This window comes from Pelodiscus sinensis, chromosome 24, assembly GCF_052426305.1.
Source record: "Pelodiscus sinensis isolate ZL-2025 chromosome 24, ASM5242630v1, whole genome shotgun sequence".
In the NCBI taxonomy this organism is placed as follows: domain Eukaryota; kingdom Metazoa; phylum Chordata; order Testudines; family Trionychidae; genus Pelodiscus; species Pelodiscus sinensis.
In genome coordinates this window covers 22350082-22456939 of record NC_143075.1, presented here as the reverse complement: position 1 = coordinate 22456939, position 106858 = coordinate 22350082, and the positions used below count along the sequence as shown (strand labels likewise).

Here is a 106858-nt window from a genome sequence, read left to right as displayed (position 1 = left end):
GTTGTTAAAGCTGCACGTGGCTTTTCCATGAATGTGCATCAGCTTTGAAGCATAAAACTCCGACCCATGGCGTAAGTTGGGTGCAGAACACCGTGGGTGCAGGGCCTTGCAGTGTGGGTGCCTGGGGGTCGGCTGTGGGGGCAGGGCCTTGCGGCTGCCATGGGATAAGCTCTGGGGGCGGGGCCTTGTGGTGTGTTGTGGGTTAAGTTCTTTGGAGCCTGGAGGGCGGGGAAAAGACCTGATTGGCTAGCTGGTTCAGCCCTTAGTCACCCAATAGTAGCATCCTGCAGCCCTCAGGGAGCACAGTGTGTGTGCCCCCAACAATGGACTCAGGGCTGCTGTGTGAGATGCGTCTGGGGTCCGCCCGTTCCCTTTGACCTGCCGATTCCCCCCTTGCCAGCACCCGGCCTGGCATCGGCCCGACCCCGTGCTGCCCTGGAACATGCTCGCATGTCTTGCGCCTCGTGCTCTGGGGCGTGTGTGTTCCTGCAATGCCAGCCTGGTTCTGAGAGCAGGGCCTGGCTCTGGCCCACAGCCGGACTTTGCTTTGTATTGACCAGGCCCTCTGACCTCAGGCCCAATTCTTACTGCAGCCTCTTCCGCCAGGATTCCTGCTTGGAGTTTGATTTTGTTTTTAGGGCTGTTGAAATCCAGTCGGGGCTTTATTCTTTATCCTTGTCCTGCCCATCTGCGGGGCTGGGATTTGAGGCATGCAAACTTCGGCTGCCGTAGTTAAAGGAGGCTTTTTGCCCATCATCACTGATGGGTTTTCAGGGAGATGGGCCCTTGAAAACGGGATGTGCCTGGAATGGGGCTGTTTCCCATCCCATGGGAAGGCAGGGAGCTGTTTGAGGGAGGTTATACTGCAGAGCGATCACTAGGGGGTAGCTGCACCACCAAGAGAGTGACCAGCTGTGGCTGGGGCCTGCCATTTTGCTGGCCACCAGACGGGTAAGTGACCCCATTGTCCCAAACCCCTTGCCCACAGCGGGGAGGGGGAGAGAAGAGCCCCGCCTAGATCGGGGGGAGAGAAAGGCCCCACCCCCCAGAAGAGCCACACATCCTCAGCCTGCCAATCCCCCTTTCTCCTCTCCTGGGCCTGACTTGGGGAGCGCCACTGGATTCCGCTTATGCTGCCCTCCTCCCCGGCTCTGCTCCCCAGACTGGGACCAGCGAGCACTGGCAGGGCGACCTATGTGCCCCCCTACTCCAGGCTTCCCCTACCCTGGGGACAAGCCAGCAGGCAGGGTACCTGCCCCACTTCCACGCCAGGAACCAGCCAGTAGGTGGGGTGCTGACAGCCACCCCCATCCCCTGCCCTGAGCCCCATCAGCCCCCTGCCCCGAAGGACCCAAGCAAGGCCGGGTAAGTCTTGTAGTGCAGTGTAATGCGTTTGCGGGGTTGCCAGAGGCAGGCTGGGCGAGGGACTGTCTTTTACTGGACCAACGTGTTGGTGAGAGACGCGAGCAGGGCACTTTGCCTTTCCCGGCCGTGGAGAAGGCCTGGGAGTAGCTCCAAAGCTGGTCGCTTACCGCCCATCCCAGAGACGCGACTGTCTCACGCCCCTTGGCCAAGGCCTTTCTCTTGGTTGCCAATGTCAAGTGTTAAACGGGTTTATTCTAATAAAAGCACCCTGGGCTCTAATGTACATGTTGAATTTTTAAAATAACTCCCTTTCCTGCCCGCTGGCTGGCCCGCCGCCGGGCGCTCCCCCTCCGAGGCCCTGGAGCCGTTGGCTTCGGGATCCGGCAAACGCACAAGCCTGGGTGAAGAACTCGGGGGCTCCTTGACTTTCAGGCCATCACTCGTGGGCAGGGCTAGAAGGGTCAAGGGGCCCTCCTGCAACAGAGCCAGCGCTTCTCCAGGGGGGGAGCAGAGCCGGAAGGAAAGGGGCATGCTCAGAGTCGACTCCGGTCCCCAGAAGTCAAGCCTGGGTAGGAAGCAGGCTGCTCCTGCCCCTCCCTGGCCAGCTGCTGTTGCACACAGAGAGCATGCGGGGTGGCGGGGGGGGGGGGGGCGCTACGACTCAGACAGCCCCAGTCCCAGCCCCAGAAGCCAAGTGCAGCGGGAGGCAGCCCATTCCCACTGCCGCCAGGGACGATCCCAGGTAGCTGCTGTGCTGCACCAGGCACAGCCAGGTGTGGCTTCAGGGCCGAACATCCTGGGGGAAGCCAGTAGCAGGAGGCCTGGTTCCCCCCAGGTAAGCAAGGGTGGGCAGGGAACAGGGAGAGCGTGGGGACTGTGGGCTGGGGGGAGTCATGTGGGGAGGGGACATGTCTCCCCTTTAGCACTTGTCATTCCCCATAACATCTGGCTGAAGCCCTCAAATCTGATTAAAGATTTCAAGTTACACTGGGGGCCCTGGGCATAGAACACCCACCCACCCACCCACTCAACAATTAAAAATACAGTCGCTTCCCCAGGGAGATTGCAGCCATGGCATCCAAAGGTTACACAGCACCGGTGGGCCGGCTTCAGCAAAACCAACAAGGAGTCTGGTGGCACCTTAAAGACTCGCAATTTCATTAGGGGGAAAAGCTTTCCAGAGCTGCCGCTCACTTCCTCAGATGCATGAAGCGCAAGAGACAGGAAACGGACGGGGGTACAGAGAGGGGAGTGTCGCAACCTGAGTTTGAGGGTTTTTTGCTTGAGGTGAACCGAGCCCCTGCTGCTTTCGCTGATGTGGTTAGGCCCTGCAATGGTGTCACTAGAGGACGGAAGGGAGGTTCCAAAGAGGATGGAGAGAGGCTGTTCTCAGTGGTGGCAGAACAAGGAGCAATGGTCTCACATTACAGTGGGGTGGTCTAGGTTGGATACTAGGAAAAATTCCTTCCCTAGGCGGGTGGTGAAGCACTGGGATGGGTTCCCAAGGGAGGGAGTGGAATCTCCATCCCTAGAGGTGTTTAAGTCCCAGCTGGACCAAGCCCTGGCTGGGTTGACTTAGTTGGGCTGGTCCTGCCTTGGGCAGGGGGCTGGACTTGATGCCTCCTGAGGTCTCTGCCCGCCCTGGGGCTCTGTGGTTCTGTGCAATCTAGGTTTGCACCTGTGTGGTTCTCAAGGGGCTGACTCTGGACTCGTGACTCAGTTATTTGTACCTCTGCATTGAGAACTCAAGGGCTGAGTCCCAGCTGGCCTCCGTGTATGACACCAGGCGCTGAATCAGCAACGACAGAGAAACATGGAGCCAGGAACGGACCAAGCTGCCGTCATTTCCATGGCTGTCTGACCCTTGCACTCCCTCCTGCCAGGAGCACTTTGAAAACGAACCGCCACCCGCTGAAGAATGGCCCGTGAGCGCTGCCTCTCTGAGTGAAATTGACAGGTGCGTCAGGGTCGAGTCCACCAGCCGGTGCTTGCAGAAGAGTTATTGTGCCGGCAGGCCAGTCTGGTGTCCTGAAGGCCTCCTGCTCCGAGAGCCCTTTGGGAGGTTTCCAATCGCGAAATGCTGTGCAAGCATGAGATTCCCATGGGGAAAGGTCACATGACAAGCAGGAAACCTTGCCCGGCGAGGGAGAGTAAATAAACCGATTTCGTGCAACAACTTGGCAGTCGTGCCCATGAAGTAAAAAAGGCTCTTCAGAAAACATTTGTCTTGGCTCTGCAGCCGCCCCGGCAGAATCCAGGAAGCGCCCTAGAGCCACATTTCGACACCCAGCCAAACCGACAGCTACCAACTGACTGCCCCTTTCATCACACCTTCTCCACAGAAACCTCTGTGGATGTGCTCGACGGAGGCTTCTTCCTTATCTTGAGCTTTCTTCTTCTTGCCCAGCGCGGGGCGTGGTCACACGCTGCTCTGTTTGATAACCTTTCCTCCAGCCCAAGGGCTGCGTTGTGCCCTGTCACTTCCCCAAATACTTCAGGATTCACTTGGCGGGGGCATCTCTGGGCTTGAAACAAAGACTCGCCTCTGGACTTAATTAACGCCCCCAGCAGGTGGCAGTGCGTCTGTCTACACTGGCGCTTAGGCAGCTCCACCCCGAGTGCCATGCGCCCCCCCCCCCCCGATCCAAGAGGCAGCGCACCCAGACCCTAAAGGCCTGAAAGCTTTTCCCACCTTTGAGCCGTGCAAATGGCTCCGTGCAAAGCTGGGTCCTGCTCTGTCAAAGGCAGCAACTCACTTGGCCAAAAAGTGCCATCTAGCCAGGTCACTTTGCCAGCTAAGCCTGCGGACCTGCCAGCACGCCACTCTCCTGCGAGCGAGCGGCAAAAAGAAGGGGAAAGTTTTCTGCCTTGGCTCATTCTGGGCCCGTGGCCAAAAAGGTCACAAAAAGCTGGTTTGTTTTCAAACATCGTACAAATGCATAACATCAGCCATGGGGATTTGGTGCAACTATCAAATGACTCCACTGTAATACCCTTAGTTCACTGTAATTTGTGCCATAATATGGAATTGTCAGACTTGTAAACGCCAGGTCTGGGAAAAGGCACCAGAAGACCTTAAATTCTAACCAAGTGCTTCCCTTCTCCCTCTTTTTGTTTGTAATTGTGATTGGTATGAACCACCGGCTGGTCCGACGGGACGTGAGCCATAAACAAAGGTTATGTTGTGGTAACGTGGTCTGCGCAATGTGGGTACCTTGGAGTTCAATGATACAAAGTGATTGATTGAAAGTGAACAAAATGTCACAGCGACCTCCTGGGAACAGGCGCGGAAAGGAGACCGTGGATGAGCTTAGCCTGACCAGAAGGCCAAAAATCAGGGGGAGCAGAGTAAGTGTAGAATTGGAAATTGAGTGAATCAAAATTGGGGCCTAAGTGAGGGACAAGTTAGTAAGAGGGCGTCCTGTTCTGCCCACCCCTCCCTTCCGAGGGTTTTCAGAAGGAACAGGCTTTTGGAGAAAAAGCAGCAGCCGCCTGACTCCCACCCCTGCTGGGAGATGGAGACAGACCTCCTCCCTAGCAAAGACCCTGGCTGGACCAGGCTGGAGAGAGGGACCCAGGTGCCTTAGCCAGAGAAGATGGAGGCAGCAGACTCCCAGCCAGCATGACGGGAGACTGTCTCGCACCAGCACCTTGTACGTCCTTCCACACCTGATTTCTCTGTCCAATCGCTCTCCTTCGTTCCTCTGTCTCCTACCAGTCTGGCTTGCTTAGGGCTCGGCTCCACGTCCCAGGATATCGAGGCCCAGCTCGGTCTCCCAGGGTTTGATTTAGCGGGTCTAGTAAGGACTCGCTAAATGGACTGCTGATCGCAGCCTGTCGACTCCAGTGCTCCACTGGGCCACGAGGAGTAAGGGGGCTTGGGGGAAGCCTTTCGGTGCTTTGCAGTGGGGATGTCACGGTAAGTCTTGCTAAGGGGCGTTGACCGCGCGTGGCTGGAGTTGGGTATCCTAGCGTAGGCCTGGCCTTAGCCAGCCCCGGCGGCAGAGTTTGCAAGGGGGCTGCAAGCCTGTTCCCGCAAGGGCAGTGCCCTGGCCAGCCCGATGCTGGTGCAAGTTTGCCAGGTCTCAGCGTGCTGGGCCTCAGTTCCTCCTGCCGGGAGCTGGCACGTGAAAGTCAACGTGAGCCCCAAGCGGCCGTTTTCTCTGTGCCGTCCCTTCTCTCCCCTCGCGTCCTGGAGCAGCGGGAAATGGGACTGGCCGGGAACAAGAGCAAAGACCCCCCCGGTCCTGCGAGGCTGGGCCCGGCCCACCCAGGCTGTAGCGTGTCTGCAGCAACGGGCTGCCTGCTGTCTGCCCTGGGCTAGCACCAGAGAGGAGGGATGGAGGGGGGGAGGGCTCTTCCAGGAGCACAGATGCCACCCCCCACCCAGCCTGCGAGTCGGCCCCGTGCCAGGCCCGCTGTCCCAGAGCCTGGCTGCGCTGTCTGGCCCAGGATGCCTGGTGGGTCTAGGAGCGGCTCCCACAAGCACAGGCTGGGAAGTATGAACCAGCTTCCTGTCTCCCCACAGGGAGCCCGGCTGGCGTAGACTGAGGCCAAACAGGGAAGCCGCCAAGGGCTTGCTCAGCCGGGGAACGCCAGGGCCCCCTGCCAGCATGAGGGTTCAGCGGCTTTATTTGCAGATCAGATTCAAATGCCCTGGAGCCTGCAGATGCAGAAATGGCCTGGCTGGAGAATGCCCCTCTGGCAGGCAGCCAGGCCGCGTTCCCAGCATGGATCCGGGCGGTTCCCTCGTGCATGGGGCAAGCCAGGTCAGCGCCTGTGGGCACCAGGCAGGAGGGGTGACTCCAGGTGCCAGCTGCTCTCCACGGCAGCGGGGGGAAGGGAGAGATGCTGCTGCAGCATCCCCAGAAGTCGCTGCACTGCAGTGACCCCGGCTAACTGCACAAAGACAAACCCAGAGAGGCTCCGACAGGCCTGGCAGCCCCGGCCCCTCCGGCCTGCACGTCCACAAGCCCGGGGCTGGGGGAGGACAACAGGGACGTGACTAAGAACATCAGAGCGGCCAGCCGGGGTCAGAGCAAAGGCCTGTCCAGCCCCGTGCCCTGTCGGCCGCCAGCAGCCAGTGCCAGGCGCTCCAGAGGGAGTGAACAGACCAGGGAACCGGCATGTGGTCCTGCCCCTGTCAGCCATGCTCAGCCCCGACAGGGTAGGGACGCCATTCCTACCCAGCCTGGCTAATAGCCACTGAGGGGCCCAACCCGCATGACTTGATCTGGTGGCTCCAATCATGTGGACACGCTACCTTGACACAGGGCCCCAGGGAGCACTGGGACCCGCTGGGGGCTCTTGTACATTTCACAGCTGGCACCCGCGGGGAGCCCGGGGTCCGCTGGAGTCCTCAGCTGGTCCTGGGCTCCATGCGGCGCTGCCAGTTTGAAATGCCTGATGCCGGTCTCCATGCGGCACTGTCACGTTGAAGTACCCTCCTCTTCTCCCCTCTCCTTCCTGCCTCTATCTGATAGAGACGGGGGGGGAGGGGGAGACGCAACTAGACAGCTATCTTGTCAGTGATCCAATAAGCAGGGCTCAACAAATAATGCAACCTACTAGCCTGTGGTGAGTAGATTGCAACCCGGAAGAGCTGGGTTCGGGCGATTTGCGTATGCGCCGAACGATCTGCGTATGAGCAGATCACCGGCCAACGCGGCTGGCGAGTGGAGCTCAACGTGGTTCAGTGAGCCTTGCCAATAAGCATTTGCTAGTCGTTAGTCCTTAACGTTCCTGGTCCACGCTCCCGCTATTTCCAAATAACTATTTTGAAATAACCGTTATTCCCCGTGGAAAGCTGGAGTGCAGATTTCAAAGCTGCGGGTTTGGTAATGCGGACGCTTTGCTGGACGTAAGGGGGGTTATTTCGAAATAACTCCCTAGTGTAGACTGTCATGTTACCAGAGTTTAAGGGAAGCAGCCAGGTCACTGCTGCGCCCATGGGGGAGTGTTTGCCTCAAAAGTTGGTAGGAAAGGGGCCATGTGAGGTGTCAAACAAAAGCTTACCTTCCACTGATTCTGTAGATGCTCTTCATATACCTGTATAATGTCTGTGTTTGGAGTTATGACTCTGTACTCTGTATGGAGACTGGGAGTTTCTCTTTATGTGGTTGAGCAATGGGCTCAGCCTATGGGCATGCTAATTAGCAAGGCTCCAGGGAAAATAGGTCTCGTAAGTACCAGAGACCCACCTATGAAGGAATCTAGGTGTCAGGTCAGCGATCATGTGACTCTCTCCAGCTTGGAAGAAGCCAGGAGGAGGGATAAATAGGCCGTGTGGCTTATTCCATCTTGGTCTCCAGATCTGCTCCTGACCCCGATGCAGCCTCGCAGGGAATCACGAGCCAGGAAGAACTGTGGACCCATCCTGATCCTAGGATGTGCACCAAGGACTTTGAAGCCAGCAGTTATAGCATCTCTGCTGCGAGCCTGTATCGAGAACTGGGAGATTCGATGCATATAATGTATGATACTTTAACAACCTCGCTCTCATGCTTTTCTTTCTTGTAGCAATAAACCTTTAGATGTTAGATGCTAAAGGATTGGCTCAGCGTGATTTGTGGGTAAGATCCAGAGTGTAAATTGACCAGGGATCTATGGCTGGTTTCTTGGAACCGGACAGAACTTGTTCGGGGTAGGTGGGATTGGGTTCTAAGACCCCCCACCGGTGTATGAGGCCCAGGGCCATCTGGGGCACAGATATTGCTGGGGTGTCGGAGGGGTTTTGCTTGTGAGGCTTCAGGCAGGCAGCTGACACGCTCTGTGGGACTGGTTTGTGGCCTGTTTGGGAAGGTCTCCAGTCTTGGGGGCTAGAGAGAGCCCCGAATGCATCAAATTTCCCAGTTCTCGGTGCAGGCTCTAGCAGAGATGTTACAGCTGCTGGCTTAAGAGTCCTTGTTGCGCATCCTAGGATCAGGATGGGTCCACAGTTCTTTCCGGCTCTTCCATCCCTGCACTGCTGCCTCTGGGATGAAATGCTGAGCTGAAGACCAAGATGGAGTCCACCACATGGCCTATTTATCCCTCCTTCCTGGTCTCTTCTTGGCTACAGCAGGTCACCTGGCCCACGGCCTATTCCTGTGTTGCCTGCTGGTAGCCCTTAGGTATGAGTCACCCTCATTCTTTAGGTGTGTCCTTGGCCCATTGAGTGCCATTGTCCCACAGGGCCTCGTTAATTAGCATGTCCATAGGCCGGGCCCTGCCCAATGCTCAACCACATGCAGGGAAATATTCAGTATCCACTCAGATTACAGGGAAATATTCAGTATCCACACAGATTACAGATTCCTACCTCCACACACAGACATTATACAGTCACATGACCAGCGTACCTAGGATTAGCAGACAGGGAGCTTCTATTCAACACCCCACATGGCCCCTTTTATACCATTTTTGGGGCCAACACCCCCGCCCATGGGTGCAGCAGTGATCTGGCTGCTCCCCTCAAAATCCAGTAACGACAGGCGGCTCGCCTACATTTCAAAGCGAAAGCTCCTTATCGACGAATCGAATAGTCGATGGACATTCCATCACGTATCGGATTAGCTGATGAATCTAATTTGAACATCCCTAGTCGCAGGGTGACTCAAAGACATTTCGAAGACCCTGGCTGGAAAATGGACTTTCGCCCCACGACTTAATGATTGACAGAACGGTTGCCCTCTGCTCAGAGCCGTCATGCCTGGGCCGCACGCTGCAGTAGGCACGTTCCTATTGCCCCTCTCTACACTCACCAAGAGCCGTCACCCCCAAGTGACCCCTTGCAGGGCTGTTCACAACTTCAGTCCCTCAGTGGCTCAAACCCTACTGGGACCAAAGGGCCCCTGCCTCTGCTCCGCCATTGGAGCCCACTCCCCCAGCCTCTGAATGAGAGTAACCCCAGGTGTGCGCCTCAGTTTCCCTGGACGCTGCACCAATAGCTAGATGGGGGGATGGGAATTTCGGGTGAGACTTCCCCTGAGGGCGGCTGCCCCAACCACCAGCATGTACCGAATGACTGATGCCCTTTGAAACCTGAGCCGGGTGGGGGATGCGGCCAGGTGACACCCTCTGCAGGGAAGCAGGACAGGGCAGGACAAAGGCTGGTGGGGGGGCCTGTCTGGGGGCTGGGCCGGGGCTGCTGAGAGCGGCTCAGGCTGGCCTGGCCAGGCCCTCGTTTTGGGCCCTGCTCCCAAAGACCAGTGAGACGGATGTTCCTGACTGCCCCGGCTTCTGTGCCAGGCCGTGTCCCTGTCTCCCCACAATGCTCCTGTTCTCCCTGCGGCTGAGAGCCCCAGGGCCTCCCCCGCCCCCGTGTGACACCTGCATCACAGCAGCCTGGCTGGGGCAGACCAACGGCCCATCCAGCCCAGTGTCCTGTCTGCCCACAGCGGCCCACGCCAGCTGCCCTAGAGGGAGAGCTAGGCCCTGCTTCTGGCAGTTGGAGGCTTAGGGGCACCCAGAGCATGGGGCTGTGCAGGGAAACTGAGGCAGGCGTAGGCTGAAAGTGCTTGACAGTCTGGGTGGTGCTGGGGAGGCAGGCAGGGCGGGGGAAGCTGGTGCTAGTGCAGAGCTGTGGGCTGCACCAGGGCAAGGGGGGCTGCAAAGGACCTTGGCCCTTGGGCAGGAGCCAGACTCGCAGCCCAACCTCCTAAGGCAGCCAGCCAGGGGCCCCGGCAGGGGCTGTCCCCCTCCCTGCTCCAGAGCCCGGCGGGATCCCCATGCCATGCCCTTCCCCGCCTGGGCTGTGCCCGCTCCCCCAGCTACTGTCCATGGGCTGCCAGAGGGACAGCCGGGCTGCCCAATGGCAGGTCAGCAGTGACCAGACGAAATAGCAAAGCTCCCCCCCCCGGCGGCCACATGCCCACGCGGGTTCCGCCGCCGAGAGTCGAGAGCTGCAAGGGGGAGGGGCCTGTGGGAGCAGCACGCCCCTTGCCGTGGGCCCGGCGTGTAGAGAGCTCGTTCCAGGCTGGCGGCGGTGATCGTACCGTGCTGGCGCCAAGGGCTCCGCGACCCATTGTGTTGCACACGCACAGAACAAAGCGGCCGTCCCTGCCCTGGAGAGCTTGTACAGCAAGCGGCCAGAGGCACACGAGGGAACGGGGAAATGGTCCGGACACTTGGCAGGCAGCTCCCTGTGGAGCTGTAATAGGCTTTGTTTGCAGAGCAGGTGCGGCTGGGTTAGGCCCAGGGTCCAGGGCGGACGAGGCAGGGCCCGAAAGCTTGTCCCGTCTGTCAACAGCGCAAGCTCAGCCCTCTCCCTGGAGTCTCTCATTGGCAGGCTGTGCAGAAGTCGGGTTGGTCAGATTCCTGATGTTCACTCTTAAGCATTTGTGTCTATTTGTCTTGCGGTGAGTGTTCCCAGGTGGGAGAAATGGGGAGGGCGGCAGGGCGGAGATGGGTGTCGGCGCTGACGTCCCAAGGCTAATGGACCACAACTATGAAAACACCCATTTTCAAAACATACCCAGAAAATCTCCTTCAGTGAACCCCCAGCCCGTGTTCCAGCAGCCCTCGTCTCCCCTCGCCTGCCTGTGCCTTGCCCTGCTCACCAATGGAAATACGCCTGTGGCTTTCCACGGTGAAATCAATGGCTTCCGACATTTGCCCATGAAATCGAATCCGTCCACCTCAGTGATTTTAATCAGTCATTGTACTCCGGCACGCGGCGCCATAAACGCCTGAAACTCAGCGTGTGACTCTTCTGCAGCAGGGCTGGAATTGGTACGCCGGTGCGCAGGGTGGGAAGGAGACGGGCCAAGAGTGGGGGGGCGCGGTGGACAAGCAGCCGAACGAACTAGGGATGTTAAATAGCGGTTAGCGGAATAGTCCATTCACCTCGTGAATTCTCATTGGTTGCTCGACTAGTCTATAGACCTCGGAGGTGGGGCCAGCAGCCAGCGTGCTCCAGCCTCACTCCCAGGGAGCTGCCTGCCACTCCACGCTGCTACCTCTGTTTAAAAACTGGCTCCCCTCGCGGACCGGCTGCCTGCCACCTGCTGATACAGAGGCAGCAGCATGAGATGGCATCAGCCCCTGTCTCGTGGGGGGCTCTGAGCTCCCAGACCCTGCACAAGCCAGAGATGAGCCAGGCTGCCCTTTACATTCAGAGCCACAGCAGGGGTAGGTCCCGGACCCAGACCGAGCTGGGCTGCTGGCCAGCCTGCTAAACATTTACTGGCGGGGGCGGGGAGAAATGCGCGAAATCTACAGCATTAACCTCTGAGCTTTTGGCTAGTGGTTAATCGGTTAATCGACTCCACTGTTCCATCCCTAGAACAAACGCTCCCAACGGGGCTCTGGGCCCAACGAGCTCCAGTGAAGCTGGGATGCACGGCAAGGAGACGCTTAGGTATGAGCGAAGAGCGGGGCCGTCGTCATAGTGTTCCCAGGATACTGGGCACACAAGGAGGGCGAGGTGCTTGTAGGGCTAGCCCACCGCTCTGGGATAACATAAGAACATAAGAACGGCCGTACTGGGTCAGACCAAAGGTCCTTCTAGCCTAGTATCCTGTCTGCCGACAGTGGCCAGCACCAGGGGCCCCAGAGAGGGTGGACCGAAGACAATGATCAAGCGATTTGTCTCCTGCCATCCCTCTCCAGCCTCTGACAAACAGAGGCCAAGGACACCATTTCTATCCCCTGGCTAATAGCCTTTTATGGACCCAACCTCCATGAATTTATCCAGCTTCTCTTTAAACTCTGTTATAGTCCCAGCCTTCACAGCCTCCTCTGGCGAGGAGTTCCACAGGTTGACTACACGCTGTGTGAAGAAGAACTTTCTTGTATTAGTTTTAAACCTTTAATCGTTCTTGTGGCTCTTCTCTGAGTCACTAGTGTGACCAGGGTCCGGGTCTGGGGGCCATATGTCCAGAAGAGCCACAAGAATGATTAAAGTAATAGACTCAAGCATCAGTCTCAGGGTGACTTGGCTACAGTCTGTACCTACATAGGAAACAAATATTTACCTCTTGGCTCTTTGGTCTGAAGAGCCGAGAAAGCTCCAGCATGTCCCACTGGCTGAAAGCTGAAACCGGACCAATCTGGACTGGCCATAAGCTGGACGTGTTTCACAGATGAATAGTTTGCCAAGGGCCGAGGCGGATTCCCCACTGCTGAGCGTTTTGTGACTCCGGACTAGACATGTCTCTAGAAGCTCGGCTCTGGGGCTGTTTGGGGGCAAGTCTCTGGCAGGGGGTCAGCCTACATGATCACAAAGGTTCCTTCTGGCCTTGGAAGCTGCCTCCTGCTTCCCTTTGCTCCCGGTGCAGCGCGAAGTGGCCCCAGTTGCTGCCGTGAATGTGGAGCGAGCGACATAGGTGTGAATTTAGAGCGAGGGTTGGCGCCTACTGAACAACCGTTGTCCTCCAGGGGAGCTTCGTGACCGCGTCATGGTTCTGAACGGAAACGCAACTTTGTTATTGGCAACGGGTTTTAGCACAAAGCAATAACAGCGTGGAACGCACGTCTTGCTGAATGAACGTTACAACGGCTGCTGACCGAAGCGCTGACCAGTGCGATGTGCAGATCAGCTGACAACTGGCTTTGAGTGACTCAAGAATTCAGTAAGTTGGCAACATTGTGGCATAAAATCCAGCACTGACCAGCTCAGTGGACCAGCACAATCAAGACTTAGATCAGGACGTTTCTACAGCCTGCGATCTGCACATCCTGTCCCCAGCCAGAACCGAGGAGGCGGGTCTTCCCCTCAGCCCTCGCGGCTGCACTTTGATGTCTACAATCGACTCCTTTCCCAGCTAATGTAGCTCGACTTGGATAGAACTGATTAAGCCACCCTTTCCTTGTGGGGGCAGAGTAGGCACTGAGCGCTCAGGGCAATGCCAAGTGATTTAGGAGCCGAGTTACACACCATGCTATTGAGAGCCCAGGGCAATTCCAAGTGATTTAGGAGCCGAGTTACACACCATGCTATTGAGCGCCCAGGACAGTGCCAAGTGATTTAGGAGCTGATTTGCACACCATGCTATTGAGAGCCCAGGACAGTGCCAAGTGATTTAGGAGCTGATTTGCACACCATGCTATTGAGAGCCCAGGACAGTGCCAAGTGATTTAGGAGCCGATTTGCACACCATGCTATGTCTTTGGAAAAGATGCCCACCTGCGTGCGCACACGTGTGAAGATACAATTGGTGTGCACACAGTTTCTCAGACAGTCTCAGCCACCTCTTACAAGGGCTGGCGGACGGACTTCTGCCTGCAGCTGAGGGTGTTGCTGCCAAAGCACATGGCACCTGAACGAACAGACGGGACCGCCTCAGCGGCAGGCCTGGCATCCAGGGACTTGGCTAATGGCGTCTCTGGGTCTGGCCTTACACTGGCAGGGTTCCCTGGCTGTGGCCACTCAGGCAGGTGCAGCCGATAGGACTGGGCGGCTCAGGCCTTCTGCCTCTTGCACCCTTGCAATTCCCACTGCTGCCCCTCGGAGCCATTCCCCGCAACAGGGCGCTCCTGGGCTGAGTGTCTGTAAAGCCCCGTCTCCCCGGCCGCTCTGGAGCAGCACATAGCACCACCCGTGCTGCTCCTGCAGTACAAGCACCGCGGGCTCAGAGAGGCTTAACCGATCGCGAGTCGGCTCCGGTCTCACCAGGCCCTTACTAACAGGCTGCGCTTTACTTCACTAGTAGTTTGGATGTGTCCACAACTCCAGATCCGTGGCCGCAAGCGACCGAAGAGGAGGCAGTGCCCAGCGCACCCTTGACAGCAGCATTTCTGTTACAAACATCGCCCTGGAAAACGAGAAACCAATGGAAGTTCGCCTGCACTTCAAATGCAGGATTATTAATTGTTCCTGAACAGCCCTCAGAAATAAAACTGCAGCGCCTACAGGTACACTCAGCCCGGCTTCGTGTGCAGCCAATTGCTCAGGCTAGGTCTACACTACACTGCGCAAAAACTCGCAGCGCGTCCACACCTCAAGCGCGTTTTTGTGCAAGTAAAACGAAAGACCAGAGGGGATTTTGCAGTGTAGGAATTCCTCCTCCTACGAGGAATAACTCCTTTTGGCGCAAGTGGACGGGCAACAGGAGGGTTTTGTGCAAAAACAGGAAAGAGGAAAAAGCACAGGTGCCCTGGTGGCTATTCTGTGGATAGCTATCAGGGCTTTCTTTCGAGACATCGTCCATGCAGTGTGGATGCTCGTGTGCAAAAGTGCATCACTTTTTTGATGTGCTTCTGCAGTGTGGACGCACTCTTGTGCAAGAAGTTTTTGTGGCAGAGAGATCTGCAAAAAGCTTCTTGCGCAAGAAGCCGGCAGTGTAGACGTAGCCTCAGCGATCTAAGTTTGCTCCCATTTGGGGGCGAGACCGCTGACTCTTCCGGGTTACAATGTCATCTGGACACGAGAGCAGGCGTTTGCGTGACACTGTCGTAGCCGTGTGTTGCAAGGTATTTATGTGCCAGATGCACAAAATACCCGCATGCCCCTCTGTGCTGTGACCTCCAGTCCAGAGGACGTGCCTCCATGCTGAGGATGGAGTCTGCTCGCTAACCGTGCAAAGCAGAACCATGCTCATTTTCATCCTTGGAGCCCGATGCCACCAGCAGGTTGATTTTCTTGGCTTGGGTTCAGTAATATGAGGCTTCTGAAGGCACCGTCCACGCCTCGTTGCTCGCAGATGCTGGCCGGCACCTTAGATGCTCACCCCGTGGGCCGTGTCCTGGGGCTAGTTAGAAATCTCACATTGGTACCTGCTTTGTGTTCTGTCAACTCTGCAGGGAACGTGCCCGTCAAATGACCCCCATGTGCAGGGCCGTCTGCGGGGGCTGCAAGCACACGAGCTACCTGGCGGCATGCACAGTTCTCCCCCCGGGCGCTCAGTCAGAAATGCAATTGACACATTACTTGGAACAAGTGTCTCCCGCCTGGGAGGCTGCCCTCTGGACTGGTGGCTGGCCGGGAGGCTGTCCTCTGGACCGGTGGCTGGCCAGGAGGCTGTCCTCTGGACTGGTGGCTGGCTGGGAGGCTGTCCTCTAGACCGGTGGCTGGCCGGGAGGCTGTCCTCTGGACCGGTGGCTGGCCGGGAGGCTGTCCTCTGGACCGGTGGCTGGCCGGGAGGCTGTCCTCTGGACTGGTGGCTGGCTGGGAGGCTGTCCTCTAGACCGGTGGCTGGCCGGGAGGCTGTCCTCTGGACCGGTGGCTGGCCGGGAGGCTGTCCTCTAGACCGGTGCCTGGCCGGGAGGCTGTCCTCTGGACCGGTGACTGGCCGGGAGGCTGTCCTCTAGACCGGTGCCTGGCCGGGAGGCTGTCCTCTAGACCGGTGGCTGGCCGGGAGGCTGTCCTCTGGACCGGTGGCTGGCCGGGAGGCTGTCCTTTGCATTGGTGGCTGGCTGGGAGGCTGTCCTCTGGACCGGTGGCTGGAGCACAATGGGCTCCAAACTTTTAGGGCTTGGTCCAAGAGCTCCCTGCAACCCAGCAGGGGCATGCAGGACTGGCAGGGACCTTTCTCCCAGTCGGGCACCACCTGAGCCCGGAACCCACCATTTCCCGCCAAGTCTGGGCTTATCAGGTGGAATCCTTTCCCCAGGGAAGGCCCCGTCCAGCCTCTGTGCCACGCCCCAGGGGGGCTGGTCTCTGACCGCGGCCCTCGCAGTGGGGCAGGGGACTTGTCTCACTGAGCGGGTGCAGGGGAAGGGGCGTGACACTGGGGTGTGGGACAAAGCCCTTTCCAAGCTGACGTCACACAGGCCTGAGCAATGGAAGCCCCTCCCGGCTGCAGGGCGCCCAGGTAGAACCAGCTCCTGGTGCGCATTGCTAGGAAGGGCAGCGCAGAGTAATGGGGCCAGGAGAGAGGGGGCCGCTCCAGGTGCCCTGGTGGATTGGCTCCCTCGGAGTGATGGGAGAGTGGCCAGTGCAGAGGGAGGATGCAGGACCCGGGCAGATGCATCCCACCGCGGGACACATCCCAGGCCCTGCATGTCAGGAGGGCAGGTGCTTTGCCAATGAGTGCAGGGGGGCTCTGTGCTCAAACTGCTCTTCCTCCTGCACCTCTACCAGGCACCTTGTCTGGTCTGTTTGCTCCCCCATGAGCCTCCATGGCTCGTCCCGGGTGTTACGCTCCCAAGCTCTGCATGCTCTCCTGTCCTGTGCAGCGCCGATGCCTCCAGCCCCATGTGCCTCCAGGCACTGAGCTGGGCCCTAGCAGTGCAGGCGCAGCACATGAGCTCGTTAAACATGGCGTTATATGCACAATGTTTTGAATATGAATATGTATAACTTGAATATGTTTCATGGAAAATAGGGCAAGTAGCCTCTCACTGAAGAGCTTGTAATCCCCTGGATGTGTCTATTCTATGTGCGTGCATGTACCTTTCTTGTATGTGAAATTAGAAATATCAAGTGTAAACCTAATTAAGCTAGGTTTTCTAGTGAAAGCCATTAGTGGTACTTAAGGAACTTAATGGCCCAGGGCTCAAGGCAATGATCTGAGAAGGCTTTTGGTTAGCCTGTGAGCCCAAACGATGGTTGGCCCTACAAGGATGTGTGGCCATGCCACCTGGTGCTGGAAGCCATCTTGAATTTGGCATTTTTCCACTGGGGTGGGGAGACGAGACCAAAGACGTCCTGCCCTAGGGAAACTCCACTGAAGGGATGGGTAGTAAACAATGAGGGTTTTTCAGCTGACTTCAAAGACTGCTCCGACCACAAGAGAACACCTGCAGAGACCTGGCCACAAAGAACTTGAACAAGGGGGTGGGAAGCAGCTGGGGCCAGGTCTGGAGAAGATCAGCTTTGGCCAGAAGGGCTGTACCTGGAATAAGGGTGAGAATGATGAGTTGTAACGATGTCTCTCAGTGCATGGGGCTTAGCTGGAGCATTTTGTTTATTTTAGTTTAGTAACTTGCTTTGTTCTGTCTGTTTTCACTTGCGGTCACTTCAATCCGACTTTTCCTACGCACTAAAAACACTTTCATTTATTGTCAAGCCCAGTATTAATAATTGTTCCGGGGGGGAGGGGGCAGCTGTGCATCTCTCGCTGCATTGATAAAGGGGGCAAACATCTTTATGAGCTTTCTCTGTGTAAACTTTTCTATGGAGTTGGGTGGCGTTAGTTGGGGTTCTGGTCCCTTTCAAGGGCTGTGCTGGCTGCTGGCGGGTCCCTGTAGCTGAGCCCTTCCAGAGCTGAGCTGGTCCTGGCTTGCGGGGAGAAGAGCTCCTCCACTTGCTGGGCAATCTCCGACTCTTGCTCTCATGCTCCTCGCTAGTCCCCACCGCTGCCTGAAGCGTCACTTGGGAGGAATCTGTGGGCAGTTTGGGGACAATGGTCGGGTCCCCCTAGAACCCCAGGCAGCTGCTCTTGGAAGCGGCATGTTTGTGGCACTGATCTGGCCGGTCCATTTGCCTCCCCCCTCTTTCAGCCTGCGTGCCCGAGCGCCTCTATTGCCAGGTAGCACTTCTGGGCGCCCCAGTGCACCTTCTTCCCACCATGCCCTGTGCGATTTCAGCATAGAGCTCAGGGCTTGCTCTGCTGCCTCGCGGCTCTGTCTGAACTGGCCCCTCTCCCCACCCAGCAATGAGGTCCAGGACTTCCTGCACGCCCCATGCTGGAGCCCGTCTGACCCTGGGCGTTCTCAGTCCAGCGTGCTGCTGGGCTCACCATGCTGGCCAAACAGGAAATTAAATTCAGATTTTTCCCAGGGCTTTTCCTGTGCACCTGGGAGAACATCAGCGTTGAAAGCACAAGTTGTTTTATTATTTGCAATATTCAGTCGGCTCTTTGCCCTAGTCAGCGAAGAAAACTGACAAAGGAAACGTTTGTACAAAATTCTCTTTGTGCTGTTGTTGATGTGTGGTTCGCACAGGTGAAAGGGCCCAGCTGACAGCTCTGGAAACTTACGAACCTTTTCTACACTAGCAGATAACTCCCTGCCACTTCCTGCTTCAGTCCAGCCCTGGGAGCAAGGAAATAAATCACCCTGCTCTGGACTGGGGATTTGCCCTGGTTGAGGAAGTCAGAGCGAACAAAGAATACGGGGGAGATGGTAGTCACAGTTCACTGCTCCGGACATTCTGTGCCAAACAATTACAAATTCTGCGCACAACATTTAAAAACGCTGCAAGTTTTTTTTGTCAATAAATAAATGCCGAGGCTTCAGCATGGCACGAAGATCCCCCTGCAGCACCCTGCCCCTCGAGGACATGGACTCAGTGGGGCTGCACCCAACCTGACAGCACAAGGCCTGAGCCTACCCCAGAAGCACCCTAGGGCCATGCCCCTCTGTGTGGGGCAGGTAGGCTCAACCAGGCATGTCCAGGTGTGGACGGGCTCAGTGCTGGGGGGACACTCAGGTGTGCAAGGGCAGTATTCTGGGGGGGGGGGGCTAGCAGAGGCGGGATTTGGATGCATAGAGGCTCACTGCATGGTTCCAGGTACGGGGTTGTAATGACACTCAGCAGGGACTTCCCGCTGAAGGTTGTTGATGCTCAGCAGAGGTGTTGGGGGGTCATCACTGGGGGTTCTGGGAGCCAGGGGAGAGGGGCTTGGTGGGGAGAGGGTCTGGATGCAGCCAGTTGGTGCTCAGTGGCATGGGAGGCTAGATGTGGGGACTCAGGGTAGTGTAGGGGGTTAGTGCGGGGAGCTCAGTGGGGGGTGGGGTCTGGGTCCCACAACAGGGGGGTCTGGGTGAAGTGGGGCTCCCGATGAAGTGCCTGAGGTTTGGTGGGATGGAGTTTGGATATGGCAGGCTGGGGGGCGGGGGTGCTGGATGTATCCGGTGAGACTTGGCAAGGGAGTCTGGCTATGGGCGGTCTGGGTGCACAGGGAGGTAGCTGCACTGCTAGGGAGTCGTGCATGACTTCTCTTGCAGCGTCCCTTTGATTGCCTGTCAAAAAGTCATTTTTTTTGCAGAGAGGCAAAAAAATCTGCAGGAGCCATGAACCCTGCACATGCACAGTGGCGCAGAATTCCATCCAGTGTAACGGCTCAATGCATTATGAAGGATGCTCAGATCCTGGGGTGATGGCCATGTAGCATACAATACAATGGAATAGTGACCGGTCAGGTGTGCAGCTGCTTAAGAGCAAACGTCTAGGCCTTGTTTTTCTTAGGCAACAAGGTATTGTTTCACCACGTTCTAGCACATGCTAACGAGCGCGTTAGTGTGGACAAAGCAGCCGTAGTTTTAAAATGTGCTTGCGGGTTGGGTGAACACTGGGGTGGGGACAGGAGTGGGAGAGGATAAAAAAAGACAAAGACCTGGGTGGTAAAACTGGAGAAGTCTCCAAGCTTGTGATTTCGGGGGAACAGGAGAAACTGGCGACAAGAGCAGGAGGTGGGTGGGCCTGGGAAGGGGCTGGGATTTTTAAGAAGCCTACATGCAAATCAATAATTGGTTCCTCCGTGCCCCACTGACAGAAGGAGTGGGCCTGGGGGGGCCATAGAGGACCAGAACAGCTGAATGAAATGACTTGGTTGTGGCCAGAACACCAGTGAGCAGTTACCAGCAAACGGGAGCAGCCCAGAGGGGGAGCCTGCTGTTAGACAGGCTGAATGAACGGCCTTGGGGAAAATCGCAGCCGACTGATCCTCTGCCCACTGCTTGACCCGGCCAGAAGTCCGGAGCGTTGTGACTGCCTTCCCCTGCCATCTTCATTGCTGAGTTTTGCTGCTGCCTTTGCCTTCTCGGCTCTGGGAGCGGGGCTGACGTGCTGCAGAAGCCCCAGGAATGACCAGGATCTGCCCCAGAAGCTCCATCATCCCAGTTTGGCTCCGACTGGAACCGGGAGCCCCTTTGCCAGATGGGCGCTGCGCGGAGCAGTGAGTCGTGCTTCAGTGCAAGGATTTACCGAGGCTGCCGCTCCAGACTCTGCTGATCCGTCGCCCTGCTGCCGTGTTTCCTGCTGGCAGCAGTTTGGGGCCAGCTGCTACAGCCAGGGTGGGACGGGCCTGGCTTTTCCGAGGACCATGCAGAACCTTGTTGCACCCACTGCTGTGTGTTGGCCCCACGTGCGGCGTCTTAGGCGCCGCTGGGGCTGGTCACCTGCTGGTGGGATTTGCACACGAGGGGATGCGCCGTGGCTCTGGGTCCATGTCTACCTGCCCGTTTCTGTGGGGGAAAATACGGTCACGAGGGACTCATTAGCATGAGTCGTGACATCATTAGCATATTTTCTGCTGGTGCTTTTTGCGCAAGGGGTTTTGGCGCCAAAAGAAGCTGTGTAGCCGCTTCCGTGTTACACACACACAAAAAAACCTTTTTGCACAAGATCCTTATACCTCCCGCAAAAAGAATCGGCAGAAAATATGCTAATGATGTCAGAACTCATGCTAATGAGTGCCTCATTAGCATATTCGCAGTATAGACAAGGCCTGGGCTGGTCTTTCATGGGTTTGCTCCGGCCAGAGCTCAGCAGGCCTCCCCCCTTGTGTGGCAGGGCAGCTGCTCCGTGCCCAGCACCATTGACTGGCCACGGGCGTCAGGCGCTGCCAAGCCCTAGCTGAGGAATTTCTCTGCGACCCTGCACCACTGGGCCGCTAAGGGTGTGCTGAGACCGCATCCCTCCGGCGGCAGAGGGCTGCAGCTTAGGCAAGTCGGCATTGCAAATGAGGCAGGGATTCAACTATCCTGTGCCTAATTTGCATAAAAATGGCCGCCGCATTTTGCCGACTCAGCACTTTGTTGGCAAAAAGCGGCAGTCTGAAGGGGGATCTGTCGAGAAAGAAAGCCTTTTTCGACAGATCCTGTATGCCTCCTGCAAGGAGATTTAAGGCTCTGTCGAAAAAGGCTTACTTTCTCCACAGATCTCCCTGCCACTTTTTGCCGACAAAGTGCTGAGTGGGCAAAACGTGGCGGCCATTTTTATGCAAATTAGGCATGGGATATTTAAATCCCTGCCTCATTTGCAATGCCGACCTGCCTAAGCTGCAGCCCTCTGCCGCCGGAGGGATGTGGTCTAGGCACACCCTAAGGACGCTCTCATCCGGGCAGGGGACTGGCTGATGGGACAAGCTCCATTTTGGGCAGTGCCTTTTCCCAGCGAGACACTGGGACTCCCTCACAGGGGCTAAAGAGGGCCCTGGCGGTGCCTCCGTCTGGACTTTGCTCAAGCTCAGCTAGGGACAGAGGCCGGCGGATTGGCGGCCCCATCTCAACACAGGACGTGCTCCAGACACTGCTAAGCTGGCAGCCTGGTCCATCTCCGCTACGCGCCTGCAGCAGGACTGATGCGTGTCCTGGGCTGGCTCGACAACCCTCCGCTCAGCCCTGCCTGCCCGTTTATTGCTAGCCCTTTGGATTTCAGGTGCTAAAAGATGGGAGCGTTTGGGGGAGATCTGAGGTAGACACGGGCCAAGAGAACCTGTTGGGAGGAGGGGGGGATGGGCTATAACCTCTCCCCTGCGTGAAGAAGGCCTGGGGGGGCACAGGGAGCACTGGGGTGTCTGAGGGGAGGAGGGGGATGGGCTATAACCTCTCCCCTGTGTGAGGGGCGCTGGGGGGGCACAGGGAGCACTGGGGTGTCTGAGGGGAGGTGGGGGATGGGTTATAACCTCTCCCCTGTGTGAGGGGGGCTGGGGGGGTACAGGGAGCACTGGGGTGTCCGAGGGGAGGTGGGGGATGGGCTATAACCTCTCCCCTGTGTGAGGGGGGCTGGGGAGGGCACAGGGAGCACTGGGGTGTCCGAGGGGAGGTGGGGGATGGGCTATAACCTCTCCCCTGTGTGAGGGGGGCTGGGGGGGCACAGGGAGCACTGGGGTGTCTGAGGGGAGGGGGGGGATGGGCTATAACCTCTCCCCTGTGTGAGGGGGGCTGGGGGGGCACAGGGAGCACTGGGGTGTCTGAGGGGAGGTGGGGGATGGGTTATAACCTCTCCCCTGTGTGAGGGGGGCTGGGGGGGTACAGGGAGCACTGGGGTGTCCGAGGGGAGGTGGGGGATGGGCTATAACCTCTCCCCTGTGTGAGGGGGGCTGGGGAGGGCACAGGGAGCACTGGGGTGTCTGAGGGGAGGGGGGGGATGGGCTATAACCTCTCCCCTGTGTGAGGGGGGCTGGGGGGGCACAGGGAGCACTGGGGTGTCTAAGGGGAGGTGGGGGATGGATTATAACCTCTCCCCTGTGTGAGGGGGGCTGGGGGGCACAGGGAGCACTGGGGTGTCTGAGGGGAGGTGGGGGATGGGCTATAACCTCTCCCCTGTGTGAGGAGGGGGCTGGGGGGGTACAGGGAGCACTGAGGTGTCTGAGGGGAGGTGGGGGATGGGTTATAACCTCTCCCCTGTGTGAGGGGGTGTTGGTGGGGGCACAGGGAGCACTGGGGTGTCTGAGGGGAGGTGGGGGATGGGTTATAACCTCTCCCCTGTGTGAGGGGGTGTTGGTGGGGGCACAGGGAGCACTGGGGTGTCTGAGGGGAGGTGGGGGATGGGTTATAACCTCTCCCCTGTGTGAGGGGGGCTGGGGGGCACAGGGAGCACTGGGGTGTCTGAGGGGAGGTGGGGGATGGGTTATAACCCCTCCCCTGTGTAAGGGGGGACTGGGGAGCACGGGGGGGCTGGGGTGTCTGAGGGGAAGAGGGGCGATGGGTTATAATCTCTCCCCTGTGTGAGGAGGGGGCTGGGTGGGGCACAGGGAGCGCTGGGGTGTCTGTGGGGAGATGGGTTTTAACGGCTCCCCTGAGTAAGGTGGGGCTGGGTGGGGCACAGAAGCTGGGGTGTCTGAGGGGATTGGTCGTGTGACTTCTCGTTAGCCAGTGGTAAGCAGAAGTGCTCGGTGAGCCAGGTTTGGTGCCTTACAGAGGAGGACCCAGTTGTGGGCTGGAAGTAGACCCATAGACTCATAGGGTCTGTCTACACTACCACCCTAGTTCGAACAAGGGTGGTTAATGTAGGCAACCGGAGTTGCAAATGAAGGCTGGGATTTGAATTTCCCGGGCTTCATTTGCATCTTGCCGGGCGCCGCCATTTTTAAATGTCCGCTAGTGCGAACTCTGTGCCCGCGGCTACACGCAGCACGGACTAGGTAGTTCAGACTAGGCTTCCTAGTCCAAACTACCATTACTCCGTTTCACGAGGAGTAACGGTAGTTCGGAATCGGAATAGGAATAGGAATAGGAAGCCTAGTCCGAACTACCTAGTCCCTGCTGCGTGTAGCCGCGCGGCACAGAGTCCGCACTAGCGGACATTTAAAAATGGCGGCGCCTGGCAAGATGCAAATGAAGCCCGGGAAATTCAAATCCCGGGCTTCATTTGCAACTCCGGTTGCCTACATTAACCACCCTAGTTCGAAGTAGGGTGGTAGTGTAGACATACCCATAGACTTTAAGGTCAGAAGGGACCATTATGATCATCTAGTCCGACCCCCCCTGCACAGTGCAGGCCAAAGAATCTCACCCACCCCTCCTAGAATAATCCTCTCACCTATATCTCAGATAGTGAAGCCTTCAAATAGTTTGAAGACCCCAAGATGCAGAGAATCCTCCAGCTGTGATCTGTGCCCAATGCTACAGAGGAAGGTGAAAAGCCTCCAGGGCCTCTGCCAATCTACCCTGGAGGAAAATTCCTTCCCGACCCCAAATATGGCGATCAGCTAAACCCTGAGCATGTGGGCAAGACTCACCAGCCAGACACCCAGAAAGTTCTCTATAGTAATTCCTATCATCCCTCCAGTGACATATTTCCCACTGATAATGAATGGACAATTACTTACCAAGATCATATTATCTCATCAAACCATCCCCTTCATAAACCCATCTAGTTTAACCTTGAAACCAGATAGATCTTTTGCCCCCACTACTTCCCTTGGAAGGCCGTTCCAGAACCTCACTCCTCTAATGGTTAGAAACCCTCGGTCTGAGCAATTCACCCTGATTTGACCTCTCAGTGGTGCCCCAGAACCTGTTATATGCCCCTGGGTCATTCTGGAACCGGAGGCAGATACGCCGTAGTCAGGGGCATCGATAGCCTCTGCAGGAACCCTGAGCAAGGTGTCGGGGGCAGCTCCATGCTCCCACAGGAGTGGGGCTGAGGATGGAAGGGAGGGCGCAAGGTTGGAAGGGGTGGGGCCGAGAGCACACAGCCCTGAGCACCCCCCGGGCCTGGCACTGCTGCACTTACAGGGCCTGCAGGATGCTCAGGACGGGGAAGTGAGGAGAGTGCCAAGAACCCGCTGGCTTGGGCTGGGCTGGGCGCTGGCACGTCAGCAATGTTGGCAGGGCCTGCGGTGTCCCTGCTGTGCTGAGTGTGCTGGCAGCGCCCAGCCCGAAGGCACAAAGCCAGCGCCAAGCTGAACGGGCCAGGCCTGCCCACAGCTCCTCCCTGCCGGGCTGGGGGGGCCCTGCGAAGACCCCAGCAATGACCCCTTCAGAGCGGGGTGCTTGACCAGTCCCTGGGCCTGGGGAGGGGATGCCCCACGGCCAGAGGGGCTGGAGCGCTGGGTGTGGGGGTGGGGTGTCGAGGGCCATTGGGCCGAAGCGCAACCCCTGGAAATCACCTTGAGCCGGCGAAGCAGCAGCCCCCGAGTTCCGGCGCCGCTGCCGACGAGTCCTGCCCCACCCAGCCAGGGCCCTGCCGAGCCGCGGGCCAGGCGCTGGACGTCGGTTTCAGTATTGCCGGGAGTGAGGCCTCCGGCAGCTGCTCCTGGCCCAGGGCAGGCGTGGAACAGAACTAGCCGCCCCGCAGCCACAGCCTCTGGACTGGGCTCTGAGCACCAGCCGGGAAAGGTGCCAGGGGAGACCCCGGGGCCGTGGGGTGGGCGTGGGCGAGCACTTGCGGGGGGCGGAGTGGCTGCCCTCTTGAACGGTGGGGCTGCGGGCGAGCCCAGAGGGCCAGACCAGAGTGGGCCCCCACGGCTGAGCAGCGGGTGCATGTCGGGGTGCAGCGAGAGGCGTGCAGGCCATGCTGCACTGGGGGGGCAGGGAAGCCGGCAGGCGGGGGCACTCGGCTGCAGCTGCTCCCAGCTGGCCAGGCTCCTGCTGAAAGGGGCAGGCTGGGGGTTGCCCCCCCCCCCCGGGCCTCATGCAGCTGCAGCTCAGGGAATGAGGGGAAAGTGCAGCGCGAGCCTCCCTCTCGCTCCTGGCTGCCCGGGGAGGGGAGAGGAGACGGCACCGAGCCCGGGGAAGAGCAGCGACCTGGTGTGCGCAGCTGCAGCCCCCCCTCCCAAATGGAGCCCCTCCCACTCAACCTCAGCCCCCCCCAGGCTCCTATCCTTATTCCTGCACCCCCACACCCTCTGCCTGTACCCCCTGCCCTGATTCCTGAGCCCCCCACATCCTCCCTGCCTTGAGCCCCCCCACGTGTACCCACCCTCCACATTCCCCTGCCCTGATTCCTGAGCCCCCCACATCCTCCCTGCCTTGAGCCCCCCCACGTGTACCCACCCTCCACATTCCCCTGCCCTGATTCCTGAGCCCCCCACATCCTCCCTGCCTTGAGCCCCCCCACGTGTACCCACCCTCCACATTCCCCTGCCCTGATTCCTGAACCCCCACATCCCCTTGCCCTGCGCCCCCATCCCCCTGCTCTTATTCCTGAGCCCCCCACATCCTCCCTGCCTTGAGCCCCCCACCCTGACCCACCCCCCACATCCTCCTGCCCTGCACCCTTCCTCCTCGGCCTCCATTCCTGAACCCTACCCCACCCCTCACACACTGGCCCCCCTTGGCCATAAGATCACGGCGCCATCTAGTGGCTCTTGGGGACATGGCAGCAGTGTCACCCTGAGCCCAAGGACGTGGCCCCAAAGCTGAGCAGCCAGCCAAGGCCGGGGCTGGGGGGCCCGATCCTGACCCTTAGCTGACACAGGCTGGGGGCAGGGCAGGGGAACACAGCAAGCTCCGACCGGGCAGGCGGGGGTGCTGCTGGGCTCGGCCTGGCTTCGGCGCCCTGGGGCCCCAGGCGGGTGTGGCGGGAGCTGGCACCCCCTTCCCTTGCTGTGACTGCCTCGCTGTGGGGCAGTCCCCGGGGGAGGGGAAACAGGCTCAGCCCCACTGGCTTGAGGCGCCTTGCGATCCCTGGGGCCTGCTGGGCGAGGTGCTGAACCCTGGCTCAGCGGGGCCACTGGCCTGTTTGGAAACAAGACGCACGGGCCCGGAGCTCAAACCTCCTCGCCCTCCAGACTGCCTGATTTCAACGGAATTCAGGGCCTGCGGCCTCCTGGAGCTGGCACCAAAATCAGGGGCACGTAAAGGACCGGCCTTAATCTGGGACACGGGGCCCGTGGCCCGACTGTGCTTGGCGCTGGATTGACCCTGGCCTGCCCAGCCCGAATGCCACGCAAAGCACCGCCCCTGGCTGGCTGGGCCCGACGCTGCCCAAACCCAGCCTGGCGCCGCACGGGGGCGCGGCGCTTTCCCGCCGGTGCGTCCGAGCAGTCACTTCCGCAAAGAGCGCCGCTGGCAATAGCCATAAATAGAACTTTATTCCATACTCATGACACCGCAGCACAGACACAACCGCGCAGGGTAAAAAAACGACTTTCGGACCATGAAGTTAGACGCGGCTCCAGGATGGTTTCTGTGGCTTTGAAAAATGAACACAGCACACACAGAAAGCAGCGGGGTGTTCACAGCATCGTCCTGTCACGCGGCCCGCCGGCCGCTCATGCCGATAGAGATCGCGGGGAGTCGCCCCATGGTGCCCACGGAGGGAGCCGTCGGTTTAACTATGTGCAGGCCCCTGGCTACACACCTAGGCCTTCCTGCTCAGGAGCTAAGGGCCCCAGTGCCCCCGAGGAGGCCAGGGAGCTGCCCGGGGAGCAGTGCGGAGCCGCGGTTTGCAGTGTGCTTTGGGGTCGCAGCTCGGCCTGCGCCAGGCAGTGGCGCATAAGCGGTTAATCCCACAGCTGGCGACTCCCCCCTCCCCCGTTCTTTTGCCAACAAAAAGGGGCATTTTAGCAAAACGATGTGTGGGTGGAAAATGGTTATTTGCTCAGACTTCCCCCGGCCCAGGCGTCTGGCTGGCTGGGGGGACCCCTGGCAGCCCCGCGTCTCTTTGGGGTGAAACGCTCTGACGCCAGAAATGTTCCGTTGCTGGTTTTTCAGTGGCAGGAGGGCCCCTTGGCCAGAGTGGGCCCTGACCGGGGTGTCTGTGAACCGCCGGCGGGGCGAGCGGACTCTCGGCTTCAGCAAAAGCAAACACAAACAATGTTTTGGGGGAAAAACTTAACCCCCCCTGCAAACGAAACTGGCATCTCCTGCCCAGCCTGGCGCTGCTCCTGTGCCTGGCACGGCCCTGGCTCCCGGAGCAGGGGCAGCCTCTGCGGGGACCAGCAGGGCGCAGGAGCCAGGAGGAGCCGGGGGGCTGCAGGGGGTGCTAGTGATTGTCAAGGTGCCATGGCTCTTTGGGATAAAACACCTCTCAGGCTGCCAGGCACCAGCCCGGGCCGGGGTCCTGCACTGCTTTACCACAGCCAAGCTGCGTGCCCAGAGCTGGCGGGCGGGAGGCCAGCAGGGCCTGGGAGCCCAGTGGCTGCCTTGCTCCCCAGCCGTTCGCCTCCCCCCCCCCCGGCCCCACACGCCCATTTGCTCCTGCCGGACCCCACTGCCAGAGCGGAGCTGGGGCGCCCTCTGCTGGCTGCAGGGCAGAGCTACAGTGCTCTCTGTAGAGCCTATGGGCGTCACTAAAGGCGGGGGGCAGTGTGGGGAGCGGCTGGGGGGGGCTGTGTGTAAAAAGAGCCCTCAGGCTGGGGCCCAGGTAGGGTCCCCACCCCCTGCTGCCAGGCTCAGAGAGTAGCTAGGACATAGGGCTAGATGCAGCAGAGGCAGGGCCGGGTGGTGGGCAGTGCACAGAGGGAGGCGTGGGCAGAGGCCGGGCAGAGGCCGGGCGGGCGGGCAGTGCACAGAGGGAGGCATGGGCAGAGGCCGGGTGGGCGGGCAGTGCTCGGAGGGAGGCATGGGCAGAGGCCGGGCGGGCGGGCAGTGCTTGGAGGGAGGCATGGGCAGAGGCCGGGCGGGCGGGCAGTGCTCGGAGGGAGGCGTGGGCAGAGGCTGGGCGGGCGGGCAGTGCTCGGAGGGAGGCATGGGCAGAGGCCGGGCGGGCGGGCAGTGCACAGAGGGAGGCATGGGCAGAGGCCGGGTGGGCGGGCAGTGCTCGGAGGGAGGCATGGGCAGAGGCCGGGCGGGCGGGCAGTGCCCAGAGGGAGGCATGGGCAGAGGCCGGGCGGGCGGGCAGTGCACAGAGGGAGGCATGGGCAGAGGCCGGGCGGGCGGGCAGTGCTCGGAGGGAGGCGTGGGCAGAGGCCGGGCGGGCGGGCAGTGCCCAGAGGGAGGCGTGGGCAGAGGCCGGGCGGGCGGGCAGTGCCCAGAGGGAGGCATGGGCAGAGGCCGGGCGGGCGGGCAGTGCACAGAGGGAGGCATGGGCAGAGGCCGGGCGGGCGGGCAGTGCTCGGAGGGAGGCGTGGGCAGAGGCCGGGCGGGCGGGCAGTGCCCAGAGGGAGGCATGGGCAGAGGCTGGGTGGGCGGGCAGTGCTCGGAGGGAGGCATGGGCAGAGGCTGGGTGGGTGGGCAGTGCTCGGAGGGAGGCGTGGGCAGAGGCCGGGCGGGCGGGCAGTGCCCAGAGGGAGGCATGGGCAGAGGCTGGGTGGGCGGGCAGTGCTCGGAGGGAGGCATGGGCAGAGGCCGGGCGGGCGGGCGGGCGGGCAGTGCACAGAGGGAGGCGTGGGCAGAGGCCGGGCGGGCGGGCAGTGCCCAGAGGGAGGCGTGGGCAGAGGCTGGGTGGGCGGGCAGTGCCCAGAGGGAGGCATGGGCAGAGGCCGGGCGGGCGGGCAGTGCCCAGAGGGAGGCGTGGGCAGAGGCCGGGCGGGCGGGCAGTGCCCAGAGGGAGGCGTGGGCAGAGGCTGGGTGGGCGGGCAGTGCCCAGAGGGAGGCATGGGCAGAGGCTGGGTGGGCGGGCAGTGCACAGAGGGAGGCATGGGCAGAGGCTGGGCGGGCGGGCAGTGCTCGGAGGGAGGCATGGGCAGAGGCCGGGCGGGCGGGCAGTGCCCAGAGGGAGGCATGGGCAGAGGCTGGGCGGGCGGGCAGTGCCCAGAGGGAGGCGTGGGCAGAGGCCGGGCGGGCGGGCAGTGCCCAGAGGGAGGCGTGGGCAGAGGCTGGGCGGGCGGGCAGTGCACAGAGGGAGGCATGGGCAGAGGCTGGGCGGGCGGGCAGTGCCCAGAGGGAGGCATGGGCAGAGGCTGGGCGGGCGGGCAGTGCACAGAGGGAGGCATGGGCAGAGGCCGGGCGGGCGGGCAGTGCCCAGAGGGAGGCGTGGGCAGAGGCCGGGCGGGCAGGCACTGCTCGGAGGGAGGCGTGGGCAGAGGCTGGGCGGGCGGGCAGTGCACAGAGGGAGGCATGGGCAGAGGCCGGGCGGGCGGGCAGTGCCCAGAGGGAGGCATGGGCAGAGGCTGGGTGGGCGGGCAGTGCACAGAGGGAGGCATGGGCAGAGGCCGGGCGGGCGGGCAGTGCACAGAGGGAGGCATGGGCAGAGGCCGGGCGGGCGGGCAGTGCACAGAGGGAGGCATGGGCAGAGGCCGGGCGGGCGGGCAGTGCCCAGAGGGAGGCATGGGCAGAGGCCGGGCGGGCAGTGCACAGAGGGAGGCATGGGCAGAGGCCGGGTGGGCGGGCAGTGCCCAGAGGGAGGCATGGGCAGAGGCTGGGTGGGCGGGCAGTGCACAGAGGGAGGCGTGGGCAGAGGCTGGGCGGGCGGGCAGTGCACAGAGGGAGGCATGGGCAGAGGCCGGGCGGGCGCGCAGTGCTCGGAGGGAGGCATGGGCAGAGGCCGGGCGGGCGGGCAGTGCACAGAGGGAGGCATGGGCAGAGGCCGGGCGGGCGGGCAGTGCACAGAGGGAGGCATGGGCAGAGGCCGGGCGGGCGGGCAGTGCACAGAGGGAGGCATGGGCAGAGGCCGGGCGGGCGGGCAGTGCACAGAGGGAGGCATGGGCAGAGGCTGGGCGGGCGGGCAGTGCACAGAGGGAGGCATGGGCAGAGGCCGGGCGGGCGGGCAGTGCACAGAGGGAGGCGTGGGCAGAGGCTGGGCGGGCGGGCAGTGCTCGGAGGGAGGCATGGGCAGAGGCCGGGCGGGCGGGCAGTGCACAGAGGGAGGCATGGGCAGAGGCCGGGCGGGCGGGCAGTGCACAGAGGGAGGCATGGGCAGAGGCTGGGCGGGCGGGCAGTGCACAGAGGGAGGCGTGGGCAGAGGCTGGGCGGGCGGGCAGTGCTCGGAGGGAGGCGTGGGCAGAGGCCGGGTGGGCGGGCAGTGCTCGGAGGGAGGCGTGGGCAGAGGCCGGGCGGGCGGGCAGTGCTCGGAGGGAGGCGTGGGCAGAGGCTGGGCGGGCGGGCAGTGCCCAGAGGGAGGCGTGGGCAGAGGCCGGGCGGGCGGGCAGTGCTCGGAGGGAGGCGTGGGCAGAGGCTGGGCGGGCGGGCAGTGCCCAGAGGGAGGCGTGGGCAGAGGCCGGGCGGGCGGGCAGTGCTCGGAGGGAGGCGTGGGCAGAGGCTGGGCGGGCGGGCAGTGCACAGAGGGAGGCATGGGCAGAGGCCGGGCGGGCGGGCAGTGCACAGAGGGAGGCATGGGCAGAGGCTGGGCGGGCGGGCAGTGCACAGAGGGAGGCGTGGGCAGAGGCCGGGCGGGCGGGCAGTGCACAGAGGGAGGCATGGGCAGAGGCTGGGCGGGCGGGCAGTGCTCGGAGGGAGGCATGGGCAGAGGCTGGGCGGGCGGGCAGTGCACAGAGGGAGGCGTGGGCAGAGGCTGGGCGGGCGGGCAGTGCCCAGAGGGAGGCGTGGGCAGAGGCTGGGCGGGCGGGCAGTGCACAGAGGGAGGCGTGGGCAGAGGCTGGGCGGGCGGGCAGTGCTCGGAGGGAGGCGTGGGCAGAGGCTGGGCGGGCGGGCAGTGCTCGGAGGGAGGCGTGGGCAGAGGCTGGGCGGGCGGGCAGTGCACAGAGGGAGGCGTGGGCAGAGGCTGGGCGGGCGGGCAGTGCTCGGAGGGAGGCGTGGGCAGAGGCTGGGCGGGCGGGCAGTGCACAGAGGGAGGCGTGGGCAGAGGCTGGGCGGGCGGGCAGTGCACAGAGGGAGGCGTGGGCAGAGGCTGGGCGGGCGGGCAGTGCACAGAGGGAGGCATGGGCAGAGGCCGGGTGGGCGGGCAGTGCACAGAGGGAGGCATGGGCAGAGGCTGGGCGGGCGGGCAGTGCTCGGAGGGAGGCGTGGGCAGAGGCCGGGTGGGCGGGCAGTGCACAGAGGGAGGCATGGGCAGAGGCTGGGCGGGCGGGCAGTGCTCGGAGGGAGGCGTGGGCAGAGGCTGGGCGGGCGGGCAGTGCTCGGAGGGAGGCGGGACCTTCCCAGCAAGGGTCCCACTTCCGGTTTGCCAAGGCCCCCAGAGCTGCCTTCCCCCAGGAATCCTCTCTGGGCTGGGCTCTGTCTGCGGCGCTAAGCCAGGTCCCGGGCACGTGTCACCCTTGGGCGCCAGCTCGTGCCACCTTCCTGGGCTGGAGCTGGTCAGACCCGGGGGGGCCGGAGGGAGCTCTCAGCCACAGGTGGGGAGCAGGGCCCCAGTTGCTCCGGGGGAAGGTGGGCGTGGGGGGCGTGGCAGCGTAGGGTGATTGCGTCGTTCTGCCGCTGGGTGTCTGGCTACGTGGCCTCTCGGGCGAGGTTCCTTGCGGGCTGGCAGTGCCCGGGCACGTCCCATGGGGTCGAGCTGGGTGGGGGTTGGAGTCACGAGGAGCAGGGCCACTGGGAGCCCCTGTGGGCCGGGCTGTGGGTGCGGGCGCGTGGCCCTGCGGTGTGGCCTTCCCAGCGCGCCAGCTCCGCTCGCAGGCAGCCAGCGCCTGGCAGTGTGCGGGAAGGGGAGGCGGGAGCTGGCCCGGCGACGGGCAGTCGTCTTCCACCCTGACGGCGCATGGGGCCCCCGCAAGCCGTCACCGTGTGCTTCTCGCGTGGGGCTGCGGGCGAGGGGCAGGGCGGGGAGCCGGGCACGGGCCGGGAGCGCCCCGTCTCCGCCAGGCTGGGGAAGAACAGAGAAGGGGTAACCATGGCGCAGGGTGGGGGGCCGGCGGGTGGGACATGGGGAGCCAGGCCGTGCCCCACAGGCTGGGGAGACCACAGCACGGCAGGAGCAGGGACCCACAATGGCCCAGCTGCCCCGGGTCGCCCAGAGCCCGGCCCACCCCGAGAGCTCAGGGCCACGTGCCAGCCGGGCAGGGAGGGCCCAGGGCCTGAGGATACGCACCCGGGGACTGAGCGACCCCGCAGGGAGCCCGGGCCCAGGAGCCGGAGGGAGCGAAGTGGCCGCGCGGGACCCGGCAGCCCAGGAGCAATGACCCCCCGCCCCCGAGGGGTGAGAGCCGGCTGCCGACCCGCCACAAGGCGCGGCTCAAAGGCTCAAAGCCCTGCCCAGCCCCCCAACCATCCCGCCCCATCCCCCGCCAAGCCCTGCCCAGCCCCCCAACCATCCCGCCCCATCCCCCGCCAAGCCCTGCCCACCCCCCCAACCATCCCGCCCCAGCCCCGCCAAGCCCTTCCCACCCCCCCAACCATCCCGCCCCATCCCCCGCCAAGCCCTTCCCACCCCCCCAACCATCCCGCCCCATCCCCCGCCAAGCCCTTCCCACCCCCCCAACCATCCCGCCCCAGCCCCGCCAAACCCTGCCCAGCCCCCCAACCATCCCGCCCCATCCCCCGCCAAGCCCTGCCCAGCCCCCCAACCATCCCGCCCCATCCCCCGCCAAGCCCTGCCCAGCCCCCCAACCATCCCGCCCCATCCCCCGCCAAGCCCTTCCCACCCCCCCAACCATCCCGCCCCATCCCCCGCCAAGCCCTGCCCACCCTCCCAACCATCCCGCCCCAGCCCCGCCAAGCCCTGCCCACCCCCCCAACCATCCCGCCCCAGCCCCGCCAAGCCCTGCCCACCCCCCCAACCATCCTGCCCCATCCCCCGCCAAGCCCTGCCCACCCCCCCAACCATCCCGCCCCATCCCCCGCCAAGCCCTGCCCACCCCCCCAACCATCCCGCCCCAGCCCCCGCCAAGCCCTGCCCACCCCCCCAACCATCCCGCCCCATCCCCCGCCAAGCCCTGCCCACCTCCCCCACAACTAGCCAGCCCCAGCAAAGCAGCAGAACTGACCTGGAGAGACACGTTCATGGAAGCCGGTGGGGCTAGCAGCTCTGCGGGACAGACACACGGACAGGGACATTAGCCCCAGCACTGGGAGGACAGATGGAAACCCGAGAGCGCGGCTTTGGCATCCATGGCCCGGAGGGCAGCTACTTGGGCGTCCCGTGGGCTGGCTCGGGATCTCCGGTGCCCGGCGGGACGGCAGAGTGCCCAGAGCGGGGCCTGGGGGGGCAGCTGAGTGCTTTGGAGACCCCCACTTCTGGCCCCTGCCCCAGGCATCCCCTCCAGCAGCTGCTGGCCAGTGCCAGAATCGGGGGCCACAGGGGCACGGCGCCTCGTTCAGGGCAGCCGGCGTGTCCCTCCACCCCCGGCTCGCGGGCAGGGCCCAGCCTGGCCTCTGGCGCAGGGGGGAGGACGTGTGGCATGTGACGCAGCCCCTCCGGATCGGGGCAGGGAAGGCAGGTCGGTCGGCGGGGGCGGGGGTGGGGTGAGGGCTCCGCTGCGGGCGCAGCCTCCAGGGTGGCACCAGGATGAGGCTTTGGGGTGCAGGCTGCCTGGGACTCTGGCAGAGGTAGGATGCCCCGCGCTCTCTCCCCGACGCAGCCCCGGCTGGGGCCATGGCCGGCCTGTGGGGGGCTGGGTGGGGTCAGGGGAGGGCGTCTCTCCCTGCTGCACCCTGAGCGCCCCCGCGGCCGCGCAGCCACTCACCAGGTGGGGCGTGTGCCGCTCAGACCTCTCCAGCTGGATTTTGATCTCCGGACAGGCAGGGTCTCCGGGGCTCCTGGGGTCGGGCTGGGGAGAGCAGGAGGGGCCTGGAAGGCAGCGTCAGGCAGGGCTGGGAGACGCCGCGCGGCCGGACTCCGGGCACACGGGCAAGGGGGCCGCGTTTGTAACGGCGATTCCCATTCGCCCCAGGCCAGAGCTTGGGCGGGGGGGGGGGGGGGTCTCTGAGCGCCCCCTGCCCAATGGGGCCGCACACAGGCCTGCTGGGATCCGGGGGGCTGCTCTGACGTGTGCCCTGCTGCTCCGAGCCCTCTGGGGAGCAGAGACTGGCTGCAAGGCAGGGCCCCTTGTCCGCTGTCTGCTCCACAGCCACAGACCTCCTGCCCTGCCCCACCCCGCCCCGCTAGCCCAGCCCAGCCTGCACCGCCCCACCCACCCACCCCACCCCGCCCCACCAGCCCAGCCTGCACTGCTCTGCCCAGCCCCACCAGCCCAGACCAGTCTGCACCGCCCTGCCCCGCCCCACCAGCCCAGCCTGCCCTGCCCTGCCCCACCCGCCCCACCCCGCCCCACCAGCCCAGCCTGCACTGCTCTGCCCTGCCCCACCAGCCCAGACCAGCCTGCACCGCTCTGCCCTGCCCCACCAGCCCAGACCAGCCTGCACCGCTCTGCCCAGCCCTGCCCCGCTTGCCCTGCCCGGCCCAGCCCTGCCCTGTTTTGCTCCACCCTGCCCAGCCCTGATTTGCCCCACCTCCCCCGCCCAGACCTGCCCCCCCTGCCCAGCCCAGCCCAGGAGCAGGGAGGCTGCCGAGGCCTCGTGCCAGCGGTTCCCATTCGCTGGGCACCGTTTCTGCCCCCTAAGGCCCAGAGGGCCTTGGTGCTGCCGTCCAGCCCCGCCCTGCTCCCAGCCGCTCTCCAGCCCCACTGCGCAGCGTGAGCAGAGCCCGTCCCCGCTGCCATGGCCGGAGCTCAGGGCTCTGCCTCTCCCCTGAGCGGGCAGCCCGGGGCCTGGCCGCCTCCCTGCTGGGGCATCTCTAGCGCCCGCCTGGCCAGGCTGCCCTGCTGGGGGCAGGGCGATTTCCTCTTCGCCCGTTGCTGGGCCCCTGAGGCTCCACACCCCAAACAGTTGTGCCCCCATCTCTGCACCCGGCATGCGAGCAGTGCGGCCTAGTGGCCAGCGCCCTACACTGAGATTCAAGACACCCGGGCTCTACTCCCAGCTCTGCCTGGGCCTTGTGGTGCGAGCCTGGGGAAGGCCGCTGCCTCAGTTTCCCCAGCTATACAATGGAGGCTTAGAGCCCCCTGCCCATGAGCTTTGGCCTAGTGATGGGAGCTAGTGCAGCCAGGCTGTGGCGGGCGGCGTCGGGGCAGCCCCAGAGCTGGGGTCCGGAGCAGCTCCCCCCGGTGCAGTGATGGGAGCCGGCTCCGGCGCAGCAGAGGGTCTCAGGCGGTGCCGGGGAGCGCGCGGAGGAAGGGGGAAGGGCTGGGGGCCGTGGCGGGTACCTGGAGAGCTCCCCCCGCTGGCAGTGCTGGCGCTGTCCTCCAGCCAGGTGCTGTAGAGGAAGGAGTCCCGCTTGTGGGGCGTCCCCGCGGGCCGGCTCTCCTGCGCACACAACACAGAGCGGGGGGGTGAGGAGGGCGCTTCCCGCTCGGCCTGGGCTCGGACCCCTCCCCGCCCCGAGGGAGCAGGGTCCCCAGCCAGGGGACAGGCCAGGATCCCCTCAGCGTCGAGCCCCCCCACTTACCGCGTCGTTCTCCTCCACCGCGCTGCCGAAGCTGCTGGCGCTGGACGAGGAGCGGGAGAAATCCTGCAGGGCCTCGGGCCTCTGCGCCGCCGGCTCCCCCCTGCGGAGACACGGCAGTGAGACCCCCCCGGACACGGCAGTGAGACCCCCCTGGACACGGCAGTGAGACCCCCCTCCCCCGGGAAAAGGCAGTGAGACCCCCCCGGACACGGAAGTGAGACCCCACCGGGACACGGCAGTGAGACCCCCCTCCCCTGGGACAAGGCAGTGAGACCCCCCCGGACACGGAAGTGAGACCCCACCGGGACACGGCAGTGAGACCCCCCTCCCCCGGGACAAGGCAGTGAGACCCCCCCGGACACGGCAGTGAGACCCCCCTGGACACGGCAGTGAGACCCCCCTCCCCCGGGAAAAGGCAGTGAGACCCCCCCGGACACGGAAGTGAGACCCCCCTGGGACACGGCAGTGAGACCCCCCGGACATGGAAGTGAGACCCCCCGGGAAAAGGCAGTGAGACCCCCCCTCCCCCGGGACACGGCAGTGAGACCCCCCTCCCCCGGGACACGGCAGTGAGACCCCCCGGACATGGAAGTGAGACCCCCCGGACATGGAAGTGAGACCCCCGGGACATGGCGGTGAGACCCCCCTCCCCCAGCAGTGAGACCTATCCCGTGCCCCAGAGACACAGGGCAGTGAGACCCGGTGCTCCCCCACCCCCTGAACCCCAGCCCAGGAAACAGGGCAGCCAGACCTGGCGCCTCCACGCCCCCCTGCACCCCCAGGACACACGGCAGCAAGACCTGGTGCCCCGACGTGCCCCTTCCCTCTCCCCCCCGTTGGAGAGGCAGGGCATCGGCCCCACACTGGATGCCTTTGGGAGGCTGCCATGGCCTGTCCCGCAGCAGGGCTGGGTGTGGACTCGGGACGTTAACCAGCGGGGAACTGCCTCGTCCCTCCCCCGACACGTCCCGGAGTCCCCCTGCGCCCCGCCTGGCCCCTTGTGCATTTCAGAGGATGGATGCGGAACAGCCCAGGCTGGCGGGACGTCCCCGGACTCCGGGCTGCACAGGGGTGTCAGCTTTAAGCGCCCTCCTGGGGGCTCCAGCTGATAGAGGCAGCGGGGGCGGGGAAATCAACTAGTGGACTCGTCCGTAACATCCCTCCGGACGGGCTTTGGCAGGGCAGAGCAAGTCGGTGCCGATCGACTGGAAGGGACGTCCTGCCAGTGCTGCCAGCCGGGCACGTGTGCGGCCGCTCGGGGCGATTCTAGCGCCCTCAGCTGGGTTTGTGTTTCTCCTTGTGGTGCACGTTCCCACACACCTTGGTGCCCGTCACACAATTTATTCCGCACGTGGATGGAAAAGCTTGGCGGGAACATTGCTCCCTGCCCTGCCCCCTTGAGGAATGCCCAGGAAGCTTCAACCCATGTGTATTTCACTCTCAGCCCAGCGGGTTGGGGGGCCCCTAGCACCCCCAGGGCCAGAGGCCCCAGTGTCCCCAGGAAGGTCCCTGGCATCCCCCTCCAGGCCCAGGGGAACTGACCTGTTCTTTGTGGTGGGCATCTCCGGAGAGCTCTGGTTGGACGAGTCCCCTGACTTGGGCTCCTGGGACACGTGGCTGCTGTCCGGCGTCTTCTGGGGGCCTGCTGGGCCGTCCCTGTGGGAGGCACCAGGGACACGCTGGGGTCAGGGCAGTTGAGCCATGGCCACTGCCGGGCAGCTCCCCCTCCCAAGCACATCACTGCAGCATAAGAACACCAGAGCAGCCAGACGGGCTCAGCCCAGGTCCTGCCTGCCCACAGCAGCCAGTGCCAGGTGCCCCAGAGGAGCGAACAGAACAGGCAATCCTTACGTGACCCTCCTGTCACCCATTTCCAGACACACAGAGGCTGGGGACACCCTCCCTACCCATCCTGGCTAGTAGCCATTGATCGACCATGAATCTATCTAGCTCTTTTTTGAACCCCGTTAAAGTCCTGGTCTTCACCACATCCCCCAGCAAGGAGTTCCACAGGTTAATCGTATGCCTCATGAAGAAAAACTTCCTTTTGTTTGTTTTAAACCTGTTGCCTCTTAATTTCATTTGGTGACCCCTCGTTCTTGTGTTATAGGAACAACTAAATAACTTTTCCTTACTCACTTTTTCTGCACCGCTCATGATTTTATAGACCTTGGTCATATCCCCCCTTAGTCTCCTCTTTTCCAAGCTGGCAAGCCTGGTAACATGGGGGGCAAAGCCCCAGGCCCAGCAGAGCGGGAGCTACCGCAGCCTGGCCGCGGCCCCAACCCCAGGCAGGCATCAGGGCAAAGTGCAGGAATCTGCCCCCACGGGGACAGTGCATGCCCAGCCCGACCTCTGTGCTCTCCCAGGTCCAGGCGTATCTGCAGAGGCAGGGACACGGGGCGAGGTGCTGGGGCGGCTCCGTGCCCATCACCACTTGGGGCTCTGCTCCCCTGGCCCCGGCCCCCCTCCCAGCTCTCTCTTCCTGGGGGCGGGGCGAATGGAGCGGGTGCCCCTCACTCACCTTTTCTCCTGCACCTCCTGGATGTTCTCAATGCCGATGGCGCTGCTCCGCCGGGGGCTGAAGGGACCCGACTTCTTCCGCGTCGGGCTCTTGCCAGGAACAATCAGCGACTGGGAAAGGTTGGGTCCATCAGCCAGAGAGTGGGGCAGCCCAGGCCCCCCACGGGGCACTGCCCCCCCAGGGGCCCACGCTGGGGGTGGAACTGGAGCCACGGGCAGCCCCCCCCAGTCCACGGGCTGCGCCCCCTTCCGCGCTCATCCCGCGCCCCCAGGCTCCCAACGCTGGCCAAGGGACTCGGCGCCACCGATGGCCCCGCAGCTGCCGCCCCGGCGGACTCTGCCCATCGCGTGGGGCTGGTGCAGGGCGAGCGGGGTCCCTGATGCCACGGGGCAGGGAGCGTCCGTCCAAGGGCAGATGCCCGGCACCTGAGGGGCAGTGCGGGGAGCAGGGGTGCGAGGGGCAGCGCAGGGAGAGGTGACCCGTGCCTGGCTGAGGCTCCCTGGGCCTGGCACCTGTCCCTGAGCATCGCCACGCAGTGCCCAGCTTGGAGCCACGCACTATCACCCTCTTGTCACAGGTGGGGAAACTGAGGCCCAGTCAGTGGACAAGACAGACAGCAGAGGAACGCTGGCGTCTGCACTCCCATCCCCCCTTCCTCTAGCCACTGGCCTGCACTGCCAACCAGCTCAGCAGGGCCATGCCCAGCGGCGGTGCCCATCTGAAGGGTCTATCCTGGGAGCCAGTGGCACTGGCTGGGGGCGGGGGTGGGAGCGGGGGCAGGCTGGACTGACCCCAGTTGTGCCGCTCAGAGTGCAGCAAGCACAGAGGCTGGGTGGCCGGGCTGCGGGCACAGGGGGAGCCTTCCCAGCACAGCCGGGCAGCTCTCAGCCGGGCACCAGCCTGCCGCAGGGGAGGGGCGGTTAACGCTGTGACCAGCCCATGCGATCGACGCCCGGAGCCTGCGGGCCCGGCCCAGCTCCGAGCTGCTCTGCCAGGGTGTCTCGGCCCAGGGCAGCACGGCCCAGAGGGTAGCAGGAGGCTGCGGGGCAGACTGGCACTGCTGGCGCCTCGCTGCACCCTCCCTGCGGAGCGGCCGCGTGGCGGCTCTAGTCGGTCCGCCTGGCCTGGCCAGTGTGGAGGACGCGGCGTGAGCGGTGCCGTTGGGGCACGGAGTTCGCTGGCGAGGAACGGCTCCGCCCGGGGCCGCCGAGAGATGGACACCGCGAGGGGCAGACGGCAGCGGGCAGTGCCCAGGCGGGCGCGAAGGCGGCAGCGCCAGGGGGGCTGACCCGCCTCTCCCGACCTGAGCCCCCAAACCGCTGCAGAGAAGGGAGGCTCCCGGCCCCACCCCAGCGCCCTGCGGGCTCCAATGGCGCCAGGCCCAGCCAGGCGGTGCCCCCCAGCCCCCGCCCCCGCATGCACAGCGAGGGGTGCGGAGGGGGGAGAGAGAGAGACGTCAACCTCTTCTATGGTTCCTATGCCGATGGCGCTGCCTCGGCGTCCGCACCTACTGGACGCTTTTCCGGGGACAAGCAGGGACTGGCAAGCGGGCGGAGAAGCAGAGCGAGGGGGGGGGAGAGGGAAGAGAAAGAGAAGAGAGTCATGGCTTGAGCGTCGCCCAGGGGCCTGGTGGCAGCACCCCGGTGCCAGGGGGCTCTGCCTGGGGCCCCCGCTGAGCGGCGGCTGGGGCTGGCTGGGTGCTTGGGGTGGGCAGGTCTCATGGGGAGGCGCCGGGCTGCTGCCGGGCTCGGGGGGGCGGGGAGCAGGGCCGGCACAGAAGGGGCTCGCTCAGGGCAGGCTGTCTCAGGCAGGCCAGTCGCTCCCTATTGGAGAAACTGAGGCTGCCCCACGGGTGAGTGTCTGAGCCAGGGCGAGACTCCTGGCACCTGCCCTCCCCGGAGGCCCAGCCACGCTGCCCGGCTCTCGCCCACGCTGGCAGGCTGGGGCTCCCGGCGCACCAGGGCAGCAACGCCAGCAGGCAAATCACCGCGGCCTCGAGCCTCCTTCCGCCCCAGGCCCAGAGCCCGGCACACGCCAGGCGTCCCTCGGGCCTTGCCTGGCTCCGCGCTCCTCGCGCAGGCCCAGGGGCTGGGCACGGGGCAGGGAGCTGGGTACCGAGCGGCGGTGCCAGCGCCTTGGGGCGCCAGGAGAACTCACCCACCTTCGCACGCTGCAGCTTGCTCCTCCCACTCGGGACAGGGGCCCAACGGGGCAGCTCCAGCTGTGGGGCCAGCCCTGCTCCCCGCAACGCCAGGGCAGAGCCATGGGACACGCATGGGTCCAGCCCTCCACTGGAGAGGCTGCTGCAGAGAGCAAGGTGCCCCTGGGCTGCTCCTGGGCCCCAGGCTGGAGTGGAAGGAGCCAGGGTGACACCAAGACACCCCACCCCCCCAGCCTGCCCCTTTCAGTTACAGGCCAGGCACCTCCCTGTGCCAGCAAGTGGAGCCCTTGGGCTCATGCGTGGCCGGAACACGCACCTATCGGAAGAGCTGAGGGCTGCCCCTCCCGGCCAGAACCTGCCCTAACGCAGCCACCAGCCCCGCAGTAGCGCAATGGCCAGAGATTCTCTTGGCACAGCCCTGGGAATGCTGTGAGGCAGGATCCCACCGCACCCACCAGCTCTGCCTGGGAACCATCGCCCAGTGCCCCTCCCGGAGGTGAGGGGCTAGACTAGGTCCCTCTGTGGGGCTGGAGCTCTGGCTGCATTGAAGGGAATGGGGGAGGGACAGGTGAGCCATGGGGGCTCAGAAGGGAGCAGGGGGACATAGAGGGGACAGGATGGGGATTGGGGCTTTCACATGTGCCCCAGGAAGGAACCCAGACCCACATATTTTCCCCATCCTCAGTAAGTCTGGGCCTGATGCTGCCCTGCAAGAGGCTGGGGGCCTGGCTCTGAATCAGGAGGGGGTGGGGTGGGAGGAGAATTCGAGCCAGGCACAGGGAGAGGAGGGGGAGGGAGATGCAGGGAGCAGCAATGGGGGAGTCTGGGTGGGGCTGGGCTATTGCTCAGAGCTGGGAGTCTGGTCAGGTTGTGGGCAGGGCTCAGAGCAGGGGGTCAGACAGAGCTTGGAGCAGGGGGTGGGGCTCAGAGCAGGGCAGGACCTAGGGCAGGGGGGCAAGATGGGCGGGGCTCAAAGCAGGGAACAAGGTCAAAGCAGAGCGGGGTCAGACAGGCAAAGCTCTGGGCAGAGGGCAGGGCAGGGGGTGGGGTCAGACAGGCAGGGCTATGGGTGGGGGGTGGGGCTCTGGACAGGGGGCGGGGTCAGACAGGCAGGCCTATGGGTGGGAGGTGGGGCTCTGGACAGAGGGTGGGGTCAGACAGGCAGGGCTCTGGGCAGGGGGCAGGGCTCTGGACAGGGGTGGGGTCAGACAGGTGGGGCTCTGAGCAGAGGGCAGGGCTCTGGGCAGGGGGGTGGGGTCAGACAAGCGGGGCAAGGGGCGGGGTCAGACAGGTGAGGCTTTGAGCAGAGGACAGGACTGTGGGCAGGGGGTAAGGTTGGACAGGCTGAGCTCTGGACAAGTGGGCGGGGTCAGACAGGAAGGGGCGGGGCTCCGGGCAGGGCAGACAGGAGGGGCGTGGAAGGGGCGTGGCTCTGGGAAGGGGGCGGGGCAGGTGGGCGGGGCTCCGGGCAGGGGGCGGGGCTGAGAGCGGAAGCAGCCGGCCGGGGCGCGGGGGCACACTCACCAGGCCGGCGCTCTTGGCCATGTCCGGGTTGTTGGGGCCGAAGCTGCCGCTGTGGCTGGTGGACACCGAGCTCTGCTTCTTGGTGCTGAGGCCCATGGCGTCCATGGACTGGCTGCGGCTGCGGATCACGCGCTGGAAGGGAATCCAGGCGCTCAGGCAGCCGGCCCCAGCTGCTGGGTCCCCCCCCTGGACCCGGAGCGGCTGGAGGGGGGAGACACCAGGCCGTGCTCTGGGGCAGAGGGGGGAGATCCCAGCCCCACCCGGGGCCCCTGCATTGCCCCCCAGCTGGGCCGGGGCTTCTGGCTCCTGGCTGGGAGTGCAACTGGCAGAAAGGACCCTGCCCGGGGGGCTCTGGACCAGCAGAGACGGGGACGTTTCACTCACCTGCCCCACAAAGGACCCAGGCGCCTGGCGCTGAGAGCAGGGGGTGGCCCCAGGACCCCGGCCCAGGCCCCACGCCGCTCTGGAAGGCAGCAGGGCCTAGTGCAGCCAGGACGCCTGGGTCCCAACCCCCCCCCCCCACGCCCCATGTCAGCCTGAACAGTCGCCTGGGCCGGAGTTCTAGGGGTGGGGGGATCCCCTGGGCAATCGGCTCCTGCAGCCACCGCCTCCCTGTGCCCATCCCGTGGGGGCATCAGCCTCCCTGGGCCCATCCCGCGGGGGCATCAGCCTCCCTGTGCCCATCCCCCGGGGGCATCAGCCTCCCTGTGCCCACCCCCGGGGGCAGCGACCCCACCACACAGCCGCTGCCATCCTGCCGGGCCAGCCCGCTCAGCGCCAGCTGGGGCAGGGCCAGGCCGTGGCCCCGTGGAGGGGCTCAGCGCAGCGGGCGAGACGGTGGCAGCGTGGGGCACTCAGCAGCCCAGCGGGGCAGCCCGGGGGGTGAGCTGGGCCACTGCCCGACTCCTCCAGCCGCCAGGCTGTTGCAGAAGGGCCTGCGCCGGGCTGCGGACGTGCCCCAGGGTCGGGGGAAGGCCCCGTGTCCCTGGACCGTGGGTGCCCCTCGGAGCCGGCCGGGGAGCCCCCGACTGAGCCGGCAGCTCCGCCAGAGACCCCCCAGAACCGCAATCCAGGCCCTGCCCCAGCCCCTGCCCTGCCGGCGCCCCCCGGCCGGCGCCAGGACTCCCAACCACGGGGCTGGCCCCTGGGGGGCTGGAGGAACGTTTGGGGAGGGGCTGTGGGGCTGGGGCAGGGTGGGAGCCCCGACTCCCAGCCCCTGTGCTGCCCTCAGCCCCAAACCCCAGCCTGGCTCCAGCTCCTGGGGGCCTGGGGCTTGAAGAGGGAAGGGGGGTGGGGGGCGCTGCTGGGAGTGGGGTCCCCCCGGCACAGCCTGGCTCTCCGGCCCCGCCCGCCGCCCGCTCACCTTGAAGGACTCGAAGAAGCCGCCGCTGCCGCCGTTCTCCAGCCGGTCCTCGTCCCCGGCCACGCCCAGCATGGCCTGGCTGTGCAGGTGCAGCTCCTCGTGCAGCGTCTCCAGCAGGGCCGCCCGCGTGCGCTCCTGGGGGGCGGCGGTAAGGGCGGTGGGAGGATGGGGGGGGGGGGTTGGGATACTGCCCGGCGCCTGGCCAGCATGCAGCGTGGTCCGGCCCTGCCCAGAGCCCCACGGTGGGCACGGCAGCCCCTCGGCATGGGGAAGGGGGGCAGGGCAGGTGCTGGGCATTGCTGGGGCGATGCTGAGGGGATGGGGAAATGCTGGGGGTGCAGTGGGGCTGGGGCGATGCGGGGGGATATGGGGCATTGTGGGGCTGGGGCGATGGGGGGGTACGGGGCATTGTGGGGCTGGGGCGATGCGGGGGGGTTCGGGGCATTGTGGGGCTGGGGCGATGCGCGGGGGTTCGGGGCATTGTGGGGCTGGGGCGATGCGGGGGAATACGGGGCATTGTGGGGGTGGGGCGATGCGGGGGGATACGGGGCATTGTGGGGCTGGGGCGATGGGGGGGGTTCGGGGCATTGTGGGGCTGGGGCGATGCGGGGGGATACGGGGCATTGTGGGGGTGGGGCGATGCGGGGGGTTCGGGGCATTGTGGGGCTGGGGCGATGCGGGGGGATACGGGGCATTGTGGGGCTGGGGCGATGCGAGGGGATACGGGGCATTGTGGGGCTGGGGCGATGGGGGGGTTCGGGGCATTGTGGGGCTGGGGCGATGGGGGGGTTCGGGGCATTGTGGGGCTGGGGCGATGCGGGGGGGTTCGGGGCATTGTGGGGGTGGGGAGATGCTGGTGGTGGGGCTAGTGCAGCCGCTGCAGGGGATGCAGGGGACCAAGGCGTATTGCAGGGGTGGGGTGATGCGGGGGGTTGGGGCGATGCAGGGGCATGGGGCATTGCGGGGGTGGGGCGATGCAGGGGCATGGGGCATTGCGGGGTGGGGCGATGCAGGGGCGGGGCGACGGGGGGGCATGGGGCATTGTGGGGTGGGGCGATGCAGGGGCGGGGCGACGGGGGGGCATGGGGCATTGCGGGGGTGGGGCGATGCAGGGGCATGGGGCATTGCAGGAGTGGGGCGATGCAGGGGCGGGGCGACGGGGGGGCATGGGGCATTGCGGGGTGGGGCGATGCTGGGGGTATGGGGCATTGCGGGGTGGGGCGATGCTGGGGGTATGGGGCATTGCGGGGGTGGGGCGATGCTGGGGCGGGGCGACGGGGGGGCATGGGGCATTGCAGGAGTGGGGCGATGCAGGGGCGGGGCGACGGGGGGGCATGGGACATTGCGGGGGTGGGGCGATGCAGGGGCGGGGCGACGCGGGGGCAGGGCGATTCCCACTCCCGTGCAGCGCCTGGCACGTGGTTCCCGACTCACCTCCAGCTTGGCAAACTTCTCGGCTTTGTAGCAGGCGAACTCGGCGTTGATGAGCTTGGTGAGCAGGAACTCCTGGAACTCCGGGCCCTGCGGCCAAGCCCCCACGTCAGCCTCGGCCGGCGCCCCCCGGGGGGGCATGGCGGGGTGCCCAGGGCGGGCGCTTGACTTGCTGGCCTGGCCTTGGAGCCTCCTGGCCTGGGGCCTAAGCCTGGGGCTGGGCTCAAGTCACGGCCCCCTGGGGCTCAGCCCTTGGGCCTTGGCTCTGCCCCCACAGGCAGCAGCTCCGGCAGGCTCATGCTCTGGCCCCCCGCTGGGGTCACTTGTCTTGTCTGGGATCCGGGAGGCTCCACCCTAGGGAACGAGCCTGGCAGGAGCCAACATCAGCCCCGGGGAGTGAGCAGCGGCTGAGCGCCCCCTGGTGGTGGGGCTAGTGCAGCCGAGCGCCCCCTGGTGGTGGGGCTAGTGCAGCCGAGCGCCCCCTGGTGGTGGGACTAGTGCAGCCGAGCGCCCCCTGGTGGTGGGACTAGTGCAGCCGAGCACTCCCTGGTGGTGGGGCTAGTGCAGCCGAGCGCCCCCTGGTGGTGGGACTAGTGCAGCCGAGCGCCCCCTGGTGGTGGGGCTAGTGCAGCCGAGCGCCCCCTGGTGGTGGGGCTAGTGCAGCCGAGCGCCCCCTGGTGATGGGACTAGTGCAGCCGAGCGCTCCCTGGTGGTGGGGCTAGTGCAGCCGAGCGCCCCCTGGTGGTGGGGCTAGTGCAGCCGAGCGCCCCCTGGTGGTGGGACTAGTGCAGCCGAGCGCCCCCTGGTGGTGGGACTAGTGCAGCCGAGCGCCCCCTGGTGGTGGGACTAGTGCAGCCGCGCACCCTGGTGGTGGGACTAGTGCAGCCAAGCGCCCCCTGGTGGTGGGACTAGTGCAGACGAGCACCCCCTGGTGGTGGGACTAGTGCAGCCGAGCGCCCCCTGGTGGTGGGACTAGTGCAGCCGAGCGCCCCCTGGTGGTGGGGCTAGTGCAGCCGAGCGCCCCCTGGTGGTGGGGCTAGTGCAGCCGAGCGCCCCCTGGTGGTGGGGCTAGTGCAGCCGAGCGCTCCCTGGTGGTGGGACTAGTGCAGCCGCGCACCCTGGTGGTGGGACTAGTGCAGCCGAGCGCCCCCTGGTGGTGGGGCTAGTGCAGCCGAGCGCCCCCTGGTGGTGGGGCTAGTGCAGCCGAGCGCTCCCTGGTGGTGGGACTAGTGCAGCCGCGCACCCTGGTGGTGGGACTAGTGCAGCCGAGCGCCCCCTGGTGGTGGGGCTAGTGCAGCCGAGCGCCCCCTGGTGGTGGGGCTAGTGCAGCCGAGCGCCCCCTGGTGGTGGGACTAGTGCAGCCGAGCGCCCCCTGGTGGTGGGGCTAGTGCAGCCGAGCGCCCCCTGGTGGTGGGGCTAGTGCAGCCGTGCACCCTGGTGGTGGGGCTAGTGCAGCCAAGCGCCCCCTGGTGGTGGGGCTAGTGCAGCCAAGCGCCCCCTGGTGGTGCAGCTCATGCACTGCAGCAGGCTCTCAGAGCCGCCTGCATTCCCAACTGGACAGGGCAGTGACCAGCTGGCCCTAGGGCTGTCCCAGTTCCAGGGCTGTGGCCCCGGACTCCCCGTCCAGTGACCATGATGTTCCCAGCAGACGGCCCCAGCAAGCCTGGGCAGGGAGAGCAGACAGACCAGCTGTCCCTGGCAGCTCCCCGGGTTCCACACACCCCCTCGGGCTGCAGCAAGGGCCAGCCAGGGCCGGTCAGTGCATGCCTGGAGGCCTCGGCCCTCTCTCCTCTCACCTTTCGGAAGATGGCCGGGTCAGGCAGCGGGGGGCCAAAGAAAGGCACGTCGTCCCGGGCTGTGACAGAGACCTGCAAGACATGGCGCCATCAGCCAGGCCTCTGCCACGCACGGCAGCCAGCAGGCACTTCTGGACGAGATAGCCCGGCCTCGCCACTGCGGGGCCCTGATCCACCCACTGCGGGGCCCTGATCCACCCACTGCGGGGCCCGGCCTCACCACTGCGGGGCCCTGATCCACCCACTGCGGGGCCCAGCCTCACCACTGCAGGGCCCTGATCCACCCCACTGCGGGGCCCTGATCCACCCACTGCAGGGCCCTGATCCACCCACTGCGGGGCCCGGCCTCACCACTGCAGGGCCCTGATCCACCCCACTGTGGGGCCCAGCCTCACCACTGCAGGGCCCTGATCCACCCCACTGCGGGGCCCAGCCTCACCACTGCAGGGCCCTGATCCACCCCACTGCGGGGCCATGATCCACCCACTGCAGGGCCCTGATCCACCCCACTGCGGGGCCATGATCCACCCACTGCAGGGCCCTGATCCACCCCACTGCGGGGCCCAGCCTCACCACTGCAGGGCCCTGATCCACTCCACTGCAGGGCCCTGATCCACCCCACTGCGGGGCGCCTCACCACTTACCAGACGCTGGGTGCCTTCCTGGCCCAGGGGAATCACCCACCCGACAGACCTGCCCAGGAGCTCCATGACCTACGGGCCCCCCACGTCCCGCCGGGCTTTGCTGAGCAGTGTCCCCCAGGCCCTGCCAAAGGGCCCAGTCTCTGGCTAGGACTCTCCAGCAGCATGTGGTGACAGCAGGAGCTGCCATCTGCCCCTCACTGGGGCCAGGGAGCACCCTTGGGGCAGCCTGGGCCCGGCTGTGGGGACAAGAGCCTCATGTCCATGCCATGCCCTCTGGACAGGGCCCCATCCCCTCCAGTGCCCATGCCAGGGGAGCAGCGAGAACGCCCATGCTCACATGATCTCGAGCCCCAAGGGGAAACCAAGGCACGGAGCGACAAGGGACTGGCTCCCAGAGAGTCCATGGCAGAGCCCAGGAGTCCTGATTCCCTAAAGCCTTGCCCCTCCCAGCTGGGAGCAGCAGCCCGCAGTGAATGCTGACTGGTCCCCTGTGGCCACCCTATGGGGACGCTCTCCTGGCCCCTCAGCCCCGCGGGCCCCACCTTGTAGAGCGTGTGCTCGGAGCAGGGGCGCTCGGCCTGCACCACCACGTAAGCGTGCAGGAAGTTGGAGGCGATCATGTCCGGCACGAAGGGCGTGTTCTCGTCCTGGAAGACGATGGCCACGATGTCGTTCCCAATGTGCCGCTTCCTCTGCAACTGAGCGCAGGGGCATCACTGTGCAGCCCTGCCCCGGCCGGGGCACCACGGGGGCAGAGAATCCCCTGGCTGCCCCCTGTCGATACCTCTTCCCTCCTGTGGGGCGAGGAGGTGGCCAGAGAGGGAGCAGTCCAGGGGCTGCCTGTGGGGAGCTGGTTTGGGTACAGGGAGGTGCCCCAGGAATCCATGGGAGCAGGGTGAGGGGCCCCCTAGACCTGATGAGGGAGCAATGGAAGGGGAAGGCGAGTCAGCGGTAGAGGACGTCCTGACCTCCCGGGAAAGACTCGCTGAGCTCATGGGCCTGGCCAGGGAGAAGCCAGCCCAGGCTCCGGGGAGGCAGACAGCCTGGTACGACTGCTCTGCACGGGCCCGCTCCTCCGCCCCGTGAGGGAGAACAAGCTGCAGGGGGCCTGGGACGGTCCCTTCAAGGTCGTCAGACAGGTCGATGAGGTCAGGCACGCAGCGGAGCTGTCCAGCCGGGCGCGCCGCCAGCGGGCGCACCATGCCAGCGTGGGACAAGGAGGAGCGGTGCTGGCCGTGGGTGGGCAGTGGGAGGAGAAGGGGGAGGATCCCCTGGGGCGCCTCCTCCCAGAAGCAGAGGCTGGTGCCTCGCTGGAGTCAAGTCCCCTCAGGCCAGCAGGCAGAGCTCAGAGGTGCTGCGTTCCTACCAGCAGCTGTTCTTCCAGCCTGGGGCCTGGAGAGGGAGGCTGGGGACATGCTGGCTCTTGGGGTGATCCAGACTTCTCCAGCCCTGGGCTTTCCCACTAGTGCTGGTCCCCAAAAAGGATGGAACAATCCGGTTCTGCGTGGCCTATCGCAAACTCAACACCAGCACCGTGCCCGAGGCCGACCCCACGCCCAGGACTGATGAGATCCTAGGCAAGTTTGGGGGCAGGGGCCCGGTTCTTCATTACTATGGACCTGACCAAAGGGTGCCCTTGGACCCGGAGGCCTGGGTGAAGTCCCTTCAGCACCCCAATAGGGCTCTTTGAGTTCCTGGGCCTGCCTTTTGGCCTCAAGGGGGCCTGGCCACCTCCCACGCCTGGTGGATCAGTGGCTGAGGCAGATGGAGGACTTTGCTTTGGCCGATATTGACGATATCTGTGTCTGTAGCCAGACCTGGGAGGATCCCGTGGGCCAAGTGAAGGAGGGGCTGGGCCGTCTCCAGGAGGCTGGGCTGACCGGGAAGTGCAGGGCGGGGATGGCGGAGGTGACGTGTCTGGGCCACCAGGTGGGAGCGGCCGGCTGAAGCCAGACCCGGCCGAGGTGGAAGCCACCCGGGACTGGCCCATCCCCAGACGAAGAAGCAGGCCCAGGCTTTCACTGGGAAGGCCGGGCAGTACCCATTTTAGCGCCCGGCCACTCCCTGACAGAGCCCGGCGAGGGGGTCTGGAGCGAGGGCTCTCGGGGCACTGAAAGAAGCCCTCAGCCGGGGCCTGCTGCTGGTCCCGTGTCACAGGGCTGGGCACGGGGCTGATGCAAACTGACCCCATCGTGCACCTGAGCCAAGAGCTGCTGCCCGGGAGCAGCACGACAGGGCCAGAAGGACGCCTGGCCCTGGGGTGGGCCCTTGAAAAGCTGCCGCCCTGTCTGTTTGGGCGGCATTTCCCAGTGTCACTGCCCCCCCCGGCCTGGCTGCACCAGAGGAAGGGACCAAGGCCAAGCTGCTGAGACGGAGCCTGCTCCTGCAGGACTGCGCCCCGGAAAGGGCAACGCCAACGTCACAGCTGGTGCTCTGTCCCGGAGCGGGGCCGAACTGCCCCGGGTCACTGGCGGAGGGACCCTGCTCAGGGCGGTCTCCAAGGGGCGCTGTGAGGAAGCGGGGAGCTCTGGGGTCAAAGGGGGGGGGTTGCACACTGGGGCTCAGGGCCCGGAAGTTCCTGGCTAAACGTGACAATGGTGGGGAGCTGCTTGCTCCAGAGACCAGCCCGGAGCTGGCGCCGCGGCGTCTGGTGCCCTGGTGCCCCCGGCCCTGCTCAGAGGCCGCGGCCGGTTCCGGCCAGACGCCAGCCAAAGGGCTGCAGAGGGGACCCCATCGACCGGCCCCGCTGACCCCAGCGAGGGGAGAACGCTGGAGGGGAGGGAGGCGGAGAAGAGGGGCCCAGGCGACCCTCTTACCTGGGGAGAGACACTGGTCGGGGGAGGGGCTGTTGCTGGGGGTATTGGAGGCTCTGCTGGGAGACTGGGGCTGTTTTTGGGGGACTGAGAGCAGAGCCGCAGGACTCACCTGGCTGCAGGGGAGACTGACGCGGGCTGAGGGCCCAGGCCTGAGGGTCCTTTGCTGGGTTCAAAGCTCCATAGACCCTCCTGTTGGGTGCTGGCTGAGTCGCTCTGGTCTGGAGAACAGGGGGCGCTAGTCCCTCTGGGAGGGGAGGCCCCAGGGGTCCAGAGGGAGGGGACCCCCCAAAGGGGCTCTCGGTGGAGGCAGGCGGCTGGAGGCCCTGAGAGGCGCCATCCCGGAGGCAGAGGGGGCGGACCCCCAGGTGACAGGGGCCCCCCAAGAGAGGGTCACTGCACTGGAGGGGGCTCCCTGAGAATGGGCTGCCTCACTGGGGGGGGTCCTGTCTGGGGACGGACAGGCCGAGCGTGGGCACAGCCTGAGCGCCGTGACGTGTACACACGTGCGTGAGCCCGTACACGTATGCACACGCGTGCAAGGGAAAGGGGCCGCGTCTCTCTCCTACCTGCTGGGCGTCGCCCTCGGTGTAGGGCAGCTTCGTGGACACGTGGAACATGATCTCCTTGCTGCGGAAGGCGCAGTAGACGGATTCTGTTCCAGTCTGGCCATGGGTCACGTCCAGCCCCCCACGGAACCTGCCACCGGAGAGACACGGGCCTCAGGGAGCTGCCCGCCCCGTTCCCCAGGGCGGGGTGCCGGCCAGGCTGAGCCGTTCGCAGATCCCGGGCCGGCCGGGACAAGCGGTGCCCCGAGCGCCCACCTCACTCACCCCTTGAAATCCTGCAGCTGCACTTTCTGGCCCAGGAAGTCGAGGAACTCCACGAAGGCCGGGCTCTCCTCGGTGGTGCTGAACAGCTCCTCCTCGGAGGTCTGCAAGAGCCAGCGAGGCCGGGCGTCAGACAGGCCGGGCCCTGCCCCACTTGGCAGGAGCCGGGGCTGGGCCTGGCCAGACAGCCTGGTGGGAGGGAAGCCGGGTCTTTGAGTGGGGGCAAAGGCAGAGCTCCGGCCCGCCCCGCCCCCGCAGCACCGAGAGCGCGGCCCAGCTCCTGGGGGAGCCAGCACAAGCCTTCCCCCACCAGCCTGTCTGTGCCCCCCGCTTCAGCAGCTCTGAACCTGACTGCTGGGGAAACTGAGGCACGGGGCCATGACTTGCAAAGGGGTGCCAGAGAAGCAGCAAACAGCTCTCCAGACTCACAGGGCCTGGCCTTAGCCATTAGGCAGCACTGCCCTCTCCTCTCCCACGCTAAGTAAACCAGTGTAAATGCTGGTGTAGACGGGTGGTTCAGGAGACCCGGCAGCTCTGGCCGCGCCGGCTCACCAACTGCCGTGCTGAGCTGGCGCGGGCGCCGAGGGCTGGAGGCTCCTGCCGCTTGTCAGAGGGGAACGCTGGGCCAGGGCGGGGGGCGGCAGGCTGGGGGAGCCCGGCCCCTGGCCCACCCCCACCCCCACCCCACAGGAACTCACCCACCTGGCCCGCCTTCTGGTAGATGACGCCGAACTTGAAGTGGTTGCTGAGGACGTGCTCGTCGAAGGTGACGATGAGGCGGGAGGCCTGGGGAGACGAGGGGCTGGTCACGCCCCTGCCCGGCTGCCAGGCTCCCGCCCGCTGGGACGGGGACCCGGCCGGGGGCTCACGTCCCCTCAGGCCAGGGTGCTGCCTGGGCGCTGGGCGGGGGCAGGGGTGGCTCACAGCGCTGTGTAGCCCCCCGCCCCCAAGCAGGCCCAGGAGGCTGGGGGACCCGTCCCTCATATGCTGAGGGGTCTACGTGGAAGGAGGGGTCTGGGAGCCCCCCAGGGATGCTGAGGGGGGAACAGCTGGCATGGCCCCCAGTGGACTCCAGGTGTGGGCTGTGGGAGGGGTGGACTCTGACCCCCAGGCTGTGGAGCTGTGTCCCGGAGCACCCTGAGGCCAGGCTCTGCCCAAGGCGGCTCCCAGCAGGCTCTGGTCCAGCATTCACCGGACATTCACTGCGGGTGCCAACCCCACCCAGCGGGTCCGGGCACTGGGCAGGAGCAAAAGGAGCCCCCCGCTCCACTATAAACCCAGCCTGGGCCGGGGGTGCCTCTCGGGGGGCTCTGTGCTGGGCCGGGAGCACCCTGGAAAGGCTCCGGGGGGGGGGGCAGGCAATGCTGCTTCTGCCCGGGGCAATCCTGGCAAAGGAGCTGCCTCTGCGCTGTGCCGGCCTGCCCCTCTGGCCTGGCGCCTGCCCAGCACTGGAGGCCCCTCCCCCTCCCACGCCCCGTGGGAGCCCCAGTGGGGAGGGAGGCTGGTGCATGCGCTCGTAGCCGGGGGAGGGGGCGCAGTCTGGCACGTGGCCCCCCCAGCCCAGCCTACCTTTGGGTACAGCACCGGATAGAACCGATCCACGTTCACGTCCTCGCACACCAGCTGCAGCAGAGAGGAGTGAAAACGTGCAAGGCGTGTGCATGCGGGGGGGGGGGTACTCTCCCCTGCTGGACCGGAGCCCCCCCCTTCCCAGGCCAGCATCCCCAGAGAGCCCAGGGGCCAGCCGGCCACAGCCGCCGGGCAGGCTGCGGGTACAAGCCAGGAACGGCCCGGCCAAGGGCTGGCACTCAGGCAAAGGGCGAGGGAGGTCAGGGCCCCGGTACCTTGGCCATCTGGACGACGTTGGGGAACTCGGTCAGGCAGGAGATGGGGATGACGTCGTGGTAGGTGCGGCACTTGGTCCTGCAAGAAGAGGCGAGGGTGTTGCAGGGCCTGGCCCCTCGGCGGGGGAGGCAGGCCCAGGCCCCGGGCCCAGAGGGCCCCGCGCTCACCTGAGCAGCAGCCGCAGGTGCTCCTGGGCCCCGATAACGTCGTACTTGAGGGAGAAGACGAGGTGGCCCAGCGCCGCGTCCAGGGAGTAGTAGTTAAAGTGCTCCTGGGGGGACAGGTGAGCTGGCGACAGGCCAGAGCGCAGCCCCTCTGCTCCCCGACCCGTGGGCCCTGCGCCGCCCTGGCAGGTGAGGGCCGGCTGGCGGGCAAGGAGCCGGGCCGGGGCCAGCGAACGGCGGAGGGGTCCCTGTAAGAGGCGCGGCCCCTCCCCCGGGATGCTGAGTGCTGCCCCACAGGCTGCAGAGCCCCTCCCCCGGTCCCAGACCCCATGACCTGGAGATGCCCCACATGGTCTGTCCACCCCACATGCCCCTCCATGGTGCTGCAGGCTCAGGGTTAGCCCGGCCAGGACCCCAGAGGACAGCATGGGGGGTGGGGGTCTCCCAGGGAGCTGCTCCCCTCCCCCACAAGCTGCCAGAGAGTCGCTCCCAGTTGTCCGTGGGGCGCTGGCTGGGTGAGCCGGGGCAGCCGGGACCTGGTGGTGCCCTCCAGGGGTCAGACCCAGACGCCTTCCCAAGGGCCCCGGGGCACAAACCGCCCCCTCCGCGACCCAGCACAATGGGCCGGCCTGGCCCGGGGGAGCAAACCCCCAAGTGGGGACCCCACCCCAAAGGCGCTGTGACGGCGCGTTGGGGGTCCCCCGTCTCCTGCACCCCGAAATGGCACAGACAGACTGCACCAGACGGTGGAATAGAGGAAGTTTATTGCCTCTCCAGGATACAGCACAGCACAGATGGAATCTGGTCACAGAGCTGGGCTAGGATGCCTCAGGCCCCCTTGAGATGGGGGAGACTGGGCCCCTAAACTCCAGCCCCTTTCCCTAGGCTCTCCTCCATGCTCCCAGCCAGCAACTAACTCACCCTCTTCCAGCCCTGCCCCCCAGCCAGGGCAGCATCCACCTTCCTTTGTTCCTCTCCATGGGGGGTGTCTGGTTCAACAAGTTTGGCATCACCTTTGCATAGTGAGGTTTTCCCTGCTGGGTCTTGCTCCAGACAGCAGGGGTCACCACAGCCCAGCAAGTACCCCCACTACGTCACAGGTGCCACCCTGGGCTGCCCATGCCAGCCGTTGGATTGGAGCGCCAGCCCTGGGCACGTTACGGGGGAGCCATGAGCAGCGCCAAGCGACTGGGGACGGGCAGTAAAGGTCCCTTCCCTGCATGTGCGCCGGGGCACGGCCATTCCCAGAGGCCTCGGGGGCAGGAGGGCACCGTGCAGACAGGCGGCCCAGCGGAGGGCCCAGGCGGCGGCGGGGGGCGGCCCAGCGGAGGGCCCAGGCGGCAGCGGGGGACGGCCCAGCGGAGGGCCCAGGCGGCGGCGGGGGACGGCCCAGTGGAGGGCCCAGGCGGCGGCGGGGGGCAGCCCAGCGGAGGGCCCAGGCGGCGGCGGGGGACGGCCCAGGTGGCGGGGGGCAGACACAGCCGGTGAGCCCGGCACGCCGCGCTGCTCTCTGACCGGCAGCCGAAGGGCGCAGCCGTGCCGGCAGTGGCGGGGACGAGCTGTCCTGGCGGAGGCAGGTGCCGGGTGACTCATGCCTGCGTGGCTCAGGGCCAGGGCTCACGCGCCAGACAGCTGTGCCGGGCCCCCGGAAATGAGTCGCCGGGGGGGGGGGGAGCCTTGGGCAAACAGCGCCGGGCTGCAGCCGAGTCAGGCACCCTCCGGCCGGCTCTTGGGTTTTCCCACACCCAGGCCAGCTGACCCGGGATAATGGGGGCGGGGGGCTGTTCCACCCACCCAGCTTCTCAGCCCTCACCACCCCAGGCCAGGCCTGCGGGGCCACCCTAGTGCCATGTGGGGAGGCTGGGGGGGGCTGAAGCCAGCTGTGAACGTCCCTGCGAGCGACCAGCCCAGCCCAGCCCAGCCCGCAGCCTCAGGGGGCCCTGGCTTGTGCTCCTATGCCGGGGCAGGGGGCAGGGCTGGCACAGAGCCCTGATATCAGCCCCACACTGCTGAGTGATGCCCCTGCCTAGGGCGGCTTCTCTATCCCTTATAGGCCCCACTGCCCCCCCAGAGCATCGCAAAGGGGCCTCACCCCACGGCACCAGCCCCCTACGCCAGCAGCATCCGCCCCCGAGCTCCAGGAACCCACCTAGCCCCTGGCTGCACATCGCCTGGGAGCTGGTGGACTGCCCGCCCGCAGGGGCCACGGCTCGGGGGGCTGAAATCAGCCTGCGGTTGGGAGCCGTGGAGCCGGCCAGCAGTGCCCCACATGGGGTGAGGCAAAGGCCTGGCTTTCCCTTGCACACTACCCCCCCATCTTGCTCCCACAGGAACCCTCCCCCCAGCTGTGCAGGGACAGGGACACGGGGCTTCGCCCCCCCCCCCCCCGCCTGCAAACGGAGCCCATCCCCGTGAGGAGCCTGCTCCCAGGGGCCCGGAGACCAGGGCAGCCCCGATCCCCCGGGAGGCCGGGCTGGGCAGGACTCAGCCGGAAGGGACGCAGAGCAGGCCGGCTGCAGGGAAGGCAGGGCCCGGACCCGGGCGCTTACCTTGCCCAGAAAGTGCTTCCGGTAGATCCTGGCCGTGTGGTTACACTCCAGCTTGGCCGCGGCGCCTGGGGACGGGAGCGGCTCCGTCTCGGGGACGCGGGTCAGGTCGTGGTTGGTGCCTTCGATCCAGTAGCCCCCAAACTGGGGCAGCAGGATGAGGGGGAAGGGCCCCTCGCGCCCCAGCACCTGGAGGGAGAGGAAAGACCAGGGAGGGCGCACGGTGGGACGCCGGGGGAACTGAGGGGCTCTCGGACAAGCACCCTCTGTCCCCGGGCCAGCTCCTGCCCCCCGAGGGCTCTCGAGCACCCCGGGACCAACCCGCCACACTCGCCCTGCAGGCGTGGGACCCGGGTTCACCATCCAGTGCTGCTGCCAGGGAGAAGAGCGCCCCCTGCTGGCTGGTCAGCACCTCCCAGCTTAGCTAGGGCCCCCGCCCAGCCCCCCTCCACAGGAGCTGGCTAGCGGGGACAGTGCTCAGCACGCCAGCCGGGTCTATTCCCCGCTCTACCCCCCTGGGGTGACCTTGGCAAGTCCCTGCCCCTCTCTGTGCCTCAGTTTCCCCCCTGCCAAGGGTGGTAAAGTGCCCGACCGGCTGTAGGGGACATGCAGGCAGCGAGCGTGGGCACTGGCCAGCCTGCTGGGGTGTCTGCGCACGGCTCGGCGTGTCCCTCGTGCCACATGCAGCTGAGGGATGGCAGCTGGGCCAGGCAGGAAATGGTCCCAGCCACCCCCCACCATGCTCTGTCACACACCTCGTTAGACCAGACGCTCCTGGGGCAGAGTCCAGGCCAAGAGGTGTGCGCAGCACCCATGCAATGGGGCCCTTGCCCAGGCCTGGCGTAACCACCACCAGGTGGATTTGAACCTGGGACCTCAGCATAGGCGCCTCTGCAGCCTGAGCTCTAAGGCCAGCTCCTCCAGGGTGCTCCAGAGGTCCCAGGTTCAAATCCGCCCAGTGGCAGTTACACTGGTGCAAGCAGAGCGCGGGCTCCTCCGTTACCTCGTGGACGCTGGGATACGGGATATAATCCTCTTCGGTCTGCAACACAAACACACCAGAGTGTCGTTGGCCCTGAGAGAGAGCCAGGCCTGCTACTGCCCCCCGCCCCTGCCAGGCCTGCTACTGCCCCCTGCTACTGCCCCCCGCCCCTGCCAGGCCTGCTACTGCCCCCCGCCCCCGCCAGGCCTGCTACTGCCCCCTGCTACTGCCCCCCGCCAGGCCTGCTACTGCCCCCCGCCAGGCCTGCTACTGCCCCCCGCCCCCACCAGGCCTGCTACTACCCCCCACCAGTCCTGCTCATCCCTCCAATTCCAGCACCCGCATCCCCCCAGGGCAGAGGGTGTCAGGTGCACGCAGGGAGTGGAAGCTGTAGAGCAGCGGCACTGGGCCCTGTGTTTCCAGAGCAGGCTGAGGCACTGGAGGCAGAGCAGACACCCCTGGGGCGGTGGCCAAGGCCCGGAGCTAGTCGTGCACCCCCCCCCCCCCCCCCCCCCAGACATCTCACGGGCAGAGGCGCTCCCTCAGAGTGGCAGGGGAACAGGCCAATGAGCTGCACTGGCCCGTTCTTGTCCCTGTCAATGGCTGACGCCGGGCAGGGCCATAGAACCCGACCAGGGGCGCACTCAGCCAGGCCCAGGAGCAGCGCTCCGGGCACCCCCAGCAGGTGCTGCTCTGTGCCAGCTGCAGGCCCGGGCTGCTCCGCTCAGCTCTGGAGACCCTGGTTCAATCCTGCCAGAGGCGACCAGGCTGAGTCGGCTGGTCTCTTGCTTCTCCCCACGGGGGCCCAGCAGAACCTGGCTGAGGGAGAAGGAGCCGAGGCCCAGCCCAGTGCAGCCCCTCCAGCCCGCCTACCTTGAGAGGGGGTGGGAAGGAGCATCGCTGTTCATCCATTCTGCTGCCCTGCGCGAGAGGCAGGAAGAGGGAGTCAGTGGGTGGCACTGAGCAAGGCCTGGCACCGGCCTGTTTGCTCTGCAGGCAGCCAGGCCCCCGCTGCTCCCAGTGGGGCTAGGGGGGGCGCGTTCTCCCTCGCCCGCGTCTCTGCAGCGCCTGGCCGGGCTGTGCCCACCGGGCAGAGCCTCCTAGGGCCTGGCCCCGTCCCCCAGGCCTCTGTCTGGTGGGAGCCGCGGCCGGCAGCCTTCTCCCAAAGCCGACCCCATGGGGGGGGACAGGTCTGCCTCCCGCTCAGCCCCAAGCCCACAGAGCCCCCGCCCTGGGCCATGGGCCTTTCTAGTGCCCCCTGGGGCTTGCAGGGCCCCCACGCGCCCAGCGCTGCTCCGCCTGCAGCACCGCGGAGACCTTGCCCTGCTGAGCCGGCTGCGCCCAGACCCTGGCAGGCCCAGTGCAAAGCCCGGGCAGCTCTGGCCACCGCACCAGCCTGGCCCAGGGGAACCGATTCGCCAGCCTGGCTGCTCTGCGCCGACCCCGCAGTCCCAGGCCCACGCCCGCCCGGGGCCCTCCAGGGGACGCAGGGCCTGGCCCGTGGGCCTGGCGGAGCTGGGAGGGAGCCCCCAGGCCTCCTAGCGCACGGCCCCCACTCCCCGGGCCCCTCACCTGCATCTTCTCGATCATTTCAAACAGCTCAGAGGCCTGCGGGACAGAAGGGAGGCAGCGTCAGCCCCAAGGGCCAGGGCCCCGCAGTGCCAGGGGCAAGTCGGCCTGAATTCCAGCCAGCTCCCGGCCCCCAGCCTGGCCCTCGCTGCCTGCCCCACAGCCACGGGACACCCTGCCCAGCCGGCTGAGCCGACGCTGGCCCTGTGATCCCGGGGAGCGCCCCTCTCAAGCCAGTCAGCCTGTGTCCCCTGCGGGAGGGGCTGGGGCTGGCCTGTCCCAGGTGGGACTCGTCTGCCCATCGAGGGCCTCGGGTGCCCCGGGCTGGGCTCACCTCACAGGAGAGCCCCCGGTGCCCGGCTCGGTGGGCACCAGGCCGGGGTGGGAGCTGCCAGACGGGCAAAGCCCCCAACACAGACCGGGATTCCGTGCGCAGCCCCCCCGGCACTGAGCTACAAACACGCACGCTTGTGTGAGACCCAGCCGTGTGCACAGGCCCGTGGCCAAACACACACACGTGCACCACACACGCAATCCCTTCTCCCCCCCACATCCTTGTGTACCCAGACACACCTGCCACCATGCATGTGCAGACACCCTCCCCACACCCCCATCCCCTCGTGTGTCCCCACGCACGGCTCAACACCCCCCCCCCCGACGTGCACACACACTGGCTGGGCCCCTCGCGCCCCACGCAGGGTTAACTCCTTCCCTTCTGCCCAGCCCAGCGGCTCCGTAGCCGAGCTGGGACAGAGCCCTGAAGCCGTCTGGAAAGGCGCCCTCGCTGGCTCGGGGCCTCCTCCCACCCAGCTGCCCCGGGCCCGCACCACCGGCTGTCTGGGCCCGAGCCTAGGGATCGGGGGGGCAGCCAGGACAGAGGCAGCTGGCAGGGGCCAGTGCGTGCCCGCACTGCTGCCCCGACTCACGTTCCAGCGCCACTCAGCCGAGTTGCTCCGACGCAGCCCCGGGGCGCTGGAGGGGAAGGGCGGCGGCTGAGCCATCCTGATGGGCCGGGGCTCTGCCGGGGCGCTAGGAACCCGGGCACGACCCCCACGCGCCCTGGCTGCTCGGCCAGACGCTGCCCCTCAGCCTGGGATCCCAGGAGCCGTGGCTCGGGCAGCTCGCCTGGCTGGGACTCGCTGGCACTCGGCTCCGTGTGTACTTTGGGGGCGTGGAGCCAGGTGCAGGAGGAGCGGTGCCAAAGGGCAGGTCTGGCTGTTCCTGCCTGCCCCGGGCTGCGCACAGGAGCCGCCAGGACGGCCACTGGGCTCCACCGGGCCAAGCTCCCAGCTGCTCCCGGGCCTGCTCTGCAACAGACGGCAGCTCAGCCCGGCCCAGCCCACGCCAGGCTCTCGGCTGGGCCCGGCCCTGCAGCCCCAAACCCGCCCGTTACCAGGCTCGGGGAGAGCTGCTCTGGGGGCACGGCAAGCCAAGGCTGCTTTGCGCACAGCCCACTAGGCAAGCCAGCCCCTAGCGCTCCTCCCCCCCGTCCAGCCCCACTGACCCAGCACCATCCCCCCGAAGAGCTAGGATGGTCCAGTGCCCTGGGCTAGGCCCCAGGATTAGCCTCTTAGCTCTCTGCTGACATGGGCAATACACAGCCTTCTGTGCCTCAGTTTCCCTTCCAGGACAAAGGGACCTTTGCAAACTGCTCGGGTCCCGGAGAACCGGAGGCACCTCGCAGCCTCTCCCGCGCTGGAGCCCCATGCAGCGGGTTATGCGCTTGCCCCGGGCACGGCGAGGCAGGGCAGCTGTGAGCCCGGACGGGCGTGGCAGGCACCAGCCAGGACGGGGGAGAGGCCTGGGCTCAGCAGAGCTGCTCCATGGCTGGCGCTGGGAGAGCCGCACCGGCAGTGCCCTCTGGTGCCCGCGCCAGCTGCCCCGCACTGCGCCTTAGCTCGGGTCCAGCTGCATTCACTGTGCCGGGGGCTCCGCTCCTGCGCCTCTGGCACCTGCCCCAGACTCGACCCAGCCTGGGGGCCCCGAGAGCAGGCAGCCGTCCCCGGGCGGGCACGGAGCCCAGACAGGCCTGGCGGCGCCAAAGGTTCGTCTGCACCGAGCGGCTCCAGTCTGTGCCAACCCCCCGGATCCGTCAGACGCCGGACGTGAGGGCCAGAGCCGGGGGCAGGGCCCGATCCTGCTGCAGCCTGGCTCCGAGCCCCGGCGTGGCCCCGTGCACTCCCAGACCAAGCGGCTGGGGGTCGGGGTCTGCGGGGCTGGCTCCCTTCCGGCCAGGGGCAGGGCCCTGGGGGGGCTCTGGAAATGCAGCCCCTGCCTGGCTTGGGGGAGGGGGGCATGGCACGCAGCAGACCAGTGCTTTGCTCGTGGCCATCAGCTGCCCCCGTGCCCCACCCAACCCGGGCTGTAGGAGCAGCAGGGGCAGTGGCACATGGTGACCCAGGCTGGCTGGGCAGGGGCTGGGGGGGGGGGGATTTTAGTCAGGAGGCTGCTGCTGCCTGGACTGGTTGGGCCTGTTCCTGCCCTGCCCCCAGAGATCCCAGCTCAACAGACCCTCCTGTCCCATGTCAGTGGGGCTGGGGCTGGATTTCTCCTCCCCCGCTTGCTAAGAGTGAAATCACTTCAGATGGATGGGCAGGACCCACAGCCAAGGCGGGGGCAGAGGGATGCAAGGAGAGGCCAGCGGGAGTGGGGGGGGGGGGGGGGGAGATGCAAGGAGAGGCCAGCAGGGGGTGAGTGTGTAGCGATGCAAGGCAAGGAGAGGTTAGCGGGTGTATGAGAGAGAGAGAGAGAGAGAGAGAGAGAGAGAGTGTGTGTGTGTGTGTGTGTGTGTGGCGATGCAAGGAGAGGCCAGCAAGGGGGAGTAGAGTGATGCAAGGAGAGGCCAGTGGGGGAGAGCGTGTGTGTGTGTGTGTGTGTGTGTGTTTAGCGAGGCAAGGAGAGGCCAGCGGGGGTTGGGGTGGGGGGAGGTGGAGCCATGCAAGCAGAGGCCAGCGGGGGTGTGTGTGTGTGTGTGTGTGGAGCGATGCAAGGAGAGGACAGAAGGAAGGGGGGGGGGTAGAGCGATGCAAGGAGAGCCCAGTGGAGGGGGGGGTGTAGCTATGCAAGCAGAGGCCAGCGGGGGTGTGTGTGTGTGTGGAGCGATGCAAGGAGAGGACAGCAGGAGGGGGGGGGTAGAGCGATGCAAGGAGAGGCCAGTGGAGGGGGGGTGGAGCGATGCAAGGAGAGGCCATGGGGGGGGGGGTGGAGCGATGCAAGGAGAAGCCAGTGGGGTGGCAGCAGTGAGCCAGTGGCTGGTGAGTGGCCAGCAGGGTCAGATGCCTCTTTGCCTCCCCCCACTCAGGTGAACTCTGGGCCACCCTCAGCCAGGGCAGCGGCTGCCACCGGGGGGACAGGGAGGGGCTGGGCACGGGGAGGACACTTGCCCTGATGGACGTAAGAGCCTGAGGGGGACGGGCACTGCCCAGCCTGCGAGCTGTGTCTACACTGGGCGGGTTTGGTGACCAAAGTGCTGGCCTTGTGCCAAAGTCGCCAAAAGCGAAAAACCGTCAAACTGGTTTTTCCAGCTCCCATTGTCGACATTTCCTGGCCATATGGCTGGCAGCCTGTTGACAGACAGAGCAAAGCATTGTGGGTAAGCATCTCTGCCCTTGGGATTCCCTGGGAGCTGTGAGAGCGCTGCGTGCTGAGGAATGTCCAAGCAGCACGGCAGCGTCCCCAGCCCTCCCCCTGCAGCCGCCATCTGCCTGCCGCTGGGTTCATCATGCACAGAGAGCAGGAGGAGTCCAAAATTTGCTTTTTCTTTGTTCCCTAAAGGGAGCAGCGCACTCAGTGTCAGACCCTCCCTGGAACTCTGATGTGGGAGGGGCGCAGGTCCGCAGGGCAGCAGAGATCACCAAACACTGAGCACAGCCAGCAGCACAGGCCTGGTGAGATACCGGCGGGAGCCAGTTCTCTGGACAAACCGAACAGCGGAGTCCCCACTGGCTCTTTGGCGACAACAAAAGGAGGGGAAAAGACAAAAGTCTCTTGCAGGCTGGAAGTGTTTTGTCACTAAACGTGGGTGTTTTTCCCCACAAAAGTTGCACAGCAGCGTGAACGCTCTCCCTGTTTGCCGCCGCAAGGCAGGTTTGGCCACAAAACATGCCCGTGTAGACAAGGCCTTATTCGTGGTTCTGTTCAGGAGCCCTGTGTGCGGAGGTTTCCCAAATTACTGCCACCTCGGTTCCCTCCCTTTCAAAGTCTCTTCCACACGCGAGCCAGAGGAGCCCTATTCTTGGCGGGAGGGGCTGTTCCTGCCCAGCTGGGCGAGAGGGACTGCCCTGGCTGCCCCCCCTTAATTGGCTGGGAGTTGGTAGCCCAGCGTGGGCTGGACCCAGCTCCGCCGGCCCCGGTTGATGGGTTAGCCGGTTACCAGGGCGCTGGGCTCTAGCATCCCTAGAGCCCGGTGGGAGCCGGACGCTGGTCGATCTGCCCTTGTCTCCGGCGCCAGCGGCAGACGTGACCCCGGACTGCGACTGGCCCTGCCAGCCATGCAGCAAGCACAGGGGGGCGGGCGCCGGGGCTCAGGTCCTGGAGTGACCCTCAGTCCGGAGGCGAGCGCCGCTGCCGCTTTCCCCACAGGGTGGGGGGGCTGAGCCTGGCATGAGGAGGGAGGTAGAGGCCTGCGGAGAAGGAGCAGGAGCAGGAGCAGGAGCAGGGAGCTTTCGGCCCTGCTGGCTGCACGGACAGCTCAGGAACCTGGACACAAGCCCAAACGGAGCCCTGCGGGGGGGGGGTGTGGGAGCGTGTGTGTGTGAGCGTGTAAGAGTGTGTGTGCAAGGGTGAGTGTGAGTGTGCATGTGCACCTGTGTGCGTGTGTGCGTGCATGTGAGTGCGTGCTAGTGTGAGTGCACATTTCAGTGCGTGTGAGTGCACATATGTGCATGTGAGTGAAAGTGTGTCAGAGTGTGTGCGTGTGAGTGCGTGCGTGTGTGTGAGTGGGTGTGAGTGACGTGTGTGTGAGCGTGTGTGCGAGTGCATGTGCGAGTGCACGTGTGGGAGTGCGTGCGAGCGTGCGTGTGCATGTCAGGCGCACGAGTCGGGTTCCCGCCCCTGCAGGAATCGGCGTCTCTCCCGGGAGCACTGGGAGCCACGCTGGGAATGGCCGCAGGCTGGTCAGAAAATGACCTTACTTCACAGCGGAACAAGAATCCCCTGGAACGGCTTCCGTCCGCACTGGCTCCTGGCGGGGGGGCTGGATTCGGGAGTGTGACGGCGCGTTGGGGGTTCCCCGTCTCCTGCACCCCGAAATGGCACAAACAGACTGCACCAGCCAGTGGAATTGAGGGTGGTTTATTGCTCCTCCAGCACAGCGCAGCACAGATGTAATCTGGTTACAGGAACTGGGGCTAAGAGGCCTCAGTGCCCCCCCTTGAGATAGGGGAGTCCCAGCCCCCTCCCCAGCTCCTTATACCCTGCCTTCCAGACAGGAACTAACTAACCCTCTTCCAGCCCTGCCCCCCAGCCAGGGCAGCATCCACCTTCCTTTGTTCCTCTCCATGGGGGGTGTCTGGCCACTGGTTCAACAAGTTTGGCCTTACCTCTGCCTAGTGAGGCTTTCCCTGCTGGGTCTTGCTCCAGACAGCAGGGGTCACCACATCCCAGCAAGTACCCCCACTACGTCACAGGGAGCGCCCCCAGGAAACCGCCTGCTCCTGGCTCGGTCTGGCGCTCGGCCCCAAAGCCACCCCGGGGCCCGGAGCAGCAGCCTGCACAGTCACACACGAGCGTGCGCAGCCCCAGGGCTGTTGCTAGGGAAGGGGGGACAACCCCCCCGCTTCACCCCAACCCGCCCCTTCCCCAAAGCCCTGCCCCTCCTCTCCTGAGCGACACCGGGGCCTCCCTGACCCACAGGGTCCCCCAGAGCACGGCCCCGGGACAAGCACCCCAAGCCAGCCGGCGCCGGCAATAGCAAGCGGGAATGCAAAGCCCAGGAGTCACAAGAGACCCTACAATAACAAGGCAGGAGGCGTCGTGCGCCACTAGGCAATGACAACCCACAGGCCGAGCTCGGATGCTCCCCAGTGACCGACGAAGAGGCAGGTCCGGGAGCAACCCGACTGTAGCGAAGCTGCAAGCTGGACTCCAACGCCCGTCCCGCCCCCGGCCGTGCCGCCCTTGCTCCCCAGACGGCAGACGCTGCCCCCACCGGGCTCTGCTGACTCGGGCAGGGAGAGCCCAGGCCTGGATCTCTGCTCCCTGGCCCCGGGGAAGTGTCCCGGGACAAAAGCCGTGCAGGGCACTAGACGCTGAGCCTGCCAACACCACCCACCACCCAGGCAGCGTGGGCACAACCCTGGCGCAGAACCCCCGGCTGGGGCTTGGCTCTGCTGTGCCAGTGCGGGGGGCTGGCAGCGACCCCCCTCAGCCGGTGCAGCGGCAGCGTGTCGGGGTGAGCGTCCCACAGGGGCCGTGGGCCCCACGTGCCAGCAGTCCCTGTTTGGGGGCTGTGCCCCCTGCCTCCGTGTGTAGAGCCAGCAGCTGGGGTCCCTGCCCAAGGCCACTCGGTCACTGCGGAGGGCCTGGCCCGGCTGCCCTGGGGGAGGGGAAGGCACCACGAAGGCTCACCTTGGGCTGGGGGGGAGCAAAGCCCACCCAGGGCGGCTCTACGGCGAGGGAGACATGCTGGCTCGGCCCGTCCTTCTTCCTGCAAGAGAAGAAACCACCTGTTACCGCCTGGCCCCGAGCCGCCCCCTCGCAGGCCGCAGGGCAGGGCCACGGAGCTGGGAGGAGAGAGCCCAGCAGTGGGTCCCAGAGGAGCTAGGGCGGCGTGGGGAACCTCAGGCCCCCGGCTTGCCTGGATCTGGCTCCCGAAGCTCAGGGCTTCCCCCCACAGCATTAGGGGGCCTGTGCTGGTGCTGCAGACCCCTCCCCCCCACCGCTGCCACCAATGGCGCTGGAGCACACACAATCTACTAGGCTGGGCCCCCCAGGCTCCGGTGTGCGAGAGGAAGGGGGAGCATCGGTCACGGCGTGTCAGGGGGTCCCCAACCAGCCAGCAGTACGGTGACCATACGTCCCGTTTTTTCCCGGGACAGTCCCGGATTTAAGGCTTCTGTCCCGGTGTCCTGATAAAGGCGGCAAATGTCCTGGAAAACCCATTGGGATCGAGCTACAAGCGGCACCGCCCTCGCTGGGACACCCGGAGCTAGCGCGGCGCAGCAGCAACGCCCCGCCTCCACCCAGCACGTGCGCGGCTCCCTTGGCGCTTTGCGCAGGCACCCAGGGCCGCGGCCGGTGGCGCAGTGTCCAGAGCGCCAAGCGCCCCTGTAGCACGCGCCGCTGTCCGGCATGCCCCCTCCCTCCCATGGCCCTTCCCTCCCGCCGCGGGACTGCCAGCCTGGCCACGCCGCCTCCTCCATCCACAGGCGGCTGCTGCTGCCGCCGGAGGGAGAGGGGGATAAACCCGGCAAGCCGCTGAGACGTAGTGGGGGTACCTGGCTGGTTTCTATGCTGCTGGCTCTGGGGTAACCCCCACTGGCTGCCGTGGGTACCACGACCCAGCAAAACAGGATGAGTCACTATGCAAACCAGTGGCCAGACACCCCCCATGGAGAGGAACAAAGGAAGGTGGATGCTGCCCTGGCTGGGGGGCAGGGCTGGAAGAGGGTTAGTGGGTTGTTGGCTGGAAGCATGGAGGAGACAGCCTAGGGGAAGGGGCTGGAGTTTAGGGGCCCAGTCTCCCCCATCTCAAGGGGGCCTGAGGCATCCTAGCCCAGCTCTGTGACCAGATTCCATCTGTGCTGTGCTGTATCCTGGAGAGGCAATAAACTTCCTCTATTCCACCGGCTGGTGCAGTCTGTTTGTGCCATTTCGGGGTGCAGGAGACGGGGGACCCCCATCGCGCCGTCACAGCCGCTCCCTGGAGCTGCTGCCAGAGTCCGGCAGAGACCACGCGGAGCCCGGCTGGCATGCTGCAGAGCCGGGCATGTTTGGGCTCTGCCCGTGGGCTCTGTGCACGGCCCTTTCTCCGCTGCATGGACCCGCTCGCTTTGCCACGCTCCGCAAGCCGGATCTGGGGGGTGGGGGCTTCCCCCCCATGCTCCTGCTAATGGGAGCCAAAGCCGGTGCGGGGACTGCAGTAAAATTAGCGGGGCAGGCGGCCCAGCTCCAGGCCCGGCTAGCAGTCCTGCCCCGGTGGGGCCACACACTCCAGCCCCGCAAACTGGAAGGCAGAAGGTGGGGGAGGGGCAGGGGGAGAACTAGGGGGAAGGGCCTTGTGCTGAGGGGAGGGGAGGGGGGCAGGGCAGGAGAAGAAAGGGGAAGGCCGGGGGCCAAGTGGAGACAATGAGGAAAGGGACAGGAGGAGGGAGGGGAGGTGTCGGTGGAGGGGACAGGGTGATGTGAGGAGAGGGGAGGGGCATGGGGGCAAGAGGGAGGAGGAGGAGGTGCTGGGAGAAGGGTTGAAAGGAGGGGTGGGCATAAGAAAGGAGCAAGATGGAGCAAGTCCTGTGTGAGGGCACAGAGGGGCATGAGGGGAACTGGGGCAGAGAGTGCTGAGGGGATGGGCATCCGGGAAAAAGAGGGCAAAGGGGAGCAGGGGCAGTGAGGGAAGGGGGAGGCACCAGGAGGGTGCAGGGCTAAGGGAAGGTGCAGGTGCCAGGGGATTCTGGGGGTGAAGCAGAAGGGCAGACACCTGCAGGGGAGGGACCAGAGGAGAGGGGATGAGGAGGGGATGGTCAGAGTGGGGCTACTGGAGGAGTGGGCACAGGGAGGGGAGAAGGGCTGGCGGAGGGGGGCAGGTCCCAGGAGGGCTGAGGGCAGTGAGAAGGGCAGGGGTCAGGACAGCAGAGGAGAGTGAGGGGTTGGGGGGCAGCAGGCACCAGGGGAGCTGATAGAGCAGGGGGAGACAGGGCAGCGGAGGGGAAAGGTCGAGGTTTATAGGGGTATGTCTACACTACCCCGCTAGTTCGAACTAGCGGGGTAATGTATGCATACCGCACTTGCTAATGAAGCCCGGGATTTGAATTTCCCGGGCTTCATTAGCATAAGCGGGGAGCCGCCATTTTTAAATCCCCGCTGCTTCGAACCCCGTGCAGCGCGGCTACACGGGGCTCGAACTAGGTAGTTCGGACTAGGGTCCTATTCCGAACTACCGGTACTCCTCGTGAAACGAGGTGTACCGGTAGTTCGGAATAGGCACCCTAGTCCGAACTACCTAGTTCGAGCCCCGTGTAGCCGCGCTACACGGGGTTCGAAGCAGCGGGGATTTAAAAATGGCGGCTCCCCGCTTATGCTAATGAAGCCCGGGAAATTCAAATCCCGGGCTTCATTAGCAAGTGCGGTATGCATACATTACCCTCCTAGTTCGAACTAGGAGGGTAGTGTAGACATAACCTAGGATATTTATTAATAACTTGGGTGCCACAGTGGCACATCCAAACAAGCCACGTGAACTCAGTGCTGGTGCACAACACAAAATTCATTCCGCTCATGGGAGGAAACTCTTAGCGGGGACACTTCCCCCAGCCTTGCCCCCCCCGAGTTAATGTCACACACGTTGGGTTAATGCAATTGCAGGATAGTTGCATGAGGGGGGTTCAGTGGGGGTCAAACTGATCCCTATTGGTAGGAGGATGGCGGGAAAAGTTCTTAGAGGGGGTCACATGACACCTTTTACTTCTGGTCATGTGTCCATCTTGACCCCAAGAGTGTTACCTCCAGAAGCATGGCTCATGGGGGTCAGGGGCGTGGCTAGTGGGGTCAGGGGCGTGGCTAACAGGGGTCAGGGGGTGTGGCTAATGTGTCCCTAATTTTGGTTCAGAAAATATGGTCACCAGAGCCAGCAGGTAGAACAGAAGGTTTCCTGGTGCTCAGGGATCCATGTTCGCGCAGGGAGAAGAGCAGGCAGCCCCATTCATCTAGGGGAGAAGGGGTCCTGGCCCTTCCCCCCCCTTTACCTGCTCTAACGCCTTCTCTCCTCCTAGCCCAGACGAGACAACTCTTCCCACAGGCCCCGCCCCCCGCCTGGGGCAGCCCCGCCTGCCCTTTTTCGCCAGGAGTTATCATCACCTGTGTCTGGCCCTCTGGGCCCAATACACATCTGCCATGAGTCAGGCCCAGCCTCTCCCGCCTCATGCAGAGTGCTGCAGTGGCCAGGGGAAACTGAGGCACACGCACACACAGCCCAATACAGCAAAGCGTGAATGTAACGACACCCCCCCACGCCACAGCGCCCTTCTCCTCACAAGTGGGTCGTGCCCACGAACGCTCGTGCCTCAGCCACGTTTCGTTCGGCTCCGAGGTGCTGCGGGACCAGCCGTTGTTTTTAGGTTTTTTTCTCCTCAGTCGGGGGCCACGTCGCTGAGGGGTTTGGGTTGGTTTCTTGTGAGCCGCCCCCGACTGATTTGTCTGTGGGCCAGCGGCCCTGACCCAGGAAAGGCTCCCAGCCCTGAGCTAGGAGATGTCGGCCATGGGAGCAGCAGCCTCAGAGGGCAGACCCAGCCTGGCGAGGCATCCAGGAGACACCCGGCCCAGCAGGACACGAGGGCCCCCAGGAAAGAGCAGCAGCCTGGACCGGATGTTGCTCCAGTTCTGAGCACGCTGCCCAAGCAAGCCAGGGCCACCCAGCTTCCCCAGGGACAGAGACGGATGCCCCAGCGTCAGTGGGGCGGAGCAGGGGGTCACCCTCTGGGATCCAGCCCCGACTGGCCTGACCCTCAGCTCAGTCAGCTTCTCCAGCCTGGCCCTGGCGGGTCTCACACCTGCAAGGCACCAGCCCTGCTGCAGAGCCCTTTGGAAACCCCCGCCAGCTTCGTAGAACGCTCTCCCAGGCTGCAGGTGGGGAAACTGAGGCACTGATGCGGCCACAGGGGGAGTCCCAAGACTAGAACGCAGCTATTCTGAGCCCACAGAGCCGAGCCCCGCGCAGAGCCTGGAAGGTCCCAGAGCTGCAGCGGGGGCTGGTTTGTGTCCCTCGTCCCCACGACAATGCCACGGCTACCCGGTGTCCCTTCAGAGACTTGCCACAAGGGGTCAGAATGCGTTCGTATTAGGGATGTTAAAAAGCAGGTCATTGGGTAACCGCTGGACATCCCAGGAGCGGGGCTGGAGCCTGTGTGTAACCGGGAATGGCAGTAAGCCCAGGCTGAGCAGTTAATTGCTCACGTGGTTAGACGGTTCCATCCCCGGGTAATGTTAGTGCAGATTGGGCCCAATACGCATTTCACCTTCTTGCCTTTATATAGGAATTAGATCCAGGGCTCCTGACAGCTAATTGCTGAGTTATCTGCCCAAAACCAAGTTTCCGGTGCCTTAGCCCAAGAAAGAGCTATTGTGGGGGGAAGGGGCAGAATGGGTCGGTCCCCCCAGCTTCTGATCTGCTGCTTGGCTTGCACTGAGCATGCTCTGTAACACTGCTGAAGCCGCTGCCCTCAGTCTGGCCCCCATCGCAGCATGACCCCCCACGCCCCAAAGTCTGAAATGGCACCCGACAGGCCAACTTCCCACACACTCACCTCAGCCCCCCAAACAGCAACCCAGCAGGCACAGCCCCTAGCCCTTCCCCTCTCACCCAGCCTGGCACACAGATATTTTGGCCTTGGAAAGGGTTCAGAAAAGAGCAACTAAAATGATGAGGGGTTTGGAACAGGTCCCATATGAAGAGAGGCTAAAGCGACTGGGACTTCTCAGTTTAGAAAAGAGGAGACTGAGGGGGGATAGGATAGAGGTCTATAAAATCATGAGTGGTGTGGAGAGGGCGAATAAAGAAAAGTTATTTCTTAGTTCCCATAACAGAAGAACTAGAGGACACCAAATGAAGTTAATGGGTAGCAGGTTTGAAACTAAGAAAAGAAATGTGATTTGTCCTTTTCATATGTGTTCATTTTTTAAAATTGTATCCTTTGGTATATATGGTTGTGACTATTTTCTTCCACTATTTGATCTGAGGAAGTGGGTCTGGCCCACGAAAGCTCATCATCTAATAAACCATCTTGTTAGTCTTTAAAGTGCTACATAGTCCTGTGTTTTTGTTTTAATAAAAGAAAGTTCTTCTTCACACAGCGCGTAGTCAACCTGTGGAACTCCTTGCCAGAGGAGGCTGTGCAGGCTAGGACTATAACAGAGTTTAAAGAGAAGCTGGATAAATTCATGGAGGTTAGGTCCATAAAAGGCGATTAGCCAGGGGATAAAATGGTGTCCTTGGCCTCTGTTTGTCAGAGGCTGGAGAAGGATGGCAGGAGACAAATTGCTTGATCATTGTCTTCGGTCCACCCTCTCTGGGGCCACCGCTCAAGCCGTTCGGGGCAGGCGCTGGCACCAGCCTGAGACTCAGGACAGCCAGGCTCTGCCCCTAGGCTGCGGCCCCTGGGCTGCCCAGCCCGTGTCACGGAGCCGTCGGGGCCCATCTCCCCTGGCCGCAGGGCCCGGCATGTGGGGCGCTGGCTGCTGCCGGTAACGAAGCTGAGTAACTTGCCATTCCAGGCCAAGGGATTCTGGCCCTCACCTGTCACACTGTTGTTTGGCACTGAGAAGGGGACCAACGCGCAGGGGGACGCCCTGGGCCTGAGCACAGCCCGGCTCTGAGCCACGGGAGTGAGGCTCGGGGCATGAACCACAGAAACGAGCTGGGCCCTGCCCGGATTTCCAGCGTGGCCAGGTCATGACGGCTGGAAACGCTCCTCACCAGCGAGCGCCAGCAGCCTGCCTGTGCTGCTCTCCCGGGCTGGGGAGAGGAAGGTGCAGGACGCCCGGGCTCTGTACCTTGACCATGTGAAAGTCGCCAAGCACCGGAAAAGTCAGGCCAGGCTTCTCGTGCACCGCACAATGGCATCTACCACACGCTCCAGCTCCTGCCAGGCTTCTCATGTGCCCACGATGGCATCTACCACACGCTCCAGCTCCTGCCAGGCTTCTCGTACGTCGCACGATGGCACACAGATGCATCTACCACACGCTCCAGCTCCCGCCAGGCTTCTCGTGTGCCCACGATGGCATCTACCACACGCTCCAGCTCCCGCCAGGCTTCTCGTGTGCCCACGATGGCATCTACCACAGGCTCCAGCTCCCGCCAGGCTTCTCGTGTGCCCACGATGGCATCTACCACACGCTCCAGCTCCCGCCAGGCTTCTCGTGTGCCCACGATGGCATCTACCACAGGCTCCGGCTTCCGCCAGGCTTCTCATGCGCCGCACGATGGCATCTACCACAGGCTCCAGCTCCCGCCAGGCTTCTCGTGCGCCGCACGATGGCATCTACCACAGGCTCCAGCTCCCGCCAGGCTTCTCGTGTGCCCACGATGGCATCTACCACAGGCTCCAGCTCCCGCCAGGCTTCTCGTGCGCCGCACGATGGCATCTACCACAGGCTCCGGCTTCCGCCAGGCTTCTCATGCGCCGCACGATGGCATCTACCACAGGCTCCAGCTCCCGCCAGGCTTCTCGTGCGCCGCACGATGGCATCTACCACAGGCTCCAGCTCCCGCCAGGCTTCTCGTGCACCGCATGATGGCATCTACCACACACTCCGGCTCCCGCCAGGCTTCTCATGCGCTGCACGATGGCATCTACCACACGCTCCGGCTCCCGCCAGGCTTCTCGTGCGCCGCATGATGGCATCTACCACACACTCCAGCTCCCGCCAGGCTTCTCGTGCGCTGCACGATGGCATCTACCACACGCTCCGGCTCCCGCCAGGCTTCTCGTGTGCCGCACGATGGCATCTACCACACGCTCCAGCTCCCGCCAGGCTTCTCGTGCGCTGCACGATGGCATCTACCACACGCTCCGGCTCCCGCCAGGCTTCTCGTGCGCCGCACGATAGCATCTACTACAGGCTCCGGCTTCCGCCAGGCTTCTCATGCGCCGCACGATAGCATCTACTACAGGCTCCGGCTTCCGCCAGGCTTCTCATGCGCCGCACGATAGCATCTACTACAGGCTCCGGCTATGGTCAGGCTTCTTGTGCGCCGCACGATAGCATCTACCACAGGCTCCGGCTACGGCCAGGCTTCCCCAAGGACTTACGCTCTGCCAGCCTGAGGGAGCTGCTCTCTCTCCCTCCAGCCCGCCCCCTCCCCTCCCTTATGCAGCTTCCCCAGCAAAAGGGGTCACCTGCTGTGACGTAGTGGGGGTACCTGGCTGGTTTCTATGCTGCTGGCTCTGGGGTAACCCCCACTGGCTGCCGTGGGTACCACGACCCAGCACAACAGGATGAGTCACTATGCAAACCAGTGGCCAGACACCCCCCATGGAGAGGAACAAAGGAAGGTGGAATGCTGCCTTGGCTGGGGGGCAGGGCTGGAAGAGAGTTGGTTAGTTCCTGGCTGGAAAGCAGGGGAGAAGGAACTGGGGAGGGGGCTGGGACTCCCCCATCTCAAGGGGAGCACTGAGGCCTCTTAGCCCCAGTTCCTGTAACCAGATTACATCTGTGCTGTGCTGTATCCTGGAGGAGCAATAAACTCCCTCTATTCTACTGGCTGGTGGAGTCTGTTTGTGCCATTTCGGGGTGCAGGAGACGGGGGACCCCCAACGCGCCATCACACCTGCCCCCCCCGGCTCAGGGTACAGTGAGCCTGCTGTGGCAGTGCGTCGGGGACCCCCCTGATCCTGCACCCCTGTAGCAGCCAGAACAGACTCCGCTGGCCAGTAGAATTTGGAGGGTTTATTGCTTCTCTGGGATACCGCCCAGCACAGACGTGATGTGGTTACCGGAGTCAGGGCCAGGATGCCTCAGCCCCCTTGGGTTAGGGGTCCATGGCCCCCCCTAGACCCTGAGCACCCAGCTTAGTCTGTTCCCTTCATGTTTCCCAGCTAGAAATTGCCCAGCTCCCAGGCCCTGCCCTCAGCCAGGTGCCGTCTCTGCCTCCCCCCCTTTGTCTGTGCCCGGGGAAGAGCCTTGTTCTCTGCTCAGGCTGGGACTCGGTGTCTGGGCCAATCCACACGCGGGTGAGTCAGTAGGAATCTCACCTCACAGTGCAGGGGAACCCCGGGGTACGGAGCAGACAGCCCCCCACTACGTCACACCTGGGCCATTGTGAACGTGGTGGGCTGGGCAGCGAGGCACCCCTGGAATTCCCATCCCCATCTAGAGAGCAGTGCATTGTCCAGGGAAACTGAGGCACACACATGGGGTTACCACAGGACAACAGGAGTCATGTGCAAGAGAACACATGAACTGAGTGACCACGATCCCCACGCTGTCTCACCGACCCTCGGTTGGGGCGCTCTCCTCTACCCGCCCCAGCTGGCCCAGACCTGGCGCAGTAGCCAGCCGAGGCCTCACTGGGGGACAAGGCCCTTGACGAGCCTGCGCGGATTCTCGGCCCTTCCCAGCCGTAGCTCGCTGCTGGGTCGTGTGCAGTGCGAGCGCCACTGGCCCAGCGCCGTGCAGCGGTGCCCCTGCCTCGCCCCCGGCGGGCGCTGGCCCGGGCCTCGCACTAGGCTGCACTGAGCTCCCCCTTCCCGACGGCAGACAACTTGCCACTTTGTCTCGCAGTCTAGCCCTGGGCTCCAGAGGGTTCTGCTGTCTTTGTACAGCCCCTGGCGCATGGAGCCCGGCTCCTGACTGGGCGGCCGGGTGTCACCACAAGCCTAACAAATCGTGCTAGCCGCCCCCCCCCCCGGCACCTCCACCTCCTCCAGGTCACCGTCTGGGGGCCATATTCGGAGGGGGCTCTGCAAGCAATGAAATACGGCCTGGGAGAGCCCAGGCCAGGCCAGCCCCCCGGCTGAGGGCAGGGAAGGACACAGCGAGGGATTCTACCTGCCACGTGTCTTCCTCTTCCTGGCCTGGGACAGCCGGCCACGGAGCACAGCCGGCCACGGAGCACAGCCGGCCACGGAGCACAGCCGGCCACGGAGCACAGCCGGCCACGCAGCACAGCCGGCCACGCAGCACAGCCGGCCACGCAGCACAGCCGGCCACGCAGCACAGCCGGCCACGCAGCACAGCCGGCCACGCAGCACAGCCGGCCACGGAGCACAGCCGGCCACGGAGCACAGCCGGCCACGCAGCACAGCCGGCCACGGAGCACAGCCGGCCACGCAGCACAGCCGGCCACGGAGCACAGCCGGCCACGGAGCACAGCCGGCCACGGAGCACAGCCGGCCACGGAGCACAGCCGGCCACGGAGCACAGCCGGCCACGCAGCACAGCCGGCCACGCAGCACAGCCGGCCACGGAGCACAGCCAGCCACGGAGCACAGCCGGCCACGGAGCACAGCCGGCCACGGAGCACAGCCAGCCACGGAGCACAGCCGGCCACGGAGCACAGCCGGCCACGGAGCACAGCCGGCCACGGAGCACAGCCAGCCACGCAGCACAGCCGGCCACGGAGCACAGCCAGCCACGCAGCTTCCCCGGGGGGGACACCGGCCTCTCGCCTCCGGCTCCCAGCGTGGGGCTAGTCACGCCTGCAGGCCAGGTGTGGGACCAGGCTCAGCCCCTCCCTCCCCGGCGAGACTGCCCCGGGCCGGAGCCGGCAGTGACCCAGCGACTGGCTCGTTACTTCCACGGCCGGGTCTGAAACTGGCAAATTTCCTGTCAGTGCAGACTCGGGCCCCACCCTGGGCCGGCCCCGCCCCGCCCGCTGCAGGGCCCAGGGGCCGCACAGACTCGGGCCCTGCCGGGGCTGAGCAGGTGGCTGCTGCGCTGAGATCGGGGCTCGGCCGGAGGCTGCTCCAGGGGCTGGAGCCTGGCAGGGCGTGGGCAGCCATGCCCGTGCGACGGGGCTGGCAGGGGGTCACTGGCGCAAGGGGCAGGAAGACAGAGCGGGGGGCCAGCGTGGGCAGGGGCTGAGAGGGAGGCTAGCAAGGAGCCTTCCGCCGCCAGGCAGCCTGCCCCGCCGCCACCCCCGCCACCCCCCAGCCAACGCTTAGAAAGTTTGTTCACAGCCCGAGCCCCGTGAACCCGCCATCAGGGCATGGGACCAGGCAGCCCGCACCCGGCCCCCTCCCACACACAGCACCTGAGTCCCAGCTGGCACTGGCACATCAGCGCTCCCGCTCCCACCCCCAGGAAGGGAGGGTCACTTGTTTTACTGCCGGGATACACAGAGGGAAACTGAGGCACCAAGTGCCATAAAGCAGATCAGCCGCTGAGCGGGAACAGGCCTCTGGGCTCCTAGCTCCCTCCCTACGTGTTCTTGGGCAATCTCGGGGGCAACCCAGGACTCTACTGAGTCGGGGAAGGCAGCGCGGTCTACTGGCTAGCAGAGATGACCTCTGGTGGACTCCTATGTCCTCTCCAGCTGAACGACTGGGTAGGTGCATGCACACACCATGCATGCGCACAGACATGCATGCACACACAGACACGCAGACACACACGTGCGTGCACAGACACAGACACACACGCACACGCAGACACGCTCTCCATCTCCATTGCGGTCTTCTTCGGGGTCTCCGAGTCTGTTCGGTGCTTAGCACAGCAGAGCTCCCCCCTTGTGCCCAGGGCTCAGATGAGCTCACAGTTCGGCCCAGCGCAGAGGGGGAGCTGAGCGGGGCACAGGGGGAGCAGAGGCAGAGGCAGGCCGAGGGGGGGGCAGAGGGAGCTGAGCGGGGCACAGGGGGAGCAGAGGCAGAGGGAGGCTGAGTGGGGGGATAGCGGGAGCTGAGCGGGGCACAGGGGGAGCAGAGGCAGAGGGAGGCTGAGTGGGGGAATAGGGGGAGCTGAGCGGGGCACAGGGGGAGCAGAGGCAGGCCGAGGGGGGGGCAGAGGGAGCTGAGCGGGGCACAGGGGGAGCAGAGGCAGAGGGAGGCTGAGTGGGGGAATAGGGGGAGCTGAGTGGGGCACAGGGGGAGCAGAGGCAGAGGGAGGCCGAGCGGGGGCAGGGGGAGCTGAGCGGGGCACAGGGGGAGCATAGGGAGAGGGAGGCCGAGTGGGGGGGGAGCAGCGTGAGGGGGCCAGGGACAGAGGGGACTGTGCTGACAGCCATACCCGCTGCCTCCTCCCCACACGAGGGGCGCTGCGTGAGCACGAGGCGGGGCGGGCATGGCGGGGCCTTGGCGCTCGCTGCAGCCCGGTTTCCTGGAGCGACCGTTGCCCTGCGGCTCCCAGAACCAGGGGGACGCGGGCCCCAAGCCGCGGTGTCTGCAGGCTCTTGCTGCGTGAGCCCCCCGGGGAGCTGGGGCTGCGCGGCCACGGGAGCAGCTGGCGAGGGAGCCCGAGGCGAGGAGCCGGCCTGCCGATGCCCCGGGGAGCAGCGAGCGCCACAGGCCACAGCCCTCAGGGGCCTTCCCCCGGGGGTTCAGCTCCCGGCCCCCCCAGCTTGGGTCTGCACCTGCGGCTCCTCCAGGGAGCACCCGAGCAGCGGCTGGCAAAGCTCGGTCCTAGCAGGGCCTGGAGTGTCGGGGAAGGGCAGATCCAGGGACCGTCACATCCCACACCAGGGCGTGTGGGCACCTCACAGCTCAGGGCAGCAAGAACACGGCCCCTGGCACGGCTCTGCCCGCCCTGCCCTTGCCCCTGCCCCCGCCCCCCGCCCCCTGCCCTCGCCCTGGCCCCAGCTCTGCCTGCCTGGCCCCAGGCTCTGCCCACCGCATGTGGCCAGAAGGGCCAGCGGGGTTCTCTAGTCTGGCCTCATGCCCCTTGCAGGGCACAGAGCCGCCACCCCCCTCCCCTTGAGGCCTCAAGCTGCAGAGACTCAGCCGTTGATTTGAGCTGAAAGCTGCAGGTGCCCCCCGGCCCGTGCGCAGAGGCAAAGGAACCCGCCCAGGGTCTGCCAGTCTGACCCGGGGGATTAGCAGATCCCCCTGGGTGGGGCTGGGAAGGAGCATGGGGCAGGCCCCACACCCGGCCGCCTGGGAGAGAATTCACTGCAGTCCCCTGGGGCCCGTCTGCACCTGCTGGGATATTTGCTGCCAGCAGCACAGAGCGGCCACGTGCCCTCGCAGGCAGGCTCAGCAGCCCATCGCCCCTCCCCCCAAGTGCCGGCCTGGCCCCCACTGCTCCCCGATCCTTAGCTCCACCCAGGCCTGGCTGCCCTGCAGACCAGCGCCAGCCACGGTGCCGTAAGCCAGTAACGGGGCAGCCCCCTTCCACCCGCCGGGCCCACAGCCCCAGGGGAACAGCTGGAAGGCCCCGCCCCCCTAGGCCAGGGGGTCACTTGGAACCCAGATTCCCACAGCGTGAAGAGACTCCAGCCCCGCTCTGCCTCTGGCCCGCCCGCCCGCCCAGCCGGCTCAGCTCCCGCCCGCTCAACACGGCCGCTCTCCCCGGATACGGCGCTGGCCGGGGCCAGGAGCCAAGGGACGGCTCCCCCGTGGCCGGAAGATGATTGGAGCCCTGCAAATCCACAGGGCCCGCTCTGCAGCCACGGGGGCCCGCTCTACGGTCGGGTTTGTGGGTCTCCGTGGCTCATGCAGAGTCAGCTCCAACGTGCTGTATCCACACGGGGGCTCTGGAAGAGCCTTCCCCAGCGCCAGGCCCTCGGGGGCCTTAGGCCCATTGTCGGGGATGGCTGCGGGAGATCTCTGGGCCTGTGTCCACTGATACTGGGCTTCCTGCCCCAGCCTTCCCGGACACTCCCCGCCGGGCAATCGGGCGAATGCACCGGGGAGGATTATCCAATCAGAGCCCACAGACAGGCCCACGGGGTGGCCCAGCATCGCAGGGCACAGCTCACCTCCTGGCCCCATTCACCGGAACCGGGTCAGAATCCGAGACAGGCAGCTCCTCCCCCCTGCCACCACGTAGCGGGTGACTACCTGTCCTATCGCATTCCATGCCATGCCCCCTCATTAAGTGTCCTGCTTGGCTCCTCATTAAGAGGAGGAACGTGCGCAGCATTCCAGGAGCCCAGCGAAGGGGGAGCGGACTTGTCCATGAACCCCCCCTCCCTGCAGGGACTCGCTGGGGAGCCGAGTCGAATTTCATCAAGGTGAGTGCCCAGGAGAAATACCCGGGGCGTGCGCCCTAGTTCTGCACGAGGAGGCCGGGGACGTTCCCCCAGCGTGTCTATAAGCATCGAACTAGCAAGACTAGCCCATCCCGTCTCCCGTAGTGTGGCTGGAGAGCTCCTTGGAGGACTAGCGCCAGTATGTGCCCGCAGTTGTGTGTGTCGATTCTTCCACCTGGAGAGTTTTTCTCCCAAGAGTGTGTTGTGTATTGGACTCAGATGGGTGTTGAAAAACAACAAGCAAATAAGATTAATAATGAGCCTGATGAAAAATCCCTTCCCCAGTCAGCCCGCCTGGCCCGCTCTGTTCCCTGGTCACCTCCTGGCCCCATTCGCCAGTACTCAGCAGGGCCGGAATTGGGTGAGAATCTGAGACAGGCAGGTCCTCCAGGGAATTTCCAGCGTACAAACTAGCCCTAAACACTGAAAAGCCTGATCTACGAGCCTATGAACTGGCTGCTGGTTTCACCTCACTGCAGGACTATCTCTGGAATCTAAAGAGTGACGTTGGGAGGAAAACTTCCAGAACATGAAGCAAGTGCAATGGACACAGCGTGTCTGCCTGAGCTCGCAGGCAGCCTGACACCACTCGGCTACAACTGTCCCATTCATCTTAAATCTGTGTTGACTCTGAAACCTAAGGACCACGCCCCCAAAATCAAGATCGTTAACGAGCCCAGCGCTGCACGCCTTAGGAGAAACATTCACGTGGCATTATTGTCTCCTGATCCAAACCACCTTCCCCACCCTCCCTGGTGCCACAAACCCCAAACACCGGCTTCCTCCCCACATCTCAAGCCGCTTGGGGGACAGTTACGCATTAGCAGGCCAAGCTGGCGGCCAACCAAAGGGAACCCTTGGGGCAGAACTGGAATAAGCCACATTGACTATGAAGGCAGCGAACTCAGGGAACAATGTACTAACTATTCCCATTCCACGGCTCCCGTTCAAGTGAGTAGCACACCCCTTTTCAATTTCACTGACAAGTCCCAACTCCGCAGTCCTGTGCTTGGCACAAGCTGCTCCCCCACTGTCCTAACGGCTAAGAACCAGCCATTCCCCACAGGCCCTGGAGCTGCACGTTGCAAAGGCAATGCCCGGACAACGGGCGCCAGGGAACATCACCCACGGTGCCCGGGGAATGCCCACACATTCCCCACGCGCGCCGGTCACCGGACTCTGCAAGCGGCCTCTTTGCCCTCGCCAGCCTGGCTCGGAGACAGTGAAACTGACCCCACCCAGCCCCCCCAGTGCCAAGGGGCACGTGCGCCGCGGCTGTGCGTGCAGCTCTGCGGGGAGCTCCCGCACGGCCAGCCCAGGGCGCGCACGAGCAGCAAACTGCGACAGTGAGGCGTGAAACTGCCAGGAAATTAGCGCTCGCTGTGGATAATTAAGGGGAGGTGGCAGGTCTCACCCCCGGCTGCATCTTCTCCAGGAGCGGCAAAGGCACCGCAGAACGCTGGCCATGTCGCTGCAAACACCCCAGGCCCCGGCGCCACCCTGGCCAGGCCTGTGGACCCCTGGCAGGGGCCTGGCACCCGGGGCATTGCACAGGGCACAGGGGGAGCCAGCAGCAACGGGGCCCAGCACGAGCGGGAAGCCAGGCTGGACTGGCGAGAGGAGAACTGTGCTCCTGGCAGCGGCTGGGCAAGAGCCAGGCCTGGGCCCTGCCCCGCAGCTCCACAAACACCGGAGCCAGAGGAGAGCTCCCTGGGGAGACCACCCAGGGGCACGGGCGGGGAGTGGAGGGGCTAGCCCCACAGCCCTGCTCCAGCACGAGACCCCACCCTGTGGCTGACACCCCAAGCCAGCCCCTGAAGCCCAGGCTGGCCCCTGCCATGGTGTCTGGCCAGGCTTGGACTAGCCGGTCCGAGTATCCCCAGCTGTAGGGAGAGGGCTCAGGGCTAGGGCATGGGAGGGAGTGGGGTGTGAGAGGGGGCTCAGGGCAGGGGGTGGGGGGTTCCAGGTGGGAGGGGGGCTTGGGGCACAGGATCCGTCTCCCCGGATCTCCCCGTGTGGCAGGTGGCCCTGGGCACTGCTGCTGCCCCCGCCTGCAGGCACTGCCCCACAGCCCCCAGGGCTGCAGTTGCTGGCCAATGGGACCTGCGGAGCCAGCGCTCGGGGGGCGCGGGGCCCCCGGCCAGCCCTGCACCTAGAAGCCAGGAGCCAGCTAGAGAGCCTGCCCCTTGCCAACCAGCTGCCTGGCAAGCCTGCGATATGGAAACAAACGGGGTGGAGGGCGGGGCAGGACGAAGCGCTCGCTGTCAGGACACCCGGTGCCCTGGGGACCGGCCCAGCCTCACTCGCAGTCCCTGCCTCCCGGCACACACGGGGCAGGGGCACCCGGGGGCTGCAGGGCGGGTGCTTCGAGAAGTAGGTTTCTGGTGGAATTGTAAGGAAAGCCCTGGAGCCATTTCCCCAGCCCCATTTCCGCCCCGCCCAGCCGACAGCGCCCCAGCTCCACGCCCCTCGGCACAGCTGGGGCTGCCTCCGGCGGCCGGGAGTGTGGCGGCCCCCCGATCCTGCACCCCCACGATGAGACTCCGCCAGCCAGTCGCACAGGGAGGGTTTATTGCTGCTGCGAGGTGCAGCCCAGCCCGGGGTCTGTGCGGGCATCCAAGTGAGGGGCAGGCAGCCTCAGACCCGTGGGGCGGGGTCCACAGGCCCCCAAGCCCCCAGCTCAGTCTCCTCTCTTCATGTTTTCCCAGACGAGACTGACTCTTCCCCAAGCCCCCCCGCTTTGTTCCAGCTCCTTCCCCCTCCCGCCATGGTCTCTACAGCAGGGCCCTCAGGGCGCCCCCCCCGCTGGGCAGTGCTTACCGACAGAGGCCAGCAGGGGTCGCCCACACCCCAAGCACAGCGACCGGCCCGTGCCCCCCCTACATGGCAGGGAGCCCCACCGGGGCAGGGCGGGGGCCTCAGCAGCAGGAGCAGGGCGGGCTGGGAATTGTTAACCGTTATGTTTCACCGGTTCCCTGCTTACACGGGCGCAGGCCGGGTCAGGGTGAGCTTAGTGGTTAGGGCGAGTCAGTGCCAGGGCCCTCAGGCCAGTCCGCCAGCCGTGTGTCCCTGTGGGCTCACCGCTCTGCCAAGCCCACGGCCGCTGAACCGAGCCTCCCCCAGGAGGCAAAGGGGCCACCCGGAACCGAGACGCCGCTGCCCCTCCCAGAGCCGGATTTCCAACAAGGGGCCCTGGGTTTGCAAGGGGGAAGCCCCCCAGGGGCTGTGACTTGGATGCGCACTTCTATCAACTGGACAGCGGCAGGAAGACTGGCCGCCCCGGCGCTAGCGCTGCCGCCTACAGGTAGGACACCCGACACCAGGCGCTCCGGACACCCGGCCCAGCCTTGTCCTTCCATGACTTCTCCTGCCTAAACATGGCAACAGCCAACTGGAATCCAAGTGAAACTGACTGGCCCAGCTGCCTCCAAAACAGAAACAGGGATCATCAACATACTCAGGCTGACCCGGTGGGGAGAGCGTTAGGTTGGGAGACTCCACTTCAGGCCCTTGGTCTGCCACAGCCTTCCCCTGTGCCCTTGGTCACATCACCTACTGCCTCAGCCCCACAACGGGGCACCCAGCTCTGCCCTGCTGCACGGGCCTGGGAGGATAAATCCATGAGTGACTGCGACATGCTCCAGTCTTGGCTCTCCGGTGCAGGCTCCCAGGGGCGGAGCTGTTTGGCTGTACAGCCCCCAGGGAGAAGCCCAAGGCTGCGGGGCCTGCCAGCATTCGGCCCCTGACTCCAGGGGGGGCTCCCCTCCCAAACTGTACAGCAGGAGCAGCCGCCCAGGGCCCGGGAGAGGAAGAATCAAGGTCCCAAATGGGGAGCGCGCAGCTTAGTGGCCAGGCCTGGGCACATCCCCAGCCGGCTGCAGCTTTCCCAGCTAGCCCAGGGCTGGGGGCAGGCGCGGCCTCACACAGCCCCATCGGCTAACGCGCCCTCGCCCCAGAGCCCTGCTCCCAAAACGCCAAGCGGGAGCCACGCAGGCCCTGCCGGGCCCGGCCCAATGGCGGCTTTGAACTCCCGGCTGGCTTGGGGCTCATTGCGGGGAGTTAGCCGGGGGGACTGAGTCTACAAAGCCAGCAGGGCACCTCCGGCTGAGGAGAGGCACCCTCGGGCGCGCGGTACTGAAATCCAATCCAGGCCGGTGTCACCATGCCCAAAGCGGCCTGCTGCCGGGAGACGCCAAGGCCAGGTCTCCCAGCAAACTGGGTGGGAGAGAACAAGCCGGCTGCCCGGCCGCGCCAGCTGACTCTGGCTCCGGAGCCGGTGTCCTGAGGCGAGAGGTCCCGCCCCTGCCAGCGGCACAGCCTGGGCCCCAGCCAGGCCGCTGGCTCAACGCTGCGCTTTGCTGGGCTCCCGTCATTTAAGCGGCGGTGGGGAGGGGGCTGCGTCAGGCCAGCCGGCCCCTCGCCTTGGGAAGGGGACACCCCAGGCTCCTGGCCACAAGTCTCCTTCTGGCCTCGCTCACGGGGCCTTTACAAACAGGTGATGCTCTTGGAACCCCCCAGACATGGGCGCACACAGAGCCCCCCCCCCCAGACATGGGCGCACACAGAGCCCCCGCCCCCCCAGACATGGGCGCACACAGAGCCACGCCCCCCCAGACATGGGCGCACACAGAGCCACGCCCCCCCAGACATGGGCGCACACAGAGCCCCCCGCCCCAGACATGGACACAGAGCCCCTGTGACGTAGTGGGGGTACCTGGCTGGTTTCTATGCTGCTGGCTCTGGGGTAACCCCCACTGGCTGCCGTGGGTACCACGACCCAGCAAAACAGGATGAGTCACTATGCAAACCAGTGGCCAGACACCCCCCATGGAGAGGAACAAAGGAAGGTGGAATGCTGCCCTGGCTGGGGGGCAGGGCTGGAAGTTGGTTAGTGGGTTGCTGGCTGTCTGAGAGCATGGAGGAGAGCCTAAGGGAAGGGGCTGGAGTTTAGGGGCCCAGTCTCCCCCATCTCAAGGGGGCCTGAGGCATCCTAGCCCAGATCTGTGACCAGACTACATCTGTGCTGTGCTGTATCCTGGAGAGGCAATAAACTTCCTCTATTCCACTGGCTGGTGGAGTCTGTTTGTGCCATTTCGGGGAGCAGGAGACGGGGGACCCCCAACGCGCCATCACAGCCCCCGCCTCCCCAGACATGGGCGCACACAGAGCCACGCCCCCCAGACATGGGCGCACACAGAGCCACGCCCCCCCAGACATGGGCGCACACAGAGCCCCCCCCCCAGACATGGGCGCACACAGAGCCCCCGCCCCCCCAGACATGGGCGCACACAGAGCCCCCACCCCCCCAGACATGGGCGCACACAGAGCCCCCCCCCCAGACATGGGCGCACACAGAGCCTGCCCCGTCCTCGCCTCGCGCTAATTTCTCTGCCCTGTGCTGGGTTAGCATCAGGCAGCCTCAGCCCGGGCCGAGGGCCCCGCCGGGCCTAGCACCACCCGCACTTCTGGGAGCTGCCGCCCATGCTCTTGGCCCAGGGCTCCTGCTGGGGGCGAGCTTCCCTCTTGCCCTGGGTCGCCCGGCTCCTCCCGGGGCACGCACCACTCCTCCCACGCCAGGGCAGACGTGGCACCAGCTCCCCCCCCCCCCCCGCCAGGCTGTCTGGGGCTCAGACACGGTCCCCTGCCCGTGGCGGGTGGGGGCGGGGGGTGGCCACGCCTGCGGGAGGACTGTTGCCAGTTGCTATGGCTACGCAGCGGGGTGACGTGGGGATCCGGGGGAGAAGCTGCCGGAGGCCCCTCGGGGCTCCACTCTCCAAGCTGCAGCAGGGGCTCGGCTGATGCCTATTAGCGCAATGGCCCTGAGGCAGCCAGCCCCCCGTGGAGCACGGAGCCAGCCCTGCCAGGCCAGTGACGACCAACACGGACCAACGTGCCCCCGGCCAGCCCCAGCCTAGGCAGAGGCACCGGCCAGCCTCCGCCCACGGGCCTGGCACGGGCTGGAGCGAGGGCCGGTGGCTGCGCTGTCCCTCGGGCTGGCGCTCTCCCCTGGGGACGGACCTGCCGGGGGGGGGGCAGAGGCTGGATTTCCTGCCTCCCCCCCAATCAACATCCCCGCCCGGGGCTCAGGGCGGACAGGCAGCCAGCGCAGGTCACCAAGCGCCCGGCCCCAAGCCGAGTTCTGCCCCCCAGCACATGCCCTAGGGACCCGCCCGGCCCCAGTGCAGCCCACGCCCCCCCGGCCCACCGGCCCTGCAGTGTCCCTCCCCCAGGGACAACGCCTGTCAGCCCAGCACCAGCCCTGCACCCAGAGTGTCGTGGGGCCCATGGGCAGCTACTTTGACCCGAGCTGCAGGAGCCCCGTAGGGATGTGCCCCTGGCCCTACAGAACTGGTCCCAGAAACCCCCGTCCTGCCCTCCCTTCCCAGCGTCCCTGGGCACAGCAGAGCTGTGGGGCCCAGGGCTGGCAGAGGTCGGGGGCGGGGAGCGTGGGGGGTCGGCAGAGCTGTGGGGCCCAGGGCTGGCAGAGGTTGGGGGCAAGGAGCATGGGGGGTCGGCAGGGCTGTGGGGCCCAGGGCTGGCAGAGGTCGGGGAGCGTGGGGGGGTGGCAGAGCTGTGGGGCCCAGGGCTGGCAGAGGTCGGGGAGCATGGGGGGCGGCAGAGCTGTGGGGCCCAGGGCTGGCAGAGGTCGGGGGCGGGGAGCGTGGGGGGGCGGCAGGGCTGTGGGGCCCAGGGCTGGCAGAGGTCGGGGGCGGGGAGCGTGGGGGGGCGGCAGGGCTGTGGGGCCCAGGGCTGGCAGAGGTCGGGGGCGGGGAGCGTGGGGGGGAGGCAGGGCTGTGGGGCCCAGGGCTGGCAGAGGTCGGGGGCGGGGAGCGTGGGGGGGCGGCAGGGCTGTGGGGCCCAAGGCTGGCAGAGGTCGGGGGCGGGGAGCGTGGGGGGGCGGCAGGGCTGTGGGGCCCAGGGCTGGCAGAGGTCGGGGGCGGGGAGCGTGGGGGGGCGGCAGGGCTGTGGGGCCCAGGGCTGGCAGAGGTCGGGGGCGGGGAGCGTGGGGGGGGTGGCAGAGCTGTGGGGCCCAGGGCTGGCAGAGGTCGGGGGCGGGGAGCGTGGGGGGGCGGCAGGGCTGTGGGGCCCAGGGCTGGCAGAGGTCGGGGGCGGGGAGCGTGGGGGGGAGGCAGGGCTGTGGGGCCCAGGGCTGGCAGAGGTCGGGGAGCATGGGGGGGTGGCAGAGCTGTGGGGCCCAGGGCTGGCAGAGGTCGGGGCGGGGGGGCCCAGGGCTGACAGAGGTCGGGGGCGGGGGGGGGAAGGTAGGGCTGTGGGGCCCAGGGCTGACAGAGGTCGGGGGCGGGGGGGGAGGCAGGGCTGTGGGGCCCAGGGCTGACAGAGGTCGGGGGCGGGGGGGGAGGCAGGGCTGTGGGGCCCAGGGCTGACAGAGGTCGGGGGTGGGGAGCGTGGGGGGGGGGGTAGGGCTGTGGGGCCCAGGGCTGACAGAGGTCGGGGGTGGGGAGAGTGGGGGGGGGTAGGGCTGTGGGGCCCAGGGCTGACAGAGGTCGGGGGCGGGGGGGGAGGCAGGGCTGTGGGGCCCAGGGCTGACAGAGGTCGGGGGTGGGGAGCGTGGGGGGGGGTAGGGCTGTGGGGCCCAGGGCTGACAGAGGTCGGGGGTGGGGAGAGTGGGGGGGGGTAGGGCTGTGGGGCCCAGGGCTGGCAGAGGTCGGGGGCGGGGGGGGGAGGCAGGGCTGTGGGGCCCAGGGCTGACAGAGGTCGGGGGCGGGGGGGGAGGCAGGGCTGTGGGGCCCAGGGCTGACAGAGGTCGGGGGCAGGGAGCGTGGGGGGGGGGGTAGGGCTGTGGGGCCCAGGGCTGGCAGAGGTCGGGGGCGGGGAGCGTGGGGCACAGCAAAGCTGCAGCCGCAGCCAAAGCCGGGGCCAGGTACGTGCCGGGGCCAGGCCCAGTTCCCATTAGCCAGTGCCAGAGCCGTGGCGCCTGGAACCCTTCAGCCATTCCCGACCCCAAGGCTCCCGTCCTGCCCTGCGCAGTCAGGTCTGAAGCCCCCCCCGCCCGGCTCCGAGCCCACCCCTGTGGCCCCTGGCTGGGCCGGACCGGGCCCCCTGCCCTTCCAGGTGTGGACCCACAACACTCACAGCCCCCCCCCCCCCCGGAGCCCGAGCTCCTCGTCCCCAGCCGCAGCGACGCCCTGGGCCAGTCGCCTACTCACCCGAGGCTCCTGTGAGAGAGGAAAGTCTTGTCCACCCTGGAAAGCAAGACGGGAGGCCAGTCAGACGGGGGCCGCGAGCACAGGACGAGGATCCCCCCCAAGCACCTCCCGGCAGAGCGGGGCCAGGAGTGATGCAGGCAGAGGCCTGGGCGGGAACAGGGGGGGGGACGCAGGCCTGGGGCTCTTGTGGGGGTGGGCAGGCAGAACAGGCCAGCCCTGGGGCCGACTGGAGCAAGGGGGGTAGAGAGGTACCCGTCCCTTTGCACCAGGATGGGCCAGAGGCGCTGCCGTGGGGCGCAGCAGCTCTGGTTCCAGCCTCACACCTCCCCGGGAGCTTGAGGCCCGCCCCACGGCACGCCGAGGGATGCAGGGAAGATCTAACCCCGGGGGCAGACGGGGAGGGGCGAGGCGGGGCAGGAGTAGGGCAGAGCGGGGGGCAGGGGATCATCCCTAGCCCCACACTCCCGTAGTCAGGGCCCTTCTGGTACAGCCCACCAGTGTAGCCTGTAAGCTGAGTGCCTGGGCAGCCACCTGGGGCGATTCAGGTGTTGCCCAGCTGATTAGCAGGGCCCCACGGCCGGCAGTCTGTGTTTCTATGGTGGTGCACATCTGCCCACACCGCAGTGCACAGAACACAGTTTATTCCTCACATGGATGCCCGGGGGTGGGGCTGTCCTCCGGAGCCCGCCAGGCTCATACGCAGCATGCAACTGCCTCGGGCACCCCAGATGTCCCGGTGCCCCCGCAGCTGGGGAGTTTGCACATTGGTAGGGACGGCTTGGCCAGCTGACGCGCAGCCTTGGGCGGCCATAAACCTGAACAGCACCCCCCTCCCATCCCCGTGCGGCCCCAGAGCTCCCTCCAGCCGGCGCAGCCCGTGGGCAGGGCCCCCCGGGGGGCAGGGGCGTGGGAGGGGAGCGCTGGCGGAGGCATCGTGCCGCTGAGCTCAGCGATTGCTAGGCGACAGGCCCCGCCCCGTGGCTGCGCGAAGGAGCCTTCCCGCGGGGATTGCAAGGCAGGGTGCCCCGGGAGAGGCAGGTTCGTGCTAACGCCCCTGAGCCCCCGCGGCGGCGCGGACGGGGTATCCCGGCAACTAACGCACTGGGAGCCGGAGCCATAAGCATCCCGGCTCGGCCCAGCCTCACCCCCCTCCCGGCCCTTCCTCGGACGGCAGGGGCAGCTGGATGCAGGCTCCCAGGGCAAAAGGGCTAATCGGGCCTGGGCCATGCAGCCAAGTACCTGGAGCAGGTGCCCAAGGTGATCTGGCCTCTGGGCCCAGGGCCCCACTGCAGGGACCCTGCCCCCCAGCCTGGCGCCGCAGACGGGACACGGCCACCCAGAGAGCAGTGACACACGAATGTGGGTCTGGGGCGGATGCTGGGATCCTGCCCCCCAGCCTGGCACCACAGACAGGGCACGGCCACCCAGGGAGCAGTGACACACGAATGTGGGTCTGGGGGGGGTGCTGGGATCCTGCCCCCCAGCCTGGCACCACAGACAGGGCACGGCCACCCAGGGAGCAGTGACACACGAATGTGGGTCTGGGGGGGGTGCTGGGATCCTGCCCCCCAGCCTGGCACCACAGACAGGGCACGGCCACCCAGGGAGCAGTGACACATGAATGTGGGTCTGGGGGGGGGGTGCTGGGATCCTGCCCCCCAGCCTGGCACCACAGACAGGACACGGCCACCCAGGGAGCAGTGACACACGAATGCGGGTCTGGGGGGATGCTGGGACCCTGCCCCCCGGCCTGGCACCACAGTGCAGGGAGGATGCTGATCAATCGGAGGGACAGCGCCAAGCCAGGGAGCGACGGAAGGGTTAGAAACCCACCTCCCGGTGCCTGGCCACGGAGCTCCAGCCGCTCCCAGCCCAGCGCCGGGGGGGGGGGGGGGATGGCCCTCGCCCCTGGCTGTCAGCCCCGCCATGGGGAACACACCTCACCGGGGCTCCGGCCTGGCAGCGCCAGCTCCGACCACCCTGGGCTGGGAGTGAGGCCAGCGCCCGGCCTGGACCATTGGCCCAGTTCACCGGGCCCTGGGGGACCCTCCGTCCCTGGCCAGCCCCAAAGCGCTGCCCTGGGCATTCCTGGGGCAGGTCTCCGGCCCAGGCGCCCCTGGACATCGCTGTAGCCAAGGGGCCTGGTAGGACAGTGACACCGGCACCCGCTCTCCAGCATCTCTCCAGGGACAAGGCCTGGGGGAGCTCTGCCCAGGCCCACCCCCACGGGCACGGGGGCAGAGCCATTCCCGGAGCAGAAACACGCCCAGGAGCCGGGATCTCCAGCCACCTTTGGGCAGCAGGGGACAGGGCCTGCCGGTGCCTGCCCAGGGCGCTGCCCGCTCAGCCCACCCGGCTCGCCCAGGCACGCGGGGACCACACGGAGCCCACCCTGCCAAGGCCGGTCTGGGCCCCAAGCAACTCGCATCTCAGCTGTGGGCGCGCACGCTCCCCTGAGCCCCGCCCTGGGCGCCCCCAGCTCTGCCAGGCCCCACATCCCCTCAGAGCCCCGCCCTGGGCGCCCCCAGCTCTGCCAGGCCCCACATCCCCTCAGAGCCCCGCCCTGGGCGCCCCCAGCTCTGCCAGGCCCCCCATCCCCCACAAACAGCCTGTGAGCCCCGCCCTGGGCACCCCCAGCTGTGCCAGGCCCCACATCCCCTCAGAGCCCCGCCCTGGGCGCCCCCAGCTCTGCCAGGCCCCACATCCCCTCAGAGCCCCGCCCTGGGCACCCCCAGCTCTGCCAGGCCCCTCATTCCCCCCCACAGCCTGTGGGCTCCCCCAGCTCGGCCTGGCCCCCCATCTCCCGAGAGCCCCGCCCTGGGCACCCCCAGCTCTGCCAGGCCCCCCATCCCCCACACACAGCCTGTGAGCCCCGCCTGTGAGCCCCGCCCTGGGCACCCCCAGCTGTGCCAGGCCCCTCATTCCCCCCCACAGCCTGTGGGCTCCCCCAGCTCTGCCAGGCCCCCCATCCTCCGAGAGCCCCGCCCTGGGCACCCCCAGCTCTGCCAGGCCCCCCATTCCCCGAGAGCCCCGCCCTGGGCACCCCCAGCTCTGATGCTGTGATGGGTTTGGCAAGAGAAACGAGGGTGCTGGGCTGTTTCTCAGCGAGCCCCCCCTTGGCTTGGCCAGATTCAGTGGCCGGGCCGGGCGGAGGGACCCTCCCCGGCCAGCCCTGTGCACCCCCACGGCCAGCTCAGGGGCTCTGGGACCCACCAGCTGCTGAGCAGCCAGCGCCTGGGGCACTAACACATGCAGGGGCCACCCAAGGACCCCGCACCCCAGCCCCCACGGCCGGTCTGAGCCAGGAACAGCCCGGCCCAGCAGAGCAGGGGCAGGAGGCAGAGCAGGGACTGGGGGGGGGGGGGCAGACCTGGGAGGGGGCCAGACCTCCGGGAGCCAAGCAGCAGGAAACAGGCTGCAGGTCAGGACTCTGCAGTGGTGGCTGTGCGGGGAGAGAGCAGAGCGGGGGGGGGGGGGGGGAGGGGGGGGGGAGAGGGGAGTGTGGGGCAGGACGTAGGGGCACCAGCAGAGCTGTGTGTGGGGAGCACAGGGCAGGGGGGTAGGGGCTGTGGGGCAGAGCCATGGGGCACCGGCAGAGCTGTGTGTGGGGAGCACAGGGCAGGGGGCATGGGGCTGTGGAGCAGAGCCATGGGTCACCGGCAGAGCTGTGTGTGGGGAGCACTGGGCAGGGGGCATGGGGCTGTGGGGCAGCGCTGTGTGTAGGGAGCACAGGGCAGGGGGGTAGGGGCTGTGGGGCAGAGCCGTGGGTCACCGGCAGAGCTGTGTGTGGGGAGCGCAGGGTGGGGCTGCGGGGCAGAGCGCAGGATGGGGGGAGCAGGGGCTGTGGGGCAGAGCTGTGTGTAGGGAGCACAGGGCAGGGGGGTAGGGGCTGTGGGGCAGAGCCGTGGGGCACCGGCAGAGCTGTGTGTGGGGAGCGCAGGGCACGAGCCTACCCCCCTGTTCAAGGTTACCCAGCCCCATTGCTCCTCTCAGGCGTGGGGCCTGGGGACCCTTCCCTGCCCACAGCCCCAGGTGCTCCCAGGATGCAGGGCCCCGCCAGGGCACCTACCCGCCGTAGGCCCCGAAGGTGAAGCTCCGTTTCCTGGCGCTCATGGCGGGCGGCGCGGGCAGGCCCAGCTGCTGCAGCCGGGGACGCTGGTGCCAGCCTGTCCCGGCCGCTGGCTGCTGCAGCTGCCGTGTCCGGAGCCGGTTACGCGACTTCCCCCCCCCCCCCCCCCGCCTCTGGCCCGAACCCGCCCGGCTCCAGCCAGCGCAAACAGGGCAGCCCTGGCTCTGCAGCCCGGCTCCAGCGTCGCCAGGCAACTCCAGCGCCTCCCCGGAGCCATTAACTCCGCGGCTCCGGGCACCAGGGAGCCCCTGCCCTGAGCGGGGTGGCACCAGCCACGCCCCCCGGAGCTCCACCCGCACCAGCCACCCGGCACGGGCAACCCTGTCCCTGGTGGGGTGGCCGGGGCCGAGGCCCGCTTCTCCCTCAGCCCCAGGGGCCACAGCCAGGGGGCGCTCTCCTCTGGCCCCAGCCCGGCACTGCCCCGCGGCCGCGCCCAGCAGCCGCCCACCTGCACCCGAGCAGCCAGCTGGAGCGAGGAGCAATGTGTAGGTTTGGGGGCTGCACAAAATGGGGGTGGTTTGGGGTGTTGCCCAGAATTGGGGAGAGCCTGGGCGTATTCGGGGGGCTGCACAGGATGGGGGGCAGGAAGGAATTCCCAGCTGTGCGGCCCAGGAGAGGGCCTGCAGGAAAATCAATGTAGGGAGAGCAGCAGATATGCCCTGCACAACCCACCTACACACACACACACACACACACACACACACACACACACACTGTACCCCCCTGCACAGCCTACACAGGCACACAACCACGCTGCACAACCTACACACACACACACTCACTGCACAACCCACCTTCACACACACTGTACCCCCTGCACAACCTACACAGGCACACAACCACACTGCACAACCTACACACACACAGTACCCCCTGCACAGCTTACACAGGCACACAACCACGCTGCACAACCCCCCCACACACAGACACACACTCACTGCATCCCCTGCACAACCCACCTACACACACACTGTACCCCCTGCACAACCTACACAGGCACACAACCACACTGCACAACCTACACACACACACACTCACTGCACAACCCACCTACACACACACACACACACACAGTACCCCCTGCACAATCTACACATGCACACAACCACCCTGCACAACCCTCCTATACACACTGTACCCCCGCACAACTGTACAGAAAGCCACATACTGTATTACCCTGCACGACACATACACAGAGCCCCCTGCACAACCCTCCTACACACATGCCGTGCACAACTGTAAAGACACACACACTGTTTTCCCCTGCACAACCTACCTACATACACACATTGTACCGCCTGCACAACCCTACATGCTAACACACACAGCATGCCCCTAGACATATACTGTACCTCTCATATATACACACAACTCGCCTGCACAATCCACCAACACTCACCTACACAATCCCTCTGCTCAACCCACCTACACACACACACACACTAAGCCCCTACAAAAACCCTACAAACACACTGTACTCCCTGCACAAATGTACACATTACAGCCTTTGCACAATCTACCTACACACGGACTGTATCCCCTGCACAACCCTACACACACACACACACACACACACACACACACACACCAGAGCCCCTGCACTATGCTACACACACACAATATATGGTCTGGATGCTGTACACACACACTGTATCCCCCATACAACCCTCCCCACACAGTACACCCCCATACATACTGCTCACAACTCTGCTCCACATAGTATACCTCCAGTACAACTTTACAACCTCTGCACGAACATATGCACACACAATATCCCTTCCACAACCCCGGACACACACACACTATACACTCCCAACACAACCTACAATCACACTCTGTCCCTTGCACACACTTTAGTACCATCCACTCACACACACAATTACTCCCTGCACAACCCTACAATACTCCCTTCAAACACGTACTCTATACAACCTACACATATACCTCCTACACAACCCTGCTCCACATGCTATACCCTCCAGCACACCTCCTCACACTATATCCCCTACACAACGTTACACACACTACACCCCCCGCACAAACCACTTACACACACACTTGCACAACCTAAACTCATGCCCTATATGCTCCAGCACTACCTCCCCACACACTGTACACCCACAGAACAACCCCTTCACACTATGCCCACTGCACACCCCAACCCGCCCCCATGCTGGCTGCAACACACTCTGTAACCCCTGCACAACCACATACACATGGATTATACAGTCTGCGCAACCCTACCCCCCCCCCCCCCCACGCTATACACCCTGCGCCAGGGTTCCCAACCGCTGCGCCGCGAACTGCTGGCTGCCAGAGCTCAAGCCGGCTGGTGGCCGGGGGCAGCTGGAGAGCTCGGTGTGGCTGGTCTGACGCCTCACAGGGGCTGAGTCACCCTTGCTGAGCAATTCGCCCTGATTTGGCCTCTCTGCGGTGCCCAGACCCCGTCACGGTCCAGCCGCCCACTCCCCTTTCATCAGTTAACTACACGTCCTTAACACACCCATTGTACCCCACCACGCCCTGTACCCTCCCGGTACCCCCCATGCACCCTGTACCCTCCTGGTACCCCCCACGCGCCCTGTACCCCCCATGCACCCTGTACCCCCCCAGTACCCCCCATGCACCCTGCACCCCCGTGTGCCCTGTACCCTCCCAGGACCCTCTCACGTGCCCTGCAATGGAGCCAGCACCAGCCCACCCCCCGCCCCCGCCCAAAGGCTTCCCACCCAGCAGCCCCCACAGCCCGTACCGCCTGGGCCCTGCAAGGCGGCCAGGACCCAAGCCCCAGCTCCTGCTCGGTTGCCCCCCCGTGCAGCGCTCCGCCGCTGTGCCGCCAGGCCCATGGGGCCCAGACACGCCCCGGGGCGCTCGCCCCCCAGCCTGGCCGGCCTCACGCTAGCAGGGCGGGGCCAGGCTGGTGGCCCGTCTGCCCGGAGCACTGGCTGAGTCCTCGGCCCACTGGAGACCTCGAGGCCCCTCCCCTCCCCGCACCGAGGGGGGGCTCAGCGCTCCCTAGCGGGGGGGCTACCGGCTGTGGAACTGCCTGACCCCAGAAGTGGCCGGAAGGCAGAAGCTGCTGTCCTGGAGGAACCCCCATTAGCACCAGAGACTCCTGCCGCTCCCAGTCCCCCACAGCTCCCCCCGGACACAGGAGTAGCTCAGGGCCGGGCTGACAGGCAGGGAGCCAGCCCAGCCCTCGGGTGGGGGGGAGAAGCACCCGAGGAGCCAGCCCGCCCCTCCCTCTCGCCGGGCCCAGCCCCAGTGCGAGGGAGCCAGTCGCCCGCTGCCTCGGGGCTGCAGCTGCTCTGCTACCTGCCGCCCCAAGCAGGCAGCGCCAGGCGGCCCGGGAGCCAGCAAACCCGGCAGCTGCAGGAACCTTCCCGGCCAGGCCAGCGCCCTGCACCGAGGCCCTGCTGCCGGGGAGGGGGGTCCAGGCAGGCTAGCGCTGCAGTGAGAAGGGGGGGGCAGCTGTGCAACCCCTGGAGCCAAAGACTGGCTCTGATCCCCCCCATCTCCTCGGCTGGGGCTGTGGGCATCGCCCGTGTGGGGCGCTGGGCCGGGCCGGGGAGGGGAAGTGCGTGAATTCGGACCCCGCTCCGCCTGCCAGCAACACCTCCCAAAGCCGAGCCAGGCTCCCCCGCCCACCAGCTCCAGCAAGCGGCTCCTCTGGGCAGCACACGCAGCCAGCGCCCGGCGCACGGAGAGGCCGGCACAGCCTCAGTCCCTGACCCTGCCCGGCCAGGTAACCCCGGGATGGGAAGGGACGTAACCCGGACAGCGTCCCCCTGGCAGCGCGGCGCGGCACAGCCCCCGGCACGGACACACACACACACACAGCCCCCGGCACGGACACACACACACGCACAGCCCCCGGCACGGACACACACACACACACAGCCCCCGGCACGGACACACACACACACACAGCCCCCGGCACGGACACATGCGCACACACACATCCCCCGGCACGGACACACACACACACACACACACACAGCCCCCGGCACGGACACACGCGCACACACACAGCCCCCGGCACGGACACACACACACACACAGCCCCCGGCACGGACACACACACACACACACACACACAATCCCCCAGCACGGACGCACACACATCCCCCAGCACGGACGCGCACACACACACACAATCCCCCAGCACGGACGCACACACACACACACACACACACACACACAATCCCCCAGCACGGACGCACACACACACACACACACAATCCCCCAGCACGGACGCACACACACAATCCCCCAGCACGGACGCACACACACACACACATCCCCCAGCACGGACGCACACACGCACACACACAATCCCCCAGCACGGACGCACACACGCACACACACACACACAATCCCCCAGCACGGACGCACACACACACACACACACAATCCCCCAGCACGGACGCACACACACACACACACAATCCCCCAGCACGGACGCACACACACACACACACACAATCCCCCAGCACGGACGCACACACACACACACAATCCCCCAGGACGGACGCACACACACACACACACACAATCCCCCAGCACGGACGCACACACACACACACACACAATCCCCCAGCACGGACGCACACACACACACACAATCCCCCAGGACGGACGCGCACACACACACACAATCCCCCAGCACGGACGCACACACACACACACACACACACAATCCCCCAGCACGGACGCACACACACACACACACACAATCCCCCAGCACGGACGCACACACACAATCCCCCAGCACGGACGCACACACACACACACATCCCCCAGCACGGACGCACACACGCACACACACAATCCCCCAGCACGGACGCACACACGCACACACACAATCCCCCAGCACGGACGCACACACACACACACACACACACACACAATCCCCCAGCACGGACGCACACACACACACACACACACAATCCCCCAGCACGGACGCACACACGCACACACATCCCCCAGCACGGACGCGCACACGCACACACAATCCCCCAGCACGGACACACACACACACACACACACACACACACAATCCCCCAGCACGGACGCACACACACACACACACACAATCCCCCAGCACGGACGCACACACGCACACACATCCCCCAGGACGGACGCGCACACGCACACACAATCCCCCAGCACGGACGCACACACACACACACACACACACACAATCCCCCAGCACGGACGCACACACACACACACACACAATCCCCCAGCACGGACGCACACACACACACACATCCCCCAGCACGGACGCGCACACACACACACAATCCCCCAGCACGGACGCACACACACACACACACACACACAATCCCCCAGCACGGACGCACACACACACACAATCCCCCAGCACGGATGCACACACGCACACACATCCCCCAGCACGGACGCACACACGCACACACAATCCCCCAGCACGGACGCACACACGCACACACACGCACACACAATCCCCCAGCACGGACGCACACACACACACACACACACACACATCCCCCAGCACGGACGCACACACACACACACACACACACATCCCCCAGCACGGACGCACACACACACACACACACACACACACATCCCCCAGCACGGACGCACACACACACGCACGGACGCACACACACACGCACGGACGCACACACAATCCCCCAGCACGGACGCATGCGCGCACACACAATCCCCCAGCACGGACGCACACACACACACACATCCCCCAGCACGGACGCGCGCACACACACACACACACACACACACACAATCCCCCAGCACGGACGCACGCACGCACACACAATCCCCCAGCACGGACGCGCGCACACACACACACACACACACACACACACACACACAATCCCCCAGCACGGACGCACGCACACAATCCCCCAGCACGGACGCACGTGCACACACACAATCCCCCAGCACAGACGCACGCACACAATCCCCCAGCATGGACGCACGTGCACACACACACAATCCCCCAGCACGGACGCACGGACGCACGCGCACACACACACACAATCCTCCAGCACGGACGCACGCGCACACACACACAATCCCCCAGCACGGACGCACACACACAATCCCCCAGCACGGATGCACGCGCACACACACACAATCCCCCAGCACGGACGCACACGCACACACACATCCCCCAGCACGGACGCACGCGCACACAATTCACCTACACATGCATCCCCCAGCATGCACACACAGATCCCCCCAGCACACACATCCCTTGGCACACACATGCACATGCACACACATGGACACACACACACACACCTGCATGCACAGATGCGTGCGTGCGCGCACACGCAAACTGCATGCACACAGACACGCACCTCCAGCACACACACACACCTTCCATCGGGCACGTGCATGCACACACATACTGCGTGCACACACACACACACACACACACACACACACCCCCAGCATGTGCACACACAGAACATGCCACATACACACACACACGTGCGTCACATCATGCGCCAGGCACTAGCTCCTGTGCACGTGTGCAGCCCTGTGAGCACAAGCGTACAAACACGCCCTGCCCCCCACACTCATGCCGGGGTGAGCCGTTCCCTGCAGCGAGGAGAGCGGCCCGGGGGGCCCGGCTGTCACTAGCCCCCTCCCCGGCAGTTCGCACCACCCGGGGGGTGTCGGAGCCCAGCTCTGGCTCTGGGGCTCCCCGGGCGGTGGATGCTGAGCAGGCCGGGCCCTCGGTGACCCCTGCCCGTGCAGATGCCGCGCTGCAGCTGGGGGCTGGCCAGAGCCGGGTGGGCCAGGCCAGCGAGCCAGGCCGAGGAGCAGCAGAAGGGCCGGTCCCAGGCAGGGCCTTGGCTCCACAGCCCAAGCAGGAGGGAGCAGCACCCTGGACAGCGCCCGGACAGCGCCAGCCGTGGGGGGGGGCAGCGCTCCAGCTCGCTGAGCAGGGGTTTCCTGAGCCCCCTCGCCCGCCTGGTGCCCAGAGCCGCGGGTGCATCCTGCCAGGGGGTGGCAGGGCCAGGGGCAGGCAGGTAGGGCTGGAACTGCCTGTGAAGCCAAGGAGGGAAGAGCAATCCCCCCCCCCCCCCCCCCGCAGCCAAGCCAGGCTTTGCCCAGCTCCCAGGCCCCGGGGCAGATGGATGTGGCTCAGGAGACTGTGCTGGGAGCCTGGGTCCGGCATTGGAGCGGGCACAGAGCTGTGGGGCACCGCTGGGGGCAGAGCGCGGGACCCAAAGCAAACACGCAGCCCAGCTGCCGGCAGCTGCGGGGTAGGGGGGGGGGATGACACTCAGCAGCCAGCAGCACCCCCCATCTCCAGGGCTTTGGCACCCAGGGGGGTTTGGTCCAAGCAGCCGGGCTGCGGGAAGGGTGGGGGGGCTCTGTGCCGTGGGTTGGGAGCTGAGCTTGGAGGCGCTTTGCCAGCAGGACCCCCAGACGCCCCCACCTGCAGCCTTTGGGGTCCCAGGTGCCCTGTGTCTCGGGCAGGGCTGAGGACACTAAGACGGCCGGCTCAGGGGCGCAGCCGGGGCTCCAGGGAGAGCCAGCCCAGCCCAGCCGTGGCACACCGGCCAGGATGCCGCGCAAGCTCTGATGCCGTCCCAGGTGGCTCCACTCCGCACCCTGCGGCTGGCCCCACTCAGGAGGACACGGAGACGGTGCCAGAGGCCCCGGCCTGCACACACCCTGCCCCACAGCCAGGGCACAACCCCGGCCTCTCTGGCCTCTGCAAGCCACCTCCCCCCGCTCCCAGGCTCCTAAGCCCCCCCACAAACCCACCAGCACCCTAGTCACCAAGCCCTGCCCCTGCAAATCCCCCCAGAGGGAACACCAGGGGGGCAGCCGCCCCAGGGACGCTCAAACACAAGGCTCCATGCTCAGGAACTGCCCGCAGCTGGCCCTGCCCCCAGCCCCCCCACGCCGGGCCCCCACCCACGCCCAGGAGGGCCACGCTGCAGTGTCACCCCGTGCTGGTCACAAAGACCCAGCCTCGTGTACCAGGGGCTCCAGCCAGCCAGGCCCTGGGGTGCCCTGAGGGGCTCACGTGTCTGCAGGGTTCAGGGGGGCTCGTGGGACCGTGAGCAGCGCTCGGGGCGTGGGCAGGACCCCGCAGCAGCGGCAGCGAGAGCCGCGTGGGCGCACCTGACAGAGCAGCCGTGCCAAGCGGGGAGTGAGTCACCCAGAGAGCCCGGGGGCGCAGCCAGCAGGCGCACAGCACCGTGGCACGGGGCCTGGCAGGAGAGGGGCACAGCCTGCCACGGGATGTCAGGGCAGAGCAGCATGGCCCAGCTCCCCAGGAGACCCCGCCGGGCACTCGGCACCTCCCGGCAGGGCCAGCTCGGCACAGAACGTCACACCCGGCCCCGTGCCCGGCCCCCAGCATCTCTAGGCCCCTTCTGCCCACGTCCACCAGGGACCTCTGGCCTCAGCCCAGCAACCGGGGGGGGCCCTGAACCGCCCTGTGGTGCACATGGTGTTAGCTCCCCAGCTCCGGCTGGGCATGGGCCGGGCCCGGTGTGAGGAAACACGACCCCCGTGCGCCCCAATTCCTGGGTGCAACACCAACACCCCTCTCCACATGCCCACCCCCCTCGCCCAGCCCGTGCCCCCCCCAGCTCACCCCAGCAGCCCAGCCCTCCAGGGTCTCCCCCCCCCCCCACAGCTCAACCCCAGTGTCCTTGCCCCCCTGCCTCAGCCCAGCCCTCTGGAGTCTGGCTCTCCAGGGCACACGTTTCCCTCCCCCGCGGACCCACCCCCACCCCGCACGCCCAGCGCTGCAAACTCAGCAACCACGCGCACGTGACCAGCCTGCCACACACCCGGCTGCGAACCAGGAGGGTTAAAATCTCGCTCACCACGTCCACCTGCCCGTCCCCAGCCTCCCATCCGGCAGCACCGCCTGGGCCCCTCCCCGGCACCGTCGCCCTTTCCTGGCACTGGGAGAACCCGGGCTGGTTTTAACAGAAGGGAGATTCTCACCCCCGGCCCGGGGCTCCCCTACGCCCCCCGACGGCAGCAAGAGCCACCCCACAGCTGCACAGCCACCCCCCAGCACGCATGCACCCAGCCAGCCCCAGCCCCTCAGACGCCCACGCGCCAGGCACCCAGAGCGCTCGGAGATGGGCCGCAGGCCTGAGCTGGGGTTGGGGTTGGGAGCCCCAGGCAGGCCCACCAGGAACGGCTTCCATGGCAAACCTGTCCCAGGCACTGGCTGGATGGCGACGGTTAACCCACGAGCCTCACCCACACGCTGATCTGGGCACTGGTTCGCCGGAGGGCCAGCCAGGGCGGGTGGAGGTGCTGCAGAGACCCCTCTAGCCGCAAACCCCATGCCCAGACGGCTGCATGTGCTGGCTCCAGAGCGACCAGCCTGGCCCGCCTGGCGCTATGGGACAGCGCCCCGGCTCATCCCGCTGAGCACCCGAGCCCATCCCAGAGCCGAGCAGCCGGGTCAGCGCAAGGGGCTGAGAACAGGAGGGGCCCTGGGCACCAGCAGGGACCAGAGACGTCCCCCCAGCAATCCTGGCAAAGGACCCACACGCGGCAGGGGAAGCGAAACCCCCACGGGCCCTGCAATCTAATGGGGATTCCCTCCCCCCCACACCCACGTGGCCTGTTGGCCCCGGACGTGTGACAAAACCAGCCGAGAGCGAGACCGTGGTGCCACCTCCCATCCCCGGCGCCCCTCGCCCAGGGCCAGCCCTGACACCGCAGAGGAGGGAGACGGAAAAACCCGTCCTGCCCGGCCAGTGGCAGCCAAACCCTGAAGCCCGACACCAGAAGATAAGGCATAAGCCGGAGGCGGGAGGCAGGCCCCTGAGCCCTGCCCCCTCCACACAATGCCCCGTACCACTGCGCACCCCAACATGCCCAGCGCTGCCCCTTCCTCCCGGGCAGTGCCAGGCCAGGCTGCAGCCCCACAAGGGGCATCGCCCAGACCTGCAGCAGCGCCGCCGGAAAACTGGGCTGGAGGGGGGAGGGGGGCAGGAAACCAGCCAGTCCCAAGCGCCCTGACAAGCTGCAGGGAGAGCCAAGTTACCCCTGCAGGCGTGGGGCAGGGTCGCCTGATGCCAGCCACAGCTCCCCCCCAGCGCAGGGCTCTGCGCTCGGGCACACACAGAGCAAGGTCGAATCACACGGGGTGTAGCAAACGCCCTTCCCAGGGAGCCACGGGCCACCTCCCCCTTTGCTGCCCGGCGAGGGGCCCAGCAGGGCTCGCTGCAGCCACGGGAGGCCACGGAAAGGCCTGGCAGAGCATTTCGGCCCCTTCTCTGCCACAGGCCCAGCCTGGCTCTGCTAGCCCAGGCCTTACGGGGAACGGGCTCCAGTGTCCGCCAGGCCGGATTTCACTGGGCACCTGCCCTGCTTGGGTGCAGGCGCCGCCTGGCATCGGAGGGAAGGCAAATCCTGTCCCCACCCGCCCCCGGCTAGTCCTGCCGAGAGCTGCTGTAGCCACAGAGCTTCCCTGGGGTGAGCGGATGGGGCGCTCTGGCTGCAGCCGGCCCTGCAGCGTGGCCCAGGCATTACGACCCTGCTGGCTCTGCAGGGGCCCCCACCTGGCAGAGCAACAGGCCAGCCCCGGGACCACGCGTCACCTGCAAAGGAGACCTGCCCCCTGCTACCTGCTCTGCAAGTGCCGTGCTAAGGCGCCTGTCCTGCCTGCACCAGGGCACATCCGGCCTGGGGGCACAGCCGGCCACTCCCCTGCATGAAGGGGGCGCTCCCAGCGGCGCTACAGCCCCCGCCCCTCACAGCCCACCGAGCCAGGGAGCCACGCACCGGCCGCTCTCCGTGCCAGGCGCCAGGAGACGCTGGGGACGTTGCCAGGGCACCGCACCGCGGGGAGAGCCCCCGTGCCAGGCCCCCCCCGCACAGCTGCTTCCCGGGCCCCAAGACAAGCCCGGGCTGCGGGGGGTGGGGCCCCCCAAGCGCCCTGCGACTCCCCTGCCCGGTGCCCGCGGTGCGCAGGCGGCTGCAGGAGCTGTCCGCTGTGCGGGTCAAGCAGATCCGGCCACAGCCCAGCCGCTGTGCCCGGCTCTCGGGGCCGAGCCGCCCTGTCCGCGAGTGACAGGCGGGAAACTGAGGCACGGGGCGGGGGCCGCGACTCACCCGAGGCCGGGCGTTGGTAGAGGCGAGGAAGGGACCCAGGAGTCCGGGCTCTCGCTCTTCCTGCAAGCAGCCGGCCAGAGGGGGTGGGGGGAGGCCCCGGGAGCGCGCGGCCGGCGATGCCAGGCAGCGGCGGGGCCGGGCAGGGTCCGTGCCGGGCGAGGAGAGATGCGCCCTGCGCTCCCCGGCGCAGCCGCTGCGGCTCTGAGCCGAGCGAGGCAGAGGCTGGCGCGTCACGTGAGCCGGCCCAGCCCGGCGCAGGCGCTGCCATTGGCCGGTCCCTGCGCGCCCGGCCCCGCTTGTCCTGGAGCGGCTGGGCCCCTGCGCGCCCGGCCCCGCGCTCACTGGAGCGGCTGGGTCCCTGCGCGCCCGGCCCCGCGCTCACTGGGGCGGCTGGGTCCCTGCGCGCCCGGCCCCGCTTGTCCTGGAGCGGCTGGGCCCCTGCGCGCCCGGCCCCGCGCTCACTGGGGCGGCTGGGTCCCTGCGCGCCCGGCTCCACGCTCACTGGGGCGGCTGGGTCCCTGCGCGCCCGGCCCCGTGCGCACTGGAGCGGCTGGGCCCCTGCGCCCCCGGCTCCACGCTCACTGGAATGGCTGGGTCCCTGCGCTCCCGGCTCCACGCTCACTGGGGCGGCTGGGTCCCTGCGCGCCCGGCCCCGTGCGCACTGGAGCGGCTGGGCCCCTGCGCCCCCGGCTCCACGCTCACTGGGGCGGCTGGGTCCCTGCCTCCCAGGCTCCGCGCTCACTGGATCATAGAATCATAGAATCATAGGACTGGAAGGGACCTCGAGAGGTCATCGAGTCCAGCCCCCCGCCCTCAAGGCAGGACCAAGCTCCGTCTACACCATCCCTGACAGATGTCTATCTAACCTGTTCTTAAATATCTCCAGAGAGGGAGATTCCACCACCTCCCTTGGCAATTTATTCCAATATTTGACCACCCTGACAGTTAGGAATTTTTTCCTAATGTCCAATCTAAACCTCCCCTGCTGCACTTTAAGCCCATTACTCCTTGTCCTGTCCTCAGAAACCAAGAGGAACAAATTTTCTCCTTCCTCCTTGTGACACCCTTTTAGATATTTGAAAACCGCTATCATGTCCCCCCTTAATCTTCTTTTTTCCAAACTAAACAAGCCCAGTTCATGAAGCCTGGCTTCATAGGTCATGTTCTCTAGACCTTTAATCATTCTTGTCGCTCTTCTCTGTACCCTTTCCAATTTCTCCACATCTTTCTTGAAATGTGGCGCCCAGAACTGGACACAGTACTCCAGCTGAGGCCTAACTAGTGCAGAGTAGAGCGGCAGAATGACTTCACGAGTTTTGCTTACAACACACCTGTTGATACAACCTAGAATCATATTTGCTTTTTTTGCAACAGCATCACACTGTTGACTCATATTCAACTTGTGGTCCACTATGACCCCTAGATCCCTTTCCGCCATGCTCCTTCCTAGACAGTCGCTTCCCATCTTGTATGTATGGAACTGATTGTTCCTTCCTAAGTGGAGCACTTTGCATTTCTCTTTATTAAACTTCATCCTGTTTACCTCTGACCATTTCTCTAACTTGCTAAGGTCATTTTGAATTATGTCCCTATCCTCCAAAGAAGTCGCAACCCCACCCAGTTTGGTATCATCTGCAAACTTAATAAGCGACCTCTCTATCCCAGTGGTCCCCAACGCGGTGCCCGCGGGCGCCATGGCGCCCGCCGGGGCATTTGTAGGCACCCACCGACAACCCGGGCTGGCCCCACCCCCGGCGCACTGGAGGCGCCGGCCCCAGGCACGCAGCTCGGGTGGCGGCGCCAGTCCCGGGCCCACGGCACAAGGGGCTCGGGCGGCCCCGGCCCTGGCGTGCCCCAGGACGCGCCCCAGGACGCGCGCCCCGCCCCTGGGCACCCGGCGCGAGTGTGGCCCCGCCCCCGGGCGCCCGGCGCGTGTGTGGCCCCGCCCCCGGGCGCCCGGCGCGTGTGTGGCCCCGCCCCCGGGCGCCCGGCGCGTGTGTGGCCCCGCCCCCGGGCGCCCGGCGCGTGTGTGGCCCCGCCCCCGGAAGCCCGTAAAGGTTGGGGACCACTGCTCTATCCCAATATCTACATCATTGATGAAGATATTGAACAGTACGGGTCCCAAAACAGACCCTTGCGGAACTCCACTTGTTATCCCTTTCCAGCAGGATTTAGCACCGTTAACAACAACTCTCTGACTATGGTTATCCAGCCAATTATGCACCCACCTTATCGTGGCCCTATCTAAGTTATATTTGCCTAGTTTATCAATAAGAATATCATGCGAGACCGTATCAAATGCCTTACTAAAGTCTAGGTATATGACATCCACCGCTTCTCCCTTATCCACAAGGCTCGTTATCCTATCAAAGAAAGCTATCAGATTAGTTTGGCATGACTTGTTCTTCACAAACCCATGCTGGCTATTCCCTATCACTTTATTACCTTCCAAGTGTTTGCATTTGATTTCCTTAATTACCTGCTCCATTATCTTCCCTGGGACAGACGTTAAACTGACCGGTCTGTAGTTTCCTGGGTTGTTCTTATTCCCCTTTTTATAGATGGGCACAATATTTGCCCTTTTCCAGTCCTCTGGAATCTCCCCTGTCTGCCATGATTTTTCAAAGATCATAGCTAAAGGCTCAGATACCTCCTCTATCAGCTCCTTGAGTATCCTGGGATGCATTTCATCAGGACCTGGTGACTTGCTGACATCTAACTTTCCTAAGTGCTTTTTAACTTGTTCTTTGTGTATCCTATCTTCTAAACTTACCCTCTCTCTGCTTGTATTCACTACGTTAGGCACACCTCCAGACTTCTCGGTGAAGACCAAAACAGAGAAGTCATTAAGCATCTCCGCCATTTCCAAGTTCCCTGTTACTGCTTCTCCCTCCTCACTAAGCAGTGGGCCTACCCTGTCCTTGGTCTTCCTCTTGCTTTTAATGTATTTATAAAAGGTCTTCTTGTTTCCCTTTATGCCTGTAGCTAGTTTGATCTCATTTTGTGCCTTTGCCTTTCTAATCTTGCCCCTGCATTCCCGTGTTGCTTGCCTATATTCATCCTTTGTTATTTGTCCTAGTTTCCATTTTTTATAGGACTCCGTTTTTATTTTGAGATCGTGCAAGATCTCCTTGTTAAGCCAAGCTGGTCTGCCCAGGAGTGGCTGCCCTGGGCTCGCTGCCAGCCAGAGGCAGGGCCAAGCACAACGCAGCCCACCAGGTTGTCACCTGCCCTGTGCATAGGCCACAGCCTCCCTCTGCAGGAACCAATGTCATCGGACGCTGCGGCCAAGCCGTCTGCCCGCTGGGCCACGAGGCACTGGCCATTCCCAGGGTCACACTCAGCACCCCGGTGCCCGGCCCAGCATGACAGGGGAGGGGAGATCGCTCTGGGCAGTCACTGGGGGTATGTCTACACTACCCCGCTAGTTCGAACTAGCGGGGTAATGTATGCATACCGCACTTGCTAATGAAGCCCGGGATTTGAATTTCCCGGGCTTCATTAGCATAAGCGGGGAGCCGCCATTTTTAAATCCCCGCTGCTTCGAACCCCGTGTAGCGCGGCTACACGGGGCTCGAACTAGGTAGTTCGGACTAGGGTCCTATTCCGAACTACCGGTACTCCTCGTGAAACGAGGTGTACCGGTAGTTCGGAATAGGCACCCTAGTCCGAACTACCTAGTTCGAGCCCCGTGTAGCCGCGCTACACGGGGTTCGAAGCAGCGGGGATTTAAAAATGGCGGCTCCCCGCTTATGCTAATGAAGCCCGGGAAATTCAAATCCCGGGCTTCATTAGCAAGTGCGGTATGCATACATTACCCCGCTAGTTCGAACTAGCGGGGTAGTGTAGACATACCCTGGCAGGTGCTCACACCAGGCCGCAGCAGAGGCCAGGCTGCCACAGGCCCATCGTGGGATGAGCATAAACCAAGGCCCTGGCCACTTGCCATTCCAATCCCCAGGTACCGGCCTCTAAAGCCAGCCGTTCTCTGCTCCCCCCCCCCCATCTGGGCTGGGGATGTAATAATGGGGTCAATTAACCGATTAACCAACAGGTGAATGCTAGATCACAGGCATTCCCACCCCCACCGCCAGTACATTTGTAGCAGGCTGATCAGCAGCCCAGCTCAGTTCCAACTTGTGCCAGGTCCAGAAGCTCAGACTCCCCTCTGGAGGCTCGGTGGGGGGATGGGTGGGAGGGCTCACGGCAGGGGGATGTGGAGGGGGAGGTGCAGAAGTCGGGGCTGGGGGTGAGGGAGAAGATGGGCAGGGCTCTGGGGCCAGGTAACCTTACCTGGCCACAAGGAAGCTGTGAGCTCGGACTCCCCCCTTTATCAGAGGCAGCAGCGCGGGGCAACAGACACTGGTCATGAGGGGAGCTGGGGGGCTCCTGCCTGGTACAGAGGCAGTGCGGCATGGCAGGGGCTCCTCACGAGAGGGGCTGGAACACGCTGGCTGCCGGCCCCGCCCCCAGGGACTCCAAACATCCCTCGTCCGGGCCCAGGCAGCTCCCTCAAGCCGCATGATTCGGGGCTGCTGCCGTGCGACCCAGAGGCTGCTGCATTTGGGGGCTCTCGTGGGGAGCAAGAGCAGGGTGAGAGGGGCCCCCATCCTATGAGGTGCTCAGCACCCCCAGTGCCCACGGGCATCCCCAGGGCGAGGGCGCTGAGCCCCGGGTAGGAGGGAAGCAGAAGGGCCCTGTCTCAGTGGGCTGCCTGTTGAGAGCGGGGATGGGGGGTGCACCGGTGTCTGCAATGGGATGGGAGTGCAGGAGGCTCGGTGGGGGGATGGGTGGGAGGGATCAAGGCAGGGGGAGGTGCAGGAGTCGGGGCTGGGGGTGAGGGAGAAGATGGGCAGGGCTCTGGGGCCAGGTAACCTTACCTGGCCACAAGGAAGCTGTGAGCCATCTGTGCACGAGACCCCGTAGCTTCTTCCCAGGGGCCACTGGCAACAACGCACACCAGGGCCAGCACGTCGGCTGCCCAGCTCATGGCTCTCTTGCAGCGCCCCCTCCCCCCCGCCGGCCCCTTTACCGTGCTGGCAGGGCACCTCGGGCGCACCATGGACTTTGCCCTCTGGCCCTGCGGCCTCTCACAGCCAAGGGTGCAGACGGAGGCACGAGGCAGCGATGGGCACGAGCCGCGGAGACAGCGAGTGTCACGTCGGACCCAGCTCTCAGACCGGGCCCGGCACCGGGTGCCACAGAACTCGAAGATGCTTTGTGCAAAATGCCTCGTGGACCAGCTCATCAGAGACGTTACGTCCCCAGGCTCAGGGCCGGATCAAGGGGGGCGGGCTAGCCAGGCAGCTGCTCGGGGTGCCAACCTATGGGGGGCGCCAGAAGGCAGCTGTAAGGGGCGCAGCACACCGGGGTGCGGGGCCACGCATGCGCCGTGCGCCCGGGGTGGAGCTGCGCGTGCGTCACATGCCCGCTGCCCGGGGCACAGGAATGGCTCGAGCCGGCCCTGCCCAGCTGTGCCTGGGCTGGGTGTGGGCAGGTATCACCCCGGCCGTGCCCGGGCTGGGTGTGGGCAGGTATCACCCCGGCCGTGCCCGGGCTGGGTGTG

The 106858-nt window shown here is 65.4% G+C and overlaps 1 protein-coding gene across 5 annotated transcripts; it reads right to left on the bottom strand.

The window, feature by feature from the left end:
* Positions 1-31548: 31548 nt before the first annotated feature.
* Positions 31549-106287, bottom strand: RAP1GAP (RAP1 GTPase activating protein). 5 transcript variants are annotated; one of them, XM_089773075.1, is made up of 26 exons: positions 106173-106287; positions 86040-86075; positions 64602-64680; positions 58038-58073; positions 57339-57386; positions 56487-56525; positions 55487-55672; positions 52941-53044; positions 52773-52851; positions 52498-52551; positions 51631-51714; positions 50932-51032; positions 50668-50797; positions 47828-47983; positions 46642-46713; positions 44849-44935; positions 43415-43549; positions 42052-42183; positions 39828-39905; positions 38367-38476; positions 37385-37498; positions 35843-35942; positions 35601-35700; positions 34083-34186; positions 33384-33424; positions 31549-32263 (listed from the first exon to the last, which is right to left on the bottom strand). In XM_089773075.1, the coding sequence occupies exons 1-25, from the start codon at positions 106280-106282 to the stop codon at positions 33416-33418; spliced, it is 2283 nt and encodes a 760-aa protein (XP_089629201.1). In that variant the 5' UTR covers positions 106283-106287; the 3' UTR covers positions 31549-32263; positions 33384-33415. The 5 variants fall into 5 exon arrangements, with proteins under 5 accessions (XP_089629201.1, XP_089629204.1, XP_089629200.1 ...); XM_089773078.1 differs by lacking the exon at positions 106173-106287 and adding an exon at positions 101293-101494; XM_089773074.1 differs by lacking the exon at positions 106173-106287 and adding an exon at positions 90109-90439.
* Between the last annotated feature and the right edge of the window lie 571 nt (positions 106288-106858).

What these genes read in the sequence shown, in the direction of transcription:
- RAP1GAP (XM_089773075.1), bottom strand. Translation starts at nt 106,282, where the DNA reads ATGAGCTGGGCAGCCGACGTGCTGGCCCTGGTGTGCGTTGTTGCCAGT. An exon ending in CAGCTGCAGGATTTCAAGGG is followed by an intron (nt 50,798 to 50,931) that starts GTGAGTGAGGTG and finishes CTCCGGTGGCAG; the next exon opens with GTTCCGTGGGGGGCTGGACG. An exon ending in CCGAGGGCGACGCCCAGCAG is followed by an intron (nt 47,984 to 50,667) that starts GTAGGAGAGAGA and finishes CCCTGCGCTCAG; the next exon opens with TTGCAGAGGAAGCGGCACAT.